Source organism: Erpetoichthys calabaricus, chromosome 17 (assembly GCF_900747795.2).
Source record: "Erpetoichthys calabaricus chromosome 17, fErpCal1.3, whole genome shotgun sequence".
Classification (NCBI taxonomy): domain Eukaryota; kingdom Metazoa; phylum Chordata; class Cladistia; order Polypteriformes; family Polypteridae; genus Erpetoichthys; species Erpetoichthys calabaricus.
In genome coordinates this window covers 76,684,562-76,828,740 of record NC_041410.2, presented here as the reverse complement: position 1 = coordinate 76,828,740, position 144,179 = coordinate 76,684,562, and the positions used below count along the sequence as shown (strand labels likewise).

Sequence of the window (144,179 nt, the reverse complement as noted above, 5' to 3'; positions counted from 1 at the left end):
AAAACAGCTGTTTAAAAAGGCCCAAGCATGCCCCCAAGGGAGCTTTTGACACCCCAAACAATTTAACAATGTAACTGTACGCATTACTTCACCAGTTTGGTGAAATGCAAACATTTTCAAAAATTCTGACTAAGCAACAGCATCTCAGTAAGTTTCTTCATCGGAGTAGAACTAATATATATCTTCAAATACAATTCAAACAAAAATTCACATCATCACAAACAGAATTTGAATGCCTCTTTGATACAAAGGTACTATACAAGAAAAACACAAAATTTGTCACACGTATAAATGATTCTCACAATTTTAAGTAGTATTTACTCACTTTCTAGAGGAATACAAAAAACGAAAACATGACATTTTAAGAATTACAAGCCAAAAAACTTAATAATAAATAAATGAAGGAATGAGTACACACGCACCATCTTCATCTTCATCATCATCTTCTAGACCCTCTACATAAGCCTCTGTGTCAGAGTCTGGTGCCTCTTTATCCTCCCTGTCATAGCCATCAAGGTACGTGAGCTGAGGAAGAAGCTTGAATACATTGTCTCTGTAATCATTTAAGTTTGTGACTTCGCAGTTGAAAAGGTCTAAACTCTTAAGGTTTTCCAACTTTTTCTATGTGGAGATAAAGAAAGGTGGAGTATTAATGGATCAGTGGCAAGCTACATGTGGACTAAACAACTGCCAAATGACATGTTTAAAACAAGACACCAAAAGACTGCAACTCACCAGAGGCTCTATTGTACTCAGGTCCTTTATTTTATTACCACTGAGGTTTAAGTGTGTGAGGTTTGGACATTTTTCTGCCAGTACTTCTAATCCTCCTGAGATTCTGTTATCACTAAGCTCGAGCTGGAAGAGAAATGTGCATAGGTGGATTAAAAAAAAGAAAAAAAAAAAAAACACATTTCAAATGCAACAAAGATCACTTTCACCGACACTAATATCTCCTACCTTTTTAAGTTTGTTTAATTTGGGCAGATTTGCTACTGATGTTAGGCATACATTGATTGTGCTTAGAAACTCAAGCTCTTCAAACTCATCTGTCAAACCCTCAATTTTGCCTTCATTTGAACGACAGTTGTCTAGAACAAGCTCTTTAACCTGTAACAGAAAATGGGATGAAAACATGAAGTAAACATTGCTGACACTGAATAAAGTTTAGAAAGAGAAGAATATTTGTAACAGCCCAGTTAACAGCAAATCCCAAAAACAGAGAGTGCTGGAATAGGTTAGACTGTAGTTTGCTTTGGCAAGCTGAAATTGTGCCAAATCACTGTTTCAAATATCTGACACAGAGTGTAGCTTGCAAATCAGCACACATATAAGCCAGATTTTGTGTAGCCTGAATCTACATCATATATTACAGAAATAACTGAGCAGGTTTAGGTTTTAACTCTAATGTAGTACCATAATTAAATATATTACCAATTTCCAATTAGCACAAACCCAATACATTGATCTCAAATAAAGCATTTAACATTAACCGTTTTAAAAACTATTTACGTTTCCTACAAAAAATGAAAATATACTGATCTTTAGGATATTAACACAGTTGATTCATCTACTTTATGCAACTACATGCCTGCATTTCACAACTAAAACAGGAACATATTTTACATTGAAGAAAGTGATCATACTAGACATGCACCATGACAGCCTAGTGTCCCATTAAAGCTTAACTATCTTGTTTGGACAGATTCCTGCTCCTACTGTTTTGAAAAGAAAAAAAGATCTATATCTTAAAATGGATGGACAGACATATACTTTGGATTTGCTACACTGTAGTACCTAATACACCAAACATGAGTTACCAAAACGACGTTACCCTATTTAATATTTTAAAACTTGAAGCTAAAAACTTTCAAAATAACCCACTGCTACAAAGTATTAAGATCGCATGGTTGTGGTTATATAGATTTACAGGGTGAGCCTTGTCTGAACATTACGAGATGCGTTTACATTTTGCTACCCTCTAGAACGTGTAAACAATGCAGAGCATATATGACTAACTTCATGAAAACAATCTCAGCAGTTGTAATGGTGTCTCTCAACAGCCAACTTCCAAGCAAAAGAGACCCCAAATAATAACACAAAAATGGTTCGGCGATTAACAGTCAGTCATTCCATTGGAAGATCGGGATCAGTTTGTCTCATCACTTCATTCACTTGTCCGTCTTTCATTATGAAACCTCCAACGCGGCATTAAAATAAAGCACCACTTACGCATCGTGTTGAAAAGCAATTTTTTTTAAAATTATACAATCGCGTCAGAAACCTGGAAGACAATGACGAAATATATATTTTTTGATTAAAACGCAAGCTAATCCAAAACTGCACTTCATGATTTCGGAGAATTTTTCAAACAGAACTCCCGTAATAATAAGTCATAAAAAAATCGTTCATCCTTCTATCCGCTTTCTGAACCCGCTGCTTCCATTCCGACAGCACGGGGATCCTGTGACTGGCGTCCTCAGGCAGCAACAGGGGTCGCGGATAAATGAATCCATGAAACCGACCGTCATTACCACAACTCACCGTCAAAAGTGTTGATCAAAAATTCTAGCACCATGCGCATTTTATGCCCTCAGTGTTTCGATCTTTACACTAGGAGGGTCTCCTTCTGAAATTAAAACCCAAACGAAACAACAACGATGTAAAAAGTCCCCGTCAACGTCCTCACTAGCCGGGATTCTCATTTTAAAAAGCACTCAACTTCCAGAGACCGGCACCGCCCTATACGAGTCGGAGTGTAAGCGCCCCGATGAACCAGGTGGGGACCCCCAATCCGGAAAAGTGAGCCCCGCAGCACACGACAACGCCACACACAAAATGGCTGACCGCGCGGAGGCTTGCACTGCACACCCCGCTTCTGAAATCATGACAATGGGTGCCAACGCGCGCAACCAGGTCGAACCAGCGCCACATCTAAACGTTTGCACAAAGATTCTAAAGAGCTCCCGCGAATTCTGCACAACAAGAGACGGGGGTCTCTTACCGGGGAAAATTCACCTCTCCGTCGCAGCCTGCTAAGATGGCGGCTTGCCCTAGATACAACTGGCGCGGGGCAACTGCCCAAACTTGGCGCCTTCGGTCCACCCAGGTCCCAGTCCGCTGAGCAATCGCGCGACTAACCCTCCGCAAAACGAGCAATGTGCTCCTCTGCAGAGCCGCGAGGCTGAGCGGAGCGCGCGAGCAATCCAACCCCGGCCCTTATTACCGGAGAGCGCGCGCGCATTCTACATACACACAAACACCGTCGCGAGCTTTCACGGCCAGTATGCGTGCCTCGCATCTCGAAACGCGCGGAGAAGCACCAAACCCGGGAGAATTGAAAAATGAACCATCATAACGGGGTGACAAAGGGCTCACTCTCCGATTTTACACCTCGATAAAAAAAGGGCGCGTTCGTGAGACTACAAAGTTACAAATATGGCTCCCCGGCGCCTGTTTGCACGGCAGTCTCTCGGCCAACAAGCCCTGCCACCGGGACGCTGTACGGACTCTCCGCGCCAAAAGCAAAGTTTCTTCAAAAAGCGGAGATTCTTATTATCTTTTTTCTAAACTTTTTCGCGCAGGGGGATCGGTCCCACTTACAGTCGACTATACTACGCGCCTTATAGCACCCACATCTGGCAGCCAGGTAGTCAAATGAAGGACAGCACAGCTCTGCAAAAACACCTAAAATGACCAAAGAAACTAAAACATGCGAACACGTACACACATACACGCACACAAAGGAAGAAACAGGACGGGGGTCTTACGTCTGACGGCGTTCGATTCCGCAGCTCCAGGTGAATCCTTTTCTTCATATCCATCTTGGACGCGCAAGCCTGAATTTTAATTTAGTAACAACCAGACCACCGTTTAGTACTTGAGGGGCTCTTTAACAGTACAACCACCTCTCAACCACTGTGCTTCTCACTCAAACTTGCGATCCGAAGGCGGGATTTGCCAGCTGGATTGTCGTCACCACGGGCTAATCGTAGCGACCAGATGTCGCATCAAGGCACCATTAGAGGTGTCTTCAACCGGTCTGCCGCCAATGAACGTGCGGGGCGGGGTTTGGGCGCCTCGGGATAGGTTGCGCTACTGCGAATGTGCATTTAAGTGTCATTTCTGCGTTTAAGCGCCATTGCATGGCAGCCTTTAAGTGTGACTTTTAACGTGGAGTTTGATCTTAAGATGATAAAAGTATTGAGAATCATAATGCGCTTAATACCCGCGACTTTAGATCGACCACTGAAACGATTATTTTTATGTATTATGTAAACAGGCCTCGGGTTATTGACCCCCCTTTTTTTTTGCTGCGCTGTCCGAGACCAGTTGGGACGATTTGTTTACTTTGCTTCACGCATTTGTTCGTTGCGTGAAACACAATGCCCTGCTTTGTCAAGTACAAGTTTGATACATCGAAATCAAAGCGATGGTTGGTTGGTAATCGCTGCGTGCGTGTGCCCAAGTATGCCAGCCTCGCGCACACAGATAATCGTGTTATTTAAGCTGATTGATCTCAATTCCCAGACGGCATTCCATTACCAGAACAGTTCAAACATGCAGCGCGAGACGTGGCTGCGATGGGACGAGCACGCACTGGACTAAGAGTCCTCGGTCGCGTGTTTTTTTGTGTTTTATCCCACGCGTTGTTTGACCCAGTTTGTAAGGATCTCTGCCTCTCTTTTGTTCGTGACAGTCCACACCACGTGGCATCCATTGTAAGAGCTGGGCATTCGTTGCAAGGGGAGCGCCCTGTAATCGACAGATCTGTGGACTCCTTTTCGTCATCACGGACGAGTTAAAACTTTTATTTCGAGAAATCTTAACACGCAGGTCTGTGTTTCAACTGGGCTGCCATCGCATGCCGAGTTCCGACTGAAACACTGCATCACCCGTAATCCTCCACATCTATTCAGTACTCGAAACAAAATATTGCCATGTTTGTCAGTTATGTAGGCAAGATCGGCATTCGCATCCAACTCGATGCCCTGCTGCCTTCACAATTTATCTATCGAAAAGCCTCCGCGGTGTGGGTAGGCTGACATCAAGCGACACCCGGTCTTAGGAACATGCCGTTTATCGTCCATAGGAATCTAGTTTCATTAAGCGCACCCTCTGACCGAATTACTGCCAATGTCGGCTGGCTTGTTCGTCTTCGTCCCACGTGATCCTCGGGCCCCCTCGAAAGACAGTTCTTGTACTGCCAGATGTCACCATTGGTGTAACACACCTTTAACCGTTTCATTCAAACCAATTACGACATTAAGGCGGCGACGGCGCATTTTAAGAGAGCCTCGCATTCGCCCCAAAGCGCTCTGCCCGCGGCAAGCAGGCGCGGTCCGAGATGGTCCTGCCAGCGACAGCAGTCACACTCTCCCACGACCAACGTCACTGTCTGGCAGCCACACTCCTCTGGAATTAACATGCCTGCCTTCTATTTTTTAATGAAATAAAAAAAGAGAGTCGCGAGACGCGGTACCGTACACACTTCAACCAATCAAAACGTAGCGTGTACCCACGCAGCATTACAACATTTCTAAATGACCAATAAAAACACAGCAAGAAGCCCTTCATTTCCGCTGGCAGGTTAAACGCTGGCGAATATAAACAGGCAAAGAAAAAAAACAAGGTCACCTGACCAGGACGGCGCCATCTTATCTGCAACAAAACGCAGCATTTAAAAAATAAAAATAATCAATAATGCATTTTCATGGTCGAAGAAAATTATAAGACATTACCTACAATTCAGGCCATGTCTTTGTCGAGCTCAGCGGCCGCTTTTAGAGGCTCAGAAGCCGAGATGAAGCACACTGCGTAACACTCATTCTATTCGCCGGGCTGTTGACATGACAGACAGCGCACTGCATGGCGTCGCTGGATTTTTTTTTTTTTTTTTTTTTTATAACAACGTCATGACCTTTCAGTCCGTTTCCTGACATTTCAGACGCTGCCAATGTCAGTCCTCGGTTACCGTTGTCTAGCTCTTTCCAGCCCGCCTCGGCGAGGGCGTGCGGAGCCATTTTAGAAGCTCCTTGCGTGGTCACGATCATTATTTTCCTCTGGGTGTGTCACTTTGGCGGCCCCGCAGTGCAGCTTGCGTGCGCCACGCTTCGGTCGAGCTGCGCATGGCGTGGCGGGCAGGCTGACGGGCGGGTAGGGCCGGCCTCGCCACGACTCGCGGCGTTGTTGCTGTTGTCGGCCTCTGCCTGGTGGTTCAGGGCTAGGACGGGTGCTGGTTCTGATGCCGGTACTCCCTACTTAAAACGACCACCTCTCGAGTCCGATCACTTTGATGTGTGCTACACTTGTTTCCTACTTCATTTTATGTTTTCAGCGTCAATGCTTCAGTTCAGGCAGTAATGTAGGTTTTAATTAAATTACTATTGTCGTTTAGTTAGGTAAGCAAAGGTTATGGTTTACTCCCCGGTTAGGATATATACCTGCGATTTCTGTAAAGACGGAATTGCAAATACACTGCCTGTGTTGTCTCATTTATGTGTTACGTTTCTTTAAAATATTTTTCTTAAACTGTACAGATTTCTAAATATATAACTGTTTGGGACAAACATCCAACATTTCGGTTATCTGTTCTTACTTTAAGGTTATGTTGCATTTGTTTCAATCAGTTTAAGGTATGATGAAATGTAGATGTGGCGTCGCAGTGCATTGTGTGGCGAATTTTTTTATGAGCATTTGGACAATTCGGTCAGCTTCCTTTAGATGTGCCCTCCTTTAGTCCAAAGACATGCAGTTATGGGTATTGGCAGATATAAAGAACCTAATGTGTTTCTATAGTCCGGAATGGAAAATTGGGTGCCCTGGAATTGGTTCCTGGATAGTCCCCGTAACTGTGTAGGCTATTAGGAAAAATTTGTTCAATTTAGTAATTCAGTCATTTAGTAATGCTGGCGTGACCATGATCATTTCAAAAATTTTTATGTGAAAGCCAAAGTCACTTTACATGCCTTTTTGTCATGGGGTATGTCAGATTTGCTGGGCATTTGTCTCTGATCTCATCACTGCCCCATGTCAAATTATATGACTGTCAATTGCAACCCGTGTCACATTTGCTGACCAAGCACCAATCTTCCTGGCAGACATGTTTGCCCCTTTTTTTGACAGCTGATAGTATGCTTCCTGATGGTGCAGGTGCTATATTAAATGTTAACCGATATGGCAACTTCAGTAGCAATCTCACCCTTTATTACTTTTTTTCCCCCATTTTGTTATGGTATGTAAAACACACAACAACAGACAGACAAGCTTCTTTTCTATTTGTGATGTTCAAAATTCTCTCGTTCACTTCCAGAGGAGGATTCATTAGGTGTCAGCTAAACTAACTAAACTCAAATTCAAACCTGTTTGATTTAACCAGAGTGAGACGCAAACTATTTTGTGCTATTTGGAATCAGACAAGTTAGGCAATCTGCCTCACAGGAGCATGTTGACAACTGCCTCCGACTAAGTAAGATTATGTAAATGAGGCTACACCTGAAAATTGCTGGAAAAGTTGTGTAATGTGACAGGCTTTAGCAGATGCTTTTATCCAAACTGACTTACAAAGGAGATTAACATAATAAAATGAACATCAGTTTGGAGAACTGTTTGGGTACAAGTGTTAAAGGACAGGTTACAATAGTGATTGTCACAAGTAAAGAGCTCAGAAGAAATACAAGCTAGTTAAAATTCCTAGTTGACAAAACCTAGTAGCTTATATCATTTAAAAATCCACCAAATGAGAAGTCTCCAAGTGTTTCCTAAACATATTGAGAGAGTCAGAATTTTAAATTTGAGGTAGGCAGTTCATTTCACCAGCCAGAATCAACACATCACCAGAGACTGTTCATCAACAGACATGAATGGTCAAGAAGGATCATAGGACATTACAGGTGGCTCCATTTTTATAAGTGATGATCTGAAATGTGTTGGCCAAGGTTAGTTCATGTTAACAAGATTGGATTTCTGAATGGGTAGATGAAATCTATATGCCAACTTCTAACTGATGTCAACAGAACTGGATTTCTAAATAGGTCAATGAGATGTACTGTATATGGCTATTGCTAATTGGTATTAACATTATTAGATTGATGAATGAGATCTATAATTGATTTTGTACATGGTTTAAAGATTATTTGTAACAAACACTTTTTTTCTAAAGTGGATATATACCTTGGACATACAGTATATACCATATAATGTACCTGTCAGGAGTAGTTAGTTTGATGTAATAAAATTTCTTCATGGTTAATTTCCTTTTTGTTTTTTAATATTGTTAGTATCGTTGATATTGTATTAGACGGTTACTACATTGTATTTTTCCAGGTGGCTTTTGTCTCTGTCAAATTTTGATTATGTTTGCAAGGTAGACTAATACTTTTAACTCGTTTCACCAGCCAGGAGCTACACATTACAAGAGTCTGGATTGAGATTGATACCATGCAGTGGCGGTGTTGCCAGATACTCTTCATTAGCAGACCTGAGTGGTCAAGAAGGAGCATAGGACCTCACTTGTGTCTATGTGTATGTACTGTATGTATGTATATATACGAGTTATATATTTATTTTTGTTTAAAGAGGCGCTGATCCATTGACTACTCCGTAGACAAGCATCAAGGATTTTAACTTAAGGCATGCCACTACAGGAAGCCAGTGTAGTGATCTGAAAGTGAAGTGACCAGTGGCTTGGTGATATGTAGTGGTACTCCTACCAGTAGAGAATTGGAGTAATCAACTTGGTGCCTCTTTAAAGGCAAGTCCATTAGGGTGCAATTTCAGCCCTTTTACAGAACACTATTGATGTTTTCAGACATTATCTTTTCTTGTATATGTACATTTACCTGACATTTGAGGAAAGTTTTTTTTTCCCTCCTTAAACGTATAATCTGGTGAAATAAGTACATCCAAGCTGATTAAGCATGTTTAGCATTTCTGCACCTGTCATTTGAACAAAAAGGTCATTGTTAACAATAAAATATTGAATGAATGGTAATGCAAATTAGTGAATGTGTTTGATACTGTAGCTCTATGCAGAAACTAAAAGGTTGTTTTGAGTAGAGCGTTATGGCATTTTTCCAGTGTTCATTTTGAATTCTTTGACTGGCAAGATATGAATTCACAACATTTTTTGTAACCACATGTTGTGGGCAAGATATCATTTCGGTTTAGATCATCTTTTTCATTTAATAGAATACATTTCATGGAGGAATTGCTCTTGGCTCTTTGATGTGTTTTGACTCTTTCTGGACTGCTTTGGGAGATTAGAAGAAATACAATCAACTGAGCTTTTTTCTTTATTTATTCAGTACCTTTGTAAAGCACAAGTGGTTTGCACTGCTGTGTCATGGTGCCCAGTACATTGGTTTAAATTGTGGCATAGTGATGGTCTGTGCATAGTCAACACATTCTTCTCAGTTTCATGTGGGTTTTCCTCCCACTTCCTAATGAAGTACTTGTTAGTAAACAGAGAGTCCTAAATTGGCTTAATATGAGTGAGTGTGCCAATCTCATGCCAAGCTGGTTCCCCCTTGTGGCTGATGTTGCTCAAGGAGGTTATAGTGCTCCCTTAAAATTGAAATAGTAGGTCTGAAAAATGGATATGCTGGTGTACCTCTAATCTTCTTAAAAAATTGCATATGTATTGCATAAAAAAGTAAGTACATGCCTGGAATTGTTTTTCATTTTTTCTTTTTTAAATTAAGTGGATATACCAAGATTTGATCTTCATTTAAAGCATATAGATAAAGGTGATCTAACAACATTATGACACATTTACATTTTGTAATCTATTGCATAATTTAAATAAATAGCAAATTTCACTTATGGAAAAATTAAGTCCAAACCTGCATTTAAAATTACCTCAAATACCTAAAATTAGAATCGGGTGCAAATGATTAGAAGATCATTATACAGGATCTTGTCCGTACCCGTCTTATTTTAAACTACAGACATTTAGTTTGGTTTGCTCCTAGTTGTTGAAGTGTGTGTTATAACTTTGTCCAGAACCCTTGAAGACACAATAGGCAGGTGCAACACTTTGTAGTATCTTATTCCTTTTACCATCCTTTTCACATAATAATTACAGCATTTTTCCAATAAGCACTACAACTCCATATAGACCGTTATTTCCCAGTGTACTCCATGGTCCTGGCAATTTTTAGGTGTGCAGCTATACTTTTGCTGAGGAGCTTTCTTTTGCAACTTATATATTGTCTTATAGTCTCAATACAAGTCAACATACTTTTATATGTTTGAAGAAATGTGAGCTGAATGTGTAAACTATGGAAATATAGCTCAAAATATTACAATGGTTTTCAGGTGGAGTTGGCTGCAGTTATTTATTCTAACCAACATCATTATGGACATATCATTTTTACTTTTAATTGATCTTATTACAGTATTTGGTTACCTGTCCTACAGATACTTCTAGGTAATTCATGAATATTTCTATTATTTACCATAACTTTAAATGCTTCCTTTTCTTTCACCAGTTTTTTTTTATTTTTATGTTTTATTTACTCTTTTCTGTAGCGTTTGCTCCCTTAATTGCTTCTAAATGCTGATGGTTAGCTATGTGCAGTGCAGACACGGGTACAAACTATGCTGAGAGTCAGTTACTTTTCTTGCCATTTTCACTCATCTGTTTATTATGAAACGCTTCTTACTAATCACCACTGAAGTTTATACTCCTCTTTAGCATTCAGTGTTAAGGGAGCAGACTCTATAGAAAAGGGTGAATTAAAAAAAATGACAAAGGAAACGTAAATATTTAAAGTTTTGATCAAAATAGAAAAATTTCAGAATTGTGTAGAATATTAAAATACAAAGGACATATCCATAAACAATGAGATCAACTAGAAGAAAGATTCTTTAACTGTGAAATCGTTTGAAATGAAAATCCACAACTACAGGGGTCCTCAAGGAGTTTGAACAATGGAACTACTAATATGTTTACATAGAGAGAGAGAGAGAGGTTGGGAGTATGCACGTTGCCGCAACCACCACTCGGCTAACCACCTGGATTGAGATCCAAGTGCAGCCATGCAATGGGTGACAATTCAGCACCACACTGAACAAACAGGGTGAGATTTTTTTTTTACAGTGGCTGGAGTGCCAATCTTGGCACCAACCCTCAAGTTTTTCCTGCAAGTTTGAGGACCTGCTTGCAGGGCGGGATGCAGATTAACGTCATACCCAGGACGGAGCAGGTTAAGGGCCTTGCTCAGGGGCCTAACAGAGTAGAGTCACTTCTGGCATTTTATGGGATTCAAACTGGCAAGTTTCCGATTGTCGGTGCAGATTCTTAGCCTCACAGCCACCACTCCACCAATAACATAAATCATAATGATATACTTATTATTATACATTGCTACACGCTACATCTAGGATAACATTTTTTGGTGTGATGAATAAGGATCTAAGGAAGAACTGAAAATGTGTATTATTGAGAAGGCTAATGAAACACAGCACTGCGTGTCAGAATATCAGTGGAATTTCTCTCCAAGCCTGTATTGCTGAGCCCCATGATCAATTTAAAAATGAGTTCTTTCTGAGTACTGTCTGTTTGATGGGTTGTAGGCTATGTGAACACCCTTAAATCCAGACTAGCAATACTGGTGTTCAAGATGGACAATTCCCATGCATCCCTATGGGTGTCCTGACTGGTTTCCCATATGAAGACCACTGTCACCTAGCATATAATAATAATAATAATAATTCATTACATTTATATAGCGCTTTTCTTAGTACTCAAAGCGCTATGCACACAGGGAGGAACCGGGAAGCAAACCCACAATCTTCCACAGTCTCCTTACTGCAAAGCAGCAGCACTACCACTGCGCCACCTGTGAGGACTATGGGGAATTGAACAACTCCTGATTCCCAGCTATTGCTGATCTGTCCATTATTTCCTGCCAGCCAGACACAAAGTTATTTCTCTGGTATGCCAGTCAATATGCTTTTGTCATTGCTCTGGCCTTCCGTCCAGGTAATGTATATTTCCCCGTCTCATCCGGGATGCCCGTTCTCCTTCTATACAGTCATTTGAGTGCAGCACCTTTTTCTAAAAATTACCCCTAACTTTAGAATATATTGCAGCCTTTTTTCTTGGACACTGTTGCATACTAGTGACCAGGTAGAGAGGAGGTTTTATTTTTTGGTTTCAAATTGGGAGGAAAGCAGCACATCCTCGTCTTTGATTACATTGAGGGTATTCAGCAGAATTCTGCATAAAGCTGATATATTTTGTCTAATTTTTCACGTTTCGATATTTTTTAATGCGCATTTGCATATAATGCAAGAAGCACCTATTGAGACAGCCATGTCTGCTTATCTGTCTGTCTGTCCTCATGAAACAACTTGGCCCCCCCAATGGTTTTATTTTGTTGAAATTTGGCACACTTATTCTTCAAAGAAATTTGTTGATACAGTTCCATTTTCATTCAGAGATCTCAATCAGATTGCTGTGCATGAAGTTTAGAAATTTCAAAATCTTCCATTGAAAAGTATAAGTGAAACATTAAACTTGTCTATCTTAAAACATATACATATTTTCACAACTTCAGCTATAAATTCCTTTTTTTAACGTTTAAATTTTTCCTTAAGAAAAGTTGAATCAGTTTGTTTACTTTCTATATTTTCCTCTTTTACTCGTCCGACAGCCACTCGGATGCCCAATTCAAGTCACTCAGACACCAGGGAAGGTGCATACAAGCAGCAGATATAACATAACACGTCTCCTGCTGCGTTAGGTAAATGAACCATAAAAGTACAAAAAAAATGTATCTGGAAATGAGTGGAAGAGTAAAGCAATTACTCTTGTATACAAGACTGAATTGATTGAACTAATATTAGTATTGTAAAGAAGTGACATCATCATCGTGCCGCTAAGCAGTGTTTAACTTATTTAAGTAAATGGGAAAGGTGCAGCGTCCCTAAATAATATAACCATAGGATGAGTTTAGAAAGGGAACTGTAGTTAATATGCGGGCAGAAGATTGGAGCCGTAGGGCATACAACAATGGTAGCACTGTGGCATACAGTTTCTACGGTGCACGAAGAGGCTTATTGTGTTGCAAATAGCAAGGACAGGGAGGGATTACAGCTTGTGCCATGCTGAAAAAGTTGTTAGCCACAAAATGTAAGCTGACTCAGCATGGATTATGATTTATCCGTGCCCAAAGAGTCGCTTTCTTCAATGTATCTTCACATTCTAATTAAAATCTTGTCACCATTAGTATTTCCATTATACAATAAATCTGTAGCCTTCCAAGTTCTTACTTATTTATATAATTTTAATGAATTACTGGGTTTTAAAGGATAATTTCAGTATTTTTCAAGTCAAAATTATCTCTTCACAAACATGGTGAAGAGATAAGGGCTTTATATAAATTTAAAGGTTAAGGGCTTTATATAAATTTTAAAAATACAATGGAGGGTATGAGGCACGAATGAAAAGCTTAAAAGCTTACTAAATACATCCATTTTTCAAGGCAAGACAGTTTTTGAGTATTGATCTGTTTTTCAAACCTCTTATGTTCTTATTTAATATAAGACATTACTTTTCCATTGAGTTATAGAGGGTGGGTTAGGGTTTTTCCAGTTGAGAAAGCTAGTATGAGAAATCTCATTAGATTTTTCATCACATGCCATTAAAGGATTAGGGATTGTTTTGAATCTGATGGTACTGTCTGACCAAAAAAAATATATCCCATATTAGTGTCAGGGCTGAATATTGCTGTAGAGAACTTATGTTGTGTCTGCCTAAAACATTTTGTATTGCTGTAACACATATTGTTATTCATATCTGGCATATGTCATTGACTTCTCCATGTCACCATTGTTATTGTGGTTTATATAATGGGTTGTGCCTTTTGTGCTAATCTTAGGGCCACCACCATAGTGTTATTAGTTACAACTTCCATTGCTGGTCTTTGGGCATGAGTTTGTCACTTTGTTGTGTCAATTGATGATATTTTGAGAGCAGAAGGGTAGACAGAAACAGAATCAAAACCAGGAGATCAAAAAGCATCATCAACAAGCCAAAGCAAGAAGCATACTTTATAGTAAAAAATTCATGTGCAAAGAGATCAGAACCAGAATGACAAAACAAAATTAGTTTTCAGCAAAAGAACATTTGGAAAACAAGGTTTTCTATCCACTGTTCAGATAAGGAAATAAACTTTCAGCTGCCTTTTTAACTCGTGGCCTTCATTACCCTCGGGTTGCAACCTCTGAGGACACATCTCCAGAAACACAGAACAGTTCCCCTAATGACAGGTGCACAAAATAGTGACAAGCGCTAAGAAATAAAACAACTCTTAAAGTATGCAGAAAAAATTAAAAGTAAGCACTAGAATTAAGTTCAGGATCTCAAAAAACACTAGAATGACTGCTAGATCATTTTAAATGACGGAAAAAAATATTTAAAGATTCAAAATCATAACATAGTCAGCCACTATGAAGATCTAAAGACACACCTAGGGAAAGGATAACAGACAAATGTTTAGGATTTCTTTCTTTTGATAACAAGTTTTTAGCTCTTGTCTTGGATTTGGTGACTGATTTATTTAATTAAGATGTTTATAAACTCCTCTCTGACAAACAACTCTCATTTTTGTTTCTCCATCTTTCTCAGTCCTTATGCACAGGAATGTTTTGCTTATTACTAAAGATATAAAGAACAGATGTGATGTACTGGTGAAAAAAGGAATATTGTCTTGAGTTTGGGTAGAGAAAGCTGTGTGGGTCTTAAAGATTATGATCATCAGTTTCATTTAAGATTATTCTAACAGTTTTTAGATATTTCAATTACAGCTGTTGATAACTTATCTAAACCAGGATTTAATAGACCATTAAAATCTTCTGCCCTTATAAACTTAGGAAAATTTATGTTGGGAATTAAACCAATATTTGGTGTGTATACTTTATTTATATTAATCATTATTTCAGTTTTGGTTTTAATATAATGTACTTCAGGGTCTTATATGATACTAGTAGCTACAAAAGGGAGTGCTTTTTCAATCAGTATTCCTCCTTCTCAGGTCTTCTTGGTATGACTGAAACATTTGATCAAGCTAAACTATTTCTAGTAAAATTGGGTCCTTACTATTTAAATGGGTCTCTTGCAAAAATATATTTGACTAACGACTACAGGGACCTTTATGTCAAAAAACATTTATTCTGAAGTTAATAATTGAGACTTTTAATATCACAGTTTAGCGAGTGTAATGTATAATCAATGTTGAATGACAGTTGTGTTTTAGGAATACAGATATGTTTTTTTGTCCTCAAGGGAAAATTCAGAATTCATGTTTCAAAATAGGACAAGAAAAATAACACCTTTTAAGATTTTTTTTTCAGCAGCAAAATTCTGCATTCCCGCTGCTGAATCATACCACAAACAGTTATTCAACAAAACATACTATTATACTGTGCAGGCATCTAGCAAGACAGTCAAAGGCTAAAAATTACAATTAAACCATAAAGAAAAAAAAATTAAAATAATTGGAAGAAAAAACAGGAAAAGACAAACAAAAATCAAGTTAATAGTTTACTACTTTGAGATTTGCTAAGATTCACTTCACATATAAACATTCTAATAGCAGTTTCCGATATTATTAAAAGAAGGCAAAGAGATTGCTAAGAGAGAAAAGGAAAAGATTAGAAAGAAGTAAACCTGCACCTGTATCTGTGCAGGTTTTCACACCTCCAAACATGTGCTAATTCCAGGTTCGTCCTGTGTCAGAGTGAGTGTAGTTCTGGTCTACACCTGAGTTGGCCCTATAATGGACTGGCTCCCCCTCTAGACCTGCTTCTAGCCTTGTGCCCAGTGCTGAGGGCTGAAATAGGCTCTAGTCTAAATGATCCTGAATTTGATTAAGTGGGTCTGTGAATGTTATGTTATACATGTTGTAGTATAACAGTATAAGAAAGTAACCAGTGCAATTACATAATTGAGAATAGTAAAAACCAAATTAATTCAGTCATTAAATATTTATATAAGTAAATCACTTAGTCAAGGTAATTCTGTAAAATAACACCTAGCACTTTTCTGTTCACCATTTTCAGAATCTACAGTGGTGTGAAAAACTATTTGCCCCCTTCCTGATTTCTTATTCTTTTGCATGTTTGTCACACAAAATGTTTCTGATCATCAAACACATTTAACCATTAGTCAAATATAACACAAGTAAACACAAAATGCAGTTTTTAAATGATGGTTTTTATTATTTAGGGAGAAAAAAAATCCAAACCTACATGGCCCTGTGTGAAAAAGTAATTGCCCCCTTGTTAAAAAATAACCTAACTGTGGTGTATCACACCTGAGTTCAATTTCCGTAGCCACCCCCAGGCCTGATTACTGCCACACCTGTTTCAATCAAGAAATCACTTAAATAGGAGCTGCCTGACACAGAGAAGTAGACCAAAAGCACCTCAAAAGCTAGACATCATGCCAAGATCCAAAGAAATTCAGGAACAAATGAGAACAGAAGTAATTGAGATCTATCAGTCTGGTAAAGGTTATAAAGCCATTTCTAAAGTTTTGGGACTCCAGCGAACCACAGTGAGAGCCATTATCCACAAATGGCAAAAACATGGAACAGTGGTGAACCTTCCCAGGAGTGGCCGGCCGACCCAAAATTACCCCAAGAGCGCAGAGACGACTCATCCGAGAGGTCACAAAAGACCCCAGGACAACGTCTAAAGAACTGCAGGCCTCACTTGCCTCAATTAAGGTCAGTGTTCACGACTCCACCATAAGAAAGAGACTGGGCAAAAACGGCCTGCATGGCAGATTTCCAAGACGCAAACCACTGTTAAGCAAAAAGAACATTAGGGCTCGTCTCAATTTTGCTAAGAAACATCTCAATGATTGCCAAGACTTTTGGGAAAATACCTTGTGGACTGATGAGACAAAAGTTGAACTTTTTGGAAGGCAAATGTCCCATTACATCTGGCGTAAAAGGAACACAGCATTTCAGAAAAAGAACATCATACCAACAGTAAAATATGGTGGTGGTAGTGTGATGGTCTGGGGTTGTTTTGCTGCTTCAGGACCTGGAAGGCTTGCTGTGATAGATGGAACCATGAATTCTACTGTCTACCAAAAAATCCTGAAGGAGAATGTCCGGCCATCTGTTCGTCAACTCAAGCTGAAGCGATCTTGGGTGCTGCAACAGGACAATGACCCAAAACACACCAGCAAATCTACCTCTGAATGGCTGAAGAAAAACAAAATGAAGACTTTGGAGTGGCCTAGTCAAAGTCCTGACCTGAATCCAATTGAGATGCTATGGCGTGACCTTAAAAAGGCAGTTCATGCTAGAAAACCCTCAAATAAAGCTGAATTACAACAATTTTGCAAAGATGAGTGGGCCAAAATTCCTCCAGAGCGCTGTAAAAGACTCATTGCAAGTTATCGCAAACGCTTGATTGCAGTTATTGCTGCTAAGGGTGGCCCAACCAGTTATTAGGTTCAGGGGGCAATTACTTTTTCACACAGGGCCATGTAGGTTTGAATTTTTTTTTCTCCCTAAATAATAAAAACCACCATTTACAAACTACATTTTGTGTTTACTTGTGTTATATTTGACTAATGGTTAAATGTGTTTGATGATCAGAAACATTTTGTGTGACAAACATGCAAAAGAATAAGAAATCAGGAAGGGGGCAAATAGTTTTTCACACCACTGTACTTTATTTAGTGTAGGTATGTAGGAAACATATGAGACCCAAGGCAGTAACCAGTCCTAGACTGGGCACCAGTCAATTGCACAACACACTCACTCAATTTCGAGCAATAGATTAACATAAAATACATGTCCTTGGAATGTGGGGGAAAATGAGGGTAGCCAAAGAAAATCTTTATATTCAGTGGGAGGACCTCTACATAGAATGTGACTGTGCCGGAAATTAAACCTGTGTCCCTGGAGATATGAAACAGCAGCACATAAAAATACACATAACAGTTAAGGCAAAATGACAGATTTATGTGAAAGCATATAGTAGAATGAAAAGAAAAAGTGGAATGCATTGCTAAAGCATGAAAAGGACCATAATTATAGACATTTATGTTTGTATTTGAATGATTACACTGCTTCACCATGTATGCCCTCTTCTTTTCAGTGCCCTCACATTCTGTGGTCCTGAACCCTCTCTCTTCCCATTTTCTGTGTCATTGATATCTTTGCCTCATTACATCTGCCTTACTTAACTCCTTCATTTGTTCTCATGTATTCTTTCTTAACTTGATAACCCACTGCATACTTTGTTGCTGGGGTTTTACCAAGCCCACCTTATGGCTCATCCATATGTGCCAAGTGCAGTATAGAGAGTGATTCACTGTCTGACTGTGAATTAGTGTACAGTATGATTGCATTTTTGATTAAATATACTAAGTTACTTGAATGAGAGCTTAATGGAGTGACATAGTGATGCAATGACTAGCACAGCAGCCCTCAGCATCTTGGGTCTGAATCTCTGTCAGGGTTTTGCAGAGGTTCTATCCCTAGGTTTAGTTTTGTTAGATATTTTCACTTATGTTCATTTTTCCTTCTTGGTTTTAGTTTTGTTAATTGCCTTGTTATTTGTTGATTATTGTTTTTTTTCTTCTTCCTGTTAATTGAGCCTGAGGATCCAGAGCTTCTAATCACACAACCATAGGGAAGACTTATTATTCTAATTTAATTGTTCAGAAAATGGATTGATGAACAGTTGGATCTGAAATGGTTAACATTTATTATGTTTTGATTTTCTTCAAAAATCTGTCTAATCATACTAAATACAGAAAGTATTCAGACCTCTTCATTTTCTGCACAGTTTATGGTTTTGTTGATTCAAATTTAAATGGATAAATTTGCTGTTTTTACCCATTAATCTGCACTCAGTATCCCAAAACAACAAAGTGAATGTATGTTTTCAAAAAGTTTTGCAAATCTATTAAAAATAAAAAACTGAAATCTTTCATTTAAGTATTCAGACCCTTAATTCAGTACTTTGTAGAAGCCCCTTTGGTAGCAGTCACTGCTTCAAGTCTTGTGGGATAAACCTCTACAAGCTTTGCACACCTGGATTTGGCCAGTTTACCCTATTCTTCCTGGCAGATCCTCTCAAGCTCCATTAGATTAGATGGGAAGTGTCTGCAAACTGCCACCTTCAGGTACTGTATCTCCAAAGATGTTCTATGTGGTTTTAAGTCTGGGCTTTGGCTGGGCCATTCAAGGACATTCAGAGATTTGTTCAGAATCCACTCCAGTGTTGTCTTGGCTGTATGCTTCAGGTCATTGTCTTACTGAAAGGTGAACCATCGGCTCAGCCTGAGATCATGTGCCCTCTGAAGTAAGTTTTTTTCAAAACCTCTCTGTATTTGGCTGCATTCATCCACCTCCTTCAATTCTGACCAGTCTCCCTGTCCCTGCTGCTGCTGCGAAGCACCTCCGTAGCATACGGTATATATGGTATCAGGCAGGTAATAAGCAATGCCTAGTCTTTGCCGGAGATGGTGCTTAAAGATCTGTTCAAAGAGTTCTGTTTTTGTGTAATCAGACCACAGAATCTTTCTCCTCATGCTGTCAGAGTCCTTTAAATGGTCATATGTCTTTTACTCAAGAGTTGCTTCCATCTAGTCACTCTACCATAAACTCCTGCTTGATGGAGTGCTGCTGAGATGGTCAACATTCCAACAGGTTTCCTATCTCAGAAGAGGTCTTCTGAAGGTCTGCTAGAGTGACCATTGCTTTCTTGGTCACCTCTCTGACCAAAACCCTTCTTGCCTGGTTACTCAGTTTGTCTAGATGGCCAACTCAAGGAAGAGTCCTGGTGGTTCTAGACTTCTTCCATTTCACAATTATTGAGACCACAATGCTCCTGGGAACACTCAGAGTGTTAGAAATGGTTTCCCTTGCCCTGATCTACGTCACAGAGGTCTACAGAGAGGACATCATGGCTTGGTTTTTGTCCTGTCATACACTGCTAATTGTGGGACCTTCAATACATAGGTGTGTGCCTTACTAAACAATGTCCAATCAATTCAGTTTGCCACAGGTGGACACCAACCAAGCTCTAAACACATCACAAGGAGAATTAAAGGAAAGAGGATGCACTTGACCACAATTTGGGGTGTAACAGCAAAGGATCAGAATACGTATTTAAATGAGATTTTTCAGTCTTGATTTTTAATACATTTGTAAACATTTCTGAAAACATGTTTTCACTTTGTCATTATGGGTTATTACAGTAAGTGTAGACTGAGGTGAAAAAATGGCAAATTTATCCATTTAAAATTAAATCTACAACACAATAAAACGTATAGAAAGTGAAGTAGTCCGAATACTTTCTGAGTCCACTAGACATATGTTTTGAGATTTTTCAGGTATGGAAGACATATATTACTTTGTAAGTTGCTGTGGATAAAAGCATCTGCTAAGCAAATAAATGCAAATGTAAATGTTTAGAGTTAAGTTAGTTCTCATTAATCATGGTGCCAGAGCTGTTCCAGGTTGCCTGTTGATTAGTACATTCATGTAAGAATTTTCACTGTACTCTGTACAAGTGACAATAATGAAAATATAACCTTATAAACGTATAATGAAGAAAAAATACAAAATATTTTCATGATATATTTCTGATGTGTATATAGTTTGTGTCCACGTTCAGTCAAAAAGCTGCCTGAAGGACCATATCAGTTGTTATTGGCCAAAGTTTCCTTCTGAATCACTACTTTTGCTAAAATCATGTTGAATGGCTAATGCCTGATGAATATGAAACAGCCTTTGGATATTGAAAGAATTGGATCCATGAGGTGTGTCACCTCCCTACACTTCACACCACTAAGCTGCCAGTAAGCTCCTCCCTAAAGTACGATCTACAGAAGAGCAGCTTATTACTCCAGAGTGTCACTGCCACATGCTCTGTCACACAGCTGAAGAGAGGAGACAAATCCCAACATTTACCAAACTCAAGTGTGCTCTGTTCCTCAAGGGCAAAATGAATACCAAGTGGAAATAAATGTATGGCAGCAATGACAGGTGAGGCTCTTCTCTGTTTGGCACGGGTTGTTCATATCTTCAGAGTGAACACTCAAAAAAAAGATTTAAGTCAAAGTAACTTCTGTTGATATAGTGATATAGAAAGTGGATTATTGGGTGCTCTCTCCCCTTTGGTCCTTTTGTGGGATGGAGGTCATGGATTCATTGTGGTGGTTTTAGTGTAATATTGCATTGTTTTCTCTACATAGTGCTCCAAATACAATTTATCTTTAATTTAGTATTGCTCTTGAGGTTTTGATCAATGTTGCAAAGTTTAGACGTCATTACAGGTTCACAGTTAGGGTATGACATTTGAGTTTCTCTAATTGTTTTATAGTTGGCAATACAGGTCTGTCCGTGATTGTAAGTGGAATGTCAGTTCATTTTAGGAGACTTGTAATTCACCTGTGAGCCCACAATTAGACACAAGACCACGGCTGATTTGCTGATACTGAATGGCAATGCTTACGGGAATGTACTTCAATCATCAAAGCTGAACTGGAGAGCTTTTTTACTTATATGAGCAAAAGGCAAGCTTGTGGTAGTGCATGTGAGAGGTGCATGCCATCTCATGTAAAAAGAACTTATCAAGACTTGTTTTCCACCAGCAGTGGTGTGCTTTAATCCTTTCATAACCAGTTTGGGGAAGGGACATGGGGCTGGGGGATACTCTTTATTTCCTCTTGTTTTTTGTCAGTAGGAACACAGCAGCTTGGCAAGTTGCAGTCACCAGGAGAAAGATTTATCAGAAATCTGGTGGGGGGGCTAACGTAGAGAGGTAAGGAGGTCTCAGAATCAGCCATGTTTATAATTCTCTTTGTGGAAAAGTGCTGATCAATTTTAAGTGGAGACAGAATCCAAATCTATAAGAAGTTCTGATGGTTCCCCAACCTACCAAAATACATAGCTGGTTCAGGAGTCAATGCATCTAGGGAACTGTGTAAAGTGATTACCTGATTAACTGAAGTTATTGTGGTACTGTAAGGTGCACTCCTTAAGGCTAGAAATACACAAAACCCATTGGGTCCAGTGCTTCAAGTTCCAAGGCTTGCACAATTAGATGGTACTTTGAGAGACTACTTTGAGAGTCATTTATTACAGTTAATTTTTCTGTGAATGTCACCAGTAGGGAAACCGTCACTTCAGGAAATGATGCCTAAAGGTGTGCTTTGTGTCTCCACAAAGATGCTTAAGGGTTACACAAAACAGCATCAAATAATGATACTGTGAGGCCTTCATCTATCTGCATCTCATCAGAGTGAGCAGTCAGGCCTCATACTTAAATCTGGGAAAAGGCTCAAGGGAAAGGGTAGCAGGTAGAGATGTTTTTGCTCAGAAGCAGTCAGCCTGGGGGAATGAGTTGTGAGTGCAAATGCTGTTGTACATTTGTGGGAGTTAATAAAAGCGGACGTGTGATGACAGATTTCATATAACGTTGTTCCATACGATGGTACAGTGATCAGGGCTGCCAGCTCAGAGCTCCAGAGTCTTGCATTTACACCTCAGCCACTGTATTTTCTATGTGCAAAGTTTTCACATTCTCCCATTGCTTGTGGGGGCTTTTATGCAGGTATTCTGTTTTTCTACCCACAGCTGCAAAACAAGTTAGGTTAATTAACACATGCTATGTGAATATGTTCTGCAATGACCAGGTACGGCTTGAGCATCCCTGCTCCAAAATTCCAAAAAACTTAAAATGTTCCAAAATCTGAAACTGAAACTGCTGTTGTTCAGTTACAATAATAGTGTCGGAGCTGATGTAAGTTTGAAAGAATTGGCAGCTATGTTTGTGAAAAAATGTATTTGAAGCAAACAATGTGCCACCCCATGTCAAGTGAAGTGGAAAGAACTGCCGTTAAGAGAGTTGATAACAAACGCCCAATAAGGCGCAGATTTCAGTACTCAAAACACCCGAATTAGTAAATTTGCCTAATGACCCCAATTTAGGAGCCTGCGCAACATTCACTTTCTGACTGCATGTCTAAACAAATATCTACAAATATTATTGTCTACGTGGAGATGCAAACATGCCATGGCGTAATATAGCTGCAGCATTTTAAGACACAGTATATCCATAGACCACAAAGCTTACCTGCAGTAAACTCCATTTTGTGTTGTTATGCCATATTGTGATGCAATAGTCAACACGACAGAAAAATATCGTGGCAGACATAAGTAGTTCTGAAACATGTGGTGTCAAATTGCTGCAATGGTCTATGTGTGTGTGTGTGTGTGTGTGTATATATATGTCTGCCTGTCTCTTTTGTCACCACACTCATTTTCAAATTATTCATTAAGCTTCAATTACCTCATGCTACTGAGATACACAACACCTCTTTTAGCTTTTTATTTTCTCACAGTGACAAGTCTTCTGTTTAGTACAGTATTATTTTCTCTCTAACTATAACCCCAGCAGTTTAAAGTGCACGGACTGGAAGAATTGGTGCTGAGTGTTTTAGGCAGGTGTAAATATTCCAAAATCCAAAAATATCCAAACTACAAAATATTTCTGGTCCCAGGCATTTCAGATTAGGGATGTTCAACCTGTACTACTTTCTTAGCTGTTTACTACCTCAGTGCTACAAGGATAGGCTCCAGGTGATTCTGAATTTGATTAAGAAAGTTTGATTGTGGGTGGAAGGAATGATGAATAGATTGCTTTGATAATTAACATGATCTCAGCATATATTTCATATATTAATAGACCTACAGTTGCTATCATATTTTTTGTATTAGAGCACTGGCAGAATAATGGATCTGCTCAAGGCCATGCAGTGAGTCAGTGACTGAAGTGAGACTGAACCTGCAGCTTTGTTCTTTACAGTCCAGTGCTTTAGTAACTGGGCTGCATTGCATGTTAGCAGAGGTAGCCTAAGGTGATAAAAGAGAGTAGAGAGGGGTGTCTTCACCTAGCAGAGAAGAAGAAGATGACATGTGGTGGTGATCTAAGTGGTATCAGAGAACTATGCGGGCAGAGTAGATTGGCAGATCTGGTCAGTTGTAATTAATTTGGTATTTTTGATGCTGGTGAATCACATTTTGGCACTCTCTTTGTAAATCACCATCATTCAACAGCCTATTGCTAAACAGCTGAAGTACATTTATGAAAAACAAACTTGAGAGCTAAAATGGAATAATTAATAAAGAACTGGGTGAATAATTGACGGTCATGCTCTATAGTTAATAATACATTTGATGGAAGGAATATCCAGAGGAAGACACAAGCACAAAAACAAAATATGGAGAATGTTGGACAGGCCATGGCTGAGCTGGATGCTTTTACCACAGTTTGGTTTTACTGCCTGCATAGCAATATTAATTGGTGACATCATCTTATTTACATCATAATGTGTCACTTCTGCGGATGACATTGCCATGGCAACACCAGGCAAACTTTCCAGCAGATTCTGCCCCTCACTGTGCCAAGCAGAGGCTACCTCCATGTGTTTCTGAAAGCTTGTGAACTGAAAATGACAAACAGGAGGGCATCCTACTATTGTACCCAGCAGGAGACTGCTAGGCTACACTGGGCCAATCACAACATGTTCCCATTTGATGAGTGGGCCCGGGAGAAATGGGGTGATAGTTATACAGGTTGCTATTAACTATTCAAGCTACTACACGGCAGCCACTTTATTGCTGTTTCAGGAAGTCTTGCAGTGCCCATTGCATTGCATTGAAAGTCTACAGTATGCCTGATATTTGGAATTGGAATTCTACTTGCATTTCATTTTATCTGCTTATCGCCCCCGCTATGAGTCTAGTCACTATTTTATTGCTTTGATGCCACTTATATCTCCTAGCAGAAATTTATACCATAAGAGCTCTTTAAAAAATGTATTTAGCATTTTCTTTGTGACATAATGTATCACACTCTGAAATTGTGTATGGAAGTCAGCCCACCACTTTTGAGAGAGCTGTTAACACTCTTAACACTGTTTTCCTGCCATGTCTTAGCATCATGAGTGTTGACGAAGATGCCCGGTGGCTAGATTGGGTCACAAAGCAGTTTGAGAGCATTGCTGGAGATGACAAAGAAATTGACCTGGAGGAGTTTAAAACAGCCCTAAAAGTGAAAGAGGCAAGTAAAATCGTTTACCATATTCACCTGTCAAGGCATGTTAATAGTTATACTACAAAGTACTGTTACAACATTTATAAAATGAGAAAACAACAGTCAGCATTTAAATATTAGGAAATGAAACAATAACAAAGAGGTGCCAATCTGTACAAGGTAAGAATATAGAAAAAAGGGTTTCAAAAGGAGAACTTGAGAATAAAAGAACATGAGGCACAACATTTCAAATAGACAATATAACAAAGTGGTCCAAAATTAGAAATCAAAAACACTAAATATTGCAAAATAAACTGATACATTACCACAGGAAACCTAACATATTAGAAGTAAATAATGCAATAATACAAGCCCAAAATAAAGTTGCCAAAATACAGCAAAATGAACCAAAATATTAGAAATAGAAATTATAACAAAATTGGCTGCTGTATTATAATTATCCATCCATTCATCCATTTTCCAACCCGCTGAATCCGAACACAGGGTCACGGGGGTCTGCTGGAAATAATTTTAAAACATGGGTTTTAATTTTAGAGAAAGTGGTGTCAGTATTAGACACAGAAAATATAGGAAATTAGGCCATCAATGGACATACTAAACAGTGAATCTGGCACAACATTAGAAGCAAAGAAATTCAAAATATAGGAAAGTGAGCTCCTATCGCCTAATTTGGAAAATAATCACTGCCCAAAAAAAATAACCCACTGTCTTTGTGCAATTCTGCAGACCTCACCCTGCATTCTTCCCTTGCTGTTTTATGATTAGCCTGTCATGGAGTACATCATCATTGTTTTTGCAAATCAGGATAAAAATATTGTACACCCTACTATAATCAGATTTGTGTCTTTATTTCTTATTAATATTCAGGTCTAACTGGTTAAACCCTTGTTAACTGACTTTTACCACGCCTGTAGTTCTGAGGGGATATTTAGTTTGAACCTCATTAAAAACCTTGCAGCACAGAACTCTGTATAGTCTCCATATCGTCTCTTGTGATGTCAGGATTCCCTTTGTCTGTCCACTGACATATCATGGGCCTTTTTATAGGTTAAAATTTTAAAAAGGTATAAAGTGAACAGGCCATTCTCTTAATATATATACTGTATCATATTTTCATCTTATTGTACTAATACTATTTTTTATTTTGGGCTGTTTATTTATTGCTAAAATAGGGCTAATTTTGCATAACTAGATATTACCCTTCCATCTAATTTGTACATGTTGTTTACCTATTTACTCTGCTAAACCAATGTGTAATATGTTAACATTTGTGATTTTTCTGTTAAATGCTACTGTTATGTGCTCAAAAACTTTAATGCTGGAAATATTTTCTTATAGATATTATAAAGCCTGAGTCATATTTTTTCCTAATCATTGTACTTGTTCAGTGCCAAATTGTATATTGTAATTGTAAATGTTTCAAATTTTTGATTTTGAAGCATTGTCGAAGTTTGTTCTCATTTATTTTATGAGTGCCTTGTCACTGTCTTTCAGAATTGATCTAGTTTGAAATACAGTTTTAAACATTTTAGTTTTTACCAGTATATTCTACTAAAATAAGGTGAAACATGTTATGTTAACATCACTAGAGTCTAATGATTCAATTTTGTGTGTATTGTGAATTCTATCTTGATTTTTTTTTTACAGAATATTAAGTTTAGACAACTTTTGACTCATTTTAGTGCTTTGATACATTTAATTAAAAAGTAATCATTAATTGTGTCTATGAAATACACTGCTTATGCTCTACTATTTCTTGGATTTTGGTAGTTTACATATGGGTTACTAAAATCATTTATGACGATAATTTTCAATTCCTAGTTGTTTATTGATCTACTGTATAACATATTCTCCATTCTTGTACCTTTCTATTCTTAACTAAATATCCTTACTAAGATGTGGCTTATTTGATATTTAATGGAATCAGTTATTTAAAGTCTTTTTTCTACTCATGTATGCTTTTTCAATCTCAGTTCTATTTTCTAAATAACACATACTCGTGAAACTCATTCCTGTCATTTGAAATTAGTCAAGTTTCTTTAACCACAATAATTCTGAATTTAATTTAAGCTATGTACAGTAAAACTACAAATAGAAAAGTTATTTAACAGGGGAGGTGGTAATGGCTATGTACATTTTATAACAAAAGTAGATGGCATTTGGAGTCCCTTCAAGTGCCTCCTTCAGCTTATGGTCTAAAACAGGGGTTGCCAACTCCGGTTCTGGAGGACCACCGTGGTTGCAGGTTTTCATTCTAACCCTTTTTGTTTTTTAAAAGAGTGCTCTGTTTGTGCTGCTAATTAACGTCTTGTGTATTCACTTTAATTGAATTGCTTTTTTAAGATTTGTTTCCTGAATTTCTTCACCGTTCTTCTGAATTGCTTCATTTCTTTCCGTAAATGGCATCCAAACAGAAATGAAATGTGAAGTGAGGGAGCCAACAGAAGACCAACTAAGTCAGGGCCTCAAACTCCATCCAATGTCACTCCAACCAGTTGCTTAATGAGGTGCCAATTCTTGTAGTTAATTAAACCTGCTCTTTAATTCTGTGGCTTGTTGCTGCTCTCGTGGTGCATTAGCAGACAATTCTTGAAATTGTTGATTTTTTCTTTTCTAAGAGCACCGTTAAAATGTTTTCAGGACCTGAGCAGATCAACATTCCCGAGACCTTCATCTTTCTTTATTTTCAGATATTGTATGATGGACACAGTTTGCTGGTCCTATTTTGGCTGATTTTATCTCTCGTTATTGTATGGCTGCTAATTAAGGAAAAAGGAACTATTAAGGTGTCTGAGCCTTCAAGAGCAAGTCAGATAAAATTAGTTCAAAAGAAGTTAATTAGCAGCAAAAACAGGTCACTCATTAAGAAAATGGTTAGAATGAAAACCTGTAGCCACGGTGGTCCTTCAGGACCGGAGTTGGTGACCCCTGGTCTAAAATGAATGCTTGTTATGGTAGTTTCTTATAAGGAAGGATCAAAGTGGGTGGAGTGATAGTCAGTGCTAGAGATGTGGTTATGCTTCATCATCTGGGTCTTTTTCTTCTGTTCTAAAAGTGGAAAAGTAAGATGTTATGAAGAAGCTGTGTCACATCGAGATCCTTCCCAGGTATACCCTATATATCAGTTACACCATGCCCTTGTGGATGACCCCTCTTTAAGCTATTTAAACCAAGCCTTTCTTAATTTCCCTTCCTTTTTAAACAAATCTGCATATACTCCAGCTCAATACATCAGTGCCTTTCTAATGTCAAATGCAATCTTTTCTAGATTCATAAGGCATCCCATTGACCCATAAACCTGGGTCTCTGTAAAATCTGATGCCACTTGTTTAAATATCTGTTATTCTCAGTCCTGTCTAGATTGGCACATAGTATAGGCAGAATTTTGAAGGAAAATTTTGCCTCATGGGTTTTTACCAAACTCCTTATATAGTAAGTGTCTTGTAATGTTGACAGACAATTATTAAAAACCTTATTCATTCACGTGTGGACAATAACAAGCTGATCCACTCTAACTCTGGTCAGGACCTTATTTACATGCCCAGCAGGGACTCTTATCTGTAAGAAAGAAGGCAACAAATTGTATGAGACTCTGTGTCACTGCTGTGGACCTGCATGTCCAGCGGCCATTGTACGTGCACTTCAAAACAGGTAATCCACCAGAAGCTAAACATGTTTCAGCCTGGACATGTTTTGGGTGGGATTTCCAACTGGAGAAGCTTGGGCTGCTGCTCGTAGAGGAGTTAGTGTGACCAGTATGGATACTTATCCTGTGGTCTGTGTGTAGATCCCAATGTTCCAGTGCAGTGACATGAGACATCAAAATGCTCTGTGGTCAAAAATGATCCCTGAAATCTTTTGAAAAGAGTAGGGTGTTTCTTATGTTCTGACTAAATTCCCCACCTTAGCCTGGTCATTCTGATGTCTTAATCATTCCCTGTCCAGTGCTGGCTAACTATCACTCTCACTCTTTCACCACCTAATAGCTAATGTGTGGTGAGTGTACTGGTGCATTAATGGCTGCTGTTGCATCATCCAGGTGGATTCTACAAATTGGTGGTGGTTTAAGTGGTTCTCCACTGTTTATGTAAAGTGCTTTGAGTAGCTTAGAAAGTGCTAAATAAATGTAAATTATTAATTACACAATTAAATTACAATCCGAGGACTGCACGTAAACTTGTAGCTGGATAAGTTCCTAGATGATACTGACACACAATCATAAACCATTTACATTGGTCATTCCTGTGCAAGTTTAGGTTTATTGAATGTTTAATACTTCATTATATGTAAAGACTCGTAATCCCCTCATAATCTGTATGTCTCACACATCAGATTATTAGAACATTTTACAGTGTTTCATCAGCACTTCATTTGAAATTTTTGTCTGAAGTGGGTACAAACAATATCAAATCATGTGTGATTGCGAGTCTTTATGCGGAGTGCAGCTCAGTTGCTCAACTGAATTTTGATTTACCATCCCGTTCTCCCATTACTTTTCAGTTGTTTGATCAAGTGTGCTTTCTTTTTCTGGTCGTTTTAAAACACAGTGAAAATGTCACCAAAGAAATTGGAAGTGCAAGCAGTCTTCTTTTTTTATGCATTTTTCTCATTCTCCATCTAAATCTATAAACACACATATACAGCATTTCACTGCTAGAACATTGAGTGCAAGTCTGTCTTCAAACCATTCAGTAAGTGCAGTAACCGTTTATTGACGTATTCAGTGTTTATTAATTAGGAAATAGGTATGTGACAAATCAAGTCATGTTTTCAAGCACATTTCACAAACGCTAATCTGCAATCACCACTCTAAGGTGCCGTCAGTCTCCTGTCTCTTGAGTATAAAAAATTATCTCCTCTAGACAGCATCAAATAGATCACTAATAGAAGATTTTATTATTTATGAAAAGTGAACAGTTTAATGTAGAAGGCTGTTCAATAAATTGTAGAGTGTGCGTGTAATTATCAATTAAACAGACAGTGTTTGGGGAGGTTATTTTTACTCATTGTAAACATGTGCTTTAGTTTCCGTTTGTTTAGTGTTCTTTTTCATTGGAGCTTTTTGTGAAATTTTGATCTAAAAACATGAAATAAATATTTATGTCATTATCAAATAAAAATATATATTTTGTTTTAGGTGAAAGCCTAACATTTACTGTCCTAGCATAACTGGGACAGCTTAGCTATTAGCTTAATGAACTGTTTGATCTCCTTTCAGTTGTCAAATGTCTTATGTTCTTTTGTTCTTTTGAAGGTAACATGTTAATTTCTGAATGTGAGGCCCACTTAGCTTGTTCACAGCTAGAGCTGTGACCTTCAGAGAAAAAGTTTACTGCCATGTCCTTTTTTTTTAGAGTTAGTAGTTCTATCGGCCAACGTATAGTCATCAATGTCATTGTTTAGGTGTACCTATCGGACACCTCTAACTCTAGGGCTGATGTTCGTGGGCATTATGATTTTCCTGCTTTGAGCTTATGCCTGGTTATGACCTATGTGCCGGTACATCTGTACTACCACAAAACCAATGTAGTAGTCTATATGAATGTTATCATTTATATTATTATAATTAAATTTGTACGTAAGAGTGGTTTACAATTAAATGCTCCTCTTTCATTTAATAAAGAAGTCTGGTGCAAAGTGGAGGTTTTTATGGTTTGCATAGTTAAATTCTTCAGAGAAGGTCCTTTTTAACCTCTGTAATTGTCATTGTTTTCACAAGTGCCTTTTCATTTCCTACATGTTTCTAGGTGCTTTCTTGATTTTTTATTTCATTATTTTCATTAAATTTCATTATTTTTCCAAAAGATCGCATGGTTGTCTTTTATTCTGAAAACTTTCTCTATTAGAAAGATATTTATAAATGTATATTTAACTTCTTTTCTCATTTTTACTGCCTTGTTTTCTAACTACCTTCACATTCAATACAATCTTTTGTTGTCTAGTCTTTCTTTGCAGAACGTTTCTTCGCATTATTTGACTCGGATGGAAGCGGTTCCATTAGCCTGGATGAGCTTCTCAAGGCTTTGAACCTCCTCATTCATGGGAGTGAGACAGACAAGCTTCACTTCCTTTTCCAGGTCTATGATGTTGATGGTATGCGTAGTTTAGTTAAACATAATTACTATATTCAGAGCACTACAGAGCAGTCAAAGAGGTTAAATAAACTTTTTTAATATTTGGGGCTATGGGATTTCTCTTCATTTGAATAAAGAAATTAGTGTTTTTGTGTATAGCAGTCAATAATTTGATTAGAAGTCTGTTTCATCCACTCATTCTCCAAATACGCTTAGTACACAGAAGTGGTAAGCATCTGTCACAGCAACACCAAGCCCAAAGCAGGAGCGAGTTCTGTATTGAAAGCCAGTCCACTTCAGTGAACATAAACATCCACACAGGGCCAATTTAAAGATGTCAAATAGCCTCCTAACCAACACATCTTTGAGGAGAAAGAGGAATCTGGAATACCAGGAGGGAAAACTCATACTTACAGTGACTGTGGTGAGCTCTAAATTTGTGTTGGGCTGTGTGGAGCTGTGAGGCTATAGCTCTAACTACTGCAGCTCTGTGTGGCTTCTAATATTAGTATTAATACTATTATTTATCCCGTATTGCAAAACATTTTGTTATAAACATTTACATTTGACATGTAAACGAGATGGTCGTAATTTTCCTAGTTTGCAATCCAGCATAACAGATTGACAGTTTCTCATGGGAATGAACTTTAGTAATTGACTGTGCTGTTGTTCCTAAGCAATTAACAAGTGTTGCATTCTAAAATGCCTAAAGGCTTATCAGAGGGAAATTAGAAGAATGTATCCTCTAGCAGTTGAGCTTCAGACTTTACCCATATGGTGCTGGGAGCGTCATTTTCATCAAAAGAGAATAATTACTTGAGAAAAAGAAAAAAAGTTATTACTTTCCTGTCTTAACTAAGCTGACATTTACTTGTTTTACTTTCTTCTCAACAGGAAATATGTTTTCTAGCCATGCTCCAAAAGGAAAGGATCATGTTGTAAATGATCAGTAAATGTTGGGTGGTGTTTTGTCTTGGTCCCCTTTTGTATTATTAATATGTAGCTTTTGTCAGAATGCCTCAGATCTCACATACTTACCACTGTTCATAAGGTATTGTACCATATAAGTTCTTCTCACCTTCCCTTCTACATTTATAACCTCAGGGAATTAGGTGTAGTAAAAGACAAGCAGGAGTTAAGTTACACTTTAAATAATGTATTATTGTTAACATTCATAAATAATAATATGCAAAGTACATTTGAATATTGGCAACCATATAACCTGATAAATGTTGATGTGTAGTTTCAGGCGGCACACAGACTTGTTAGTTACTTAAACTGTCTCTAGTTAAGTCCTCATTTTGGTCAGCTTTCTTCAAAACAGGCCGCATGCCTGTCTCAATATGGCTGCCGAGCTGTGCTCTTCATTGTGTTGTCCTTTTCAGTTCATGGTGTGTGAGATGGTCTTTCATCAGTTGGTCAGAGAGAGAGAGAGAGGGGAAAATAAGCAAATTTATAGATTTTCTGTCCAACCCCTAGAGCCAATAGGACGTCATGGTACTTAAAGGCTTCTGATACAAGCCAATTCCAAACAGTCATACTTTAGATCAATGGGGCATAGAATACCTTCACACCTGCCCCCCAAAACCATGTGTTAAGGTGAAGCTTGCCAGCTAGGCAGTCTGGCTTTCCTGTGGGGGTTGATTGAGAGAGTCCCGCAGAAAATCACTTGCACTTCCACCAATCCTGTCGTAAAATTACAAAGAGACTTATTCCTAAAACGGGGGAAGGGGTTCTTAACCATCTAAACATTGCTGTTCTTATCAATGATAGGCATTAGTGTTATATGTTACAAATAAAGACATACAAAATGTTTATCAACTTATATGCAAAATTTCACACCACAACAGGTGGATATGAGGCAGTCTCCAAATTAAATCTATTGCAATGCTTTTGAAATTGGGTATGATTGCTGGGAGACAATATTAATCATATTTGATACTATTCTACTGCTATAATCGTGGGGACTACCACTCAGAAAGTACACCATTGGCATCCAAGCAAAAAATTACATTTGTAGTAACCATTATGGAAAGGTAAGCACGATTACACATGCCATGCAGTTTTACAAATGATGGAAAGCAGATTCATAAATTTAAAAGATGCCTCAAAGGAGGATCTGTGAGAAAGCATAGGAGACCAAATTTAGAGTTAGTCCATCAAAAGAATAACATTCAGCCTGCTGCCTAAAAAAATGGTTAAGTATAGCCAAGTGAATATTTACAACGTGAACAGACAGGATGGTCTGATGGTAAGTCTTCTACTCATTTAGACCCACTGTATTTTATTCTTTTTGGGAGCAGCTCTCAAACTATCTGTTCTGTAATGCTTAATTCCCACCTCATCTCTTGACAATAGTTGTCTCGTTTCTGATAGGCAGTGGCTCCATTGACCCTGATGAACTGCGAACAGTCCTCAAATCTTGTTTAAGGGAGAGTGCTATCTCTTTGCCAGAGGAAAAGCTAGATGACTTGACCCTAGCCCTCTTTGAATCTGCTGACAGAGACAACAGTGGCTCTATTACATTTGAGGAGCTAAAAGCAGAACTAGAGAAGTTTCCTGAAGTCATGGAAAATCTCACAATAAGGTAAATAATGAGTATTCTGTTAAATTAACGAATGAGACCGATCGTGTAATATCACAGTGTCATACAGATTCAATTCTTTGGGTTTGATCCTGTTATTACTTAGTGTCAACTTTAGAAAATAAGTTTTCTAGTTTCATTCTTAGTGGTAGTTCAGTATGTGACCCATGCCAAGTATCTAACCCCATGCTGTAAATGAAATATATACAGTATAAAAGTAGGATGCTGACTGTGGACCAGTTTGTTTAATTTTACAGAATAACAAACCCTCAACTGAAATTTAGTCTCCTATGATATTTTGATTTAAAAGCACAGAAACTGAAAATTACTTTACATTCAGAGCAAATCATAAGGAAAAAAATATATAAAGTATGGTAATTGTTTAAGTATTCAATCCCCAATCTTTAATATTTTGCAGAGGCATATTATAAAGCAATAACATCTTTAAGCCTGTTTGGCTGAGCATGTACCAGTTCTTCACAATGTCCATTCTTCCAGGTTGATTTTCTTTAGGTGCTTCGGGTAGTCAACTATTGCTTGTGCACTGCAATTTTCAAATAGTGTCACAGATTTGACTGAGCTATTGTAGGATATTCAGATTTATGTCCTTGAGCCACTCCAAGCTTACTGACAAAGTTACTTAATTTTGTCCATTCAAAAGATGAACTGTCACTCAAGCTTCAGATCACCAGGTTCTCTTGCAGTAATTACTTGTATTTTTTACTATTCATACTTTCTGTTTTAACAAGATGCCCAGTCCCTGCTAACAAATGCAGCTCCACAGCATAATCCTAACACCACAACCACACTTCATTGAAGGTATAGTGGGTTTTTCTTTCTGAAGTATGGGTAGTGCTACATATCCACAACACATACCACTTTGGCAAAAAAATTCTACCTTGGTTTCATCTCACCACGAAATGGTTTATCTTGGTCTCATCTGACCATGAAACCCTTTCCCACATTGAATTGAACTCACCTAAAGCATCTTGGCAAACTCTAAACATGCCTTCACTTGGTTCTTTTTGAATAATGGCTATTTTAATGCCATCCTCTAATATAGACTGTCTTATGCAGAACACTTGATGTATTTGATTGATGCACCTTTCCTAAAATCTCAGCTACTAAGCTCAATAACTCCTTTAGAATGATCGTGGGACTCTGTAGCATCCCTCACAAGTGTTTTTGCAGAGAAATTTTGTGGGATGATCTGCTCTACGCAGAGCTGAGTTATTTGACTTTCTGATAATTGAATCTCTCGCACCTTAACATTAACATACACACAGATATACACTCAGATTGTATTCACACAATTATCTATGAGTGATGCCTAATAGCCAGTCACTCTTCAGTATTCCACCTAGGACCCCTTTCACATAAATATGTATGAGTGATGCCTACAATGCCTGTCACTCCTCGGTACTTCACACAGAAACTCACTGTCTCCAGTGCTAACAACATACAGGTGTCCCTGAGACGTATGAAGGCTCATACACTATTTGGTTACGTGCCATTTACCAACCAACAGTGTTTTACATTCCTTCAATCACTCTAGATTTAAAGACAAAGTACAGAAATGTAATAGTAACGTGGTATTTTTTAAGGTATAATAATACCTATAGAAGAAAGCATAACAGAAAATATAATTGATAGCAAAGTGTGGAAATATATTAGAAAGCTTACTGAAAATCATCAATGTCAAGAGTGGATGTTGTCCTGGGTGGCTTCTTGATTCAACAATTGGTGTAATGCATAAGTTATATTCTCTGACGTCTGGATGAAATGGTCTCTGTCTCTCTCTGTCTCTCTTTCTGACGTGTCTTGCTCTCTGACGTTGCATGTATCGGTCCTTTTGAGAGGTTGTTATTTATGTTAAAATCACACATGGCATTCCAGAAGATGTGACATTACACACCTATGATTGGTTAGCTGTTCTGGTGGTAACTGGCTTTGAACCTGTACATATTTGTTCAATCTCTTACTGTGCCGTTCTTTTTACCATCCACCTCAATAAAAGCAGAAGTGTCTGTCTTTGTGTGCCCGTGGTTTCTATGTCATTGCAAAAGATGGCGCATCATGAACATTTTTAGTAATACATTTCATTACATTAGTAATTCCAACAGATGGCTCATCACAAACATTAACACTCCTTTCAGGAATCCCATACTAAATGGCATATAATAGAGACATATGTATTGCATGGTACACTGCAAACATTAACACTGAGGTCTACATTAATTGCTTAGATTTCAACTTGTCTTAGACAGGTTGCATAGCTAGTTAAGGAACATAACTTGTCTGACCATTTTAACTAAAGACACTGTAAGTTCCTTAGATAAAAGAAACAGATTAATTAAATTTATAACTAGTACAATACAGTACTAAAAAGTATTACTAGTACAATACAGGAAGAATGTACAAATGTATTTAAGTACTAAATTATTAGTCAACAAGAGAGAATGCTTTAATGGAAATTGCCTCCATACATTAGTTAGTTAAACTGCATTAAGGGTCCCCTAAGATCCTTATTTAATTGAATTCCTTTATAGTTCATCATGGTTCATCTGAGGAAAATTAAAACTTAATATATGCAGTCTGTAGTTTCAAAAATAATTTTATTCTCCAGGACATAATACATAGGGTGCACTCACATAGCACTACTCTACCCAGACTAAAAGGAATAAAGGATTTTAAAAAATGAGCATTTACTTTAATGGAGACAGATAAATGTAAATACAGAGGAAAGGTAAGCACAACTGAAGTAGAAACAAAATAATAAGTCCATAACTACACTTGTCTTCCCTCCATGGCTTCAGAACCACTGCCTGGTGTGGTGATTTGTCCACCTGCTCATCTTATAGTACACAAACACCTAATGATCCTGTCACCCTTCTCTTGCTTGCCTACAGCTTAACTCCTGACTTTATTCTTACTGGGGCTCCGGCAGGAAATGTCCATTAAAACCCCTCAGAAGTTATTTCCAAGGCAATCCTTCAAACGTCTTTTGAGGTCAGGAACTGTTTCTATAAATCCTGTAGAAAAACTTCTCTGCTGGCACTATTTTTTCCTGAATCCCTAACCCCAATTTAAATGTAAAAGAGTCAGATACTCCTTGTACTCCCCAGGTGACCTGCTTTCCATGATATGCAACTCCTTGCTGCCAGCTATTAACCTGAGAAACACTTCTTCCATTCTTATACTCATCCCCCTTTGCAATTCGTTTCATTCTTCATTCACACAGTAATTCCCTCAGCAGCACTCTCTCCACAAGTTGGTTATGCTTTTTCTGCTTGCATTTCTTCTTTTCACATGGCCACCCCCTAGTGCATATATACAGTATTGTAAATGAAAAACACAACAAGGCATAAAGAGTTGGGTCACCAAAGATAACCCCATATAATTTCAGGAAAAAATAATAAACACAAATTAATGGTTATGAGTTGTGCTAAGCGGAAGACCCAGGTCCAGGTGAGCAGGAACCGGAAGTGACATCACTCATCAGCCCACTGTAGATCACCAAATTTGCAGATAGAATGAGATGGAAGGCATTACCCTCGGCGTGGAGAAGTATTGCCGGTCAACAAGACCAGAAGTTGTCTCCTAAACATATATTTGTGACAATCTATATACAGCTTAAGTTTCTTATCCTGACTAATAGCAGCAACAACTGGCTTTGACCATCCCTATAATATTAGCAGTGCAGTGCAAACATCTTCCAAAAAAGTATACCAACAATTTAACCTAATGCCACAGGTAAACACCTCACTCTGCCCCACGATCAATTTGGAGATTCAGACTACCTGCTTAGAAATGTTATCACCTTTGATCCTATCCATGTGTGAATCTGTACCTGTGTGTTTTCAAGTGAGTTTTTCAATTCTAAACTGGTTTATGCAGACCTCTGCTGAACAAAGCTGTTCTATAGCATGATGTCAAGCTGTCAGTCTATCTGGACATCGAGAGTTAAAGCTTTCTGTGTTCTTGTTTGCCCGCAGTGCTGCCAATTGGCTGAAACCTCCAAATATAGACAGGAAGAGACAGACTCCACGCTACCTGACGCCAGCATATTGGCACAATAACAGTCGCAAGCTTCTCTTCCTCTGCTGCTACGTATGCCTCAACATCCTGCTCTTCACACTTGCTGCACTGAAGCACACTGCCTATGGGATTTGGATCATGATAGCTAAGGGCTGCGGTCAATGCTTGAACTTCAACTGTGCCCTCGTTGTAGTAGGTGGTACTTCCAAATGCTAAGAAAGATGGATCATTATAGGTTATGAAATGAAGATGCAGCTGCCAAAGAGTGTTCTTCCTGGGCAGCATATATACCCAAATATACAAATAAAGACACAAGCATATCCACAATGTTTCAAATGTTACTTAGTTTATGGAGTTAGCCTGGTCTGTTTTTGTTAGAACGACTGCTGGGCTCCATCTCTCAGAACAATAGGAATTCTATAGTTATAGCTACACTCACTAGCTCTCTCTTGTGTAAGCAGGTCCTGATGCTACGGAGATGCCTGACGTGGCTCAGAGCAACATGGGTAGTGAGGATATTGCCTTTAGATCAGTACGTGATACTCCACCATTTGGTGGGTTATGCCATCTTTGGATTTACAGTGGTTCATACAGCTGCTCATGTAACAAACTTTGGTAAGATTTTAAAGATTCAGTAGAACTTGTGAATCTGCATGTGTTATATGTGAAAAGAACCCATACATTTTTGCATTCTTGTCATGGCATACTGTTGCACTTCTTTTATGTCGAGATCAGTGGTCCTGACTAAGAACCCAATGAGCTTCCAGTTCTGGGAATACCTTCTGACCACCAGACCAGGAATTGGCTGGATTAGTGGCACTGCATCTATCACTGGAGTCATCCTGCAGCTCCTCATCATTCTGATGCTCGTCTGCTCAAGCACATTTGTTCGCCGCAGTGGCCACTTTGAGGTGCAAAGATGATTATTTTCAAGCCAATTAGTTGCCTAACTCTGTGACATCTTTGATTATAGTTATGCTTTCCTGCTTTGCAGATATTTTACTGGACACACCTGTCTTACATATGGGTTTGGCTCCTGCTCATATTGCATTGTCCCAACTTCTGGAAGTGGTTTGTTGTCCCTGGAGTGATTTTCTTACTGGAAAAAATTGTTGGCTTGGCTGTGTCTCGGATTGGAGGCCTTTATATTGTGGAAGTCAATCTGTTGCCCTCTAAGGTAGGATTATTTGCTGAAGAGTCACACATGCTGGCACCTTATGAGACCTTGGATCTTTATAAGCAAAATCTTATTTAACACAAAAATGACGCTATTCAAATGCAGTTTGTAAAGTGGCCAGATATGGAGCAAGCAGAACATACCATTCACATTTTTAATTTATTCTTCACATAGAGCAACGTTTAGGTGCTCCAGGACTAGGTGTTCCTGGTAAAGCCTACACTTTCTCCTCAGTAATAACCTGAACACAATTGCGCTAATCCAAGGCCTATTTTTCATTTAGATACTTATAGGCATATGTTCATAAATCACTCAGAATGCCTTCACCCCACCAAATGCTCTTTATATGACTTTCCAATGTTAAAACCCATTGTCCCTTTTTGTCCTGTCTCCATTTACAGGTAACCCATCTTGTTATAAAAAGGCCACAGTTTTTCCACTTCAAACCTGGAGATTATGTTTATATAAACATCCCAGTGATAGCCAAGTATGAATGGCACCCATTTACCATTAGCAGTGCACCTGAGCAGCAAGGTAAGCATAAAAAGGTTGCAGAACTGTGATAAGATTTTTTTCTCAAGGTTTGTATTGTAATTGAGTGCCTTTCACAGACACACTGTGGCTTCATATCCGGTCACTCGGCCAGTGGACAAATAGGCTCTATGAGCACTTCAGACGGCCACAGGTGATGATCCCAGAAGCCAAGAGGCTCACAAAGAGCTTACAAAACAAGCCGAAGCAGAGCCAGGTCAGTGACAGTGATGGTTTCCACTCTCTGAATTTCATTTTTTATTCTATTTCAGGTTTGCTCCTTACAATGTCTATAAAAAGAATTTATCTCCTTGGAAGTTATCACATTTTATTATTAGACAATACTGAATCACAGTGGATTTAGTTTGGTTTTTTTGACACTGGTCAACAGAAAAAGACCCTTTAATGTCAAAGTGAAAACAGACCTCTACAAAGTGGTATAAATTAATAACAAATATAAAACAAAAAATGATTAATCTACATAAGTATTCACCACCTTGAAGTCAGTATTTAGGAGACGTATCTTTGGCAGCCTTGTGCACAGGTCTCTGTCAGCTTTGCACTTCTGGACACTGCCATTTGTCCTCATTCTTCTTTATAAAAGCTGCCCAAACTCTGTGTGCACTCCAGGACATTCACATTGATGTTTTTATGCCAGTCCTGTGTAGCTTTGGCTTCATGTTTGGGGTAATCTCTCCCTTATATGAGTATTTCACTTATTTTACCCTCACAAATCTTCCAAGGCCTGCTTCAGAAAAGCATCCATACATTCACCCATGATGCTGCCACCACCGTTCTTCACTTTGGGGATGGTGTACTTGTAGTAATTTGCAGTATATCTTTATGTTTATTTGTGTGCCAAAAGTTTTGTTCTCATCAGACCATAGAACCTTCTTCTAGCTGACTTCAGTGTCACATGTGCACCTTCTGGAAGCCTCTGTGCATTTTTTAAACAGTGGTTTTCTCTTTGCCACTCTCCCGTTAAGTTACAACTGGTGCAGCTCCCGGGTAGCAGTTGTTGTCTGAACAGTCTCTTGAATTTGTATCTTGTAACTCTTTTATACTTATCGTAGGTTTCCTGTCTCTTTCTTTTTAATAATGACTGATTTAACTCTAGACTTGGATATTTTCTTGTCTTCCTTCTCTGTCTGACTTGTGCTTCTCAATCCCCTTTTCACAACGTTGGTTGTAGTTTTATTTTGTCTTCCGTGTGTAGGTTAGGCCACCATACTGACTCGCCAAAGGTTGAACCTTCCGGATAAGGTACATTTATACTGTAATCATCAGAAGCCCTTGACTACACACAGGTGAACTCCATTGAACTAATTCTGTTACTTCTAAAACCAGATAGCTGCACCACTGATGATTTAGGGGGGGGGTCATAATTAAAGAGGGTGAATACTTATGAGGTCAATCATTTTGTGTTTTATATTTGTAATTAATTTAGGTTTCTTTACAGTGATCTGTTTTCACTCTGACATTAAAGAGACTTTTTCTGTTGATCAGTGTTGAGAAATCCATTTGAAATTTTTTGTGATTCAGTGTTATATAACATTAATATGTGAAAGCCTACAAGGGGATGAGTACTTTTTATTGGCACAGAATCATGCTTAAAATTTCCAAGATGTATTTCCACTTTGGGCGGCATGGTGGCGCAGTGGTAGCGCTGCTGCCTCGCAATAAGGAGAACTGGGTTCGCTTCCCGGGTCCTCCCTGCGTGGAGTTTGCATGTTCTCCCCGTGTCTGTGTGGGTTTTCTCCAGGTGCTCCGGTTTACTCCCATAGTTAGGTTAGGTGCATTGGCGATCCTAAATTGTCCCTAGTGTGTGCTTGGTGTTGGTGTGTGTGCCCTGCGGTGGGCTGGCACCCTGCCCGGGGTTTGTTCCTGCCTTGTGCCCTGTGCTGGCTGGGATTGGCTCCAGCAGACCTCCATGACCCTGTGTTAGGATATAGCGGGTTGGACAATGACTGACTGACTGACTGACTATTTCCACTTTATGCACCATATTCCATCTAGTCCTATCCAATCTAGTTCAGAGCCCCTACCCAGTCCAGAACAGATTTTGGGTAGATATTTGACTGAGAATGTTGCATACTGAATTTGATGCGTAGTATGATGGGCTTATTGGCACATTAAAGTATGCTCTGCTCTCCTCATGACAGCAATGGCCCTTCAATTTCATGGACCATAATGAGACAGTGGCTTCCAACAGGAATAAGCATATTGAATTGACATCCTACAAAATCAACTGGCTTCCTCAGGGAGGATCACCACAGGCCATGGTTCAGGCTGAGAATGGAGAGTGCCCTCAGCTGCAAGAGGTGAAAGATGGCACTGATTGTTGCTTGCTGTAATACATGGCTTAATGCTTCCTTTAATGTTGCTGTCTTATACAGTACATTGTGCCAATATATGGAACTTCCACCTTTCTGTTCAGCAGGCTTTAAAATAACCACAAGGTTTTTCTTTACATGCAGATATCTCTCAAAATAAATGAAAATCAGAGATTTTGTAATGTCAAGGTGAGTTATTGTATTCCTCTGTTATGAATGCCAAACAAGCCATTTATACACACGATTCAGTTCACTGGTGACTGACTTTTTCACCAGTGCTATGTGGATGGCCCTTATGGAACCCCAACACGGCGAATCTTCACATCAGAACATGCTGTGCTGATCGGAGCTGGCATTGGCATTACTCCTTTTGCTTCCATCCTGCAGAGCATCATGTATCTGTAAGAACTTGTTAGTTTACTCTTTCATTCATCATTTTTCATACAGGAGAAACTAAAGGAATTTTGTAATTGCAGGTATCGCATGCGCAAACAAAATTGTCCCAGCTGCAACTATTCCTGGTGTGAAAACCTCAAGGACCATGAAATGAATTTAAGAAAGGTGAGATTCACAGAGGACAATAAGTTCAGTGACACCGGTGGGCAAAACTGGACAGAAAAGGTTCACAGAGTCTTTAACATTTCTTAAAAAAATTGGGACTAATTTTGGATATTACAGTTGGATTATTTTTTTATTTAATGGCCATAGATGTTCTGAATCTACATGACTTACAAGGTATGAATATTGTTTTCATTAAATATCTGTATACAAATGAACTCTTGATGTGTTAAAAGAAAAGAAACTGCTTTTATGGACATGATAACTGTTGTTTCCAATTTCAGGTGGATTTTATTTGGATCAATCGAGACCAGAAATCGTTTGAGTGGTTTGTAAGTCTTCTGACCAAACTTGAGATGGACCAGGCAGATGAGGAACCTGAAGGCAAGTCTCATTTGGAAAGGCTACTGTCATCTTGAAACAATATGTTTTAGTATTTGTGTTTTTCTAACAGATTCTTCTTAGAAATCTGAGGTATGTAAGGCTGGAAAATACTTTAACCTTTAAAATGTTAGCCTCAAGGATTGCTAGAAAAAGTGGAAATGGACAGAGTGAAACTGGCACAGAACCTGTTACAATGAAGGCTACAAAAGAGAGTAAGACTTTAACAGAGAGTTCTAGTGATGGCTTAGAGTAGAAATATTCAATCGCTCCTGAAGTTTTCCAGGTGGCTAAATTCAGGCAAAATTCAGAACTAAAGTGACTTGCTTTTGAAGTATCATGAAGTGCTTTAACTCACTGCTGGCACATTTTAGAAGAATATATATTACTAGCCAACCCGCGGCGTAACATACGCCGCATAATTATGTATTGATGGGTGAACACTTGCTGAACGACACAGTTGTCCAAATGGGGTGGGTTTGTGGATACCACTGTGAGTGAATGAAAAGATGGACCTCTGGAGAGAGCAACATACAATTGTCCGTGACTGAAAGCGGGATCATCTGTGACGATGGAGGCCACGCTGGTGAAAGTTACTTCGTCGGTAGGGATAAGTTTCAGCACTTGTTCATTAAGGTGTGGTGAGTATTCGTTGTTGACGCTTAATATAGCTTGCTTACTGAGTTGTTCCGGAGTCACAGTTGAGAAACACTTTTTTAATGTCTTTTAAGCACAGGGAAAAAAATTAACATGTGAAACATCCGTAATGTAATAAGCCACCAAGAAAAGTAACATTGCAATAATGCACGCTACGACCCGATCGCTGTAAACAGAAGTGAAAACAAAATCGAGGCCGGTGCATTCTTTAACTGCCTTGTAGCGCAATGGTAGTGCTGCTGTTTTGCAGTAAGGAGACAGTGGAAGATTTTGGGTTCGCTTCCTGGTTTCTCCCTGTGTGGATAGCGCTTTGAATACTGAAAACACCGGTATATCAATGTAATAAAGTATTATTATTCTTATGCATCCAGCACTCTGTCTCTCGCGCGCTTGTATGCGTGTGTGTGTCGCTCGCTCTCTCTCGCTCGCTGCACGCGTTCCTGCAGGCATACCAGTAAGTGAATGAAAACATGGAACTCTGGAGAGAGCAACATACAACTGTCCGTGACTGAAAACTGGTTTTGGCAGATAAATTCACATCTTTTTGAAAGTTTGGCCCTGTGCCTTATTAATTTTCATTGCAAAGGCAAATCTAACAGGAAATTGTCTTTGCTCAGATGCAAGCGCAGGCTCTCTCTCAGCAGCACGCGAGCTCCCTCCCCATCTGTCTCTCAGAAGCACGCGAGCCCTCTCTCTCTGTAACATTGCAGCAGTTGTATAAACACTTTTTTTTAAATGAGTTTTAAGCACAGGGGGAAAAAAAGAAACATTTGAACAAATCCGAACTTTATGTAAAAGCCAACCAAGATAGTAACATTGCAGGAGTTCACCATTTTTAATCAGGCGACTGACAGTAGTGGAGTAAGGCACAGAGAAGGTCCGCTGCTGAGAAAGCGTCTCGACTGTTGCAGGGCGGTGAAGCAGGTGAGACGCTAATGAAAAAGAGGCACAGGGCTTATTGGTTTTTAAAGACTGCTTCCTTCATTGTGTTTTAACCTCAGTTTTAAAGGATTTCGCGGCTCTCTCTGTTGTGCTGCCTGTGTGTGCGCGGCTCTCTCTCTCGGGCTGCCTGTGTGTGCCTCTGTCTTTCTTTGGCGCTGCCTCTGTGTGAACCAAGGTTCCACTGAGGTTGACTAATGAAAAGTCAACGTGGCTCAGAGCTGCATGTGGAGTGTGGCACAGACAAACAGAAATGACGGCATGTTTTCCAAGGCATCGCGTCCGAGTTGGTGGGCGTGGCTCTGCGAGTTGTCGTCGTAGCCAATGGTCTTAGAGTTGGTGGGCGTGGCTCCTTCCTGCGTGCACCATGGGTGTCTTACTTGTCGGCGGCTTAGTGAATCCACGCCCCTTCCGGCGTGCTTTCCATGGGTGGCTACTTGTCTTCCGGCTTAGTGAATTATATATATCGATTCTGTTGAATATATAGTAGATAATTTTTTTGGAGTACTGTTTATAGGTTTATGGTTCAGGTGGATAGATTAATTGTTGGGGAACTGTTCAGAAGATTTACTGATTAATGGATATGGTTGCTCCTTTTGTTGATTCCACAGGCCGATTCCTTGAGATGCACATGTATATGACTTCAGCTTTGAGTAAAAATGACATGAAAGCCATTGGCCTACAAATGGCCCTGGACCTGCTGGCAAAGAAGGAAAAGCGTGATTCAATCACAGGCCTGAGAACCCGCACCCAGCCAGGCCGCCCAGACTGGAGCAAGGTAGGTAGACACCAAATTTGGACATACTTAATGAATAATTCAATTCAACTCAGTTTAATTTTGTATAGTACTCTTAAGGGCTGTAACAAGTTCACAGGTAAGTGCTATTACAAAAGTTACAAACCACTAATTACATCATGAGTACACATAAAGATACATAGGAAGACAAAGCATCTCTAAACTGATTATCATAAAGGGATCCTAATAGTATCTGTCCATTAAATAATTGTTCAACTACAGCCAGTTGACAATGGGGGATAAGAAAACAAAAACTATTGTCAGTAGCACATCTGGAGAAAATACACCTCTTGGGGTCCATGGTCAGTTATAACAGACAAAGTCAACCCATCTTAGACAGATAGCACAGCTAGTGGCATATAACAGAGACATACTGTAGCAACCTGACGGACACACAGATACTTAGACACTTGTCCTTTTATTAAGGTGGATGAGCTGATTTCTGTCTGTCATGCAGTTACTCTCTAATGGATGTATTCAGCATTAACATTTACAGTGTAGTGTGTCCATCCAGTTGCTATGTCTCTGTTATATGCCATTTTGTTTGTGATGTGTCAACATACATGAGCCAGGGATGAATCCCTAACTGTATAGTAACATAGGAGACATGGTTTGAATCCTGCCTTAGTCCATATTAGGACTGAATTTTCATATTCTTGCAATGACTTTATGAAATTTTAATTTCCAGGTGGTCTGGATTCGTCTTGCATCCCAAATGTTTACTAGGTTTGACTGGCACCTTTCAACTGGCAAACTGCAATAAGGAAAACATTTCTGTCAAAGTAAATCTAGCAGCAACCATAGAAAGTAAATTATTCATAACTTATAAAGAGTTTAGAAATAATACCAAACATATAAATGTGTAATTACTAATAACAGAAATTATTTAAATGAATGTAACAGCTGATCTCTAAAATGTAGTCCTATAATCTGCCACTACATTGGCAGCAGAGGTTCCAGAGATGTCTGTTGCTTTAGCAAGGCTAATCATAAGCTCTACTCCAATGGACCTTTATTATTTGTACTTTTTTTCAAACATCAGAGTAAATATGTTTTTTAGCTTCTGGGCAGGCAGATGTAGCATTTTTTCATTAGTAGCAGGAGTTTGAGGGTCATATTTGATAATATGCATTCAAGTGTATTTACTTTAACTGTTTTCTTCAATGTTGTCCAAGTCTAAAATGCCTGAGAGGAAAGTAATGGCAACAAATAGATTGCTAAATCTAAAATAGGAAAATGCTGTAAATCAATAGCAGAAATTCATAACTAATTTTAAAGCACTAACGGCTGTATTTAGGTGGAAATCGAAAGCCCTTACCACTTTATAACAGCCTGTTCAAGAAGTTGAAGTTTTAGCTGACTTGTCATGACATAGCCTTTAACCTTAAGCAGAAGACATTGTAGACCGAAGGACTCTTCTTTTATTATGGACATTTTACTATCTTAATAAGTAGAATAGCAAGACCTCAAACAGTTAGTGATTGTTTAGTAATTCCAGAGTTATTGAAGTTACATTCTGACAATTCCTAATGTTTCAGCTTTTTAAAATATTTAATACACAGATACACAAAACAAGCATTAAACCAGGATTCAGGCTACCAATTAGTAGGTCAGTTCAGTTATGTGCTAATTGAGAGTGTCATGAAAACTGAACATATATATTTTAATGAAAATTTCAAATATAAAATATTCTATTTTATGATGATTGAATCAACAGTTGGTTTCATATTTTCCATGGCTTGCACCACAAAGTCCTTTAATGACTGGTGCAAAAGAAGCATGATTAATTAGAACAAATTGTGTTCCCATAAAAGCAATTTCAATGGTTCATTGTCCACTTCTTCAATGACCTAACTGTTAGTCAGAGTATGCTGATACCTTTTTTATCAGAAATCATTGACCCTCACTATTCACCCCACTACAGGGAGTGCCTGTGCCCTAGAACTGTTACCATTTGTCCCTTTGCCTGAAGTTTGTTTGGGTTCCCTATCAGACCCCAAAATAAAAGATAGACAAATAGGTCCAAGAACATTAGAAAAATTCCCTTTATATGTTCATTTAGCTCTTCTGTAGGGGCTGGACTTTTGTTTGTGTCCAAAAAAACATGGTTTCTTTAGGCTATGTGTTGATTTAAAAAACTTCACATTTTTTGCCAAATTAAATTAGACCATGTATCATTTTCACTAAAATTGTACTTAAAAACAGGGTTGCATCTTGTTTGTATGTGAAAAGAAAGTATTAGCAAAAATCCATTTAATACTGCTAGAGGACATTATGAATTGAGTTTGTTGTTTTCCTTCTGAATCATTTGAATTGTTTAAAACGTATTTATATTGTATTTATAATCAGGTTTAGTGTACTTGAAGGAAAAATTATAATAATAAATTGAATTAAAATAAACTGATTAGCAAGCAATGCCATTTGGTTTATCCAATGTGCTAGGAATATTTCAGTTTTTAGTTAATAATATTTCTGTGATTTCTCTGTTTTTAGGTGGTGGTTTATATTATATTGACTTTCATGTGTTAATAATTATAATGATCATCTCTTGCAAGTTCTTGAAGCTTTTAAAAAATAAGTAATCATTTCAAAAATTATGAAAGTGTAGTTTACTGGAGACTTGTAAATTGAAGTAGTTTCTTGTCTAATCTGTCTTGGATTATGTATCTGAGTAAGCTGGAAGCAGCACTTGATCCTCCAGCCCCAAATTTATGTGAAGTATTTTGAAATGTTTCATTATTATGGACAACTAATTCAAAATGTTAGCATAATTGTTTTGTCTATACCCACTTCCAGACCAAAAAAAATGTAAACAGATTTTGAAAGGACATGTGAAGCATTTTGGTTCTTTTAGAAATTGTTCAATTTCTTATTTTTCAAGATGTTCAGATGCCAATTTGCATTTTGGTATCAAAGTGTATATGTCAGATGAAGGTGTGGGGAGCAGGGTTACTACAAATAGTCCCTCATTAAAAAAAATAGCCAATGTGTCTTTTACCAAGAAATGTTGGTAATAAAGAGTTATTTGCTATTAAGACTGTTTTGTAGAAATACAGACCAGTAGGAGGGAAAACACTTGTATTTGTCATTTTAAACTTGTATCTTAACTAAAGACAGGTATATTTTATAATTCTTAGCTAATTTAATTGTAGAATTTCTTATTATTCATGAGATTAAACAAAAACAAAAAGTATGCAGTATATATAATACATCTACTATATAATAAAACACTAAAGTCTGTGTGTGTCCAGTCCCTAAGAACAATCTGATTGGTCAGTTTGGCTTTGGTGACAATCAAATAAGGAAGTGCAAGTGTGAGACAGATGAGGAGAAGTAAAGGCGTAGGAGGCACTCTGAGAGTCACCTTCAAAGACTGGAAGTATAAAAGTGGACAAGAGGCAAGCAAGGCACCCCAAAATGACAGAGATTGAGAAGCAGGCCTTACAGGAATGAGCTCAAGAGAGGGACCACCAGTCAAGAGAGGTTCAGATACACAAGGATGCCAAAGAAAGGTGACGAAGGTACATGTAGGGCAAGAGATATCAAATATTTTAACATTTACTCTATTACATGTCTTCAACAGTGGTGAATGTATTTATAATGATTTTGGAGTCTGTGTCTATTGAACCAAAACAGCATTTGTGAGATCAGATGAAAAGAGTTGACTAACAATGGATGCTATGGTTCATTCCAAAGGTGTTCAATAAGTCTGAGGTCAGGGATTTGTGCAGACCACTGAAGTTCCTCCATGTCTTAAGGGGCCTGGCTTTGTCCTTAGGGGTACAGTCAGGAAGGTACAGAAAAAGGCCCCGTCAAACTTTTGCCACAAAGTTTGAAGCTCACAATTGAGTAAAATGCCTTTGTATGCAGTAGCATTAACAGTACCCTTCACTGGAACCAAGGGGCCTAGCCCAAACCCTGAAAAACAGCCCCATATCATTATCCCTTCTCTACTAAATGTATAGTAGGCATTCTGTGGTCTGGTGGTAGCATGCTCCTGGCATCTGCCCAACCTAAATTTGTCCATTAGACTGCAAGAAAATGAAGCATGATTAATCACTCAAATCCATTTCCACGGCTTGGCCATGGAAACTTATTTCATGAAGCTCCTAACACACAGTTCTTGTGCTGATGTTGCTTTCATAAGTAGTTTGGAACTCTTTTGTGAGTGATGCAGCAGATGATAGGCAACTTCTATGTTCTACGTGCCTGAGCTGTTGTTACTCCTAGACACTTCTACATAATACAATACTAGCAATTACAGTTGACCAGGGTAGATCTAATGGAGCAGAAATTTCAAGTACTAACTGGTGGCAAAAGTGTAATGCTATGACAGTGCCACATTTAAAGTCACTGAACTATTTAGTATGACCCATTCTTCTTGCAGTGTTTGTCAATTGAGATTGCTGTGTACTTGATTTCACTCACCTTTTAACAATGGGTGCAGCTGAAATACATGAATTTAATATCTTGAAGAGATGTCCACATATGTGTGGCAAAGTATAGTGTATATATATATATGGCATATTATTTTTTATAGTATATAATGATTAGAGTCTAATACCAGTTTCCTAAAGATATAGGTTACTAGCACCTGTTAGTTTAACTTCTGAAGAACATATCAAGCACAAAGGAGGAGTATAGTTCCTACTTCTGTGGCTGATAAGTTTGGCACTGCAGTGTGGAAATGGGGTCATGATTCCCTTGTTGCTGGAACTTCCAGGGCAAAGGAATTAATTTTTTGATATACATGGCCTCCTACTATTTAGGATTTTGAAATGTACAAAAAAATCATGTGAACATTGCAGTAGAGCTAAGACTGTTACATGCAATTTTAATTGTTTGCTGTTTTCTTAACCTGTGGCTGAATACAATTGGAATGTCTGTGTAATTGAATATTGTAAATAATTTAACTCTGTCACATAAAAAAATTTTACTTTTGTTTGGTGTTTAATTTCCCAAAGTGGAACAACTGAACTTCACAACTACAGACAGGTAAGGTACAGATATGATAGTTTTACTACCTTTTTCAGTTTTGAAGTATCAGATATACCAAGACTCCATTATATCTGACAAACGACTTGGATTTATTTAGTTTTGGACAGCACACTTTTAAAAGCGCTGTTAGTAATACAAACATACAATGCACAAAGACAAACATACAGATAGATATCTACATTCTCATGTTTCTGCTTTTCAGAACGGCTGGAGCTGCATGTTAACAAAGGTTAAATGATGATTACATTTTATAAAATCCAGTGCATTTAGTATTTGTTTTTATCTTGTTTAACAGCCACTTAATTAACATTACCCCAATATGATTTCAGATTTCTCTCAATATTATTAATGTCAAAAAATTAAAGTATGTGAATACAAGAGGAATGCTACTCCACAATAAAGTGCAACTTCAAATTTATTATTATGCATACATATCATCATATCCCATCATTCTCCAAGAAAATTCAAGGACATGGAGGGCTGCAGCCTGTCCCAGTTAAATTGAGCACAAGGCAGGAAACAGCCCTGGATAAGATTCCACTCCATACACTCAACATACAATGACTGATTTGAAATTGACAATCAACCTAACCAGCATGTCTTTAGGGATGTAAAAGTAAAATCTGGGTACCCATCGGAAAACCCACAAAAGTATGGGAAGCAGTGAACATGTAAACTCCAACAGTCATATGTAAGCCTTGGAGTAAAATTCTTACTTGCACCTCTCTCAAACAGTAGTGCCTGTAATATCATATACCAACTACCACACAGCAATTTTATCGACAATTTTGGAACGATGTCCTAACTTTTGAAAAGTTCTGGTTGTGCCAGAGTTCCTTCACTACTTATTGATGGGCTTTATGGGGTTCCTCGGTATACTGTATAAAATGAATTCTAAACAATGTACTATTACTGATCTGTACCTACCAACAATAAGATTCTGCAGATCCTTTGTTATTTTCTTTTGGACCTTGGTTATTTCTGCCCCAAAAAATCTTAAAGTAAATTGCTCAGAAACAGTTGATTTAATTTTGGGCCAATCACAATACCTTTGGTTTATGTTGGGTGAAGTCAAATTACCTTTGTGCATGGTCTAAAATGTGACTGGCTAAATATGAATGCAGTTATAATCGATGTGCACTCTTGTGCAACAAAGGTATTGATCTTTTCTTCATTATTTTCCTTAACTGCGGTGGGATGGCGCCCTGCCTGGGGTTTGTTCCTGCCTTGCGCCCTGTGCTGGCTGGGTTTGGCTCCAGCAGACCCCTGTGACTCTGTGTTAGGGTATAGCGGGTTGGACAATGACTGACTATTTTCCTTAATATAATATATTAGTTCTTCACTTAAATATTGTTAATTACAAAATCTTATTAAAAGTGAAAAATAGATCAAACATGATTCCTCTTGATTTCAACCTTAACATCAACAAAAGATACAATTTCAATAAGGGTATGTTGATTTAAATTAATTGGTGAAATTCCTGAGGACTGGAAATTGCCAAATAGTATCCAGTTATATAAAAGGATGATCAGGCAGATCCAAGTAACTATAAGCCAATAAGCTTAATGTGCATCATGGATAAATTAACAGTAACAAAATGTGGAAATGTGATGCGCTGTGAATACTTTCCGGATGCACTGTATATGATGTAATGGAGGCATTCTATGTGACTACTTAACACAGAGCAAGGAGCACCAAATTTTTGTGAAATTGGTTTAATTAAATGTAATATTTAAAGGAGGGATGATAGCAGAGAGAATAAAATAAACAGAAACCAAATCAAACCCTAGATAAACCATCAAATCTGGCTGAATAGTTTCGTGACTGTCTATTATGTGGGACGACTTACTGGGTAACAGCGTAAACTTCAGTGCCTCAAGCCCCCACAATTGCCTTTCCACTAAACTCCCAAACTCTCCTCACCTCTCTTCCTAATCTCTGGCCGCACAACCATCCTGTTACTTGATCATTTGTTCCAATGAAACTGCAACCCTATGGAATTACCACCATGTTGTGTAGAATTACTTTAGAATGAAATAAATTTCTTTATGTGCTATTGCTTTAGAAGCAATAAGCAAATTACAAACCATTATCAAATATTTTAAATTTGGTTTCTTCTCCTTCTGTGTCTTCCAGGTATTTCAGAAAGTGGCTGAAGAAAAAAAGGGCAAAGTGCATGTGTTCTTCTGTGGATCGCCAGCCCTAGCTAAGGTCATCAAGGCTCAATGTGAACAGTTTGGTTTCAAGTTTTATAAAGAAAACTTCTAATCACAAGTGTGATCTTACAATCAGCACACTCAGGCTTGAACTTCAAAGGCTTATTACTTTTTTCCAAAATGTTGACACTCTTTGTCTAAGGCACATTTTTAACAATAGCTTGTTGCCCTCTGAGGCTACCTGGAATTTAGTAGCCAGTAGCAAGAATGTGCCCTTTAGTTAAGCTTTGCAAAGGTGCATTACAAATAAAAATACTATGAATACTAACCAACTCTTCCTGGGGTCAGGAACAAATATTACTCTTCAGACACAAAAAGCTGTACTAATACAATATGGCCTCATGAGGGCGACATAAGCCTACAATACAATGTATGAAACGTTCTGCTCAGCGCAACAATTTCACATTTGAAGTCTAAAATCATTTTCCTGAAATCCGATGTCAGACTTAATTCTGCTTATTAGTAAATGAACTGATTGATTTTATTAATATATTGAAATAGAAACAACAGGCTTTGTTAATATGCTAAAGTGCATCTGTCAATTGTAACCTCTTATTAACCAACACATTTCCAATGATAGTCAAAGTAATTATTCATTAGGCAATATAAATCCCAGTCACCCAGTATTTTTAAAAACATATAGTACAAGATCACTGAAATATAAAATAGGTAACAGACAATTATTCAGATACTGGGAAAAGTCTTAAATGTCTTGGAAATGGTAAAGAATAAAAGTTTTAGATACAGTAGTTTTATATTGACAATTTACAGGCAGTACAGTTGAGTCAGAACAGAAGATTTATATTTATTTATCAGCTGCTTTTAAATAACCAAATCATACAGTAGATACTGTGTTGCATTATTTCATAACTGTCTGTTGCTGAAAGTAAACAGCCAATCCATCCATTTTCTAAACTTGCCTCACTTATTACACAGGCTTGGGAAGCTAACCTTGTTCTCAAACCAGTAGCAGGTCCTGGGTGGGCATCAGTCCAAGGCACAGTCATACACTTATGCCCATAGATACAAGACCAGTCAACCTAAGTTGCACTTGAGTATCTGAAAGAAGTACAAATACATTTGAATATGGGAAGAACCTATAAACCCAAAGCCACACATTGACTGGGCCTCAAGTCAGACCCTGGTCTCTGGAGTTGTAGGGGCAGCACAGCTAATACTTGTCTGAGCCAGTAATAAAAATCAAAATATTAGAATTATGAGTACAATACAAGTAGGAGAACAGATTAAAGGCATGTGCATTTCACCAACAGGAATGAGCGTCAGAGCATTTACAGTACCAAGCTACACAATATATATACTGTATATAATGACTGTAGTCACCTAAGCCCTTATTTTTTGACCTAGTAAATTAGAGCCAGTGTTTTGAATCTCTTGTGGGCAATAGCTGGTAGCAAATGGAAAAAGTCACAAATTATATGACCTGACATTTTGATAGAAAATATTTAAACCAAGCAGAATGCTCCATTTTGAATGGTCCATGTTATCCAGATGGAATAATGGTACAGGATGATTTTTTCAAGGACAGAATTTCCTACCTTTTATCATTTCAGTGACAGTAATTTTATAACATCTGTTTCTTATACTGGACTTACAGACACTTGTAGGAAAGGAAAAAGGAATTTTAACATGCTCACTCAGGAATAGTCATAATAATGTGGGAAAGGAGGAAAGAGTTAAGTCAATGAATTAATTATTCATTTTGACTTTAGCAATGCCAGTAAATAATTCAATCATTTTTTAAGGCTCCTACTTTATTTACTTTACCATTTTCTATTGTAGTAGGCTGTCTCCAGCTGTTAAGACTTATATCAAGGTAACTGAAGCACACTTGTTTTAAGAAACAGAATAATATGATTTATTAATAAACACAAGGATTATAGAAATATGATAACTGTGTATATACACTCACTGGCCACTTTATTACGAACACCTGTTTAGCTGCGTGTTTACGCAAATATCTAATCAGCCAATCATAAGGCAGCCACTCAATGCATTTTGGCATGTAGACATTGTCAATACAACCTGCTGAAGTTCAAACTGAGCATCAGAATGGGGAAGAAAGGTGACTTAAGTGACTTTGAACTTGACATGGTTTTTGTTGCCAGACAAGCTGGTCTGAGTATTTGAAAAACTGCTGATCTACTGGGATTTTCATGCACCACCATCTCTAGGGTTTACAAAGAATGGTCCGGAAAAGGGAAAATATCCAGTGAGCGGCTGTCTGGGCAAAAATGCCTTGTTGATGGCAGAGGTCAGAGGAAAATGGCTGACTGCTTCAAACTGATAGAAAGGCAAGAGTAATTCAGATAACCAGTTCTTACAACCGAGGTATGCAGAAGAGCATCTCTGAAGCAGATAGGCTACAAAAAGAGGAGACCACACCGGTTGCCACTCCAGTCAGCTAAGAACAGGTAATAGAGTTTACAATTCACATTGGACTCATCAAAATTGGACAATAGAAGACTGGACTGACAAGTCTCAATTTTCTGCCATGACATTTGAATGGTAGGGTCAGAATTTGGTGTCAACATCATGAAAGCATGGATCCACCTTGCCTTGTATCAACAGTTCAAGCTGTTGCTGGTGGTGTAATGGTGTGGAGGATATTTTCTTAGCATACTTTGGGCCCCTTATTACCAATTAAGCATTAGTTAAATGCTACAGCCTACCTGAGTATTGTTGCTGACCATGTTCATCTCTTTATGACAGCAGTGTACCCATCTTCTGATGGCTACTTCCAGTAGGATAACACGCCATGTCACAAAGCTCAAATTATCTCACACTGGTTTCTTGAACATGACATTGAGTTCACTATACTTATATGGTCTCCATAGTCACAAGATTTCAATCCAATAGAGCAGGAGTTTTCAAAACTCGGTCCTGGGGACCAACTGTGCCTACACGTTTTTGTTCCAACCAGCTTCTGTTTTTCATTGGACTCCTGGGCTAAATAAGTGAACTGTTCTTTCCCAGATTCTGTGTTTTGGGAACAATATAAAAATTAGAAAACTAAATTTCGTAAAAAATAAAATAAAATTACTGCGGTGGGCTGGCACCCTGCCCAGGATTGGTTCCTGCCTTGTGCCCTGTGTTGGCTGGGATTGGCTCCAGCAGACCCCCGTGACCCTGTGTTCGGATTCAGCGGGTTGGAAAATGGATGGATAGATAAAATAAAATTATTAAAATGCACTAAGCAGTTAAATGGGAATAATGTATTTTTTCTTTTTAACAATATTTTCATCTTAATTTTCATTCCGCTTTTCCAGGTGTTCTAATTGTTTAATTAATCCATTATTTACTAATTAGTGGGTCTGACGCTGAGGTAGTTGCAGACTTTCACGATTCAGTGTTGTTTGCCTGGATGTCTGCTCTGCTCAATTTTAATTGTCTTATTAAGATACAATGAAGGGAGCAAACTGCAAAATATAATGAACTGTAATAAATATAATACACAGTATATGGGCAAAATATAATGAAATCAACAAAAGAGAGTTAAGCATTTAAATCTATAGCAAAAACAGAAATTTTGCTAAATGTCTTATAAATGTAAAAATCATGCTGTTGCACTTTTCTGAAAGCAGAATAAGAGAAGAAAAAAAAAGCAAATTAAATGAGATCATTGTTATCAGTTTTTGTCTGGCTGAAACAAAAACCTGAAGCCACCGTGGGCCCCTAGGACCAAGTTTCAGAACTCCTGTAATAGGACATCTTTGGGATGTGGTGGAACGAGAGATTCGCATCATGGATATGCAGCTGACAAATCTGCAGCAACTGCGTGATTTTATCATGTCAATATGGACCAAAATCCCTGAGGAATATTTCCAGCACCTTGTTGAATCTATACTACAAAGAATTACGTCAGTTCTGAAGGCAAAAGGGGGTCCAACCTGGTACTAGCAAGGTGTACCTAATGTGGCCGGTGAGTGTATATTGATATATAAGGCAGGATGTAGATAGACTAGACAGTTTGTGTTTGTGGTGCTCTGTGATGCTGCTTTTTCAGCTTGCTTTCTGCTGTTAAGTCCTTTGCAGTGTCATCTGCAGCTTCATAGGGAAGAGCATTACTCTTTCTGGCACAAGAGTTTAGATGCTAAACTTCCCTCCCTGAAGTAATGTCTGCTTCTCAGCCTTTCCAGACTACTGGCACACAACTTTGACTGGATCTCAACTTTCTGGTCCACAAAGAGAAAGAAGCTATCATATCTCAGCTCCCCAATGAGAGAACGGCTCATCAGCTTTTATTTTCAGAAGGTCATTTTTGTCGAGTAGGAGCATAGTTTTCCCAATGGGCCAGATTGCTTCAGAGAAAGTGCCGTGAGACATTCTCTAGGGAGATCAGTGGCAGTATATCTCTGAAAATACTGAGATGGGATGAGTGTAACTAGTTTATGAAGAAAGGTGGAACTTCTCATGATTGGATTAAAGTCACTTCCAGTTACAAAAGCAGGGTCTTCTCATAGGTGTGTTATTCTGTCCATCCCAGTTGTCATTCCTTGAATTTTCATCTTTGTACTTGCTTCAGTCCATTTCACACTTTCTGACTCTAAAAGTCTCTGCAAAGATGTCAGTGCAACTCTGATTTACACTTTGTTATCAGATAAAGTACTGGCAGATCCTGGTACAAGCTGGAGTTTAGTAATTTAGTTTAGAATGTAAGTGGGAGAGGGCATAGCTGGATGTCTGCTAAATCTGCTACTCCAACAGGCCTGGTTTGACACTAAAGCCTAGCAGAATGGGCAATGCCCACTTTGTCCTGCCCAATAAAAGTAGCAGGAATGCTTCTAAAATTCTCAAGCATTCTTCTGGAGTCCTTTCCAACCACCTAGAGATTTGTGTAGGTTGAAGTAAATTTTGCTGAACAACTGCTCCTAATAAGAGAAGCAATTCTGAAGATTTTTTTGCTATTTGTGCATCATCTGACTAACTGTGGGCAGATGGAAGTCATTGAAATGTTTTGAAACCCTCCTCTCCACCCTATGAACACTGTCAATTTTATTTGATCTTCTCAAAAATCTCTTTTGATCCAAGCATGATTCATTTTTACAAACCTAAATCACGAACAGCAGATGGTGGCAATTAAAGTTTCTGTTTTATTTAATAAGAAAGGCCCCTCAACCTCATATCTAATCTCTCCGATTATGGCATCTGATTCAAATTACTCCAGTAAAAAAAATAATTCACATGATATTTTTTGACAGTGAATGCAGAATCAATGTATTCTATAATAAGACAAAAACATGAACGTTTTGTGCATTGTATTAATGTGATTATCTGTATCTGTTACTGGAAGGCTGATGATGAGCAGATCACAATTTTTGCCAAACCAACCCAAAAATAAAGATATTCCTAAATATTTCACGCATTTTTCAATTTCAGTTATTACCTGCCTAAAAGGCCTATCTGGCTGCTAGTTTATAAAATATATAATATTTGTAAAGGGATATTCTCAGTTCTGTGTTTTCTTTAAGTGGTAGCCTTCAACATTTTTTCAGGTAAGAATAGTGTTACATTGTGATTGTTCACATCTGTGATAGGATCCTGCTGTCCATTCAGGTGTTTAACAGTGGACCTTTTCACTTCACTTCAGATAAACGTTACAATGCAGAGTGCATGTGTGCTAATTTGAGTAAAAGGAGCTGTGACTGTGAAGATGAAGTGAGGGTCTGGCTGTGCTGACAAAAGGCCCATAAGTCTGAACGCATCACACCCTTCTGCCAGTCACAGATATCTTTATTAAGATAAATCTCTCTGAACTGAAAGCTGGACCCTGAGCCCCACTGCTTTACAGTCCAATGTCTCTCCATCCCCTTACTTTACAAGCTGCAGATAGATTGCTCAGAGCAGAAAATGAGAAGGCACATGCCAGCAAGGTCATTGCTCACAAAGTGCACACAGTGTCTTCAAGACCTCTGCCATCCCAATGAAAAATTAATGAAGCTCCAGTAAAGCCTCCCAGCTGTCGCTTCAGTTCCTGCCTGCAGGAGACATTAAAATCAATTATTTAGGTATCTAGGGCCAATGGCAATAGAAATTTTGAAGCTCTTTTGTGGCACACTAGAATGCTAGTCTTTAACCAACTGTTTGACAACCTTTATAAGGAAATGTTTCATTTTACAGATGAAAAAATCACTACTTGTGTTTTATTCTGAGAACATATAAAAATTTATTCTGGTTTAGAAGGAACTTGAACATGGTTTGAAAACATAAACAGTTAATTTAGACATTAAACATTGTAGGACGTTTATTGATAATCTTTGAGCGGCTGTATGTAGGAGTAGCTTAATATATATGTTTGGTGAACTCTCCTTGTAGTTAGATGGTCCCTTTGTGCTCCTATGAAAATTAGCTTCACAGGCTTTAATTCTATTGCTGTACTTTGGTTCCTTCCCCAAAATATCCGGCCATTATAGCTAGGCCCTGAGATGATCACAAAAGCTCTTCACGTATTCTTGGCATGATGTGTGATCAAGACAGTATATTTCCTCTTCATCCAGGTCTTGTTTTTTTCTGTTTTAGGTCATTTAGGCCATTCAGTATTGCTGGCACGAGCTAAATCTGAATTTGCATAATTGGCATCGTAAAGCTGAATGAAAATCTGTGCCACTAAAAGGAATCAATGATTGCTTTATTAATTACTGGACCTTCCAGCTGAGCAATGGAGCTTAATAACACTTGGAATATGAAGCAGTCCTTCACAGTCTTTTGTTGAATTTCTCCTCAGCATTCTTACAAGACAACACCCACTTGTGTCCAGATAATTAGTGAGTGCACAGCCTTGCAAATTATTGTCTGTTAATGAGACGGTGTTAGCTGAAACAATATGGCACCAACTGTCTGCCCTATTTTAGTGTAATGCTGTTTCACCATTTAATTTCTTATTGCCTGTGCTCAGCTATTTATCCAAAACCAATTCCACCATACATAAAAATACTTTAAAGCTTCCAAAGTCTAAAGCAGACAGCTTGTTAAGTTTTGCTTTAACCCTCTGTGAAGTCTAATTTTTTTGGATTTCCCCTTGTATTTTTGTCAAGCGCCAAAAAAAAAAACATATCTCAATTTTGGTCACTCTGGAAAGGCTGGAAATCTGCCTGTGATGTTTTCAAGTTGGCAGTGTCAGCTGAGTATATTTTTTACTTTACTAATTAATGGATTTAATTTGTGTTAATGGGCGGCACGGTGGCGCAGGGGTAGTGCTGCTGCCTCACAGTTAGGAGACCTGGGTTCACTTCCCGGGTCCTCACAGCATGGAGTTTGCATGTTCTCCCCGTGTCTGCGTGAGTTTCCTCCGGGCGCTCCGGTTTCCTCCCACAGTCCAAAGACATGCAGGTTAGGTGCATTGGCAATCCAAAATTGACCCTAGTGTGTGCTTGGTGTGTGTGTGCCCTGCGGTGGGCTGGTGCCCTGCCCGAGGTTTGTTTCCTGCCTTGCACCCTGTGTTGGCAGGGATTGGCTCCAGCAGACCTCCGTGACCCTGTAGTTAGGATATAGCGGGTGGGATAATGGACGGATGGATGGATGGAATTTGTGTTAATCATTGTGTGCTGCATGCACTTTGCTGCTGCCCCTCATGTTCGCTTGTATCTCTGCAGTGGTTACCAACTCTGTGAGCCTGCAAGGACAGGAGCTTTGATGCTTGTTGTTAATTTTATGCATGACATATACGGTACTTAATGAATAAAAGAGGCCATTTGTGGTAGGTGACTTGTCAGCTTTTTGTTGATTGCATCTTGTAACTGCTTGATGCCATCTTTATGACAAGTTACTGCTTTGAGTTCCTGAAGGTTACGTTTGTTTTTGCATTTGTTTCCTGTTTTTCTGTTGCTTTCCTGTTCCTGATGTTTTTGGTTATTTTATGTCCCTCCATTCTGGTCTTATTTTGTACACTGTATTTGTCTGCTCTTTGCAGCAAGGAAGGGTTAGCTCTGGCCTCAGCTGATTAGGGCTAAACATATAAGAAGACCCCTGTGGGCAACACTTTAGGCTCTTGTTAGCTTTTCTCTATCAGGCATAGAGTTACGGCTTGATAGAGAGTCAGCATGTGCTATTTGGCTGTCCCCATCACTTCAAAAAAGAAAAAAAGAATGAGATGAATTATTATCAGTTGTTAGATATTTTGATATTGCCTATGTCTTCTATTGCAAATGAGGATGACGTCGACAACTGCTTCTGAGAAGAATGATAAGAAAATCGCAACAAAATTGATAAATTGACATCTGAGAATTAAGGTTAAAAGGCATTATAAAAGTTCAAATAGTTACAAGACAGAACACAACAAAATGAGTAAGGAATCGTGGCTCAAACTGAAGCACTGACATTTTCTGACACACTCCCTTTGACAGATGCAGTGATGTCACCAAGTCTGAGTAGTGATGCCCATCATCTTGTGCTGCAGATGAAGTGTAAAATGTAAATGTCATCCTACAAGCCTGGTCCAGCCACACTTTCACACACTTAAGGAATGCCCCACTTGCTTTCTTAATTTTATGAATTCACCAAATTATGCAATTCAATTATTCATTCAGTCATTCATTTACTGAACCCCTTTATTGCTATACAGTACTGTAGGATTGTGGAAATGGACACATGTGATGAACCAGCTCTGGACAAGGTGCCAAAAGGGACAAATGGTAAATCTGAAAATAAGCTTGGAGCTGACACAAAGGCAGAACAAATATCCTTCACTCCATGGTGGCAAGAAAGTTTCTAATTCTATAGGCTTTTGAAGGAAGTATGTTGAAAAATTGAGAGAACCATCTGTGAAGATAGTGACATCTTCAGCTAATGCTATACCATATTGACTGACACACAATTGTTTTGGAACATAACCCCCTAATATTTCATTTGCTAGTGATTACTCGTGTACTTAGTTGAATAAAGCTGGTCTTTACGGTGCATCACTCCAAACCAACAATACTCATATTCAGTTTGCCCTCATTGTATATTGCTTTATTTTATATTACTGTTCCATACAGTATTATTAAAAATCTTGTGACTATGGGGTGAAAAAAGCTTTTGCTTCAGTTGTCACTTACCTGTGACCATCCTTTCTTCTCAGATCAGCCCCGCTGTTAGTCAGAGGTCCGTACCCACTGACTAACAGAAAACAGCGTATGACAGAACTGTCTTGGTTTGTGCCCTAGGGCTCATGCTTACATTGTTACCTCATAATCAGATTTTTCCATCTGCAAAAAAGGAAACCAACAATAAGTCAAAGAAGCAGTGATGCGCAAAAATAGTGACACAAGACAGATCTACAACTTCACGGAAAGGTCACCATGCAGACAAGACACGGCTCTGTAAAGATTTGACAAGACATCTCGCTTTGGCATGGCTACACAGGAAGAACAAGAAGAGTGTGATGGTCTAGCTGTGACAGTTTATGAGTCCCTAGCTTAAATACTAATCCTGCTACATATTCCTCAGAGCAAGGCATGTCACCACATGAGTTGCACTTACCATCTGGGTGCTAGCTTGCTGTTAGAAGAAAACAAAAACTGAGGTAACATTCTGCAGCAGTTCAGCAAGAAACAGATGCTACTACTCTGTTCCACTCTTAGGCTTTATATTGTGTAAGCAATTTAGCATTTTCCTCTGCCTTTCTACTGATTTACAGCCCTTACATTGAGCTCTGCGTTTAGACTTTTCTGATGATTTCCTTTTAAAAAACTCCCAATAATTTGGAATAAATCTAAGAGCTTACAAATTTAACAGTGTCCTGCAGTCTGGTCACCATTCTGCTTGGTCCCTTCTGATCTCAGATACCTAAGTAAACTCTGTGCCTGTCAGTGCTCTGGCTTTTATCTTTAAGCAGACCTAATTTTCTTTTATTTGATCACTGTGAGCTGGCCAAGCACAGGTCAAGTCGTGACAAGCGAAAAATAGTTGGGACACCAGCCAGGTCATCCCATTTAATTCTCTCCTCTTCTTCTTTAACTTAAACAAACGCCTTGTGGCAACACCTAGCATAACCCTGTAGGGCAAAACACAAAAGAAAATAAGGACTCAGGTTAGTCAACATAACAAATAAGAGGTCTCTCGTAGAGCTCTGACTTGTCAGGTATCTGTCCCAAAAAACAGCTCAGTGGAGGCAGTCAGGCTTTCTATAACGAGAGGACAGAAAGAGGCGGCACTAATTTCCCTCATTGGGCGGCTTCTCTGAGCTGTTGGGACAAAAAAGAAAATGACACAGTTAGCGACAGTGCCCCCTCTCAGCCTGGTGGGTTACAGCCTACCTCGAAGGAGCCAGCAAGGAGAACCTCGGACATGACATCACCTAAATATATTATCACATTTCCAGACTTATCCCAATAGCTTTTGGTTGCCTATCTGCCACTTAGAAAATAGACAGGTCAAACCTCAGAGGCCGAACCATAATTTCTTCCCGGCAGATCTAAGCAAACTATTGTAGTAGCTCTGTGAGAGTCATGCCTTGTCAGATCCTACAGGGCTACAAATTTAATGCCCTGAGCATAGTACTTTCACATTTTAGTATTCTGCAGCTTTTCGTTATTACGCTCAGGTTCCATCAGATAAAGTACCTGCAGTTTTATCTCCTTAGACGGTGGCCCTAACCCACTTTTTATACCCTGCTACTCAACACAAGTTGGAATATGAGCTCTGAATAGCCTGAAATTCTGTCTTGTCCAGTCTTCCTCTGGTTTCACTTACCATGTTATAAGTATGCATTGATTTCATTTAATTGATTTTCTCAGCAGCTAATCTCTTTTATGTATCTCCCACTGGGCAGGCTAGAACACTTCATACAACAGTAACTTTAAGATCTTGGTGAATAATAAATGATGTTATCTCTAGCTACAGGAGATTCCTAAATTCTGTTATAGGTTAGAATCACTCTTAGACAAAACCTGAAGGACATTGATCCATCCATCCATTCGTTTGTAACATGAATATTTGGTCTGTTAATTAACAGAGAATGAAAAATTTGGAAAGGTGCTCATTTTTAAACGATGATAGGTCTCTAAGCATGCATTCAGTCTCAAGCTACTTTATTAAAGAAAATAATGTGTTTCGAATATTGATGAACATTTATCTTTCTAAATTATTTTTAAATAAAGCAGGCAACAATAACCAACCTTCTGGACAGAGTGGCAGTTAAACAGTTGCTTCTCTTTTGGGTTATTATATACATGCATGCTATTTTTATTAGAATTAGATAATATTTTAACAACCAATAAAAACATAACACTGTAATTCCAGAGTCACCATCTTAATGTGCATGGTCTTCTGCCCATATCAGTACACTGCATTCCTGGTTGAGCCCTCTGGATGAATTTTTCATTAAGAATCAACAGGGACTGAAATTAGTGGAAAAATGCAAACTGGACTTAGTAACAGCAGACAGACAACTTTAAGAATACTGAGATTTATTCTGTTAAAATGCAGGAATCTGCGTATGAATATCTTTTTTTTTATTTTGGCCTTGTTTTTTTAACCAGTTACTTTTTACATCTAATGACAATGTTTAAAATTTGCCTTGATTCTCTACATATCTAAAAAGGATTTAGAAGAGTGCAGAAATAAAGTTAAAATGTGCCCATGCAACAATCTTTTTTCTACTAAAGACTCAAACACAAGCGAAAGTTACTATGATTACTGGAATTAATGCATCACATTTGGCAAATGAAATGGCCTCTTGATACCCTATATAATTAAAAAAAGGACAACCTTGCAGGAGACATACAAGAATAAATTGTAACACTGAGCATTATATGTGCCTATAAACAAGTTTTGAGAAAGAGACAATGCAATTTTGTGAAATGAACTCCCTGAGTTTATTAAATATCTTTAATTTAAGTGCAGAAGCATAAAAACAAATGTCTAGTTAAATAATAATTTTAGTACTGAGGATGATGTATACCACAATCTATATAATATCTGCAAGATCAGAGTGTATCTGACAGAGTATGCAGTAAAATTCTTGGTCCAGCATTTGGTGTTGTTGGGAATGCCAGCATGTGTCACCAAGCCACTGCAGATGATTCGAATTGCAGCGGCACGTCTGTTGTTCAACCTGTAAAGATTACTATATTGACTTCCTGTAGCAGCATGTTTTAAGTTCAAACCCTTAATGCTTACCTTCAGAATAGTCAACGGACCAACACCTCCATATATGGGGACACTTGTGAGGTCCAAAGCTCCTTCTCAACCACTCAGGTCTACTGATGAACAGCATCTGGTGATGCCAGATCTGTGTAGGATTAAACCTTAGTCCAGATTCTTTACACTTCTTGCTAGTGTAATAAGCTGCCCACCTCTATTCAAAATCTTGACTTCCTTAATGTGTTTAAGAAGTGTTTAAAGACGCTCTTGTTTGGTGAATTCCTGTCTAACTGATATTAGCTGTTAGGTTTTGTAATCTAGGAATTTTAATTAGCTTGTATTTGTTCTGAGCTCTTCACTTGTGATTATTAATTTTGTAACCTCATCTGTAACACTTCTTCCCATATAGTCCCCAAGACTGATGTTTATATAATAAGATTAGACCATATCTAATGGAGTATACAGCACAACACCTTGTGCAGGTTTTGGTCTTGCTTGAATCTTGATTACTGCAACTCTTTGGTGGCAGGAGTACCTGCATGTTTCACCAAGCCACTGCAGATGATTCTAAACGCAGCAGTACATCTGGTGTTCAACCAGTTATGGCAGGCACAGGTCACTTCTCCTTTAAGATTACTACATTGACATCTTGTAGCAGCATGTATTAAGTTCAAATCCTTGATGCTTACTTACAGAGTATTCAATGGGTTATCACTACATGTATGGAGGCACTTGTGAGGTCCTATGTTCCTTCTTGACTACTCAGTGTCTGGTAATGCCACCTCTGTGTTCTATTAAACCTCAGTGCAGACTCTTTCCATGGGAAGTGACTAGCTGGTGTAGCCACAGACATCTTAACAGCATCATAGAGCCGCGGGCAATGTAGTGCGTTGGTGCCCCTGTTTTGATAGTAAAACAGAAACATACATAGGCATCAGAAACATCATGAGCCCCCAGCTAGTGCTCACTGTGCCCATATGTTAAGACAGTCCTAGGTGTAACAAGCTGCCCTCCTCCTTTAGAAATTCTGACTCCATCAAAGTGGTTAAGAATCACTTGAAGACAGTCTTGTTTGGTGAATATCTGTCTAACTTGGTTTTATAACCTAGGAACTGTACCTAGTATTTCTTCTCAGCTCTTTCTTCACTTGTCATGATCAGTTTTGTAACCTCTTCCCGAACACTTGTTTTCATACAGCCGTCCAGACTGATGTTGACCTCTTTTCTTAAGTTGCTCTGGAAAAAAAAGTATCTTCTAAGCAAAGTAAATAAATATAGAATTGCTTCTGTTAAAATCCTGCAACCAGTGGAGCCCAGCAGAACCGAACCGAGTATGCTTAATGCAGTATTTAACTTATAAACTTTATCTACATGTATGGGAAATAAAGCAAGTTGCACATCTCGAAACAACAGTACACTCTCTTCGGTAATTTGCTCCAGTTGTTAGTGCAAAACTTGAGTTGCAAGTTGAATTGGGTTACTTTTATGGAAAGACTACTAATTCCAATGTACAGTATATACATAAGTAACTAATGCCAATCACAAGAGGATTGTCAGGTGTCAAACTGTGAAATGCCAACAAAGGCAGAGGCAAGCTAACATGCCAAGTTAAGCTCTGACTATTACCAATCGGTACTAGGCTAAATAGTGATACATGCTGGGTTTTGTTTTCTTTTCTTTTTTTTCCAGAAAAGTGCTCCGAATTATTTACTCTTACATTCTGCCTAAAACGATTCTGACCTCCTGGGATTGTTGTAACATTTCATTGGCACTACACTCTCAAGTGATGGCAGGAAAAAAGGCTTGTAGTGAATGTTAAGCTTAAAATAAACTTAGTCTGAGGTGGCTTACAAAATTAGGCATTTCCTGAATCTAAACTAAGAGAGAGGAAAACATAATACAAAGTGAAAAGATGTAAAGAACAAAAAAAACTGCTTTTCCCTGTATTTGCTTTCTCCCGAAAAACGTAATTTCAAATTAGAAGAAGAAATTCTTTCCCGTTGTTTTTAAAGGCTGAGATGACAACACCCTCAAATTGCGGCTTGGCTCTCTAGCTAGCACGAAGTAGGTTCGGTACCGAAAACATCCTTCTTGAACGGGTCTAATCTTAGCAACTAACTCTTTGTGGCCCTGAGCCAAGGAACTTAATCCCTTTCACGTTATCTTCTGAGGTCTGTTCAGATTCCTACCAAAGACGTTATTTGACTACTCCAGTATACGTATTACAACGATGTCAATATTAAGGATGTTCTTCTAATTTATTCACATAAATCAACGCCTTTTTTTCTGGTTTTCAAATCCTTCTGTCCTCTGCATACAAAGCAAAGAGTTAACACAAACCCACGCTCACAGAATCCGAGTCTTTCTCCGAAGCCGCGAGACGATTGATCATTCCTCCTGTCAATCATAGCTATGTTCTCGCGAGGACTAGTGGTGGGCGCGGGCTTGGGGCTGGAGTTAGGGCTTTGCTCGCGTTGGCTGGCGCGTCCTCAGTGTGTTGTTTGTGTGTTAACGCGGCAGTTGACAGTAGAGAGTGGCCCAGTGGATCGGAAACTCGGAAGGGCTGGGAGACTCGCTCACCAGGGTACAGGTGGGTCTGCATACCGCCGTCTGTTCGTAAAACCGTTCCCGAGTGTAGCTGCTTGACGCTCCTTCCGTGTTTATGTTGCGTTCAGTCGGACTCGGTAACCTTCTAGATTCGTGTGAAATACAGACTGATAGAGACGACTAATCTAACGAACTCTTTAGAAAGACAACCATGAAGTGCTGCTCAGGTTTTAAGATCACAGTTCTCCAGTCCGACATAGGCTGTTAAGTGACGGGTCCTCGGCAGCTTTTATTACTTTTCGGAAATCTTTATAAAAACCCGAAATGAAGACCTTTGTGTTAATGCTGCCCATCTGTAGTTTGATTTGATACGTACGGCCTCTCTATCTAATTTCACATATTACCAAGCACCTAGGAAACATCATTTTGTTCACCCCTTCCATCTTTTACACATAATTTTGCATGCATATACGCCTCACACCATCTAGTCATAAAATATAAAGGGCGTATACCAGGCGTAACTAGGTACATTTAAAACGTGGTGTATGATGTTCGAAAATTTATCCCCTTTATTACCAACCTTTTTTTGGAGACCAATCTAACCTTGTTCAAGTTTAGATTCGCTTGTACGTCAGCATTACCTTTGCTTATTATATCTAATGGTTGTCAGTACGGGGAACAGTCCTTTATTGTATACCTTTCATTCTCACGGAGGTATGCACTGTAACTGTTCTCCTTCTGTATCTACTTATTTCAGTGGGCATGGCCTCTGGTGTTGAAATAGCTCTAACTGCTTGACGCCACCACCTATTAGGTTGGCCTGTGCATGTCCGTTCTGAGCTGCCCTTTCTACCTCTGGGTCCCAGGGGCTCCTCTGCCGTCGCGCATGCTTGTTAAATACCTGAAGATTTCACTAGGTTGCTAAACATTCTTACCCCACGGCTACTATTTAGGGTTGAAGTTCTCAAGTGGTCAAGTTTGGGATTTTGATTCTGCATTTCTTTGTCGTCTTAATGTTGACGTGAAGTTTGAACAAGGCATCTTATTCAAACTTGTAGCAAAGACTGTTTTTTACATTACTGGCATAACAGCACAATGACACTAACGGAGTTCGCGTCATTGTTTTTTACGCAATACCTTGTCCAGTGTCCGGTTTTAATTCTCACAGTTCATAGCCTTACAGGAATTTTATATCGTCATTCTATGGTCAATTGCTTCGTTTGCCAAGAGCTGTTATGACCATTTTTGAAATCGGCGATTCCCATGGTGCATTATCATGATTGCAAGTCTTAAATAGATGCTCACAGGTCATTCTGTCAGCCCTTGAAACTTCTCATTTGTAAAGGTCTGGGCTGGAGTGTGCAAAGACACTTTTAAGTAAAGGTTTTACTTCGTGGACGGGCGTTCCATTCTTTATTTCTAACATATTTACTATAGCTCTTAGATTTTTTTTAAGTGGTGTTCTAGTTCTGTGTAGCTCTGTATAACTTAAAACAGCAATATTCTTTTGCGTTTATTGAAAGAAGACTGATTATATTGGTCGCTGCTGGTGTTGCTAGTTTTTTCAAGAAATGGGTTAAAATAAATTCAAACCCCATTTGTAATGTAATTTTTCTGTTCACAAAATGGTTAAGTTTGCTAAGCAAAGCAGTCTTCTCACATTTATTGGTTTGGTTTACTTCACCTTTGTATTGTGGTCCTCAACCACTTTATCAAATGGTCTCTAGGAAAGTTTATATCAGAATAAAAGATATGGTTACTGCTGTGATAGAAATGCAGAACAAATTAACTGTTTTTTCAGGCTTGCTATAGGGAGGGATTTTGTGTCTGCCACGTCATCTGTGAGAAGTTGATATCTGATTTCTGCATGTCTGCACTAGGATTTGCATTGGATAAGCCCTCCCAAGAGTTATTTTCCCCTTGTAATGATGGTCTGCGTTATGCAAATAAACTTGGATTAAGTGGGATTATAAAATATTTGGAAGGATACTTTATTGCTTCAGTGTTCAGATAAATCATTTCTTTTAAAGACTTCCATGATTTCTGAAGTATTTATAGAAGCAATCATTCATATACAGTTTCTTTTTTTATTCAGTGGTAAAACAAACAATCCCATTAAGTAGTTCCAATAGCATATTGCCAGTCGTCTTTCTTTTTGCATGCTTTTTATGCATTGTTAGCTGGAAAGAACATCTTTCACCTTTCTATGGCAGGTTAATGCATGCCATTATGGCAAGGAGTATTGTCTTGTCTGAGGTTTATCTAATTTTATATGTGATTTCTGAAATCAGGTGAAGTTTTTATCGTATCATCTAAATGGTTTTACATTCTATAACGTAAGGTCTCAAATCAAATTCTAGTGAATCATCATAGCTCCTGCTTAAATGTGCATCTGATAAGGGTAGAGCTTCTCATGTTTAATTTGTAGCACCATTTCCAGCGACTGCTGCACTCTGGTTAGAGAAAGGTATCCTAGTTGGTTGTCTGCATTGTAGTGTTGCATTTATAATATGTGTCATTGATGCTGTGAGCAATAGAAAGCTGCTTTTTTGTTGCAGTGACTCTTATAAATGTGTCATTGATGTACAATGTGATATTACACCATTAGCTTAATGTATTTGATTGCTTCCACCACCACTATTAATATCATTGGTTCATTGATTTTTAGTTTCTGACAAAAATGATCTAGTTTTATTGGTTCTGGAACAGGGAACTGAGCTGAATGAACTATTTTTGGCTGTCCATACATTTTTGTGTAGTCCTTCAAGTTACTCTTACAGGAATCTTTCATTTTAAATACTCTTTAAGCATGATACTATTTTTTTCCCTGTTTGCACAGTTTAGCTGCATGCATAGTAAAATCCAAATTTCACTGAGAAACTTTTATAAGCAAGTTGCATGTTTGTTTCACTTAATTACCAAGATTGAAAAAAAGGCATAGTCTCAAAAGGGTAAAGAGTCTGGATAGGATATTGGGGCAATGTAGCTGTTAGTTGACCACTTCATGGATTGAATGATCTTTTTGTTTAAATTCTTTTGCTCTAAGTTGTAAACTTAACTATGGCATTTGTGTACAGTTATTATTAATGTGCAGAATTGAACAGATTGAAAAACTGTGAATATGCTATGAGCACAAGTCTTGGCGTGCTTTTAGAATTTTTTTTTTTTTTTTGTCAAAATGTGATTGACTGATATTGGGTTAATGTTAAGCTATGGAAAGGAAATTCTAAATTTGAATAAATAATCTACTCTAATTCAGTTTCAGAAATTTCTGCAGTCTTTTGACAACTGTAGGTTCGTCATGCAGCTGCATATGGGCTTTGCAGTTAAGATTGCTGACATTTGCAAAGTAGAAGGGTGAGCAATCAAATGATATTGAAGTATTCCAACATGGTACTCCCAAGGTCAGAAACATTAAGAACCAGAAGTTGAGGGGGAAAACCTTAGTTAAGATCTGGAAGACTCAATACACAGGTTAAATACGCAAAGTTAAACGTCTGTGCTACAGCAAAGGACAGCAAAAAGACTTGGACAAAACCATAATAGTGGTTCACAGTGTGGTGGTATTTACATAAAATTTGAAAGGAAAAGTTCTCAAAAGGAAATGTAATAAAAGTGATCATGTAAAATATACAAAAAATACTTTTAAAAGCTATACATATTTTTGAACAACATGGTGGGTACTGTTGAAACAAAAACTAACAGGTTTTGGTCCTAGCCATAAGAAAAGGTTGAATCATTTGAAAGGAGAGAAAAAAAAGAACAGTTTTTCCCAGGGTTAAGGAAACATTAAGGGTTGATACAAGTCAGTGTCATAAAGCAGAAGGGGAGTTGATCATTTTGTTATTTTTCCCCTGATTGACTTCTGCAAGTCCTAAAGTAAGTTGACTTGAGTTCAGGTCAGACTGGGCAACATGCAGTGGTACAGCGCATTGCCGCACCCACCACATGACGAAACAGCTCGGGATACTGGTTGGCAGCTACCACCATCCCCTTGGCAGATATGTGGTCCAGTCCCACCCTCCAGATATGACCATCTATCTGTCGCAGGAACGTGTTAGGTGAGCGTCCCCTTGGTCTGGTCCAGCCAGTTGGGTCCTCAAGCCAGACCACACTCAGGGTATTGCACCACATGACTGTAGTGCCATAAGTGATGCTTCCTGAGGTAATGATCCTCATTAGGGACTCAGAGCAACTGCTCATTCAACACCAAGTCAAACCAGCAGTACCCAAGGATTCTCCGAAGAGACACAATACGAAGGAGTCCAGTCTTCGTCTCAGGTCACTGGATAACATCCATGTCTTACAACCATATAGCAAGACAGGAAGCACCAGGACTCTAAGACTTGGCCCTTCGTCCTTTTGCATAGAAATCGGTAGCGCCACACACCCCTTTCCAGCAACCTCATGACCCGCAATGCTCTCCCAATCCATCTACTGACTTCATAGGAAGAGTCACCAGAGACATGAATGTCACTACCGAGGTAAGTAAACTCTTAACAAGGTTGACACTCTCTCTGCAGACAGACACACTGCTGATGGCTATACCTAAGAGGTCATTAAAGGCCTTGACCTTAGTTTTTATCCAGGACACTCACAAGCCCAGACACTCAGACTCCTCGCTCAGTCCCTTGAGAGCCCCGGTCAGAGGATCCATTGACTCCGTGAAGATCACAACATCATCAGCAAAGTCAAGATCAGTGAGTCTTTCTTCACCAACAGATGCCCCACAGCCACTGGACCCCACGACCTTGCCCAACACCCAGGCCATGCAAGCATTGAACAGAGTAGGAGCAAGAACACACCCCTGACAAACCCCAGAATCACCTGTGAAAAACGCAGAGGCGTATAATAACTATGGACTTCACCTAATAATTAAAAAAAAAACAAAAAAACGTCCAGATGATCATGCAGGCACTGGACGTTTAATTTTTTTGGTGTTGAAAATTCACAATACTTTTGTTTTTTCAATTGTTTTGAGTTTGGGGCATAATGGTTTGTTCAAGTTTTATCTCTAGCTATGTCATGCTTCATAACTTTTTCCCAGTGAAAATTTGTTCACTCTAAGTCCTCTTTTTGAACACCGGATGAGGTTATGCACCATTTCAGGAGTTAATGCTCTCGGTACCCAGAACACCTGTTTCATGTTTATTTGCGTATCAAAATGGATTCAGTTGACCCATAAATAAGTCTGCCATCTAATATACCATCAATTTCTCATTCTCCATTAAGATTCACACCATTGTCACTTTTGCTATGGGTGGATGTCCAGAACATTGATCATCTTCAAGAGACATCCTGCCATGATGGAATTCTTCACTTCATCTCTTAAGTGTGATAATTGAAGGGGCTAGTCCTGGCATGTGTTGACTAGGTGAGAATGGTCTCCTGAAACTGTTTTATCTTCCCCTTAGACATTTTGTTAATATTTTTTCCAGAGCAAATAAATTGGACTATATGTTGAAATCTTTATGATACATACATACATACATACATTTATGTATGCAGTACTGGTACACTTTCTAAACATTTTAATTCACTCTCATAATTGAATGATTACTGTACAAATTGGTGTTGCCACAATGCTTAGCTTTTGTGTTTTTTGACATCCATGCTGGCTTTGGACTTGGTTGTGAAACTAAAACATGCCTTGTAAGCCACAAATATTAGAAACTTATAATTTACTTATTTCAGTACTTGAGAGCTAGTCTTTGGCTATTTACAGAACAAGCACATTAGAATACTGCTTTCAAATTCGGAAAAACTTTTGATATCCGCTTATACAATATTTTGACCTGCTAGTGACACAAGAAATAAGAGTGAATGAAAGAAAAAATGAATTTAATTAAATAACAACAAATCCTTGAAGTTATGTCTTAGAGTTCGAGAGAAAAAAGTTAAAGCTGGAAAGAGACTAGATGTTCCAGTAAGATTGAGCCAAGCTTAAATTAAAGTAAACCATGAAATCTTTCCAGGAAATTCTTGAACAAAATATTAAAGATTTACAATAGAATTTACAATCTGCAGACTTAAATATTATTAAATCTGTGAGAGGGTGTCAAATATGCAATGTGTGACTTCTTAAGGAAAGAATGGGAAAAATTCCTAAAGCAAGATAAAAATGATTCTTTGGTGAGTGCAAGAAACATTTGAAAGCTGTGTTGCAAAGTACTAACTGACCAAGTTCCTTAAGCTTCTTTTTTTCTATAAAATATTTCTGGTAAGTTGTGCATAAATTATATGCAGAAATACATATTACGTCATACTTCTGTTTTGTAGAGGTTTTATTAACTCCTTTTCGTTCAGTGAAACATGGCTTTTGACTAGGAGCATAAGCTTATGCATACAATTGTATAAGCACATTTAGAGCTTTAGCAGGTTAGGTGACTTAAATGGATCATGATGAGTCATTGGATGGGACTGAATTCACACGTTCTGGTTTCCACCTCATCTTCTTAATTGAAGCACAAAATTGTCTGCTTGTGTACTCTGTGTGTTTTATTCAAGGTAATAGAATACTTGACTGGAGACATTGTCTGTCTTCACTTTTAAGCCATACCAGAATAGATTTCCTTTCTTATTAATAGGTCAGCTCAATTGAAGTAATCCTCTGGCTATTTTCTTTATTACAACCTGAAAGTAAATATGCTCCAAACGTGCAAAATGCATACTCTTTGAACAAAATATTGTTTCGTAGTTACTTTGTGAATTATCAGAACACACATAAACAGAAAAACTAAAACCTCATAGTACTAACATTTTGAATTGAAGACTCACCTCTTCCTGTCATTCACTGGTCAAGAGTCCTGGCATCAAGTCAAAAAATGACTTCCAAAACCTCCAAAAAATTACTTCCTTTAATAATACACATTATTAGTTGTAATGTACACTGACAAAACATTTTTTTTTCTTTACTCTCAATATTGGAAGAATATTGCACACATTTGAAAATTTGTGATGTTTGTTGTACAACTGTATGTTTTTATAATATTTTTCACATGCTATATGCAGATTTTGGTGTAAAAGATTTACAGAAATCTCAAAATGCAACTTGCGTTGTGACAGTTTTTTATGCATGTTGTAATATAGAGTGTCTGTGGCTTAGAATTTTGTGGTCTGTTTTTAAATAAATAGTTAAACAGTTGGCTCATTCTCTGTGGGTATGCATGCGCGTGTGGTTGGAGGAGTGATCAAGACCTGCACACCTGAGGGTGTGGTCTGTCTTGATTGCTTCATTAGCTTCCTGCGGTTCATAATTGTGGCGCTGCACCCACGGGGGCATGTTAAAAGGGGGTTGGACAAGAGAGAGGGAAAGCTGGAACAAAGAAAGAGGCATGGAGGCAAGCGGTCAGAGATTAGTGGAGGAACATGTGATTGTTGTTTGAGGGGTGGATCGATTTCCCACTGATTAGCTAAAGGGTAGCGGAGATCGAGAGATGTCTCCCTAGGGATCCTGTGTTTGGGCACGAGGTAGTTATGTCTAAATCCATAGGAAAAATGGACAGCAGTTGCTGTCATCTCTGCCGACTGTGTGACATAAAAAGGGTAAGTCTGGGAGACAATGAAGGAAGACGTGCTGAGTTGAAGAAGAGAATGGGAGAGATAGAGGATGGAGGTAAAACAGGTGAGAGGCAGGACTGTGATGGACAGGAGGGATGGATGCTTTGGCAGAGGAAAGAGGTACAGCATGGATTCATCACATCAGGGAATAAAGGAATCCTGACTTTTTTTTTTTTTACCTCTGGTTTTAATTGCCTTTGTTTATTGCATTGTTTTTACACCTGGGGGGTATTTTCCGTACGTCGCTTAAATCATCCGAGATCAGATGCCTCATCTTGGAATGAGTTAATGCCAGTGAAACTCATCCAGGATAAGTCGGTTTTTCAAATGCAGCCGTGTAGTAGATTAGTCTAGCTGGATCTAATCATCCAAGATGAATGCTCGCGCCCCCGCACTGAGTGAAAAGCCCATATATATTGAGTCTAGAAAACATGATCAGCAAGTCTTTGATAGGCTGTAACAAAATGACGAAAGAATGGGCGCATTTTTTTTTTTTTTTTTCACACAAGCGGAGCAAGACCTTTCATTCGAAGGACATGTAGAATTTCAAGATTTAATATGCACAAAGAGTAACACTGCAAAAGCAGCCCAAACCAGAAAAGACGGCTGGCAAAAAGTGGCCGACAAATTAAATGCGTGTGCATTGTACTTACTGAAAGCAGCGTTTCATTTCCTATGTGTCAGATTAATTATTATTTAATATGTCATAATTCCAGATCAAACTTGAGCACAAGGAGAACACGGGAACAGGTTAAAGTGAAGTACAAGAATATACTTCAAACTGGTAAATATTGGTATATAACTATTTAAAGAATTGTTGACATAAATAATCTTATATAATGTAAAGAACATTAATTTTAAAGCTAATAAGAAGGCAGACCAGCAAAAAACAGGTGGAGGTCCACGCAGTCCAGACCTAACCCCTGCAGAAGAGTTGGCTCTCCAGCAAAATGCCCATTGCCCTGTTTCTGAGGGCATTCCAGGGGGAAGCTCCTCCTCAGAACCAGTGGCAGGATGCAGTGGTCACTTCATTTCAGGTAAAGGATGGTCATTGCATATATTTGTCCTCAATGTGTGCCATATAGCCCTCTTTTTTTTGTTGGGTCAGTTGCAGGGAATGTCATATCCCTAGAACCTGTGTCTGACCAACGAGATATTGACGAAGGTCAAATATTAGATGAAGACACTGTGTCTGATTATGCATCAGGAGGAGAGGTACATTTTCCAAATAATGTTTGATCAAACTCCACTGTGATCAGTCCCATGTGCCCCAATCACATTTGGAAACCCTGGATAATGAGAATGTTAGGCTGATTGTGAGATTCTTTATAGAACTGTAGGTGTTTTTGCCAGTGTATTACCTACCTGCAATGGCATGAAACGTCTCTTTTGTCTGCACATGCAGGTGTCCAGGAAACACAATGAAAACCCTAAGGAAATATTTCAGAGCCAAACAGACTTTACGAATTGCCTGGCAAACTGCACTTTTAGATAGATTTTCCGCATCGCATACAGTATATAAAAAAAGTGCCGCTTGCAAAAAACCTCAAAGCAATGCCTACTGTCTGTGTGGTTGTGAGAGCCCGACTTCGCCAAGTTTGACTTCGAATATAAGGTCCTAATAAATCTTTGAGGTACAATATTCCCCCTCGGCTAAAGCAGTATCTTTCGAAAAGAATTTCCTCCGGGAGCAATAAAGGATCTTGCCGATCGCGCAAAACCCTCTCTATATGAAATTCTCTTCTTATAATTTGCGTACCGATATATCAATTGGTTGCTCATTCATGAACGGCGAAGTCATGACTAAATGAATTCCACGCACGGACACTGATTAAGTGTGTGAGCTAATCCTTGTTTACATAGAACAAACCTGCTCGGAGCAGGTTTGAGGATTAGGATGTGTTGCTATGACAACACTTCCAGCAAGTGTTTCGAAAAACCGACAGATCCAGGATCAGGCCAAATCGTCAACAATTACATCCGGCTAAACGTGTAATCCACGTAAGAAAGTACCCCTGGATGGTGGTATTTATTTATTTATTAAGGAGGAAGAGCACTGTACTATTTGCACTGTTTGATTGACTTTGTTTTTGATTGTTTTTAATCAAAGCACCTTCATTTGTATACCCATTCATTGTTGCCTATGTTTGTCCTCACTTGCTAAGGCCCATCCTTGGTTACATTATGGGTGATGCAGGTTCAAGAGGCTCCCAATATGGTTTTGGGAGAGTGGAGCTAACCCGCATCGCCCACATGTACAGAGAAAGTTAATATAATTAATTTGACATATACTCGCAGGGATTTTTACAGATACCTTGACCCTTGTCCATCATTTCCAAGCTCAGGAATATAGAGTGCTAGCGTCTTGTCCATTGGCATCAAGGTGATGAATTAACATATGAATGGATGGACTGATGACCTGTCAGTCTATTTCAGAGCACACACTCATACTGTTCCAATTTAGAGGGTCCAGTTAATCTAACTCAAGGAAAACTTGGGAGTGTCTGGAAAAGAAAACCTATGCAGCAATGGGAATAACATGCAAGCTACACATGCATGGTCAGGATTTAACGTTACCTTTTTTTTTTTTTTTTTTTTTTAGGTTAGGAAAACGTTTCTTCATATTAGCTTTTAAAGTCACTCAGATTAGTGCAGGTATTAGAGCCTTGATCTGTGTATCACACACAGTTGTTAATGAGACGGCATTTATCTTCAGCCTCAGAGCAGAAACATGCCCAATCACCTTTAAGTAATTAGAAAAAAAAGACTTCTGTTACTACTTGTTCTGCAGTGCTTAAGTTTATTCATTAATTTAATTACAACTTGGACTGTAATCTTAGCACTTTTTAGAGTAGCATCAGCAATGTACTTAAATATGCTGCAGCTGATAGTGTAATTGTTTTTTTTTAATAATACTAGGGGGCTTTGCCCCCAACCGGTGCGCTACACTCCAGCCACTTCGTGTCTCTGTCTCTCGCGTTGTCAAGGGGGTGGGATGGGGTGGGGGGGATTGTGTGGGCTGAACGCACGCTGAGGAAATGCAGTCTGATCAGCTGCTGTCTTTCTGCTGCCGAGCTGCATGTTCTGCTTGTTGCGCTGTGCATCGATCATTTAAAAGCAGGTACAACAGCTGTCCTTTTATCTCACTGCCTTGTCTCACGGGACGTCTGATTGTCTTGTATCGTCTCCTTCCAAGATTTTTTTTTTTTTTTTTTTTTTAATATATAATAACGGAGAGATTTGGCTGCAAGATGTATGCAATACATTTCCCTCCTACATCATCCTTTTGCCAGCAGAACCATTTACCTGAATTTAACTAGGCGTTTGTTTATTTATTAAAGTGCAAGTATTTCTTTTGCAGCTATACTGGATTTGAAAGCCACACTATTCTTCTATTTAATTCTGTATTTTAGAATTTCGCTCAGTATTTATTTGGAAGTAGTGAACGGGAATTAGAGATGATAGGTTAGATTTCTCTGGTGAAGGAATACTGTATAGTGCACATTCTGAGGTAATGAAGGATTTGCTTTTGTGAAACTTAGCCTGTTTGTTGTGCGTCTTCAAGGCTTAGGTGAAGCGGAGTCTCTGTGCATTTTGCTGTATACTCTGACCTGAAACCATGGATCCCATCTTTAAGTATCTGATATACATTTCTGGCTGTGATGTGTACATATCTACTTCTACTGCAAGTCTCCAACAGCCTGCATCATATTAGATGTTGGGCCCATTACTTTAGAATAATGACAGCCTCTGAGGGCTGGATGATATGGATTCACCCATTATATGAGGCTGGGCACATATCATTGCTAGACAAAGTGTTGCTAAAACCCAATTTCCATGTCTTAACTGCTTTGTTAAATACATTAATACACAACATATAAGGTGGTTGCCAAACTTTTTCCATGGCGATCTCTTAACAACTTTTTAAATTCTGTTTGATGCCCAAACTTAATAAGCATGAGTACTTACACAAATTGGTCAGTTCTAGAAGGGTAGTAGAGATATTTTATATTTGCAAACAAGATGTTTGTTTATAGATAATTGCAGTTAGTGACTTGTGTGTAACTGAGATTTAAAAATTTATTTTATGTGAGGCAACTTGGCTAAAATTAAACTCAACCTTTCCTTATTAAGAATTTTAAACATCTGTTTAATGTTATATTTAAATTTTATGTTCGTCATGTTTTCTCATGATAAATGTATCCATAACTGTGTTATTTTACTCACACTGCACAGAGCAATACTCTAGTCTTCTCTTGAATAAAATGTTGTACAACTAAGCAACTAATGTTGCTTTGCATACTTCTTTGGTACCTGAAAAGTATCTTTCTGTCTTTGACCACATTTTAGTTCGTTCATTAACTGGAGATCTCTCACTTACTGTTGTTTTGAGCTACAACTCTGGGATTAACAAAGTACATAAAATCAACACTAAAAAAAGCTATTAGGCATGTATTATTGTTATTAAAGTGACTTTAAAATTAAAGAGTTTTTTCAATGCCCTCATTGCTCCTTTTAGCTTCATCAGCCAACATGCAGTTTCCATGCAGTCTGTTTCTTTGTTAGTTGCTGGCCTGACACATAATGCCTAAAACTATAAGCCATAATGAAAAATAAATATTAAGGTCACCAATATTACATTTTAGATATAGTTGTAAAGGAGGAGAAAAAAAGAGAATCAGTTTAGTCTGGTATGTTACTCCTTGATCTCCTGTTTGCAGCACTCAACTAGTGTCCTGCACTGTGAAATTTCAGGTCAATAACAGATCATACTTAGAGGTGCAATGCCAGCAAAAAAGTGAAACTGCTTTTTTATTGAAAGTAAAAATTAGAGCATTACTTTTGTGACTTCTCTCCAGCCATATCTTGACACTCCAAGGTGTTGTAACATCCAATATGGAAAACTGTGCAGTGTACTTATTAATGCAGATGTGGCACTACCTCAAATGTACAGTGCACACTGTCTTTGCTTGATATATTGTATTAATTATTTATACATGTGTTTAGAAGGTTCAGAAGCTCAATTTGAATTATTATTGTGTTATTTGTAAATGGTGTGTGCCCAAATATAAAACAGAAATCTAAATCACGTCAGGTGATCATTCTTTCTGTATTGTAAATGGTTCAGGAGAATTAATATTTAAAATACAGGTTGATGGTAGTAGTGAGTGATATCATTGATTATAATGTGTGCAATTTTTAATCTTCTTTAACTTGCAATGTGTTACGGGAATTTCAGAATTAATGATAATTTATTGATGTTTTTCTTTATATTTAAGCTTTTTGTATCCTTTTTAACATGTACATTTAGATAAGATGCATAGTCTTGTAATAGGGCAAAACTGTCTGGTTGGAGAAGTTTAATGGCTTTGTTCACTAGGGCTGTGTGTTGTTTTGAAATAACAATGTCAATTTTTATGATATTGACAATGTCCAATACTATTGCGCTGGGAGCATAGTGGAGAGATGGAGACATTCTTGTGCATTACAAATAATTAGCTGCTCTACTTGTGTACCAAGGAAAGCATCTACTTGCTGACAAGTTGCATAAACCTGGAGATCAGTCACCCACCGTATGAGCTGACATTTTATCACGCAAACCAGCAATTCCAGGGGACCCTTTAAAATTGGGCAAACCAGTCTCAACAGAATTCAAACTTTCATGGCCACTGTGAGCGATCATTTTAAGGATAATAAGTTACGTAAAAGAGCTTGAAATCATGGGCACTTGGAGCTTACGAACACTGTAGAGGCACATACCTGTACACTTTCTTCTCTTGGCTGCGGCACACTACTGCTCAACTAGATAAAGTCAGAAATCTCATGCACCTCCTGGTGTGAAATTGAGTGCCTGAACGCTAACTTGTCAGGGGTGCAAGATTAAAAAAAATCAAAACAAAATTGCAATTTAGCACTTTAAGAAAATTTCTGCAAATGTTTAGAGCCAATTAATGATGTTTGTTTAAATTTACCATGTTCCCATCCAATTGGCATTGGACTATATCATTGACCATGGGCTCAGCCATAATATTCACGCTGCTGCCAAAATTGACTTAGTTGTTTATTTTTGCCCCCTTTTTTTATTTTGTAAGTGAACCAAATCAAATACAGCTGTAAACAAGTATCTGTCCTGAATTTGCATCACAAGTGCAAAATTCATCAAAGCAAATTGTCCGACAGATGCAAGGTAGCAAACCACTAAGAACTCTAACATCATTCTGGCTTTGGAATTGTTGGCCCATGATGGCACCAAAAGGAATAGGAAATGGAATATTGTAGCTGTTACTTTGAGAGTGGTTACCACTGCTGTACCTGTACATACAGTAAAAGCATTTGGTTTTAAGGGAAAGGCCAGAACTGGTGGGATGACATTTGGAGAGTTTTCATGCAGAATAGTGGCTTGATAATTTCAGAATGTCGAGGCTAGTGTTTGATTGCTTTTATTAGTGTCTGTCCACAAGACTTGCTTGGAAAAATGCGTGAATGAGATGCACTATTTCCATCAGAAAACACTTAGCATTTGGAGTAGTTTTCCCCCTATGCTACCTTCTTTACATGCCTGAAGTCAGTGTTGTAATCCATCTTGATTTTCAAGGTAGATATTACTAAGGTTACATAAGCATTGATTTAAAATCAGTTTCCAGACAATTATGATTCAAACATTTAATCACATGTCAGTTTCAAGTCACATATGTCTGTTAAATTTACCATTTACTAAAATGGTTTAAATTCTATATGAAAAGAACTGATGCTATGTGTGTATGCTATTCACACATTTCATATGTCTGTTTCTGTTTTCAACATTTCACAATTGCATCAGTCTTGTAAACCATTGATTAGCATTATGTATCAGTTCATGATAAAGTATATGTATGTGGCCTCGTCTGTATGAAATGTTTTATGTACCACAAATGGTGTTTTGTGATGACAGTGGTATATATTCCAGAATGAAGTGTGCTTAAAATGATTTCTAATGCTTGTATAGAAGCAAGAGGATTTATTTAGTGGTAGCTGTTTTAAATACAGTATAATGCCTTCTACAGTGCATGTTTATGTAAAGGATGCTTTTTTATATGAAGATCACTGGGCATTGAGAAGACCAGAGGGTTAAGATCATTTGATTCCTGGTACATGTGGGAAGCATTTTCCACAGCTGGCTTGATACTTTTTCTTTTTGTTTTTTTTTATGATTCCCAATTTTTTGTGAAGGCTGCAAGGATGTATGGAAATATACTCGCTAAACTCTTAATTTAAATTCAGTTTCATTAGGACAGTAATTCCCTGTACTGATACACAAATTGCACTGTAATAACTAATCTGCATTCCAAAGGAGCTATTTAAAGCACATGAAAGAAACTCTATCAAAACATAATTAAATAGTTGGGTCTAATCAGAAACCAGCTCACCTGTCTTGCATGCTAAGAGCTCTCTTTTTGTTGGGCACTTGGTGACACGGTTTGGAATGAATATGTGTTTGAGAGGCTATAATGAGGCTTCACTTGATATTTCTCATTGCTAATTAAATGGTATTGGTGGTGTGCTGTTTACTGTAAATAAGGCTAACTGCAGAGCGGGACAGGAAAAGAATTCAATGAAGAGCTTCCAGTTAAGAGTCCCTGACAATGAAGTACATTAAGAATAGAATCAAGTCCTGTGCCGTCTTTAAACATGTTGCTAATAACTTAAGTGCTCTGACCTGTCCAGGATTCATATTGCATATTTTTGCTATTATATCTGGGCGTATAATTTTATTTGTAGTTCTGGTTGGATTGAATCAATATCACAAACAAACAAATAAATAAGAAGATGGCACACAGGTGAGCAGAATAGCAACCATAACCTAATAGCATAATAGGTCACAAATAGACATCTGTTAGCAAAAACTTGCAATTAGCTGTTAATTAAATGTAGATGTCCTGTTTACTGTATTATGTGAGGATTATGGGGCTTTGATAATTTTGTTTTGCAGTGTTTTTGTAAAGAGGGTAATGTGTCTGAGCATGACTGATAATTGTACCATGTCAGATGTTATTTTTCTAATGTTTTATAAAGTGTGCAAATGGTTCATTATTTAAAGACTGTGTTTCAGTCTTTTAAAGTGGCTGATCATGAGGCAAGAATTTTTTATTCATACAGACATTTAATTTTTCATGTGTATAGATTTCCAGTATTTAAATGTTGACTGTCATTAAGTGCCATTTGTCTGTGGCAATTAATATAGTAGGGGTGTAAGAATATTACAAGACGTGCATTTTTTCATGCTTGTATCGAAATTTGATAAATTAATTTGATTCAAGACTGAATGCTGTATTGCTTTTACTCCCACCTTCATAGTGTATAGTTTACTGGGATGTGGTTGAGATTACTGGGATGCATACTCGCTAATTTCAGTTGTAGGGGAAATACCAAACTGCATAAAACTACATCTAACTGAGCTGTTTGGTATGGTCAGTGAAGTAGCGAATCTAGGGGAGAGCAGAAATGGAAAAGCCTGAGCATTTTCAAGATATTTCACTCTAAAGTAACAAGATGACGTGTGCCTCTTGCTACTTTTGTCCAAGAGCTTTATTGTCCTTAAAGCAGCAATCCATGAAATACTAGCTCATCATTCTTTGGGTGTACTTTATGGATGTAGATAGTAATCACATTATATAATCAATAGTCCATTCTAACTGTTAATTGTTAAATAGAGTCTGCTTAACAACACAGAATAATGGAAGCTTAAGTTTTCTGGATATAGAGAAAAGGTTTTATTTATGCAATATGTTTTTAGGAATTTGTTTTAATGTTAAGTGATCGCAAGTCACAAATCTACAGTAGTGTGCAAAAGTATTCAATCCCCTTGAAAGTCATCATAATTTTCTGCATGACAAAAGATTTTGTACACATTTATCCATTCAGTATTTTTAATGTGAACTCTTAGCTGTAATAATACATTTCCAGTCACAATAAATAATTTTCTGTAGATATTTAACTGAAGAAGGAAAAACTCAAATTAATGTTTGCAAAAGTACGTAAATCACTAAGCTTTGGAAGCTCTAGATTTGCACAAATGACAAATTAATCACAAACGACACAAAGGTAACAATCATTTGACCATAATTAAACATAATTAGGTACTACTTGTTAGTCCTTTATATCACATTGGATATTAAAAAGCACCCTTTGTAAGGGTCATAGTGTTTGTTGAACAATCACTGCAAAAATTAAGACAAAGGAGTATTCTGTTGATGTGATAAACAAAGTCATTGAAAAGCACAAGGCAGGAAATTGCTTCAGAAAATATTCGAGTTTGAATGTCCCATTAAGCACTGTTGGATCCATCATCAGAAGGTGGTAAGTTCATCACAGCACCCACACTCTTACTAGAACAGGCCATCCCTCAAAACTAAATATCACAGCAAGACATAGAGTGGTGAGAGAGGCTACTAAAAATCCATCTGTCACTCTTGGGAGTCTGCAATGCTCTCTAACTGAAACTGGAGTGAAGGAGCATGAGTCCACAATTTTAAGAGTGCTTCAGAAAGCAGGCCTCTTACAGGAGGGTAGCAAGAATGAAGCCATTGTTTATGGTGGTCCACATAAAATCATGTATGCCATTTGCTACAAAGCATGAGAAAGACCCAGTTAAAATGTGTGAGAAGGTTTCATTGTCAGATGAGACCAAAATGTAACTTTTTGGCCAGATATCAAAGAGGTATGTGTGATCTAAAACTAACACTGTCCGTGGCTTAAACACCATACCTACTATGAAATATGGTGGTGGCAAAATCATGCTATTGGGATCTTTTTCATGTGCTGGGACTGGGAATCTTGTCAGACTTGAAGGGGAAATGGATGGACGCACATACCGCACAATATTGCAGGAGAACTTGTTCCATTCTGCTGTGAGCCTACAGCTCGGGAGAAGATTATTCTCCAACATGACAATGATCCAAAGCAACACTGTAATGTATCAAAATCAGAAAGGCAAATGTTTTGGAATTACCAAGTCAAAACCCTTAATCCTATTGAGAATCTATTAATTCTTTACATTTAAGATGTCTCACTTAAAGGTTTTCCAATGTTATTTGTCCTAGTGTGTATTTAAACACAGGGAACTCCAGTTTCTGTATTACATCTTGCCTGAAGAAGGGGCCTGAGTTCCCTCGAAAGCTTGCATATTGTAATCGTTTAGTTAGCCAATAAAAGGTGTCATTTTGCTTGACTTCTCACTACATTCATAATGGCTAACACGGTACAACACCCTAGTACTACACACATTTCTTTAGGAATAAGAGTATGCTGATGTACTTGGGAGTCTGATGCATGCCGAGTCTTAAAACATTCAGGCAGGAAGACATGTACATCTGCTCTTACTGGATTTATGTTCTGAGCGGCATGCTCAAGCATCCTCTTTTCCTTTTAAAGGTAAATGTTAAATTAAGCGCTGAGTGTGAGTTGTAGAGTGCTATCAAAGTTTTTTTTTTTTTTTATCAAGTCCCAGTTCTTGGGGATGGGGAGTTAATGGCTGCAATGATAATGTGTTATCAGGAGCAAATGCAACCCCTTTGCCTTCTAGTTCCCATCTCTGCACAGAAATAGTTAGCTACTAAGTAAGGCTGTTAACAGTTTGTCTGGCTGGAACATTTTGTGTCTGTATTGTCACTGATTTCATCCATCATTCTTCATTGGAGTAGCAGCAGCAAATCATTGTCATATTATTTCCATTTGTTAGTGCAGTCAAAAAATCAGTTGTGAATGTAAGCATATTGGCTGTGGCTAGCTGAGTTTTCAGCTCTTGTGTCGTCTTGTTAAAATATTTTTCCTTACAGCTGGTGTCAGTGTCTGAGGATAGAATGTGGTAGCCTAACTCAAGATAATTGATTAGCCTGCCAAAAGCCTTTGCTGTCAACCATGTGATTGACAATATGTCATGTTCTATTATTGTGCATACACTGTGATTTCCTGCACCTACTAGTCATTAGTTTTCTCTTGCTAATGCTGCCAATATAGTAAGGGCAAGGAGGTGTAAGTTTAGCCTCGCAGGCAGCATGCTTATTTTATATGTGGAAGCGTATTGTTTTCTATAAGGCCAGTATTAATGTGCGATTTGTGTAAAAATCTCACACGTGTTTTCCACAGTTGGAAAAAAGATGTGATCTTAAAAATTGTGTTTTTTTTTTTTCTTTTTTCTAATCCTGCGGTCAAAATATTGCCTATAATGTCAGTTTCTAGTCCCTTAAAGATGGAACTGTGAATGCAGATTTAAAGATTTGTCAAATACTATGCTTAGAAATTGAGTGGCCTGTAATTGTTGTATCTCTGGGTTGGATGAGGATAGATGCATTTTAATTGAATTATTAGTAGTCGATCCATGTTTCTGGAATTTAGGATTAAACAATAATAGGAATAGTAGTTCAAATATTGGCTCATTTAGTGGGGTAGTACAATTTACTATTATGATCTGTCTAGAAAATCTTGAAAATACATTTTTGGGAGTTTTATCAACCTCTCCATACTTTTATAAAAAAAAAAAAAACAAACTTTTGTGCACAGTAAACATTAACCAATCATGAAAATGTAAACTTTATTCTATTCAGTGAAACCGTACTATACATTTTAGGGATTCCAGATCAATGCTAATGTAAGTAAAGATTTATTTTAGGAAGCATTAATAATAAAAAAAATAGCATTTTTAAGTGTATTTTACATTTTCCAAGGGAGATTTTGCAAAACCTAATTGTTGTCCCTGAGACACATTGTAGTTAAGGATATATTTAAGGATTCCATAATTAGTAAGCACTCTAAACCTCCAACCATTTTCCAAACCCGCTTATAAAGTTGAAAATAGAATGTGGGTTAATACAAGTCTAGAGGCCACTACTTTGTTTCATGCAATCCCTTTAATTTTGAATTTAGCATTTCTTTTATTTTTGTAAATTCATGCTTCCACAATAATTGATGTTTTTCTTCCATGTTATTTTTCTGAATAGTTTTATGGCATACAGTTGGACATGTTTGTTGTGACCTCGCTGCACTGGTGCTTGAGGCCTCCTTCCAAAAAGAAAAAGAACATTCTTTCTTCTACCATGCCAGTTTTTTGTCTGGAGCTGTTAAAGTAAACTAGCCTGCATAGTCTGGCAGAGGCCCAGTTGGACTACTCTTACACAAACAAGAGAGCCGTAGTTGGGCCTGTGGCTCACAATGACCCTTTTTAGTAACTGCTGTTCTATTCATTATTACCACACTGATAAAACACTTCTAGGTCAAATGGGGTGATGTTTGTCATATGTAAACTTTAATGGAAGAACAAGGATGTATTGAGTTATAGTCTCTTGACATTGAATTCCCGTGGACTAGCATGTAAATGTTTATGATTTGCATATTTATATGTAGTATAAAGTATGATTTGCAATGTAAAGCATAATAAAGAAGAATCCATGAGGCTTGGTTTTTTTTTTTTTTAATATTCTTTATAGGCATTAAAAAATGAGTGACTTGTGTCCATTGGGAAACTTTACCCATAAAATGCTTCACAATGTTTTTAATATGATGGTGAATATGGTGCTTTTGGCTTGCTTTCATTTATTTATCTATTTATTTATTAATATGTTGTGCATAGAAATTTGAATTGGAAATTCTGTTCAGATGTCTGATAAACTGAGTTTGTTTTATTGAGCATAGTACCAGCATCTATGCTTTTTTGAACATTACTTGTATTTGTATTGTTTTTAAGTTAAGGTGGACTGAAGTTTAACACACTAATTGATAATAACATTTAAGACCCTATGAGCACAGTTTATTTTATACAGAATTAATATTTATGCAAAGACTTTTTAAGGATTAAGAATTTGCATTAGAGGCTGATAACTTAAGCGTAACCATATGATACAAGACATAAGTACTAATCTACTCTAGAGTGTAGAGATTTCATTTTATTATACCGTTATTTAGTTTTAGGATAGGCTTGTGAAACCTGGCTTGTGCAAACAACTCAAGCAAGTGGAAAAATTAAGGGAAGCTTGCTTATAATTTAATTTTTATGATTAAGTACTTGTGAATGTTTTAACTAGGGCTGCTGTGATTAATTGATGTAATTGACTAGTCAAGTAAAACAATAGATTAAGTACTTGTGAATGTTTTAACTAGGGCTGCTGTGATTAATTGATGTAATTGACTAGTCAAGTAAAACAATAATCAAATCGTATTTTCTTAATTGTCCCTCCCGAAGCACCCCCCCAACCACACACCCCCATGTTGTGCACCGGTATTCTGCTTTACCTGCACTCACCAAAGGACTCCTCAAGTCCACACAGAATGAAACCTTTGACACCACTCCTGTGCAGTTATTCCAGATGTCGGTTTCACAAGAAATTATCAAAAGATGGCAGTGATGCTGCAAACATAAATGTAACTTTTTCATTCCTTGACCCCAGATTTCTTAAGCTCAAATTTCTGTCTCCAGAAGAAGGATTACAAGTGCATTTGAAAGTGCAAGCCCTTGCACTGGAAGCAAAGAAGGAATGAGAGAGGAGGAGAAGCAGCAACATTCCACCAATGAGATCAAAAACTCCTCTCATGCTATAGAGGAGAAGAGGCAAGTGTCTCTACTGGACTCATTACTAGGGTATGACTCAGAACCGCATGACCGTGCAGAAAATGCACATGAAAGCACAGTCATTCAAATGGGGAGAAAGGAGATTATGATGTATTTTGGAGAGCATCCTGTTACCAAAAGTCAAAACCCCAGTGCAGTGGTGGGAAGATAATAAGGCAAGGTTTCCCACATTGGCTATTCTGGAAAAATCATATTTGTGTGTTCCTGCCACATCTACTGTTTTTGAACGCCTGTTTTAAACCGCTGGAAATATAGTCACAAAGAAGAGAGCCAGCCTTAGCCATGAGCATTTGGACATGTTAAGGTTACTCCATCGTAACACTAAGGTCTAAAAGGACCCAAAAGCCTAATTTTTTGGTCTTGTTTCAAGTCGGACTACTGACATGAATTTAAGTCCATAATTAATCAAAAGTATTTTTTGCCTTAAATAATTTATTGTTAACAATGTTTTCTTGTTTGTCGTCTTGTTAGTTATTTTAGTTGTGATTTTCATTTCCTGATGTTTTCAAACTCCATATAAAATTAATTAATACATACCAGTGTTTCCCCGAAAATAAGACCGTGTCTTATATTAATTTTAGGTCCAAAAAAATGCACTAGGGCTTATTTTTGGGTAGGTCATATTTTTATTGAAGTTCAAAAAAGTAAAGTACATTTTATTCCTGTTGAACAATTATATGGTACAAACTACTGGTACGTTAACGCCTGTTCAACAATCAAATCAACATGTACGGTATTCATGTTCTACAAACTACTGTACGAGGGGGTACCCAAAATAATCCGCAATAGCGCCATGCTGGATGGAGCCCCCGGAGCACACACCTCCCCCGCCACGGCAGGCAAGCACAGAACAACTTACTCCGAGGTAGTACCCCGCATCCTGCCGTTCTCGATCCCTGCAGCTGTGAAAAACGCAGCACCTCACCCTTCCAAAATGAGAAAAGATTTTTCTCGCCTAAAAAAAGGTGAAATGCAGCACCCCTCCCCAGCAGGAAACAAAAGCCCACAGCCGCATGCTGACCACAAAGAATGAGAAGAAGCAAAAAGCGAGGTTGAAAGCTGTTCCACACTCACCCACCGCAGCAGGAAAAACGTGCACCCCAAAAGCCCCGGCCAGCGCAGCACTACCGGTATCACGGACTCCCTTGGGCACCCCCACCTGTGTTAACTCTGGTTTAACAATCAACATGTATTCATGTTATACAAACTACCGTATGTTAACTGCTTCTACATTTATTCAAATACAATCATGTCATCTTCTTCTAGAATATCATCATAACTCTCCATATCTGAACCTGCAATTCCTTCCTGGATTTCTTTTGACTCTAATTCCTTTAGAATTAATGGCCCCAATCTCTCATGTGCAGCAATACTGCTCTCCTTAACTGAACACTTCTTGTCTAGGTAACCTGCTCGTAGTGCATTGGCAACACAGCTTTCAGTGATTTTATCCTATGAATTCTTCACCCAAGTCACCACCTCTTGCAGCTTAGGCTTCACAAAGTTCCCCCGCTGATTTCTATCCATTCTGTTTTCAATGTAATCATTGACTTCTATTCACAAATGGTCCTTGAATGGCTTGTTTATTGCAGTGTCAAGTGTCTGGAGATAGGCTGTCATTCCTGCAGGAATCATTATCTGATCTGTTCTTCTCTCTTTAAGGAAGTTCTTCATGTCTTTAGCGCGGTGAGTGCTAGCAGAATCCCAGACTAGCAGATCTCTTTGGGCACTTCGCAAAACACGTGGAAACATTAAATCTACCCACTTTCTTATAACTGCTTGAGTGCACCATATTTATCCGATGTTATGCTGGACAAAAGACAACGTTTACTCTTTTAACTACTTATAAAAGCGCCTTACCTTGTGTAAAAGTGCCTTACCTTGTAACCAGGGCAGCTTCTAGGCTAAATACGGCAGCTCTCAGGACAGATGCAAAAACTGTGGATTAGCGGTAGGTCTTATTTTCGGGGGAGGGCTTATATTAGCGTTACATCAGAAATTACTGCTAGGTCTTACTTTTGGGGAAACACTGTATTCACATACAACATTCATACTTGAATTATTTGGACAAAATCAGTCATTACATTAAATGATATAATAGTTGACCGATTAATCATTTACAAAATAATTGTTTGTGGCAGCCCTAGTTTTAACTAACTTTTTGGGATTTGTTAAGACCTTCTGATAAGTTTCAAGAAGTATTTACCTCAGCTACTGTTTAGCCAATCTTAATACACCTGCAGCTGATTTTTCAGGATTTTTACATAGTGACACCTACATGTAGGGCGGTTGCTATCTCGTATAAGAAATAAGAAATAACTGCTGAAAATTATCAGATTGAGTGTCCTGTTACAGCTGCCTTTGTGCAGTGATAACAGCTTAAGCAGGTTATATGGACACAAATGGACAATTATGAAATGCAAGGTAAGAAAACCCTTACTTTGCCTAATCATTTCATCATTAACCAAATGTTCAGACTTTATATAGAAGAAAATATATTTTTTTAGCAAATGCAAAATGGGGTAGATTAATATATTAACACATACAATGTTGGGCATACCACAGACAGTGCTTGACTAAAAATCCCACTCACTGCTTTTATCACGTGACCCAACAGGCAGCGCTTGACTGAAAAGCCCTCAGTCTCAATAGACTCAATCTCAATAGTTTGTCTATTAATAAAATGCCTGTGTACTGTTCTCCTAATGTTCAAAAACAGTGAGTGCTACCCTGTCTGTTATTAAAAAGAAATGAAAGATGGCTTGTATACCTTACATCTAAATAAAAAAATTTATTTACTGCCTTGATGTCATTTTACCAATGTTGTTTCTTGTCCTAGTGTGTATATAAACATAGGACACTCCAGTCTCTGTATTACATCTTGCCTGAAGAAGGGGCCTGAGTTGCCTCAAAAGCTTGCATATTGTAATCTTTTTAGTTAGCCAATAAAATGTGTCATTTTGCTTGGCTTTTCTCTGCCTTGATGTCATAAATGTTTGATTAACTTTTAAATTTAGTTCTCTTTTGCTTCTTGAAGTACCATCCGTTGGTCTGTGAAGGGTAATGCATTGAATTACATACAACATATTAAGGATTTTGGCTGATTGCATTCAAAATGGATGGATGCATGAATGAATGAAGAGAGAAAACTGCCAAAATTAACTGCCAGGAATGCCTTGATAGGTTATTACAATATGTGTGTCACAATAAAACCGTGTTGAATTTTTTATGTTACACTGAATATTAATTATGATTAACTAATTCTGCAACATATTATAATTTTTTATCCACTTTCTGTTTTACTAAAGTTAAAGCTGAAATAGTATCTCAGTGTGAAAAAAATGTGTCATTCTGTTAGACAACTTTATTTTCCTAAGGTTTATCTAAAACAAATTCCTTAAATCATTATTTTTCTTTTAAAGTGTGGAAATAAATTTAGTGTCACAATAAACCACCTGAAAGTACTCCATTATGGCACATAACACACATGTTAGTTCTTTGTCTATCCTTAGATCTGGGTAATATTTTTTTTGTAGTAGCACTATCATCTGAAGCAATAAGTGATGTTTGAAGGATTTATATTTAAAGCATGTATTCATTAAAATACATTTGTTCCCTTAGAAGTACTTGAGAGCATATAACAGTTAACTTGCTGTTTTAATAAATACGTTTTAAAGTTTTTATGCTTTTTTCTGACTGTGGTATTTGCATATGTTATGAAGACTGTTTGGTTTTTCAAGTACTAATAAAAATTCTTAATCATCTGCTGGAGTGGGGAAGGGTGCACATCCTATGATGATCTTTATTTTTCTTCATCAAATTCTTCCTAGGACTTTTTAAGATGCATTTTCTGGTGAAGCAGAATTTTAGGTTGTGATAAAGATTGACACTTCACACAGAAGTGAACTTTGGTTGATTATGACCGTAAAGAATTCTGTAGCTGAAAGTGAGAAGGAATGTTACCTTCTACACAAAATTCTCCTAGCCCCAGTGAGTGTGACAGGTATTAAGAGACCCAAAGTCTATTTGTTTTCTTACCTGCTTTTTCCTTGATTACACTAGTTTGTGCAGAGAACTAAAAGTTCACCTATTATAAATTTGTATTTAATAGGCAGATAATAACTGAGTGATTCTGTTTTTTATTTTTTAATTATTTCTTTCCTGAAATGTTGCTATTATATCTTTCACTTGGCTGTTATAAGTTGCATTGAGTAAATGTAGCTGTAAAATATTTGTTGCGTGTCTCTTCATTTCAGGCTGTAAAGGAACAAAATGTGAATATTTTAAGGGTGGAGTCTTTTCTATAAACACTTTGTGTGTGTATATATATGTATGTAGTGCTGGGCGGTATACCGGTTCATACCGAAAACCGTTTTTTATTTTTTTTATGATATGGATTTTTCTTATACCGCAACACCAGTTTAAATTGCCTAAACGACGTTCGGAACGCGGCGCAGCGGGAAACTGTTCAAGTGGGGACCTTTTTCACTGCTACACCGCTAAACACAGATTTGTTGCACTAGGGCTCTTTTTCACTGCTACACCACCAAATAGTGGGCGGTAGCATAGGTATGCCGCGGGGTGAAAATGGACAGAGAGCCGAAAAAAAGCAGTCACGTCTGTTGCCTGGAGATGCTTTAGTTTTAAAAGGTCAGATGTGTAAATACTGTTTCTATACTACTGGATAATACTGCAAGCCAAGTTGTACTTGTTTTATTTGTTTTCAATACAGTGTAATGTACCTGGGTACTGTGTAATAGTGTGACGACATTTTGACTTTATTCTCGACATTTCCACTTTAATCTTGACGCTTATGACGAGAATATATTCTTTTGACTTTATTCTCGGAATTTGTCATTAAAGTAGAACATCGTAAACTAAACTTCATCATAAAATGAATATTTAATTTACTAGATTTTCTCAAACCCCGTCATAAGTTATATAGCACATTAAATGCTTTGTGTTAAGTGATTCGTTCAGAGATGGGCGCAACTCTGAATGGATGGCATAATTAAACATGTATAACGAAGATATTTTTAAAGTTCTGAACACTCCGTGGGCTAAGTTTATAACTAGTTTTAATTTCACAAAGACATTTATCATGTGGTGATTGGTTATATGGTTATGTGGTGAAAGAAAAAGGAAGGATAGGAACTGGGGTTTTGGTAGCCTACGTCAGATAGAGACAGCATGCATGCAATAAAGAGAGCCCGTTCAGAAGAACATGCATTGAATTCTGTGTTCGTGTCTCCGACCAGCAGATCACAAACCCAACATTTACACAATATTTAAGTTAAACCTGTGTGATAGCTATTCATACATCCAGTTTTTTGGAGCCTCATCACACCTGCCATAAAGTTCTCTACACTGAACATACACCTGGGGACCCCTTACTGTGAGGGAGCAGCACTACCGCCTCACTACCGTGCATGTGTAATACCTGCTTTAATGCATTTCATCATGAAAATGATATCAAGTATTTATCTTAGCATTCTAAATTTTCAGAAAGCAGGAATATCATGAAGTGAATGGATTCTGTATGGTGATTGCTGTCTTCTTTTAGTGCGGAGGAAGTCAGTTTAAGAAGCGTAGTGATTAACCACTGGGTCGGGGAACGTAACACAAAGCATTTAATGTGCTGCATTAATTTATGACGGGGTAAATTAAGTAATTGATTAAACATTGATTTTAGGAAGAAGTTTAGTTTACGACATTCTACTTTAATTATGAAGTAAACTATGAGAATAAAGTGGAAATGTCGACTTTAATCTCAACATAAACGGTGAGAATAAAGTGGAAATGTCGACTTTAATCTCAACATAAACGGCGAGAATAAAGTGGAAATGTCGACTTTGTTCTTGACATATAGTTTGTTTTTTTCTTCCCAGTATAGCTTAGCTTGAAGCAAGGTCCATATTAATGCAGTTTGCCTAAATGATGGTTCAGCTGGTAAAGATGTCATCACCAAGTTGCACTTGTTGTATTTTATTTTAATTTGGTGAATACTGTGTAATGCACCTGGGCTTGAAGTCTTGAAGTAATAGTGCAACTATCTGTAATAATACTATTATTTATTTTATTGTTATTATTTATTAGTTTAAATATTATGCAGTTTAATGATGATTGTTGTTTAAAAAGTCACTTTAACATGTCAGTGGACAGAGATTGTTAACATTAACAGAAAGTGTAGTTGGTTTACAAAAAATATTTACTATTTATTCCTTTTCTAAGACATATTCGGTGCAATACAATTTTTGACAAGCACTTCTGGATATTTTACTAAGTCTAAATGCCTCTTTGTATAGTTGAAAATATGTTGTCAAAATTATAGTTTGTTTTTGCAAAATTTGTTCAATAAAAAGGTTCTATATTTTCAATAAAAAGGTTCTATATTTTGACTGCATCTGTCATGCAATGTGATACCTTCTCCATTAGTGCCACCCCCTTGAAAACTATCACTTTATGGGGCAATGCAAAACTGTATTAATACTTGTGTGCACATTAAAATGTTTTTTTTGTACAATGTACAATACTCTTGACAGTGGAATAGGTTATTCTTAGCCAGTAATTGCAGTGGAAAATGTGGTTAACATCCACTCATGCATGGGGAAAAAAATACCATTGAATACCATGAAACCGGGATAATTTAGAAAAATACCATGATATAGAATTTTGGTCATACCGCCCACCCCTATATGTATGTGTATTTAAGCTTCCCTTATTTCATTGTTGTTGCAAAAAAGCTATTGCATTTAATTGTGCACTAAGAAATACAGCTATAAACTTGAAATCCATTGAACATCCATTACTCCGTTTTCCTTTGTACCACTCATCCTGACATGGCCAGGAAGCAATACTCCACATCAGAAAAAGAAGCAGCACAGCAACTGCTTCCCTAATGCAAGAGGGCATGTTCTAAAGGTTTGAAAATAACTTTTGAGCTGAACTGCACAAAGGCTATCTATAAAATGGATACTTTGTTTCCCTTGCAATGGAGAATACTATGGCTTCTGTCCTGTCACTTACTGATCTAATGAAAAAACTTAATTTTAAGTGCTGCTTACTTTCTTCTCTCCCCTTTGTTTGGCTGAGAGATGGTTAATGAGAACCATGGTGAGTTGTAATGGATGAAGGATTGGATGAAAATGTATTTAAAGATGACAGCTATAGATTGCAAATGTTTACTGGCTGAGGAATGCATGAATAGCGTAGAGAGATTGTCCTGAAAAAGTTAGATGAGATTTGGGACCAGGCTGAAGAAATGGACATCTTCTTCTGCATTATGTTGAACACCTCCGATTGATGTTGTATGCATTTCAAATGTATACGGATTTACAGGAGGTGCAAAGACTCTAGACCTCTATCATTTTTGTGGCCAAAACTTCACAACCTGCAAACCCAAAATGATTTTATACTTGTTGCCTTAACATTTTTGATTATTAAATACTTTGAGCAGAGGATTAAGACAGAGCTGTTTAATTGGACTTCGACCAATTTGCATACCAAGCAAAGAAGGGGGTGGAGGATGCCAAAGCTTCACTTCTGCATATGCTGTATTTGTACTTGGAAGATTGCAAAACTCATGCCAGATTGCAATTTGCTGGTTTTTCGTCTGCTTTTAATATTATGCAGTCTCACTCTTTAATGGAGAGGCTTATTGAATTTCTGTTTGGACTTTAACATGGTAAACACGTTACACACATGCACACAACACTGATATGTATATGTGTAAACAGACATATGTCTGTATGTTTTACAAGAATAAAAAAAAATATCACTTGGTATCCAGTTTCACAGTATAAATGTTTAACTTCGGCATTCAGCCCTGAAGTTTTGTTTACCGTTTATTGAAAGGCTTGCTTCCCAGTGACTTGAGCTGTCATCTGGCATCATATGAAGTGAAAATCTATTAAAATATGTTGATAGCAGTCAGTTTAAAATCCTTTGTAAATTTGTGTGATTAAATTGCAAACTTTAAGTGCATGTGTAATTATTTTTAAACATTTGCAAAGCACTCACAATAAACGCAAAGAATGTTGAAATAGTCTTCACCTGGCAGTCACATTTGTTGCATAGGAACATAATAGCAATCAGTAATATTCCCAGTGAATATATGAAAAGTAAAAAGTGGCATCATCATATGGATAACATAGTTAATTTACTTGTTTATAGTTGGGATTCTTGTTCTGCTGTAGATTTTAAGAAGTGGTAGTTCTTCTGACAAGGAAGGAATTTGTCAGCCATAACTTTATTTTTTTGGCTTGCTATGGGGACTCACAAGTTTGTACTTGGTTCAGTATGATGGAGTGCATTTAATTAAAATGGATTGGGCAACCTGAGATTTTCAGATTTCTGTAAATTATGTCTTGCGTTTTTTTACAAGTTTGTCCAAATTAACATTGTGTATGGTGGTGTTTTTTGTGAGTTTAGTATTTCTTTGATTGTTCTTGAGAAAATTCAGATTAATTGATTTTATGAGATCTTTTACGTGTGCATGTTCATAAAAAATCATCTTGTAGACAGAGTTGGAAATAAGGGCAAAATGTCACCATATTACAGATTTGCGTCATAAAGCATAAGAGCGCAGCATAAAATCTCCCTAAAATTGCAATATTTGCAATTATTTAATGGTTAAGACTGGCACTGTTATACTAAAATGCAGCTTTGACATTGATTACATTTTAATATTTATTCCTACTTTATCCTGCATTCTCCAATTATATGGACTTTGCATTCATAAAATGAAGCACACTTCAGAACCATTATCATCTTTTGCCTTTCAGCAGACCAATAAACATGGCACTTGAATTCTCTTTTTAAAAAAAATAATGTGCATTCTGTTAATTGACTGTATATTACCAGAATAAATCATTCTTATAAATAGCCATGTGAAAAAGTTTTGGCTTAGTCGTAGATAGTTTATGTTGGTGATATATTTCTATATAGTAGTGTTTCTTAAACTATGGGTTGCATGATGGCCGAATTTGGGTTGCCTCAAGTCATGAGATATTTTTAATCTTGTAAGTTATACTTTGCAGGATATAGATTTTGTTTTAAAATGAATTGGTTCTAATTACTTTGCACTTCTGTTGAAAGCCTACTTTTTAGTGTTTCATTAATATCGGATAATTTTGGAATATCTTCTTCTTCCACTTTATCTTTTAGTACTTCTATGTGGTTACAATGTGCTTAATCAATGTTCTCCAAACAACTCAGTCCTGTATCTCCTCGCCAGTCAAGCCTTTTTCTTTCAGATCATCTTTAACTTTATCCAATCACCCCTGTTTTGGCCTCCCTTGTTTTTTCTTCCCCTGTACTTCCATTCCTATCACTGTTTTACCCACATATTCATTGTCTCTCCTCATCACATGTCCACACCACTTCAACCTACTTTCCTGTACTTTTTTTAGGTATTTGTCCCACTTTTGTTGTACCTCTGATTGTCTCGTTTTCTGTTCTGTTGTTTTTTGTAGCTCCACACATCTCTGCATTCTCAACATTAATTTCTGCCACATCTAACTTCTAATCCTTTTTTCTCCCTTTACTGCCCATGTCTCAGCTCCATACATCATTGCTGGTCTTACCATTCTTAAAAACCTTACCTTTAACCTTCACCTTAATTTCTTCAGTCTTCTAATTGTTACATCCACAGTGCACTCTGGGTTTTCTCTTCATGTAGTTTTTCCATCTCGGGCTATCTATGATTCTAGAAATACAAATTTATCCACTCTTTTCAATATCTCTCCCTGTGGGCTCACTCTTGAATCCTGACCATCATTAAACGTCACATATTCTCACTAAATCTTTGTTTACTAGGGGGCTCCGCCCCCTGCTCGCTTCGCTCGCTAACCCCTGGCGTTGGGGCATGACAAAGAGTGAGATGTATGAATTAGATATAGAATAGTGTGCAGCTTTGGATGATGCCTATATAACTACAAAATAGAGTGTTTGGCATAGAGTAATGTTTTATTGGAATATTTCTCTGTATACAACATTAGTAGTAAAGATGGTGTCTTGTCTTTGAATGAGTCTTCCTTGGCATGGATCATTTTTAATTTTAACTTTAATGTGAGATGAACGTCGAACACATGAGAAGGCAAAATAAAGTTGTGCATGTCCAAAAACGGGTTCAGAGAGGTAGATGCCAACCTTGTCCATGGTTTGTCCTTGTGATTTGTTGCTGGTCATGGCAAATGCAGGTTTAATGGGGAACTGTCGGTGTTTCAATGTAAAAGGTAATTCTAGGTCAGAACTCGTAAGGTCAATTCCAAGAATGAGAACAGTATTGTTAGCATGTGAATCTGAAAGAACTGTTGCTTGAATAACATCGTGTGTTATGGTGTTGACGACTAACCGTGTGCCAATGCATAAACCCTGTTTAGTGTTAAGGTTTCTTAATAGCATGATTATTGTTCCGTTTTTAAGGGTAAGGTTGTGTTGTGGTCATCCATCCGGGTTAATAGTGTTCAAATATTCTAATGGGAAATTCAGATGTTCATTGTCGTCATCAGAGTCAACTTTGTCAGAGCTTAGAAAGAGCCGTGTCTCTCCAGGAAGTAATGAAATGACCTGGTTAATAATGTGATTAACATTAATATTTTTTGGACATAATATAGTGCGTTGTGTTAACCACATATGCGAAAGCAGTATGGGCCATTGCCTTTTGGTGTCCTGTTATGTTCTCTGGTAGATGCAAAAGCAAATGAACTATTGTAGGATCTAATGCAGTTCATAAAGTTTTTACTTTCAGGCACATCCTTAGTTAGAAGCTTCTGTAGATATTCAGGATATGAATGTAAAGGAGGCAGTCTAATCTGCCCCTTTTGACAACAACGTGTAAATTCATTATTTGTATTGCCAGTTGTTTCTTCTGTGAAGTTAAGTGAATGACAATGATTGCAAATGACATTCATTAATCCCAATGAATTTTCCTCAATAGTGGACTCATTATTGAAAGCGTTGTCAGCCAACTGGCGTAAGAGTTTAGCAGACGTCTGGTGTTGATGTCTGCGACGGGCATGTTTTGCTTGTGGTGTTTGAGTGCCGCGTTGTTGCATGTCCATTATTTGTGACGCGCTATTTTTGGGTTTTAATTGATCCGCCTCCGCTTTGCGCAAAGTCCGTTTCACTCTACGTCGTGCATTGTTTGTATCGAGCCTTGTCCGTTTTTGTATGTCGGTCAGTTGAGCTTTCTGCTTTTTGAGTCCTGCTTGCTTGTTTTCTGGCCGGTCATATGCGCGTTGCTTTGCTCCCTTTTTTGTATGTCTGAGACGCAAGCTCTTTCTTTTGAAATCGTGCTTGTTTTGATGCAGCACTTTGAGACGCGCGCTGTATGCATCTACGTTCAATGTGTCTGTTCATTTGGGCACGTCTCTGTAACGGGGTTACTTGAGCTTTGCGTTTTTTGATCCGAGACATTTTTTCTCACGTATTTTCCGAAGCGCATTGTATGCGCCGCCGTGTATTCTTTTTGCTTCATTCGTGTTCGTGTGTTTGGTTCCGTTATCCGATCCGAATAGTTTTGTACCCGTGACCGTGTATGCATGACTTGTTTGTTCCTCAGCGTGCGAAATATGGATAAGTATTAAGGAGGATCGCACTCACTGTTAATATGGAGCCTTTTCTCCAGTTGAACGGTTAATAGTGCTTTATTTTAATGAGATCCACCTATGCTGCCTAGTGTGAAGGTTTTGAGATGACGTATGTTTAATATGGACGTTTCCTTTAGATATGTGTCTTTGGGTGTCACTTCTTATTGATTGGGGGGGGGGGGGGGGGGGTGAGGATTGTTGTTGAGCGAGCGTCTTCTTTCGTTTTGTGTTCCAGGGGCTTGTTGAATCCCCCTCTTTGTGTGTGTCCCGTCCGTTGCTTGTAGGGTGTGTGGGGTGGTTTTGTGTTCTTTTTTTTTGTGTTCCAGGGGCTTGTTAAATCCCCCTCTTGGTGTGTATCCCGTCCGCCCTTTCTTGCGCCTGCGCAGTACGTCTTTTTGCAGCTACGGCCCATGGCCGGATGTGCCTGCGTCCATCATCCGGTTTAGCATTCTCGGTTAGTAATATGGATACTCTCTGTGACTTAATACTACACTTGCCATTTTGTTTCAGTAGTCTCATGTACTAGACTAGTTGGTGCTACCTTTTTTGCTTGCTGCTAATTATAGGGTATACTGCAATAATTCGTCCTGGGTATGACGTTAATCTGCATCCAGCCCTGCAAGTAGGCCCTCCAAGCTGCAGGGAAAAATGTGTTGGTTGGTGGCAGAATTGGCACTCCAGCCACCATAAAAAAAACCTCACACTGGTTTCATTCCATCTGACGTAGTGTGGTGCTGAGGTGTCACCCTTTGCATGGCTGTACTCAGGCCTTAATCTGGGATCCTAAATTGATTTGTCATGTGTTGGTTGCAGCAATGCGCTCTATCAGTGTGTGCTCCTAACCTCTCTCTCTCTGCAATAATATTTCTTTTAGTAATAGTTATCTTACTTATGTATAAATTTTATTTCGTTCTATTTTATTGTATCTAATTCTGATACATTTACCACAGATTTTGGGGGTGAAGGGGCTACTTATGGGATACTTTTTATTATGAAATTTGGGGGGGGGGATGGTTTATCATGGGCACTGTTTAATTACTGGGACCTGAGTACCAAATTTCGTTTCTGCATGTGGATGTTGGAATGATCCTTTCTTCTCATTTACCTTCAGCCCTCTATCTTCCAAAACCCTTCTCATTTTTTCCAACGTCCTCCTTCACGTCCTTTTTTCTGGTGCTACACATCACAATGTCATCACAAAGCAGCATGCTCAAGGGGAATTGGTGTTTTATCTCATGACTTGACACATTTATAGCTAGATCAAAGAAGTAAGGACTTAAAGAAGATCTGTGGTTCAGACCTACTCTAAATGGGATCTTGTCTGTTAACCCAACACTGCTTTTTACCAGAGTCCTTACTTCCTCATATATAGCCCAGACAATCCCCACAAACTTCTTTGGTGCTCCTTTTTCTGTCATGAATCTCCAGACCTCTTGACATGATATTCTATCATAAGCCTTCTGCAAATCAGTAAACACCATATGCAAACTTTTCTGTTTTTCTTGATTCTTCTCTATGAGCTCTCTCAGTGCAAAGACTTAATCAGTTTTTTTCTCTCCCTGGTGTAAAACCAAACTGCTCCTCTCTTATGGTGGTCTTTACCCTAAGCCTTTTCTCTGTATCACTTTCCCAAATTTTCATAGTGTGTGACATCAACTTTATTACTCTGTAGTTTCCACCATCCTGAATATCACCCTTCTGCTTATAAACAGGTACATTCACACTGTTTTCCGCTCCTCTGGTATTCTCTCCTGTTCATGGATTTTCTGCATTAGATCCCATGACATATCTACTCCCTCTTCTCTTCTCTGGTATTTCATTCGGAATTGTTACCTTTCCAATTTTCTTTTTTTTTTCTTTTTTTTTTTAGTGCCTCCTTTACTTTCCTCTATCCTTATTCTTAGCCATTTGTTTGGGACTCCATTTCTAAATACTACCCTTGGATTTTCTTCATTCAGCAGGTTTTCAAAGTACACCTTTGAATCTTCCACCTATTCTTGATCCGATCATGCTAATTTAAGACCACACTTTGTTCATCTTTCATCTGCTTTATCTGACTAAAATCCTTTCTAGCCTTGTTCCTCCAAAGCTTGCGCCTTGGCTTCTGCCACTGCCTTGTTTGCCTCCTTGTTTGTTTGACTATACTTTCTTTCTCCTTCCCTGATTGGTGCTCTATCTTCTTTGCACCTTTCCTTAGCCTTTATCACATCCTTTACCTCTATGTTCCACCACAATGTCTCTATGTCCTCACATGGGCTCCTTCCTGTCCTCCCACCCAACACCTCTTCACCTACTTATAATAAAAACTTTGCTGTTCTTCATCTTCCATTCCAACATACTCTGAAATGGCTGCACTTCATTTAAAATGTTCTCCCTAAATCTGTCCTTAAGTCCTTTTTTTTTTATCTCCACCCCTTTATCCTTGATGCTGCTTGCTCTGTTTTTATTCTCCTGTTGATTATGGTCTTCAGTCCATCACCACCACTTTATTACTGCACTTGCACTTTTAACATTTATAACCTTAAAATTATTCCTCTTTCAGATGAGATCTTCTACACATTAGAAAGTCTGTTTGGCTTTCCCTTTCTCCACTTATATAAGTCACAAGCTGATTTGCTTTCTTTTTTAAAAAACATGTTGACTATTACCAAATCAGATGCCATGGCAAAATCTACTATCCTATCCTCTACCCCCACCATCCTCCACATATTCTCTCTACTGTTTACCATATGACCATTTACATCACCACCAACAATCATTTTCTCTCCCTCTTGTACAGCTCTAAGCTTTTTATCCTTTTGTGCCCACAAAATGTCCTTCTCCTCTTCCTCACAGACCACTTGTGGAGCATATGCACAAATGATCTAAATTACAGTCTCACCAAAGCCCAAATTGACACTCTCCACCCAATCACTCCTCCTTTTTACACTGACAAGACTATTTTTTATTTCTTTGGGTACTACTATACCTACCTACACCATTTCTCACTTGCAGATTTGCGTTACTGTACAACAACTTAAAGCATCCTCCAAATTCTCTTGCCTTATCCCCCTTCCATCCAGTTTTCTTCACACACAACACACCCACTTTCCTCCTTTCCATCAAATCTTCCAACTGTCTTCCTTTCCCAGTCATCATCCCAACATTAAGTGTCCCCACTCTTAACTTTAAGTTACCCTTTTCATTTTGATCCCTTGTCATCTTTTGCTTTTTCTGGATTAACATCCTTAGCTGAGCCTACCCTTGGCCTGGTAGCCCTTGCTCACTTCCCACAGGGGTCAGGTGAGGTCCCTGCACATTGCCTATGGTGTATGCCCTAGCATTTTCCGAAACTAAATAGGTTGATTCCATCCTTAAGGAATAAACCTTACTTGATTTATTCATTGATGTCTGTCTGTAGGTTTAATTGAAATTGTCTTTGTGGAAGAAAGTGACATTTTTTTGCCAAATGATTTGAAAGCTCATTGTACCTTTAGAGAGAGAAAATTAATTTTTTTCTGGTAGGACAATGCCTTTGTCTAATGCGTCTTGTATCTGTCAATGAAAGAAACACTTCTGATCCTCATCTTTTGTAGGTTTACTCTTTATTCCATCTGTCATGTTGTGTGTATTTAAGGGATTATGTGATATAAATGCATGAAATCACTTGGGTTTTAATTATGACTTCTGTATTTTAACCCAAATAGAGCTGGTGATAGTTCTGAATAGTGGTAAGTGCTGGTGGTCCTTTTGCACAGGAAAAATAATAGTATAAATCCGCAAACACCTCTTATGGTGTGTGTGCTGCTTTGAGTTCTTTTCTGTTTTTTTATATATAAAATTTATTTGCTAGGTAATATTATTTAATCAGTTGGGCTGTGTTAAGTATCCATCTGAAAAAATAAAATGAAAAAAAATATTTCACTCTCAAAAAAAAAAAAAAGGTTATAGAAACTAAGTTCCTGCTTTTGATTCAGTGTCCAGGTCCCCATTTTTGTGATTTAAGTCCCACAAATGCAAAAAGACCTAAATATTGAGAAAAAAGTCGTTCAAAAAGGAAAGTGGAACGATATGATCCTGGGTAAAAGCAACAAAAACCTTGATTCTTTAATTATAATTTATTTACTTAAAATAAATGAGAAAAAGTAAAGTATTAATTCTTTAAAAGACTAGCAGAAAAGTAAAACAGTAAAAAATGACACATTCATAAACAATTAGAAGCTCATAAAATGAAACTCAATACAAAATCTGCAAAAACAGTGGAAAAACGAGCCACTAATCAGACAAAATGTTCAACAAAACTCACAAAATGGGAACTGATAAACAAAAGCTAATGGTGGCAAGCTAATGTCTAGCAATATGATTGGGCCCTTGTTAAGCCCTTAAATAGTGTTATAGTAGAACTCCCATTAGCTGTGCTGCTTCACTGCTAGGAGGCCCACTCTGACCTCTTAAACCCCCAACGCTCCTTCCCCATTTTTAGTATAAAGGGCTAAAGGGAAATAGACAAGGAAAAGAAAAAAAAATAAGTAAATGATAAACAGATACAAGACAACCACACAAATGAAAAAAACAAACATTTACTGACAAAATTAACAAAATTTACAGAAATGAGCGAAAACTCTATTATATATAAAAAAAAAAAAACTTGGAAGGAGACGAGACGTGATTTTCTTGGAGACACTCTAGCATGCAGTGAGACAAAAGGACAGCTGCTGTACAGTCTATTAATTGGTCGAAGCGCTCCGTGACATGCAGAACTTGCAGCTCGGCAGCAGCAAACCAGCAGCTGATTGAACAAAGAGGACGTTAAAAAAAAATGTTTAAGAGGGGATTTCATAGGAACAACTGCATCTCCTTCGCGTGCGTTCAGCACCCCCTTCACATCACGAGCGGCAGAGATGTGAAGCGCGCGCCCTGGGGTGGTTGGGGGATTTAGGGGGTGGGTGAGCGAAACGTTTTGTTGTAATTTGTGTAGATGCTTCGTGAATGTACTGTATACTATAAACACTGTAACAAACCCACAGTTTGTGTCTTGTTTCTCAGAGCCAGATGTACTGGATTTACTGTAGTCTTGTGATTACCAGTGAAGGAAGCTAAGCTTTTCATAATTAATTAGGAAATGTGTTTTAGGTGAAGCACACATAAGAAGTAATAAGCTGCCAAATGCCTCTGTACTGTACTTCTGTGGCAATATCATGGGGTGTTGAAACTGACTCTTATTAAGTAGAAAGTTCTCAAATTTGTTAGCACAGGCAGTACAACATGACATATTTGCCTTTGAGATCATGGTTGGGGATAATACTTATCTCTTATATATATTTCTCTTCTGGTTCGTCCTGTTTCCACTTCAAAACCGGTCCTGACCACACGGAGCCGACACAGCATTTCTCGATTCCTGTTCGTCCTCCTCCAAACCCTTCCCCATATTCTTCCAGTGTGATTCCTGCAACAAAACTTTTCAAACACGAACCTCACTTGCTAAACACAAGAAAAGGCATTCTTCCTAACAACTATATGAGTGCCAGAAGAAGTTCACCACACAGGATTGTGACTAAACACAACAAAACTCATTCACAACTCTTGCAATGCGACATCTGCAAAGCAACGTTTCCAAACCAATGCAGTCTCAGCAGACATGCACACAATCCTCTTTCCATTACCACAGGTACTTCACCTAATTCCTGTCTTCCCGTCCAAGAGTACAACATTGGGACTCCAGACCAGCAGTGCAAACACTGTCATGCACTATACTGGCCTGCTGAGCGTAATACATCCAACAAGTGCTCGAGGTGCTGCCACAACGGTAAAGTAGCTTTACCACCTTTGCGGGAGCCACCTGTGTCTTTACAACAGCTTCTTACACAGCAAACATCAGAAGCTAAAAATTATTGTGAACGCATTCAAGAATACAACTCTTCTCTAGCATTTGCTTCCATGGGTGCACAGATAACTCAACCTCCTGGCCACGGACCATACTGTTTTAAAATACACGGGCAAATTTATCACCAAATCTTTCCACTATATGCTAGCACTTCTACCTCTCCAGGATATGGACAGTTTTATGTTTTTGACACAGCGCAAGCTACTGAAGTACGCTTACAAAATAAAGCAAACTCTGCATGCAGCGAAAATTTAGATAGATAGATAGATACTTTATTAATCCCAAGGGGAAATTCACAATTTACTTCTCCAACTTGATTCCATGCTCAGAACCATCAACCCCTTTGTTAAATCATACAAACGCATGCATGAAATCGCTCGGTCCAATCCAACACCATCTGTAGGAATGGTTTTCAAGGAAAACCCTAGGAAGGATTTACGACGACATGTCACACCGATGTTGCAGCGATTTTCGTCGGAGAAGATGGTGAACCGCCTGCCGAAAGGGACATTTGCAGCTATCCCATAGGCAACTCCTGTAAACAGATTTCCATGCTCAATATGAATTGCGATCTTATGGTTTACCCACTTTTATTCCCTTACGGAGACATTGGCTGGCACAAAGATTTACAACATGTTCTTGATAAAAGAACCGCCAAGCGAATAAGGCTTACTCAATACCAATTTTACGCATACAGATTAGCAATGAGGAATACATTTAGTATTTTGCACTCCAGCGGCAAACTATTCCAACAGTACGTCGTAGATGCGTATGTTAAAACAGAGGGTGCGCGTCTCATCAGACGCACTGCAAGCAAACACTGAAAATAACTACGTACGTGTAGGCAAAATGATCATATTACTGTCCACATTTCCAGGAAGTCCAAGATACATGCAACAAAACTATCAGGATGCCATGGCCATAGTACGGAAATTCAGAAAGCCTGATTTATTTATCACTTTCACATGTAATCCTGCTTGGCCGGAAATTCTACATGCACTGTCGGGATACCCAAAGACCAGAGCACAGACCTGATATTGTACATTTCTGAATTCCTTTCTCACCGTTTTCCATTCCTATTCGTACACGGCGGGCTTCGGCTAGTTATATGGTATTGCCCTTATGTACACTAGATCAACAGATGCAATCAAATCACAGAAATTTTCCATTACATTACTTTATCAAACAACATTTGTAAGTTGTGTCATTTTGGCCTGAGTTGCCTCGAAAGCTTGCATATTGTAATCTTTTTAGTTAACCAATAAAAGGTGTCATTTTGCTTGGCTTTTCTCTACATTCATAATGGCTAACACGGTACAACACCCTAGTACAACAAAATGACCCTAAAGTTGAACTTTATGAAAGGTAAGCATTTTTGTTTTTTTCTGGCTCTGGTGCTAAATGGAGAAGCCTTGAAGAGGGGCTTATTCGTACAGTTTTTCTGAAAACACATTTTTGAGAAAAGGACATGTTTTATAGCCTAATTATTGATTCAGTTTAACCATTGAACCTTGAACTCACAATTGTGAACCGTTACAGGTGACTCAGTCCTGGTAAAGTTACTTATGTGAATTTAGTCCTGTTTGGCATATACTATATAGTGTATCTTCAACTCCCATACTTTGGAACTACAACCAACGTATGGCTAAATAATCTGAAGGAAGCTGAAAGAGGTGGGAGTTTAAAGGGACTTCACAATATAATACTTGTGTCATGATTCAGAACTATTGTGTTTTTTGTTTTTGTTTTTTTTTTTTTTTCTTCTCCCCAGAATTTAATGACTTAGTGAAGTTGAAATCATATCTCTATGAGCAAACATAAGAAAAACCCTTGAGTCGATCAGTCACACACAGTCAATTTCCAGTAAAGAAATTAACGGTTCTGCTAGGAGTGAATGATATACTGATTGATCTGTTATACCAGATAAACATTCTTCTTCCAGTATGAATTTTGAAAAAACAATTAACCAACATACAAAAAATAGTAGAAAATGTGAACTGAATTAAACGTAAATGTTTCATCATGACATAAGTGCTGTGTGTGGGACTCAGGTTGTTTTTCAGTTGGGGTGGGATAGCGAGAAATCAGGCAGAAGTTGTTTAAAAAATATATATATATATTCATGTTCAGGTGCAATGCTTAGCTGCAGCTAAGGCCAGATTTATACATGTGGCAGATCAAGCTGTGAGTGAATAAAGAGACCACAGCCACAGGATACAGCCAAACTTGACAAATAATTTCACCCAGGTTTCTCAAATGCATTCTGTGAGTGACAGGTTGAAAGAGGCACACACAGTGTGAAGCATGTGCTTCTCTGTTTTCTTTTAGAATACAGCAGTTTATGCATTTTGAGAATTTCAAAATGGCATCTGCATGAAATGTAATTCAGATATTCTGCTCCCGTGAGCTGAATGGAAGAGAATCATGGCAACTGACTCCTTTAGTTAAAGGAGAAAATAGACAAGCAAAATAAAAAGGCTTTTACATCTCACTGGACAGAAGGCTGTCAGTTTCACTGAAGGTCACAGTAGAACAATTTAAAAATGTTGATGAAGAAAGACTATTCAGACCAAAAAAATCTCATCAGTCCTATTCACCCAATCTTAAGTAAAATCAAATTTATTTTCGAGGTCTTAAAAGTACTGATATCTACCACATTATTTTGGTAACTTACTCATTGTGTGTGTAGTTCTGTTTGTAAAGAAAATCTTTAAAACATTTGTGCAGCAATTTACCCTTAAGAAGCTATCATTAGTTTTAGATAATATGCTGTACTCATTTCCTTCTCTATTTTAAAAAAATTCAATCATGTCAACTATTAATATGTGTTTGCTTAAACCCTAAAGGTTCAGCTTGTACAGTCTTACTTCCTACCTTGCAGTCTTAGAATCAACAAAGTCTGTCTTCTCAGTACATTTTATGCTGTTCTCTGGGCTTTCTCTAAATGAATAAAAGCTATTAAAGATATATATACTGTACACAACTAGGCCATTACTTGGAGAGGAATATAGAATTCACATTTCTTGTTTTTAGTAAGCTGCAGTGCTTGATTTGATTTTTTTCATATCCTTTATTTGCCATATACAATTTCTTGTATTAGGAATTTGTAATTTTTCGCATATCCCAACTTATTGTCCAGAGTTTTGAAGTCACAGAGCAGGATCAGCTATTTGTACAGTGCCACTGGAGCAGTTGCAGGTTAAGGGCCTTGCTCAAGGCCCCAACGGTGTAGCATTCCATCTGTCACTGCCAGGATTTGAACTGGCAACTTTCGAGTTATCAGGCCAGTTCCTTTAGCCAGAGAGCCACCACTCAGCATATCACAATGCTTGCTTATTAAATACTTCAAATCAACCTCTTTCTTCCCTTTGCCATTGTGAAAATCCAAATAAATGTAAATACTTGCCTTAAATGTGAGCAGAAGATTAGTTTCTGCATTTTTAAGTAGCATTAGTGGTTATCATCACTCCTCTTATATAAATGAAGTTATTCACTGCAATTTTGTTCTCACCAAGGAGAAAAAAAAGAGTTCAATGTGCAGTCTGAATGATTTTTGTCTTCGGTATATCCTATTAAAAGAAATTGTAATAGTATACTGTAATGTCTCTGTCCTGCCATAAGAAAGTGGGAGTGAATGGTGCAAGAATTGACAAAACATACAAAATATAATAAACCTAAAGTTCATTGAATGAATTGTCAAGTATCAATGTAACTGATTCTTTAGGTGACATAAGAACAAAAAAATTAAACTAACAAAATAAAAATATTACAATAGCAAACAAAATCAGAACTTGTTGCATGGCCTTGATAGAACTGAAGACCCTGGCAGAAAAAAAAAAAAACAGAAAAGGAAGCAAAGATATTAAGTTCTAGAAACTCATATTAGTAATCTTTCAGAAACCAAAAAGTTAAATAGAAGAAATGGCATTTACTTAAGTTAACATTGATTTATTTTTAATACTCGCATCCATTCCCTAACTTGCTTATCCAGGGTACGGTCACTTAGAAGCTGAAGCCTGTCCTTGCATGTAGACAGGGAGTCGGTCCTTCGCAGGGTGAACACATACACACACACAATTTAGCAATTCCAATTCATCTAACCTACATGCCTTTGCACCACAGCTATAAATTACTTTGCAACATTGTTCAGTACCCACGTTGCATGGTTATCTCTGAATCCATTAAATCTCAGTAGATTTTTGTGTTTCTGAAGTAAAAAGAGAAAAGCCAAGCAAAATGACACCTTTTATTGGCTAACTAGAAAGATTACAATATGTAAGCTTTCGAGGCAACTCAGGCCCCTTCAGGCAAGATGGGGCCTGAGTTGCCTCGAAAGCTTGCATATTGTAATCTTTCTAGTTAGCCAATAAAAGGTGTCATTTTGCTTGGCTTTTCTCTACATTCATAATGGCTAACACGGTACAACACCCTAGTACTGAAGTAAAAAGCAAAGTGTACCCATTTTAAGATACAAATTTTAAACAGGTAGGTTGTGTTTTGCTTTAGTTGGCCTGCACATCATTTGCTGTTTGTTATTATAGCTGAACAGTAGGAGGAGGTTGGGAGCATTCACTTGATACAGTGTGTTGCCACACACACACACACCACTTGACACACTACCTCAGGTTCCCAATAGACAGTGAACTTAGTGTATGTTCCTCAGTTTACATTCTAAATTTCCCATAAAATTGTGTGTTTTAGCAGATGTTTTTGCATGTTGCCCCAATTTGCCAAATCAGCCTAGTACATGTTTTCTATTCAGGTTATTTAGTGTACCCATCAGGTAATTCAGAAATGTCATTTAGGGTTTTCTTTTTATTTTATTATTTCTTAGTGAGAATTTTCTAAGTAAGGTTTCTAGAATGTAGATTAGAATTCTACACCAATATCCTAAGAGAAGATTTATGGATGTGGTGAGAGAGGACATGCAGGTGATGGGTGTAACAGCAAGATGCAGAAGACAGGAATATATGGAAAAAGATGATCTGCTGTAGCAACCCCTAACGGGAACAGCCGAAAGAGGAAGAAGATGGCAATTATAGAATAACATAAATATAGAAAATTTAATCTGTCTGCAGTCATAGTAGAAAATGTGTTCTTTTTAAAAGCAAACAGTGAGTTACAATTAAAACAAAAAAAAAAATTGCTCAGATATTTAGAGTCACTGATATGTACATGGATGTTAAAGATTAGAAAGTGTGTTAATCAAATACTATTTAAGTTTATGAAGTCCAATATTTTTGGAATACAGAAATTAGTTTTTCTGCTTGTTTGTTTTTAATTTACCTGGGACTGTGCTGACCCCTACCTATATGACACAATGTGGTTCAATTTTTCTTCAACTGTGTCTTTTTTCCACAGAAGACAAAACAGTGATTTACGTGCAGCATTTTTTTCAGATTGTATCACAGAAAGATAATTTGTCTAATTCATTGGATGCCGTTTTATTTTGTTTACTATCTTAATGTCATCATTCAGTACAGTATTTATGCTTCTGTTATATTCTGTTTACTAAAATGTATGCAGATATGAAATTTCTTAAGGTTGTCTTTCCCACTTTTTCTAACGAAGTGACCCATCTTCAAGTGTTATTACTGTTAGGTTAGTTAATATTTTTAAAGTGACTTGCAGAAATTGTCTGTTTAAATTGTTATAAAATTTCAAATGTTCCATTTAACTGCTTTGTCAATAAAGCCATTTTATAAATGATCAGTAGGCTCCATTTGTACCATGATTTAGCACTCTCTTTATTTTAGCAGGCCGCCTTTTTGTCACCCATAGAAATGTTATATGGGGTGAATTTAATGACCATATGAATTGTCCCTGTCAGCAATGACACAGCCCTCTTGATGTATTGCTGTGAAATTAATGGCTCCATTGTCCAGTGAATATAAACTCGCTATCTAGTTATGAATATATGTTTGTTTTATACTGTTTTTTGGTCTCCGTAATGAGAATAAATCCATTATTTAAGTTTTTTTTAAATTTTTTTTTCTATTTTATGAAAGGTATTAGAGAAAAGTTAAATTGGTTGGACTAATCCTTGAATCATCAGTATATAACATTTCTGAAAGTTTATAATGCATCCATCCTTGCATTTTTCTCTTTAATTTATTAGTTGCTTTGAATCAATGGGAATCATAGGAAAACAAAATTATTTACATATATTGCAAGATATGTAAAACCATAGATAATACAATGTTAAAAATATATACAAGTGATTCATTGAAATCTAGCACAATAAATAAAATATCAATACATCTTAAATGAAACAAAATTTTAAAAACTAGGAAATGGATGAACCACAATATTCTGTGCTGGAGTCATTAGAATAAAGAGACTGGACAAATGGACTCTTGTTGTTGTTGTGTGTTTTATTTTTTTTTTTTTTGAAAACCACAGATGAAAGACTATATAGACTTTAGTGTTGATGTCACATTGTCCCAGTAAAACAAAACCAGGGTTTGAAAAGTATTGTAGGCCAAATTTGGTAGCCAGTGTAAGGGCGATCAAGAATGTTGTGACCTAGTGGATCATTGCCAGCAGACTGCAATGTCCTGAATGAGCTGAAGCCTATAAGGTGTTAAAATCCAGAAATACAGTTGGCACACATTTGCATTGATCATGCCTAGGTAGCTCCAAGAGGCTTATGTGAATGTGAAACTACATCTTTATAAAAGGGTCAGAATTTAAATTTGGAACCAAGTTAAAAAGCCAGATCCAGGCATGTTTTGAAAGCCAAATACGTTGTGGCTATCCTTTTTTCTCCCTGTGGGCAATGGACTCATCAGTTTTGCAAATGAGTCATGATGGGAATCAGAAATTATTTTTTATTGTGTCACCTTTTTCCTCATAGCTACCTGTTAAGCAGATTAAGCAGATTTTATTTTCTAGTATAGTATTTTGAATTGTCTTCCAATTAATAAAATAAAAAAAGACTCTTCTTCATTTTACTTTGACATCTTTCCTGGTAAGCATCCTCTCAAGATGTTTAAAAAAAGCAACCAAGAGTGCATTCAAATGGTCACTAGTTATTGTAGTGCTATCAATGTTATGCCCTGTTACAGTGGAATTTAAAGCAGAAACAAATAAAAAAAAGTTACAAACATACACCCTGAACAGTACAAAATCATAGAAGTGAGATTAGAGGAGATGAGCAAATAGTAATTTCACAGGGTGGTATGTAATTATAATACTAGAGAGTTCAAAACTGCCAGAGAAAGAATAAATGAGCTGAAGATGTATTTTTTTTATTCCACTGCTTGATTTGAGACAGTCCTAGCATATACAAAGCATTGAAGAGATTGTGTATGCTGAACCTTATATTTCTCTCTTGATGGATTCCTTCTTTCAGCATTTAAATAGAGACACATTTTGAAATATAACTTTGTAAATGTAGTAATATGTAGCATTCTTTTTCTTGCAGGCCCTTGAAGAGGAATGCTAGCCAAGGAAGTCAAAAGCTCTAACGCTCCCTTGTGTGCATTATATCTGAGTATAAGTGAAAAACTATGTGCTATGAGTAGCCTGCTAGATCCTCTTTCCTGATTAGATTAAGGTAAGTAGTGTAATGTTACTACTGACTTCCATGAGCATGCTTGCTCTGATATCGTCAACTGTGTGTTTCTACAGGATATAGTTCTTACATTTGTTACAATGCATTTTTACAAAATTAACACATCACCAGAAGAGAGAAAGCAGATGATCACAATCGGTGAACTAGGTGGCTTGCTTCTGATAGCTTTGTGTTTGTCTTCAGGTCTGGTTTGTAGTGCTTTTGACATTTTGTACATTGGAATAAACAAGAATATAACTTGCACACATTTAAATGGATGGCATGTCTACTATATTTATTGTTGTAGCTTTAAGAGTTGGCAAGTGAATTTAAATTAAAAAAATGTTTTCAGCCTCAAAATGGGTATTCATTTTTATGCCTATTAAAAGTTTGACAACAACAAATAACTAAGTGTTATTTTTCCAAATACAGAGTTTACTTGGTTCTTTATGCAGTTGTAGTTTAGCGGCATCCTGTCATTTGAGGTATAACAAACTCATACAGTGAATTCTTAGTTGAAGTTTTTATTGCTGTTTTTTATTTCATGCTGTTTTAACATTGTTCCTTGGCACCTGGCGGTGCAGTTAGGTAGAAGCTTTGATTTTCTGACATATAGTGTGTGTACTGTATGTTGGCATCAACATTTTTGGTGAACTGATAGCTTTGTGTTGTATCTGTGAGGCTTCTGAAACAAATCAATGTTGATACCTTCAAGCACTTTAAACACACTTCTCTGCTGCTAAAGTCTACTTAAGGATCCTGGAATGGATCAGCTCTTAGGTGAGATAAAGTGAGGCGGATGGTGTTGACTCTGACCCCAAATGAGGTGGAAGTCGGAACCAGTAGCATCAATGTGCAGGCAGCAGACAAGGTAAATGAGAGCATGTGAAGTTTCATGGGAGGAGCTGTGTAAAATTAGGTACAACTGGAGTGGTTCTAGAGGATAGATAGCATATTTTCCTTGGCCGCCCCAACCAGGGTTATTACAACAAGTTTTTGTATTCCTTTTATGGTATGTTTTTTAATAAAATAAAGTCCTAGAATTCATCTGGTTTATTAACTAAGGTGTTACTGTGTACAAGGTAATTCTGAAATGTGTACCCCATAGTTAATAAGCCTAAATAAAATAAGCAAAACTTTAAAAATTGCCTGCCCTGTGCTGGAAATATAATGAATAAAACAAATAAATTGGATTTGCATGTATCTGTGCATACAGTAATTATATCAATAATGCATACTGTATAAATTACAAATATTAAAGAAATTGCTTTATAGACAGATATTTTAAAAAGCCATCTTAGCAGCTGATGAAATAGAAATGAATGAGGGACTTGATTATCAAGCATTATCTAGGATAACCCTGCAAATAGAAGAGAATAATCAGTGGTTGTTTTTTTAGCACTGTATGTTAAAACACCACTGGGAAGAAAAGCCTGTCTAAATGTATCTTTCTGTAATGTCTTTCTAGATGCAACTGAGAAGGCAAGTTTCATGTTTTCCTGTGTAAACATGACTAAATAAAGAAACCTAAACCTAATTGGGGATAAATGCAGAGTATAGAAGTGATAGAACCATTTGGAATCTAGTTAGCATGATATAATACTTTTCACAATATGAAATATATTTTCCAACCTTGTAAGATATCACATGTGAAGACTCGGTGCTGTTTTATTGGCAAAGGGAAGTTATACAAAGTATTAAATGAAAGGGTACCAGTAATTGTGGCATATGTGGTTTTGTTATAAATAATTATTTCTTGATGAGTATTTTTTTTTTTTTTTTCAAAATAAATTTTACTAAAGTTTGGGTTTCTCTTTTTTTTCCCTGTATGAGATTAAGGTAATTTACCAAAAGTTGATGTTTTACCATTGTTATTTATCTTTATCAGGGTGCCAATAAAATTTATAATACGTTATACTAAACTTGGGTGGAATGGCAGGGAATCTACTGTATAACCAGCCAATTAATAACTGATGGACCAGAACAGAATTTAAATTTGGGAAAATTTAATTTTATTTAAATAAATGTGAATAATTGCACATACAAAAATAAAGATACTAGATTTGAATGGTCAATGAGAACTTTGAAATTTGAAGGTGCACTTTATGAGAAGGACCTAGGGATCGTAGTAATGAACTCTTCACTTTCTACTTCCAAGAAGTGTACCAACATGGTTAAGAAAATTGATAGGGTGGTAGTGCTGCTGCTTTGCAGTAAGGAGACTGTGGAAGATTGTGGGTTCGCTTCCCAGTTCCTCCCTGTGTGGATAGCGCTTTGAGTACTGAGAAAAGCGCTATATAAATGTAATGAATTATTATTATTAGGCTCTGTAACATACTGTATGAGGTACAAGTTTAAGGAGGTTACATTTTAGTTATAACACACTTGTGAGGCCTTATTTTGAATACTGTGTACAATTTTGGTATCTGTGGTACATAAAAGGCACAGTGGTGTTAAAGTCCAAAGAAGTCAGGATTTGATGACTGCCAGGTATAAATTTACAGTAAGGGTGAAATGAGTTGAATATGTCCAGTTTAAGCAAACAGATTTAAGAGGTTTACAATTAAGACGGAAGTCAGTATGATGGATCCCAGCTGTTACTTTAAAAAGTGTATTTCTACAAGATAAATATGGAGAGTGGTTAAGAATACATTTTTGCACTGACAGTAAAGCTTTATTCACACAGAGTATCATATGTATGTAGAATTAGTTATCAAGTAAAGTGGTAGATAACAGTACTTTGAGGACATTTAAAAATCAAATGGTAGATAACAGTACTTTGAGGACCTTCAAAACTCCAATTGATGTAATTCTGGAGAAATTAGGTGAAGAGAGTTAGCAAGCTTCGCTGAGCAAATGGTGCGTTATTGTCAGATTTGTTTTGTCTAACTAATGTATTGCAGAGAAACTGGGATTATAATTGTCATAATCAATAAAAAGACTCTTCAGAAATTAACCACTCCACCTGCGATTCAGCCGAAGAGATATGTTGGAATGTCATGTTACAGTAAACCATTGTGTGCTATCACGGCAAGGCTAGGTAATTATTTCAGGTAAAGATCCTTTCATCTCTCTTAAGCGTTTTGTGAGAACTTCATGATCAGTTTCAATGCCAAGCTGCTAATTCTTGCTTTTTTAATTGGAGCTCTTTGTGTATATGTTTAAAGGTCATGAAGGCAATAAAATATTAGCTGTTATTTTATGGTAGAGTTTAGTTCTTAATGATATTAATCTTCAATAATTTTAAAATTACTTTTAAATGATTTCTCTCAACACCTTTTGAGCAGCATCTGTCAGTGCTTTCATATACTTCTCTAGTGACTGCTCCTTATTTATTTGACATCAGCTATTGATTGTGTATTCTACCTAATGCTATCTTCAAATTATAAGTTGTATACTCGTATTTAAGATGTTGGAGCACAGAAGGAAATGGGAGAGGCTTTGGTGACATGATCGAAAAAAGAATTGCTGGGTAAGACAGGTTTGAGACACATGAGGAAGAGTAAGGATGTAGGAGGCATGGTAAGAGTCTGCTTTAAAGAGGGGAAGTATTCACAAGAATACTAATAATGGTGACCCGTCCATCATTGGTTGTAGTCTAAAGTCGGACAAGAGATGAGCAAGATACCTTGAAATGAGAATCTAGCAATCGGGCTTTATGAGGACACTCCAGACACATGAGGATAATGAGGAAAGGTTTACAAGGAATGCTGAAGGCACACGAAGGCCAAGAGATATCAGATATGTTTTAAAATTGAATCTATTACTACTTGTCTTTGACTGGTAATGTGGCTAGTAAATGATAATGCAGTAGATCTAGCAGAACCAGTCTCGGGAGACAATGCTCAACAGAATTTAGGAGCCAGTATTATAGCATTAGGCTGTCTCCGGTAATTTAATATATTCTAGGAAATATAACATAATCAGAGTGAACTCTGTTGTAAACTATCATAAAGCATGTTGGGAACAGGACTAGACTGATTGATGTTAATTGATTTTTTGGCAGTGCTTTTAGTGATGATAATTATTGAGACATTTAGGTAAAGCTCCCACTTTATTTTCGTTGCTTTTCCCTGAAGATGGGCATTACTGGCTATTATCAAAGTAACTAAAACAATCTTGCTCAAAGAATCAGAATAATACAATTTATTAATAATCAAGGATTGCAAAAATATGATAATTGCTTAAATAAAGGATAAGATGTGGGAGGCTATTCCAAGTTCATTTAGAGAATTTCTAGAGTTTCTTGATTTTAAAAACTTTTGTGTTAAGTATTTCATCTTTTACAATTTTAGTGGGTTATCATGCTCAACTTGACCTTGGTCTAATACACATTAGTGCTAGAGAAAAAGTGAAACTGTTAACTAGCTGACTTGAGGTTGTTTGGTCTCCAAATATAAAAGCTTATAAAAGGTAGAAATATACCTGACACAGTTAATCATTAGCATGTTATGCAGTAGTGAACATGAGAAGGTAGGACTTAAGCTAGCTGTCTACATGAAGTTCTGATTTATCCAGACCCTTAAGGCCGGATTTATACTTCATGCGACGCGACGTATGCTGCAGCAGACGCTCCTGCTACGCAAGCATTGTAGTGTTTATACTTGCACGCATACTTTGCGTAAATCTGGAGGAATCCACCAAGTGGCAGTGCAAGATATTATCACGGTGGGAACAGATTCGGCTTCGCTGTGTTGTGAATTGCCTGGAACACCCATTAAATTCCGATGACACCATACCGCAATATCTCTGAAAAGGATGTTTAATGATTAAATCCATCAGTCCAAGGATTTGTCCATTTCAGCTAGCATTGGGCACGAGGCAGAAACAATCCCTGAACAAGGCATCAGCTCATCGCAAAGTGAATACAAGCACTCACATACACTAGCGTAATTTTAGTGTAACCAAATCAGCATATCTTTGGAAGGAAACCGGAGCACACTGTGGAAACCCAGCAGGAAAACATGTAAACTCCAGATAGGGAATATCAGCGACGTGACTCCCTGCAAGACAGCAGCGCTAATGCTCCGCCACTGTGTAACCCCCATGTGTGTAATTATTAACAGTATTCATTATTTAAATGAAATTACCGATTTATGTGTAACATGTAACATACATACTTTAATTCATTTCATCATGAAAGTGATATCAAGTATACATCTAAGGATTCTAAATGTACAGAGAGTTAGAATATCATACATTTAATGTGCTCGATGTGGCGATCTATAGCTGGCGATCCGCTGCCGTCAGGACCGGATGGAAGCCCTAGAAAAAAAGACGGCACAGAAGACGGTATGTGAGACTTTTAAAATTTATTGTGTCATTACAATCGGAAATATGCGACGCTTGAATATAAAAGCACCACGAATACATCTGTATGTCGGCATTTTGCTTCACATCGAACCATTCATCAAACATCGAAGCAGGCACACCGATCTCGTAGGATCCGCAAAGCTTTCTGTCACATGTAGATAGTAAACTGAGATTCTGACGTCACATTCCAACTTTTAGCACACTGCGCCTCCCGACTTTTTGCTGGTACTGCAACTCGTGCGCGCGTCGCGTTAATTTCTGAGGACCTGCTCAGAGGACACATCAAATTAACACGTAAGTGTTCTGAGCGTGAAGTATAAACGAGCCCTAAGAGTTATGTCCAATGTTGTTTCTAAAGGCTAAACTTTGATGGCAGTAGAGTACATGTTTTTTTCCCCACATAGTCCATTGTCCATGTAAAGTTCTGTGGAAAAAATATTCCTAATTTCCACTGTTGCCTTATTTTTCAAAATGAGTGGCCTTTAGACAAATTGCAGCATTAAAGAATGGGAACACAAGGTTCAGTTTTTAAATCTCTCCTTTCTATATTTAAAGAACGTTATTCAGCACCCTTGTTGTCCATTTGGAGATAATGGCTCTAACTATGGTGCTGTGCAGTCCCACAGACTTATAAATGGCTGAAATGTCTTTGTAACCCTTTCCTGTTTAACTTTCAATTATTTTTTCTTCCTCTCATCTGGAGTTCTACTTTATTGAGGCGTAGTGTTTGTATAGAAGCTTTGTGATGAGTGCATAATGGTCAATATATTGTGAGGTTTAGATTCAAAATGGCTGGATACAGTCAGGTCTCACTTTGCGCAGTCAACTGAATCTAATTATTAGTGAACCGTGATCAGCGGTTTGAGTGCATAACTAAGGGTCCGTTTGCCTTTTCAGAGAGTAAGATGAGTGTTGAATAACTTTATGAGTTAAATTTTATGAAGTAGAAATCATGTTGGCATTTTCAGTCTGGCTTCCTTTATCAAATACTACATTTTGTCTAAATACCAGAACCCTTTCATTTTGACAAATATGCAAAACTAGAAGATATCAGGAAGGGAGTGAATACTTTTTCACAGCACATTATTTTTTCAGTGCAGTTTTGGGTGCTAGTCTTTGTTGAGTCTTCTGCAAATCCAACATCAAATTTTCTGTATTTCAAGAAATATAAAATCCAGTTGAGGGATTTCTCCACTGTACCAGTTGGGCTTAATGTGAGGAGCAGCCCTACACCCTGATTCAGAAATTTTCAGTTTATTCATCTAAGGACATTTTAACTCCGATAGAGTAGGCATTCCTTTTGACATCCTTTGTAACAATTACTCATTTAAAATAGGTTGTTCTCTATATCCTAGATTCAGTTTTTAATTAACCCCCAGTTCAGGTCCTCTGTTTGTCCTTTGCTAATTGACTATATACAGTTTGGTTTTGGGATTAGTGTTTTGCACACGGTGGCATCTCTGTACAACGTCATGACTTGCAGTTATTTGGAGAGTGTGTTGGCTTGCTTTTGACCAGTCACAGGCATGGATTTAGGCCTTCATTCTTGGATGAAATATCCAGTATCATCATGAAACCTCTTTATTTGTTGGCTGCCTTCAGTGGTTTTCTTTTTATGTTAGCTTTGCCTGAATCAATGTTTATTTTTTGTGAAATGCATTGAATAGTGATTTAGTTCCAAAATGACATACTGAAAACCATTAAAACTGTGTGTATATATTGCTTACCCATAATGAGAATGACTTTCAAACAAATTGCTAATCACAGCCAATTTTGTCTTTTAATAAAATAATATAAGTGAAGAGCAGAATAATAAATTAATTACCACTTTTTTACACCAGTCTTTTTCATATAAGGCAGCAAAGATCTGACAGATTCGGACCCCAAAGTGGTAAAGCTGCAAAGTACAGAAATTTGACATAATACAATCTTTACAGTTAAATATAACAGATAAACAAACTGGATCAGACTTGAAGGGGAGTGTTGGATTAACAGCAGGTTCAGTAAGTGGATGAACAAATGAACAATGTTACTTTTTTATATAAAGATCAGCAATTTAAATGTTATTGAACTTAAACAGATCTTCCAGGGCTATTTTACATATTGAATGTGATTTCTGTTTTGATAGTATACGGTATCCAGAAATGCTTTGTGCCAAAAATGCATCTTCATTTTTGTGATAACCCACACTCTGTTACCAAAAAATAGTTGTACTCTGCCTCACTAGTTTAATTTCAGTAGGTGACATATGAATAACAATGGTGTGATCCTCACAGCAGTTATCATCCTAAAATCTTCCTTATATACTTCATCATTATATATGTTTTCAAAAGATATCAGATCTTTGCAAGTTGTGTTGTTGGAATGGTCAGGCCTCTTGCAAAATGCTTTATAATAATAGATGGGATATCCATGACATCATTTTGTGGCCAGTTGACCCTCACACAATGCATAGACAACTGGCTTAATATATCACACAGTACCCAATAGCACCTGTTACTCTGGGGGAAGTGTTTTTTAGGAAAGTTTTCCTGATAATGTTGTTCTTATTGTTTCCACATGCAGAGATGAGCTGCCAGTCCACAGCTGTCTAGCCTGTACAAGATAGGAACTAGTCCAGATATATTTGAATTCTGTCTTTTATTCAGTTATAATCCACTCCTTCCCATTAAATTGGATAAAGTCTGCAATATAAAAGTATCATTAATTGCATATTTAGTGGATGTATTTATCTAAAGCAACTGACAAGATGAGAAATGTGCACAGTTACTTAAAATACAACAGGAGCATGCAGCAGTTGGGTTAAGCGACTTGCTTGGGGTCACTTAGTGAGCCATTAGTGTGGATGGATCTACCAGCTTCTTGGTTTAAAGTCTAGTACCCTAACTACTACAACCACATCTCCTGCTTTACCTAAGGACACAAGAGTTTTTTTTTAAACTGGTTCTCTTTTGACCTACCAAAATATTAGATTTAAAGATTTTTGTCTGATGTCTCTACTCAGAAATTCATCTGCATAGATTTCCCTGAAAAAATATTAACTGTACAAATAAACAAAAGCATTTAAACGCATCCAAGAAAACTATTTAATTCACTGTTGTTGAATGTGTTATGCAAAATTGTTTAAGAAATGTGTAATATACAGTCACCTGGAAGTTGAAGTCTATGGTACTCTTTTTCCAAAATAGATTATTCTCTTTTAATATCTTATAATCAAATGCCAAAAATATATTTGCTCCTCTTTTTCTGCTAAAATTAACATAACATAACCAAAAAATATATATTCTAGTAGGGCTGCACGATTAATCTTTTTTTTCTCATGATAACGATATTTATGACCCACGATCAGTTAATAAATATCGTCGCGATTTTACAGTATAAAGACCAAACTGTTTTTTATGGGCTGAGTTTACGGATTGGACTGCGTCACTATGACGTTACTGCGTCTAGATTGCAAGCGCTTTCTGAAGCAGTAGAAGTCAATAGCAGCAATAACAGTCAGTCAGAATAAACATATGATGGCGGAGCAACGTGCAGAAGTGCGATCGTTAGTTATTAAAAAGGGGTCATACTCAGTTGTCTGGAACTATTTCGATTTCGAGGAATGTGATGTTGATCAGGTACGAGTCTTGTGCAAACTTTGCTCCTGTTCCGTCCAAACGTCCCAAGGTAACACAACAAACCTCATCAACCACCTTAAAAGCCACCACAAAGTACACTATCAAGAATTTCAACGACTGAAGGCACAAACAGCAACAACAAAAAATTACCAGCCATCCACAACACAGACAACAATATCAGGGACATTGTTCAACGCAATACCATATCTGCCTAGCTCGCAAAATAACAGAGGCGATCACGTACCATATAGCCAAGGATATGTGTCCAATAACCACCGTGAGCAGTGAGGGGTTTAAAAAAATGATCGCAACACTTGATAAAAGATATAGCATTCCCTCACGCAACCATTTTTCCAATGTTGCGCTGTCCTCGCTGTATGCGAAATGCCGAAAAGAAATAGAACGAGAAATTCTCAGGCTCAGCCTTGAATATTTTGCTGCCACGACCGACTTATGGTCAAGCAGAACTGCGGAACCGTATTTGAGCTTGACAGTTCATTTTATTGACAGCGAGTTTGAGATGAAAAGCAAGCTTTTGCAAACTTCGTTTTTCCCACAAGACCATACAGCGGAGTTTATTGCAGTGGGCCTCAAAGAAGCGATGTCCGCTTGGGGCTTGGTGGAAGAAAGACTTGTGTGCATCACAACGGACAACGCAGCTAATATGATTAGGGCAGCATCTGTGAATAACTGGCCGAGGCTACACTGCTTTGGTCACAGACTTCATTTACCAAAGGAATAATCGTCATTATTAATCGTGATAAAAATTTTGAGCAAAATAATCGTGATAATCATTTTTTCTGTTATCGTGCAGCCCTATATTCTAGTATTAAATCATAACAGTAGCATATGGAATGTACACCATGCCACAAGCAGTAACGTGATCTAAGCTGCTCTGGTGATTAATGTTTTATCGTGCTTCTATGGGTAAGGAAGTTTACTGCTAAATGCAGCATTTGGTTGTAACTGCCATTTAGGTATAATCTAATTTAATCTAAAATACTAACTGCATTTGGCACTATAAGACACTTGGAAAAAACAGGGCCTCATTTATAAAGCTTGTGTACACACAAAAAGAGGTATTGAAATGTGAGTATACGCAACATCCCACGCAAACATGGGGATTGATGAAAGAGTACTTGATGGTGGAACATGTGTATGTTTATGGCAACCCTGACCCTTGCGAACTGAACAGTTTGGAGAAACTGGGATTTGACAATACCCTTGATAATGTAGGGAAATGCAGCCATGTCATTTTGAATCTAAACCTCAAAATATATTGAACATTATGCACTCATCACAAAGCTTCTATTCAAACACTATGCCTTAATCAAGTAGAACTCCAGATGAGAGGAAGAAAAAAAGAATCGTCTTTACATGCCTCTGATTCAGAGATGAGGACTTCTGTCTCGCACTAGTGGATGAGTTATGTAGCAGGCTGTTTAATTAGCCAGTGAAGGTCTGGAGTATCATGATTGCGTATGTTTGAGGTTAATTAGCAAGGGTCATATACGGTTATTTCAGGACGCTGGGGTTCACAAACATTTACAAGATGATTGTGATTTATCAAGTATGAATTGAATAGAAATCTCCATACACCAGGTTTTATAAATCTGAGTTGTTTTTTTTTTTTTGTGTGTACACGTTTTCCTGGTTTTTGGGGTTCACTTATTTTCATGATTGAAATTGCGCAAGGTTTTAAAAAAATGAAGCCCCAAGATTCTACTGCTGATGAAATATTGTGTATTTCTGCCCATATTGCATGTTCTGTGTGGACAGTCGGGGGAGCTCATGAACTAAGTCTGTTGCTGTCTGCAGCCTTACACGTAAATAGATTGATAGACAGACAGATGTAAGCAAAGAGAAGCATAAAGGCTTGGTCACACCTGTACATTTTCCAGTGTTTCTTTCTGCAGCTACTTATGCATAGGGAATCCGTGCCTAGCTAGTAAAGTCGGTTATATTCTTGGCTCCCGTTCACATCAACATAGAGTAGCGCATTGCATTTTTCAGAATGAGTTAAACACACACAAAATACATGAGAAACACACCTGTGTAATTTTTCTTCTCTGCATTGGCATAGGTGTGAGTTGACCTTAATGGGAAGAAAGGGTATATGAGCAGACTGACTATAATAAAGATAATTAACAAAATATGATAATGAAGAGGAGATACATGAAAGAGGAACAATGAAAGTGACATTTAGGGAGGCAGCTGTGGCATCACGTTAATCAATATCCACAGCAAAGACTGTTGTGAAAAGTTGTACGATTTGCTGCAAGGTAATATACATGTTAGTATTCCTCTATTTTGACTTGAAGAAGCCTATATCAGAGAATGACTTCTCACAGATGTAGGCACAGCCAAATATTAGAGCCATTTGACCAGAATCTTTTAGTGAAGGATATGTGTCTTTGGGTAGTAGTTTGTAGAATTGTACTCCAGTATCAGATTGTGAAAGGAGAAATCTGTCCAACTCGAAAAAATCTATATGGTGATTTACTTCTTCAACTTAACAATCAGTCTTAAGAGAGTTTTTAAAAAAAGTTTGTGAAGTTTTACTCCATTTCCTTAAACTCCTGAAACCTGGTTTCAACATTTTAATAAGGATGTCTGTTTAACAAAACTGACCAAAGTTTAAAAGTTCAGCATTTTCTTTCATTTTTGTGGAGCAGATCTCAAAATGAGTAGTCATTCTTGCTTGAAAAAGTCTTCAGCAAGCTGAATTTTTACCTAAATGCTGAAGTATGGCTGTCCACCTGGCTATTTTCGGTCTCTTCCTTACAAGCTTAAACTCAGAGAAGTTAAAACCTGATTGACATCCATCAAGAATACAAGGGAAATAAGTAAACTGACATCAGTGAGAACTTTAGATGATAATGTGGAGTCAAATGTCTTTCCTAAAGTGCGCAAAGTCTCTAGATATTTTCCTGCCTTTAGTCCGCTGATTTTCGGATGTAGATGTAACTCCTCCTATGCATCATTAGTTTAAGAAAATGTTTAAAACACAGGTATCGGAGCATTGTTACCACCTTTAATCAACTTGGTGACCTTAGTCACTATGTTCATGACATTAGCCGTTTTTTATGAGGAACCATACACTGAATTGCTCATAAAGAAGCTTTGTAACGTAGGGCTTTCAATAACACTTCTTCTTTAACAGCCCAAAAAGACTATTGATTTTTGCCTCCATCCATGACAGTGCATGTGCATTTATCAAATCCACCATATTGTGTCATTGTTACTTCAGCATCTTTAAATACAGTACATCTTCTCCTTTTGTGGATCAGAAAAGGCATACTAATTCCTTAATTTCTTCTGAATTATTAACATTCCCTTTTGTTTGCAACACAATTTGTTCAGCTTTTTGTTGCACTCATTTCATTGTACTTATGAAGACACTGCACCACCCTGTAAACTGGCAAGTGATTAAAAGGAGATCCAAGTGGATCTGTTTTGTTGTCCATTACTCCCATTCCCACAATACAGGAGGAGTAGGCTTTCGGTACCAATAATTTCACAGGTATTAAATACATACGCCACACTTTGATGTTGCAGGCAGAACTCTGGGTGAGCTAGTGCTGTGCCCACTCACAATTGTTACATATGTCACTCTTGAGGGTTATCACATTAGACCTTCTTCTAATGTAAGAAATCTTGGTGTCATTTTTTGTCTCCTCCCTTTCTAACTCTACCCACATAAACCACTTTAAAAATCATTCTTACTTTCACCTCCATGGAAAAAAGCTACATGAAAAAGGTGGATTTTTTTTTCTTATTTGGTGCAAGCATCCCTTTGTGCATCACTTGTGCCTCCAGTATTTCAGTTACTGAGCAGGGTGGGTAGTATATCACATTCTACTGATCTGTTCCAATGACCAGTGTATTTTTGAGCACCGTTTGTGTTGTTACTGCACCTTTCTTGGTTATTCTCCTGCATCTGCTGTGGCTTCTCTTAAAAAGTAAAGTTTCCATTTGTAAGAATACATATCTGTAACTTTTTTCACAAATTCTTCCTGTGGTATGCCACTCTATGTTGAGGATTTCTGTAGTTAAACACTTCTGTAACTTTTCTTTAATTGGGATGCTGTAGCTTCCTCTCGTTCCCTAACAGTACTCTTTTGCTGTTGCAGTTACCAAGTTAATTTTATTCAGAACTCAACCAAATAACACCACTGTTAGTAAGAAAGAGCCTACTACAACTGAGCTATGGCAAAGTTAGATTGGAAATTACAATCAGCTGAAGTGCTTGATTTACTTAAAACGATTAATAAAGATTTACGGCCTGTATGTTTTCCTTTATTTTCCTAGCTCAAAGATGGTATATTTGAGGCTGACAGACAGACCTAAATTACACTTATTTAAGTGGTAACAATTTTAGCTTCTCTGTTGCCTGAAATATTGACTTTGAACTTTCTTTTCTTTCTTTTCTTTCTTTCAGGAACAATTTGAATATGCGCTGCCTTGCAGCTCGAGTCAACTACAAAACACTTATTGTCATCTGTACGCTGTTTACCTTGGTGACTGTGCTATTGTGGAACAAGTGTTCTAGTGACACTTCAGCACGCTTCCCACGAGATCCCAGTCTGTTGGAATCTGGCTTCCGTAAAGAAATTTTGGAGAAGCGCACTGCCTCCCTAGACAACAATAATGCTGGCAGTGACATTCATGTTGTAAAACAGCAGTCAGAAGAAGCTTCCCCTCAGGAGCAGCAGAAAGCACCACCAATAGTTGGAGGTGTCAATAACATTAAATCCTTGGGCCTTAAGTATGACGAGCTAGACTGCCTGATCAATGATGACTATACCATTAAAGGAAGAAGGGAAGGAAATGAGGTATACCTCCCATTTAGCTGGGTGGAAAAATATTTTGAAGTTTATGGAAAAGTAGCGCAATATGATGGCTATGACCGCTTTGAGTTTTCTCATAGCTACTCCCGTGTGTATGCACAGCGGTCACCTTACCACCCCAATGGGGTCTTCATGTCTTTTGAGGGCTACAACGTTGAAGTCCGAGACCGAGTGAAGTGCATCAGTGGCGTGGAAGGTACAGATCTTTTGTTTTGTGTTTTTTTTGTCGTCTTCAGTGTGTTATTTTTTGGGGGGTATGTATACAGGGAAAAATTTAATAAGCAAATTCAGGCAGTTAAATGTATATTTTTAGAGACATTGAAAAAAGCCTTAATCTTTGTTATAAGAGCATCTCTTATCCTAGTTTTTAAGTTCCATTTTTGTGCATGTTCATTTGAGACTGTCCTCTGCCATATACGACAGCCACCAGTAAAAACAGATTACACTTCACCCATTTGGGGCCATGCTTAATCTGTTGTTCTAAGAGCTATAACTAACTGTACTATCTGCATTAAATCTTAAAATTTCAGGTTTAAAAATTACTAAATTCAGGGAATTCATAAATGTCATTCACAATGTGGGACTGAAGATTAATCAGTAATGAATTGAAATAATTGTTGTTTAAGTTTCTGTTGGTATATTTTTAGAGATTAGATAGTAAAATGTCTCAGATTCACATATTTCCCTGAAAGATGAACATTAAATGTTAATTTTTATTCAAACCAATACCAGTTCAACAAAGTAAAGTGTTTATTGTTATTGCTAAACAGTATAATTAAACGCTGTTGTAAACAAAGTTATTTTCAAAAACAAAAAAATTAAAAAGTGTTGAAAAGCCGAAATTCAGAAATACTACTAAAAAGAACAAAGAATTTATTTAAAAAATAACCATACCAAAGTCTGCAAAAAAAGACTTTTCTGCATTTTTATCTGGTCACGTAATCTTTCAAAAAAAGTCCAGTGGCTTATCAGTAAAATCTCTGTTTCGAATGCAAATGACGAGCAAGTTTGGAAGGTTTCATAGCTTCATTTGACAGGGCCATGGCGATAGTTCATTGCTAGAGGCTACAATGAAACCAAGCTTTAAATACTCTTTATCGTAATGCCTAACACAGTTTCCTAATAGTTCATTGCTAGAGGCTACAATGAAACCAAGCTTTAAATACTCTTTTTATCGTAATGCCTAACATAGTTTCCTTTTCTCTTTTTGGTTTGTAATTCACATTCCGAAGTATCAACGTATTTATTTTTCTGCGTTTCTCCTAAACTTGAAGCACTAGTACTTGCCATTCTTTGAGCACCATCACTAATTTTCTCCTGAATATTGTCCTTACCTCTACTAAAGAATGTTAAAAGATTTTGCTGTTTGACTTTTTTGTCTCCATTTTGTAGGCCCAACAAATTAAAAAATTAAATAAAAATAATTTTACTAAAGAAATAACCTGTTTTCCGAAATACTACAACAAAATATTAGAAAACAATACGTACGAGCAATAAAAATAAGAATTGTGTGACGTGTTATCAGCAGACGAGCGGACGGTATACTTACATTCGGCAGCCGCGCACTTCATCCACCGAACAAGCATCTGACGCGGTGCAGTCGACGGCATTTATTGGAGACCAGCGCCGTAGAGAAATCTCAAATGCACGTCGAAATCTGGAAACACGATCTAAAGTAGTATGAAAAATAGCCGCAAGAGTCATTGTATTGGGGCTAGTAAATATTTAAATAAATCATGGTTCGGACAAAAGTTAGCTTCTGCGTCGACTAAAAAAATGTGCTATATACTCATGAACAGAACTGTGCATCTACATGATTCGGTCGAAATTTTTTGCGGACCAGCAGGAATTTTCTGCGTACCGGCAGCAGTCCGTGGACCACAGGTTGAAGAACACTGCTATAGACAGTATCAGCCTTTCTCACTCAGCTAAGAGTCAGTAGAGTGACTTTCAATATAACAGATTTTAGTATTTTTTTGTGTGTAGTTCATTAATTTGTCAGCTATATAACACATTTTATACCACACCAAGTCATGAGATACAGTATTCTTCCTTTCTTAAAGAGTCTGTTCAATATTTGCTTGCTGACTTTTTGAACATGTTATAAATAGGTTATTGCAAGGAAAATAAATAAAATTGCTCCAGGGCACTGTACAATGGCTGACCCTGTGCTCTGACACCAAAGGGTCATGCAAAAAGACAGTTTCCCCTAAGGGATTAATACAGTGTACCAAAAATATTCTCTGCTGTTAGGTGTATTCTTCTAAGTGTTGATATTGTACCTTCTGCTGTGTGTACACAAGTTTGCATTGATAAACAATTAGAAACATTTAATTTCTAAGTCCTTAAATACACTCCTAAAAAAATTTAAGGAAACATTTAATCATCACAATCTTAACACCAAGCCAGTTAAGCTTCAGGATATAAACCAGTCCAGCCCTAAATGAGTTGTTGATCTTGGTTTCCATGGACTGTTGTTGGTTCATTTTGTTCTCAACAAATTACACGGTGTTACTCTACTTGAATATTTCTTTCGAGAATCGATGTGTAATTTTAAGTGTTCCCTTCACTTTATTTGAGCAGTGTATATTAAGTTTTGTAATAGGAATATGGCTTTTGAAATGTAAATGCAAGAATACATTGGTTAAAAAATCCTGAGAATGAAGCCCCTTTATAATGAAGCTGGCATAAAATGTGTTATAGTGCATGCACAAGTTCAAGTTACTGTTAGAGTGCTCTGGTAGTCACTGTCCACATTCCCAACTCAGAGTAGTAGTAGTAGTTTGCTGTTAATATTGTATGTACTGAAGAAATTATTACGCACGAGTGCTAAGTATTTCACACATAGTTTAGTAGTTTTATGAAGTAAACAAAATATTTTGCTCAGTATGTCACAAACATGTAAAGTGCTAGAAATTGGAGAAAACCAAAGCCCCATGGCAGAATCATTATGCTTAGCGCCCAGCCATGAAAGGAGCTGGCATGGATAGAGAGCACTTGCCAAAAAGCTGGAGATGTCTGTTCTGCAAACTATCTATTGCCCTGGGTGTGTGGCCACCAGTGCATCTCCTTAAGGAGCCTGGCTTTTATTGGCTCATGGAATTGGGGAAGAGAGTGCAAATGGCATTGCCTCTGATCCCCAGGGAGGTACAAGGCGCAGACAGTGGTGTGAATGTGCAGTAAGTAAATGAGGCAGATGAGAGTGTGTGGATCTACATGGAAGGAGCCATGAGACGACAGGGTGGGTGGCATTGGAGTTGGAGGGTGGTAAAGAATAGGAGGCAGTTTGGCTGCGGAATTAACAATACCCCAACACCACTCCCACTCCTCCAATATTACTGCAGTATTTATACATGTTCCTCCCATAGTGCATCTACCTCTAATAATGAAGTTTCTTATAAAAAAAAAAAACTGAAGTCCTGGCACATCAATACAGTAATACCTCACTTAACAAAATTCATTATTTTTTGGCTTTCCATAGGAACATTTTGGTTTGCTTGTGTAAATGTAGCTAAATACTTTGTTCCTTTGCATACAATTTATATTTACACATTTTACATATTTCTTTCTTTTATATCAAAAAGGTTTTAATACTCCTTTTGAGTAGTGTTTTGATTCTTTATTACTTTGTCATTAATAATAGTTTTGCCTGTTTTGAATTTATTTCTATTCAAAAACATAGAAGTTACATTACATTTTCAGCACCCCTTAATCCAGTTAAAGTTTTTAGGGAGCCAAGACCATCATAGGGCCCACTCATGCATGCATCTACAACCATACTTACTCAGATCCATGTAATCTAACAAACATCTTTGGAGGTGGGAGATTGAGAAGGAAAAACCCACAGACACTTTTAGAATTTGGAAGCTCAGTGCAGGAGTGGAAGCCAGGATCCTGATCCATCAGGAGGTAACACTAACCAAAGGACTTGTACGCTTATTTGTTATTTTGAAATCTGCATAATTAATACAATTTTAGTGCTTTAAGTAGTGCTTTTGTATGTATTAATCGTTTTGTGTCATGTCAACAGTTTGAAAGAGATTTGGCATCTCTTTTCATTTCTTTCTTTCCGTATATACGCAGCAAACTATTCATCCCTGAGGATATGTTTTCTGCCTCATGAATGCTACAGTTGCAGTTGTACGTTGATAGCAACCTTAGGCTATAGTCTTTTCCGTGTGACGTTTACATTTTTTAAACATTTAGACAAAAGAGATTTTAGTTTATTACCCTTAATAGGTCAAATTATGAAAGTGATAAAGGTATAGGCTTGTTTCTGAACTTTACCCTTAAGCCAGAATTCACCAATAAAGAGCTGCAGCAGATTGAATATTACCAGAAAAAAGAGAGAGACTGAGAGAGAGTGAAAAATGTATAGCTTGTACGATAGCATTGGTAAGGCCAGAGAAACTGACAGTGAGGCACATGCAGAAAATATAAATTAATACCTACTGAGGAAAACTTAAGACTTATCTGTCTTTGAGCTTGTGTTGTCATGCAAGGCTGCCAGCTGTCTTATTGAGAGGAACAATTTTCCAGACATCAACAATAATGAAGATATTTGCTGACAACTGTGCCATAGTCCTATGCAACAGAGGCGGCACACATTTTGCTTAATAGTTTGAATGCCTTGTATCCATATGGCATGAAAGTAAATACCTGCAGAATAAAAGCTGTGGCATATAATTCCTCTCAGTTTGTTGTCTGTCTCAACAACGCCCAGATAGAACATGTCAACTGGTTCAGTGGTGCTTGAAAAGAAAATGGCATTGACAGCTGAGGTGCATAGCAGCGTTGGCTGGGGTGCCACTATCTTTGGATTGCTAAACTAGTGTCTGTGGGGGAAAAAATTTACATGTCAGTAAAAATAAAGATGAACTGCCCTTAGTGGAGAGTACTTGTCCACAGATTGACATTTTGAGCAGGAAAATTCTACATACCAAAAGACTTTAAAAGTGTTGAATATTTCAAGAACATAAAAGTAAATTCCATTCACCAGATGTTATTCCAGCCTAGTATTAACAGATTGAAATGGACCACATTTTTCAGGTTAGAGATCCGCCACCGCATAACTTACAACTCATTGAAAACATTTCAGTCAATATCAGTGAGCATTTCCTACGCTGCAGTTTTGACACCATTGAATTTGTACCTCTGTAAACGTAAGAGATTTCTGAGGGAAATGGAAGACCAATTTGCTATCAGGCAGGTGTAAATGATAAAGTAATCACTGCGTGTATGTGAGTGAGAGAACCATTTTCTTCTCAAGGAAGAAGAATTTTAAGTAAATAGAGTGCTTCTCAGAATTAATGTACCAACCTTAGAAATGGAGCCTGATGAGGATGATGGAACCTAATTGAATCTGACTTTACTCATAAATGCCTCATCCTGTGCAGTGTGCATGAGAACATGGGTGGCTTTCTCTTTAAATTGTCTTCCTATTGGCACCTACTGCTAACATGTGCTTTTACATTGTAATCATAGGTTTTAACCATTTGACTGCACTACTTAGCAGACCATTGCTGCATTGCTCTAGCTCCACTGCCCTGATTAAATAACACTGACTGATGTAATGAAAAGGCATTGGGTGTCCGCAGATGAATTGTAGGTTATTTAAATAATCTAAGGTTTAGTTTAGAAAGGAAGTGTCTGTCATCTAAGTATATACATTTGTGCTACATTGTTTCTTAGAGCCGTTTCATCTCTTGACTTTCTCTTTTTCTGTTCAATTTGGTTCCCTTTTTTTTTTTTTTTTTTTTTTTAAGTACACTCTGAAATTTGTGAGATTTTTAGAGTGACCCTCCTTCATTATTCTGGCTTGTGATTACCTTTCACTAGGACCAATGCCTTTTCTCTAGAACCCAATTAATTTTTTACTGATCAAAAAGATGGTGATAGCATGCTGCAGTTAGTGTTTTAAGGTTCTGATGATTCTCCCCGACCAACCCCCCCAACCGAACAGTTGCCTGCATTAAATTGTTTTCTTTTATGTACAGTGATTTACTAGTCAGTATTACTCATTGCAAAGGTGAGAAGCATTGTATTGTGTTTTGTTTTCAATGGAATATTTTTCTTATCTAGACTTGATCTGTTCCTTGTAAGTTAAGTTATTCTGCTAAAGTTAGGTGTTTTATTTTTGTTCCTCAACTTTATATGTAAAGACTCTGAGCTGCCTGGCAACACCTGGGATGTAAGAAAATATGAGCGTCCGGTTTATAGCAATCTCTCTCTCTCTCTCTCTCTCTCTCTCTCTCTCTCTCTCTCTCTCTCTCTCTCTCTCTCTCTCTCTCTCTCTCTCTCTCAAACATGTGCACCTGATTATTATTTTTTTAAAGACAAATGGCCATCTTGGGAGCTCCATGTTTCATTATGTCTCATCTTGGCTGCTACCTTGAGCTGTCTCACAGACAAATGAGTTGTCCTCTGGCCTTTCCTACAGCTATCTGATTAACAGTCGAGAGATTGGATGTAAGGTTTTCTATGCTGAGAACCTCTCATGTCCTGTCTTCATTAGCCAGATTTCTGTGTAACATTCTGTTCTTTTCCCTGGAATGAACAACAGCTTTTTTATATCGTTCTTTTCAGATATTGGTGGTTTTAAAGCATAAATAATTAAAGTGTGGATTTTTTTCGCTCCATTCTCCTGGGCTAGATTTTTTTTTTTTTTTTTCTCCCATCAGTATTTTCTCTCGGGGAGATGGCATTTTGTTATACTTTCTAATGATGCTTTTATTTTTGCGTTAATTTTTAAATAGATACATTAAGCACAGACATCAGTGGCATATGGACATACAGTACACTGCTAGTGGCTATGGTCAAATAGTATTGTTTCATGTACTCTGAGTAGTGAGAAAAGCTCTATATAAATGTAAAGAATTGTTATTATTATTACTTATGTATTTGTCATATTGTTGTTTTGGGAATATGTGACTAAGTCTTGTGAGTTTTCTTGTCCTGTGGAAAGTTTTGCCTTGGTATTCTTAAGGAGTGCAATCTGGGCTAGGCTGATGTTTATTGCTCAATAAGTACTTTTCTTTCTCCTTCTCTGATCACTTGATTGTATTCAGCTGATCAAACTGTCAGTATTTTATTTTAGTACCCACTCTCGCTTTCCGAGTTTTTCTTGACTTTTCTGGTTAATTATAGTGTGTAACTTAGATACTCTTCACAACCTATAATTAGGTAGCTCAATATTAATTGTCAAATCCGTCTTAATCTTTTTTTGTGATAGCAAAATGTTTTTGATTACCTCTTGCCACACAGAGCCTTTGCCCATGATGTCTTATTTAAGATTGTTCATGCTAAAATATCTTTAGAGTTTTATTGCCACTTTCTTACAGTATCTGTTAATTTTTTATATTACGAATCCTTGTTAGTTTTTTCATTTTTGTCAGACAGTAAGGTAATGTGTGTTCTTCAGATGTACATTTTTCTCTCTATAAAACACATGGCTCGATTTATCTGCAAATCTTTTAAAGGTATAGATAGACAGATTGACACAGAGACAGATAAACAGATTAAATAGCGCATACATACCTCATTTGTCCCATGAGGAGTATTAAGCGTTTTATGGAAGTTCAAGAGAAATGTTAGATCTAACAAACAAAAACCCTCTACAAAGACACACAAAAAAAAAATCTAATGATAAGAAAACAGTCACAGTGTGAGGCATTATAAAGGTTTATTGTAGTAGGTATGAAGGAGCCCAAGTAGCATCACACCTATCCAGTGGTATGTCCCACATAAACAGAAATTATATGTAGTGATATGTTCTCATTTTCATTAGCTTGTTTTTAGTGGTTATGACTTGATTTATTACCTTACAAATTGTTGTTTGAAGGGACATAGTGAAATGGTTTGTATATTTTTTTTAAAGCAAATTGGACCAAATTTTGAGATTTTTCTTGGTGGCAAATTAGAGGAAATTTTAAGATGAAGAGTCTAGATTTTTTGGTGAAAGCTAAGGATGGCTGGTTATTTTAGATTTCTTCCTCTACAGGCACTGTTGCAGCACTACCTATGTTTTTTTCCTAATAGAACTCTTCTCTTTTTAGGCGTGCCTCTGTCAACACAGTGGGGACCTCAAGGCTACTTTTATCCCATCCAGATTGCACAGTATGGATTGAGCCACTATAGCAAGAACCTGACAGAGAAGCCCCCACACATTGAGGTGTATGATACAGGTGATCAGGATGCTCGAACAAGCAGCTGGGCTGTGCCTAAGGGCTGTCTCATCTCTACAGTGTTTGATAAAACAAGGAACAGCAATGTGAGACAATTCAGCACTCCAGGTAACTTTTGGAAGTTTAGTCATCGATATAGCTAATGAAGGGAATTTGGAAAGATAAGTGGTGGGCATTGGGAAGAAGGGAATAAATAGAAAACTCAACATCACCTGTTGCCATTTTAGGAAATAGTCATAGAAATTATGAGAATGTCTGAAGGGAAAATGTAACATGTGGCTATTATGTATCTTGCCGCATTATTATTTCAGTACAGACTACCACATGTGGAATTCACTCTCTAGGCCAAGTGGCATTCTTCACTGTTGGTTCCCTATTAAAGGCAATGTCACATTACAGTACTTTTTCAGTGATTTTTAGTCACAGATTTAATTTAAATAATTTTAGTGAATGTGAGGTATTTGCATTGTGCTCCTATAATCTCTAGTCTTGGGGTCCAACATCCCATGGACTTGGTCTAACCAGTCTGTGACTTGTAGTTGTAGGGATAGGCTTGTGTGTGTGTGAGAACTGACTACTAGTGGGCTCTCACCCAGAAGTACAATGCCTATAATGAGGCTAGGAGGATCAAGAAACCTGGGTGTTTTGGACCTGACAAACAGAAGAAAGGCTGGTTTGTTTGATATCATGTATTTTTATATACCAGGACAGAATAGAAAAAAGTGGGGCAGAGATTACACTTGAACTTACAGCACCTATAAAGCCTTCACACGAGCACTGTCTCTTTCAGACAGTTATTGGCTATAAGAAGAAGGGTCAAGCTTGCAATACTTTGGAAATGTGAAACTGTGCTGGAAAGTTATTAACCAGTCATCTAATTTGACATACCCTGGTATTCCTAGTTACGTAATCTTGACATGCTCGCGTGGCAAGATCAGCAACTGCAGTCATCATGTTTGATATCCCCTCCAAAGTTCTGTAATGTGACATTGACTTTCTAGTGCTGATTGTTGCAAATCTGTTCATTTAAACATAAAAAAATGTTGTTTGAGGGTAGGTAGTTGCTAATCTCCCCAGTAATGCACGTGATTCAATTTAGTTGTGTCCCACATAATTTTTGTAATCTCTAAACCCTCCTCCCTGTATGGTGGCAAAGATGAAGAAACATAAATTAGAGCAAATGTCACTACCGTCTCTCATGGTTGTGGATGCCCAGTGTCACAGTGGGCAGCACTACAAAAGGGTTGTCTAATTTTTATGCCATTTTAAATATACTCTTAAAAGCCAATGCAGATATATAAAGAAAAATATTTAGGTAGAAATGTACATGTTCTGCTCCTGAAGAATGCAATTTCCTGTATTTTTTGCAGTGCATATATGTTCATTAACCAGAGAAAGGTGAATAGATATTTCACAAGTATCCATTCGGAGAGCTACCTATTGTGCATTTTTTTTAAAAGAGGCTTCTGGTCTGTTTATTCTGCACCATCCTGTATTGTAGCCATGACAGCACATGTTTCAAGTAACTGATTTATAATGGCAATTCAAAGGTATTAAAATATGCTGCAGGGAGCTACAAGTTTAATTTGTTCTTGGCCTTTCAATAGAAGAGACCCCTTTTAATATAAAAAGCATACATTGTTGAGAAACATGTAGGGTTCTGTAGGCCTACCTTTGTATTAGTGTCTGCCATGTGTCATATATAGGGTTAGTAACAGCTTTGTGTCTCTTCCTACCAGAGTAAAGGTGTGGGAAGATTTGAATACTGTATATTGTGCAAATTTAATTAAAAAATTCAATTGTTGAACCATGTAGAGATGGGTGTAAAAGAGTGGTACTATAACTGAAAAATTATTTCAGATTTTGAAAATTGTGACAGCACCCTGACCTATTTTTATTCAGATTTATTAGAATCATGTTGTAGGCTTTCCATTTTCAGTAGCTGTAGAATTGGCTATAAAAGGGGTTGAGAGTTGTATCCATTTATGGTTTGGAAATTGACAAACAGAAGTTGATTTTCTGTCTTAACAAATGCTTGAACATTCACATGCACTTTCTCATGTTTTTCAGAAATGTCAGATGGAGTTTCCTTGCTCCTTGGAAATATGAAAGATTTCATCATCTCATTTGACCTTAAATTTATCACAAATGGTAGTGTGTCAGTCGTGCTGGAAACAACAGAGAAGAATCAACTTTTCACCATCCATTACGTTTCAAATTCCCAGCTGATAGCTTTCAAAGATAAAGACATTTCATATGGCATTGGGGCTAGGACTAGCTGGAGCACACTCACAAGAGACCTGGTAACGGACTTGAAGAAGGGGGTGGGTCTTTCCAATACTAAAGCTGTAAAACCGACCAAGATCATGCCAAAACGGGTGGTTCAAATTGTTCTAAAAGGAAAAGGCTTTATTGACAATATCACTATCTCCACAACAGCACATATGTCTGCTTTCTTTGCAGCAAGTGAGTGGCTAGTAAAAAATCAGGATGACAGAGGCGGGTGGCCCATCATGGTGACACGGAAACTGGGAGAGGGTTTCAAGTCTCTCGACCTAGGCTGGTATTCTGCTATGGCTCAGGGTCAAGCCATGTCCACTCTGGTGCGAGGCTACCTGCTAACAAAGAATACCGTTTACCTCAACGCAGCTCTCAAGGCTACAACACCTTACAAACTCCCTTCTGAGCAGCATGGTGTGAAAGCACTTTTCATGAACAGGTATGATTGGTATGAAGAGTATCCCACAAGCCCTAGTTCGTTTGTACTTAATGGCTTCATTTACTCTCTTATTGGTTTGTATGATCTAAAGGAGACTGCTGGTGAGAAGCTAGGCAGAGATGCTCATCTCCTTTATGACCGTGGCATGGAATCCCTGAAGGCCATGCTCCCATTATATGACACAGGCTCTGGTACTATTTACGATCTCCGCCACTTCATGCTGGGTACAGCACCCAACCTTGCCCGTTGGGATTATCATACAACTCACATAAACCAGCTGCAGCTACTCAGCACAATAGACGATGCTCCCATCTTCAAAGAGTTTGTTAAGCGCTGGAAGAGTTATCTAAAAGGAGGTCGTGCTAAGCACAACTAGCTGTGTCGTTTGAAACAGCTATGAATTTTCAAAGGCCACTGCTGAAAGATTAGGAAGAGTTTGTACAGGTCAGAGCTCTGATAATGGCCTAATGGCTGTTACGTTGGCCACAGTCAAAGGTCATCACAAAGATTAAAATTATGGTGATGTTCAACCGAATTCATTACCATGTCATGTGTGATGCAGAAAGCAGCTGGAAATGGAAATGTGGGCTCTGAAGCTAGAAGATTTTTAAATCCTGATGGAAAGATTTTTAAATCATGAAAACACTAGTCAAGTTCTATTTACTGTCTGTTGCCAGATGTCATGACTCTGACATCTGAACAGCTAAAATTCCTCTAGTTAAAGTGTAAAAAAATTTAGTTTTCCATGATTTGGTTGAGTTGGTGTTTCTACTGCCTCTATGCCTATATTGGTACAGACTCAACATTTGGAAAACTTGCTGGTACAGATCAATCCTGAATCAGGCTTATTTTTTGAATATTTTTTTCCTCCACCCGTTTAAACACTTTGACTCTGGTAGAGACTTTTACATGGCCTAAAAAGTATACATCCATTTCGGTCCTTGACCTTACAGTTCATTTTCTTATAACTGGCTTCTCAAAGAACACGTACTGGTCTTCATCAGTCAGCAGATTGATAGTTTTGTACACCCTAGCACACATTGCAGTTGTCAGAATGAGTACTCCTGCCCAATTTATGTTCCTTCTGCAAAAAGGTTAGGTTAATGTGAGGACCATACAGCTCTGTACCCCATGACCAGATATGACGAGTGTTGTACTCTTTATTCCAGGTACTGGGCTGCTGTTTGTGTGCAATGAGAACAGATAGACAAGTATATTGTTATAACATAAGAGGTCCTTACTTCTCAGTGAGATAAACCATTTCTGGGCCTTTAGTGGGTAGAACAAGAGCTGGTTGTATAAGACTCTTTCTGTCCTAGCATATCATTGCATCCACTATAATTATTTGAATATCAGAATCCATGTTCGTGGAAATGGCTGGGGCAGGCCCTGACAGTGTGCTCTCTTTGAATTCTTTGTTCTTTGATGTAGACAATGAGCAGAGCAGAGAGTGTCAACAGCTATTGTACTGCATGCCATTGTTCTCTGTGGATGTGCTGCACTTTCCTTTTTTTTTTATTTATTTATTGACAAATGTAGCTGCTAAAGGGGCCAATCTTCTATTGTCGGTTGCTTCTTCCCACAACTCTGTTTTATGTAAATAGAGAAGCAGGGTAGTGGATGTTGCAGTTGCTTGGAATGCAGACAAATTTCTGGAGAGAGTTTATTTCAGATAAGTACATGTGTAAATGAAATGTTTGGCAGCATTTTCAAGGGTGCTGTCTAAGAGCTGCATTGGCCAACTTGTGTTCTGCAAGAGGTTATAAGATACCACGTAGCTGTATGCAAAAGCACAACTGAACACCTGTTAGAATTCTTTATCTTTTTCTAAACGCTGCTATTGTTTTTCACTTTTAAATTGTTCTCCTTGTGAATCTTAAAGGTGGCACTGGGGTCACATGGTTCACTTGCAATAAAATATTGGCGGGGGTTCTGCCTGGTTGTACAAACTGCAGGTTAAGCACAATGTGCACATTACCATTTTTATATGCAGAGAGAATGTTTATATAATAAAAGGTTTTAAATGTCAATCCTTGTGCTTAAAATGCTTTCTAAGGTTGTCAAAAAAAAAAAATAAAGACCTTTCAAGGTTTCTATCTTTGGTTTGCTTTTGTAATCAGCACTTGGGCAAGGATTCAATACTACATTTCAAAGGGTAAAAGATTTGGTTTCTGTCAGCTGCTGGTCTTGAGATTACTAGCCTTTAATGTGAGTACTTGAAATCTCATTCTGTCTTCGTTTCCACAAGTGGAAGTTATCTAGTATTTATAAAGTGACTTTAAAGCAATTTACTGATTTGATACAATGCCTTTATCCAATGTGGCTTACAAAAGTTGACATAAAGTTGGTCTTGTTTCTTTTGTTTTTCCAATTAGAGCGCATGCGGGTGGAGTGACTTGCTCATGGTCAAACAGTGTCAGTTGTGGGCTTTGAACCCACAACCTCAGGGTTTGAGCGCCAAAGTTTTAACTGCTACCACACGTTGTCTGATGAAATGAGGGCTAATGGTCAAAATATGAAAAGGCTACACACTGCAGCAGGCTCCACTAACACAGAGCTAGAAGAACCAGGGGAATGATGGAGTAGTAATTCATGTGTTCCTGTGTGTAGTTTGTGTGTTCCTATGCTGTCTCACGTAATTGTGGTGACCGGAGATCTTTAAAAGCAATTAGACTAACATTTTCCTGCATCAGCAGTGGTTACACTTCAGTAAGTACCGATATTTACGGGTTGCAAAGGATTTTTTTCCTACTGCTAGTTGAATGAATGTACGATCGACTAATTTATTGAGCTTCATCAGTTTGTTCCGTAGTTTTGGCAGGGATTATTCTCTAAAAGTGATTAAATATGCAGTGCATTCAGAAAGCCTTCAGAACCTTTCACTTTCTTCAAATATTTATGCTGCAGCTTTGTGCTAAAATCGATAATTTTTTTTTTTACTCGACTAATGAGGTGAAAATAGGATTTTAGAAATTTTTACGTATGGATTAAAAGTAAAAACTGAACTATCCTATTGACACAAGTTGTTGAGACCCTCACACAGCACTCAGTTGAAGCCCCTTTCGCAGTGATCACAGCATAGCATCTTGTTGGTTTTGACGTGACAAGCTTCACACACTTGGATGTGGGGATTTTCTGCTGTTCATCTCTGCAGATCCTCACAATCTCGGTCAGGTTGGACATGGATCATTCAATGGACACATAACGTTCAGGTCCCTCCAGAGACATTCCAATGAGGTTTAAGTCGGGGTTCTAAGCCTCTCAAGGACATTCTCCAAGAGTTGTCCCAGCACCACTCTTATGTTGTCTTTGCTTCATTGTCGGGGTCATTGTCTTGTTAGAATGTGAACCTTTTGGTCCACTCTCAGGTCCAGAGCACTGTGCAGCAGGTTTTCATGAAGGATATCTTTGTACTTTGCTCCAATCAGCTTTCTCTTGACCCTGACTCTTCTCCCTGTTCAAGCTGGTTAAAAGTAACCCCAACAGCATGATGCTGCCCACCACCATGCTTCACCATTGGAATGGTATTGTGCAGGTGGTGAGCAATGCCTGGTTACCTCGAGACACGGCACTTAAAACTGAGGCCAAACAGTTTAATCGTGGGCTTCATCAGACCAGCAACTCTTGTTTCTCACAGTCTTGAGAGTCTTTTAGGTGTCTTTTTCATTACTTTTACTGAGCAAATGCTTCCGTCTGGCCAGTCTGCCATAAGTCCAAATCAGTGATGGTTATTCTGCTAGATGTTACTCCCATCCCTACACAGGTTTCCTGAAGCTCAGCTGGAGTAACCATCAGCTTTTAGTTACCTCCTTTCCCATGGACGTTCTCCAATGATTGCTCAGTATGGCTGGGCATCTATCTCTAGGAAAGAGTCATCATTTTTTCAGACTTCTTCCATGTAAGAATTAATGGTGGCAACTGTGCTCTTGGGAACCTTGAATACTGCATATTTTTTGTAGCCTTCCCCAGACCTGTGTCTCTACACAAGCCTCTCTCTAAGCTGCTCAGGCATGTCCTTTAACTTTATGGCTTGCTCTTTGCTCACCTGCCGGTCCTTCTACAGACAGATATGGGCCTTTGCCCAGTCAGTAGAAGCTAACGTCTCTGATAGCCAATAGAATGGGATGCACCCAAGCCAAATTTCATGTGTCATCACACGGGGGTCAGAATACTTGTGTCAATGTTATATTTTAGTTTTTATATTTTAATAAACTTGTAAACTATTTTTGAAATCCCGTTTCTCTTTGTCATTTTAGGGTATTGAGTGTTATGTGGTGAATGAAAAAAATAATTTCAGCATAAGGCAGCAATGTAACAAAATGTGAAGAAAGGGAAGGGGTTTGAATGCTTTCCAAATGTGCTGCTTGTTAAATGTTAATCAATTACAGTTGGGCTTTGAGGTGGTGGTAGGGAGACTCGAGTCTGCCACTTGAGTGCCCCACTATAATCTGTAGACCCAACCCGCACTGTGAAGTATATAGATACTGCCAATGTCATGGGACACATCCACTGGCTCTGGGAGCAGCACAGAAAGTAAAGCAGGCTCAGACGTCATACCAAACAGTAGAAGCAAAATGAGAAGCTGTAAACAAGTGAAAGACCCCGAACTATGCAGGGGATACGCCTAGACTGGATGTAATGCATGGTGTCAGTAATGAAATGCTGTCCCTGTGCCAATGTGTCTGTTATAACTAGCAATGGGAAAATGGCTGCAGGCAAAAGGAGTTGCAGCAAGGCCTCTTGGTACACTATGATGGATTGAACTGGTGGCACAAAGTGCTCCAGGAAAATATAAAGCAGCATTGTATACAGTGCCTTGCAGAGGAATGCAGCCCCCTTGAAACTCCTACCCCTTGTCTGGGTTTCTTGTACATATTCCTCTAGCCAGTATTTTTTTAAATTGGCCTACTCCATAGCTTAGCTTTTGTTTTTTCCTGAAATGAAAATTAGCCTATACAGCATGGATGCATTTTAATACACATCTCCCTTGACTAAAATACCAGTTGAATATAAACTTAGCAAAATCACCAGCTTTAATTTTATCACTTAAGAGTTTAAAAAAAGAAAAATTTGAAAAGCACATACAGTTGTGCTTGACAGTTTGTGAACCCTTTAGAATTTTCTACATTTCTGCATAAATATGACCTAAAACATCATCAGATTTTCACTCAAGTCCTAAAAGTAGATAAAGAGAAACCAGTTAAACAAATGAGACAAATATATTATACTTGGTCATTTATTTATTAAGGAAAATGATCGAATATTACATATTTGTGAGTGGCAAAAGTATGTGAACCTTTGCTTTCAGTATCTGGTGTGACCCCCCTTTGCAGCAATAACTGCAACTAAACGTTTCTGGTAACTGTTGATCAGTCCTGCACACCGGCTTGGAGGAATTTTAGCTCATTCCTCCGTACAGAACAGCTTCAACTCTAGGATGTTGGTGGGTTTCCTCACATTAACTGCTCACTTCAGGTCCTTCCACAACATTTCGATTGGATTAAGGTCAGGACTTTGACTTTGCCATTCCAAAACATTAACTTTATTCTTCTTTAACCATTCTTTGGTAGAACGACTTGTGTGCTTAGGGTCGTTGTCTTGCTACATGACCCACCTTCTCTTGAGATTCAGTTCATGGACAGATGTCCTGACATTTTCCTTTAGAATTCTGTGATATAATTCAGAATTCATTGTTCCATTAATGAAGGCAAGCCGTCCTGGCCCAGATGCAGCAAAACAGGCCCAAACCATGAAACTACCACCACCATGTTTCACAGATGGGATAAGGTTCTTATGTTGGAATGCAATGTTTTCCTTTCTCCAAACATAATGCTTTTCATTTAAACCAAAAAGTTCTATTTTGGTCTCATCCGTCCACAAAACATTCTTCCAATAGCCTTCTGGTTTGTCCACGTGATCTTTAGCAAACTGCAGACGAGCAGCAATGTTTTTTTTGGAGAGCAGTGGCTTTCTCCTTGCAACCCTGCCATGCACACCATTGTTGTTCAGTGTTCTCCTGATGGTGGACTCATGAACATTAGCCAATGTGAGAGATGTCTTCAGTTGCTTAGAAGTTACCCTGGGGTCCTTTGTGACCTTGCCGACTATTACACGCCTTGCTCTTAGAGTGATCTTTGTTGGTCGACCACTCCTGGGGAGTGTAACAATGATCTTGAATTTCCTCCATTTGTACACAATATGTCTAACTGTGGATTGGTGGAGTCCAAACTCTTTAGAGATGGTTTTGTAACCTTTTCCAGCCTCATGAGCATCAACAACTCTTTTTCTGAGGTCCTCAGAAATCTCCTTTGTTCG

The 144,179-nt window shown here is 37.8% G+C and overlaps 3 protein-coding genes and 1 non-coding gene across 5 annotated transcripts in view; 2 read left to right on the top strand and 2 right to left on the bottom strand.

Annotated features, from left to right (window-relative positions):
• Positions 1-5,414, bottom strand: part of anp32a (acidic (leucine-rich) nuclear phosphoprotein 32 family, member A) — an 8,773-nt gene extending 3,359 nt beyond the window's left edge. Inside the window, exons 1-4 of one of the 2 annotated variants that reach the window (XM_028823832.2) lie at positions 3,771-5,414; positions 961-1,110; positions 736-858; positions 423-621 (exon numbers count right to left, since the gene is read on the bottom strand). In XM_028823832.2, the coding sequence (XP_028679665.1) occupies positions 423-621; positions 736-858; positions 961-1,110; positions 3,771-3,824 (526 nt within the window). In that variant the 5' untranslated portion in view covers positions 3,825-5,414. The remainder of the gene's footprint in view (positions 1-422; positions 622-735; positions 859-960; positions 1,111-3,770) is intronic. The other variant, XM_028823831.2, reaches the window with a different exon arrangement.
• LOC114668272 (small nucleolar RNA SNORA28) lies at positions 1,185-1,314 on the bottom strand. The gene has a single exon (XR_003718862.1). It is a non-coding gene; the product is annotated as a small nucleolar RNA SNORA28 (small nucleolar RNA).
• Positions 5,415-24,987: 19,573 nt separating the features above from the next.
• Positions 24,988-52,576, top strand: nox5 (NADPH oxidase, EF-hand calcium binding domain 5). Its single transcript, XM_028823184.2, has 15 exons — positions 24,988-25,107; positions 31,044-31,194; positions 33,552-33,762; positions 37,755-37,989; positions 38,259-38,412; positions 38,533-38,708; positions 38,792-38,974; positions 39,376-39,508; positions 39,586-39,722; positions 41,983-42,027; positions 42,115-42,239; positions 42,315-42,399; positions 42,681-42,780; positions 44,985-45,151; positions 52,304-52,576. The coding sequence occupies exons 1-15, from the start codon at positions 24,988-24,990 to the stop codon at positions 52,433-52,435; spliced, it is 2,154 nt and encodes a 717-aa protein (XP_028679017.2). The 3' UTR covers positions 52,436-52,576.
• A 14,337-nt stretch (positions 52,577-66,913) lies between these two features.
• Positions 66,914-139,894, top strand: LOC114667255 (D-glucuronyl C5-epimerase-like). Its single transcript, XM_028822491.1, has 5 exons — positions 66,914-67,053; positions 113,051-113,182; positions 126,554-127,158; positions 135,017-135,253; positions 137,216-139,894. The coding sequence occupies exons 3-5, from the start codon at positions 126,567-126,569 to the stop codon at positions 138,238-138,240; spliced, it is 1,854 nt and encodes a 617-aa protein (XP_028678324.1). The 5' UTR covers positions 66,914-67,053; positions 113,051-113,182; positions 126,554-126,566; the 3' UTR covers positions 138,241-139,894.
• The last annotated feature ends 4,285 nt before the right edge of the window (positions 139,895-144,179 follow it).

Coding starts and splice junctions, on each gene's coding strand:
- nox5 (XM_028823184.2), top strand. CDS start 24,988: ATGAGTGTTGACGAAGATGCCCGGTGGCTAGATTGGGTCACAAAGCAG. Junction 25,108..31,043: donor CAGCCCTAAAAGTGAAAGAG/GCAAGTAAAATC, acceptor TTTGTTGTCTAG/TCTTTCTTTGCAGAACGTTT. Junction 42,240..42,314: donor CTGCAGAGCATCATGTATCT/GTAAGAACTTGT, acceptor TTGTAATTGCAG/GTATCGCATGCGCAAACAAA.
- LOC114667255 (XM_028822491.1), top strand. CDS start 126,567: ATGCGCTGCCTTGCAGCTCGAGTCAACTACAAAACACTTATTGTCATC. Junction 127,159..135,016: donor GTGCATCAGTGGCGTGGAAG/GTACAGATCTTT, acceptor TTCTCTTTTTAG/GCGTGCCTCTGTCAACACAG. Junction 135,254..137,215: donor GAGACAATTCAGCACTCCAG/GTAACTTTTGGA, acceptor CATGTTTTTCAG/AAATGTCAGATGGAGTTTCC.